The sequence below is a fragment of the Rhododendron vialii genome, chromosome 6a, assembly GCF_030253575.1.
Source record: "Rhododendron vialii isolate Sample 1 chromosome 6a, ASM3025357v1".
NCBI classification, from domain to species: Eukaryota; Viridiplantae; Streptophyta; class Magnoliopsida; order Ericales; family Ericaceae; genus Rhododendron; species Rhododendron vialii.
The window spans coordinates 5,700,123-5,820,272 of record NC_080562.1 but is presented as its reverse complement, the minus strand read 5'-3'; the positions used below and the strand labels follow the sequence as shown (position 1 = coordinate 5,820,272).

Sequence of the window (120,150 nt, the reverse complement as noted above, 5' to 3'; positions counted from 1 at the left end):
CTAAAGCTCACATCTTACTTTAGCCAGGGCCAAGCCTGGTATAAAGTGATGCACGTGGCGTGGGACTTATACACATCGAACAACTCCTGACACATCTACGTCCCAAACATTTCTTTCTTGCAATACGTCCAAGTGTCTTAATTATAAGTCTCGTACTAATCCAGGCCCATGGAAGTGAGGGAATTAAATCTTGGGCCAAATTTTGAGCCCAAAGTGGGACTGATTCGAAAAGGATACCATTGTAGTCCAATACTCTAATTTAACTGTGGAAACTGGAAAGGCATTCCTAGCATTTTTGGGAAGTTTTGTTTTTTTTTCAATTTTTTTTCCTTTCGTTAATTTTGTGCCAAATTTTTGTAGATTATTGATTTGTTTCGACAAGAGGAATTAAAAAAAGTAAAAAAAAAAATACTTTTACCCAAACTACTTTTAAATATATCCAATTTTAAGCCAAAAAGGTCATTTTTTTGTTCTGAGAAGTGGATATTTCCAAAATACTATTTGGTAATGGTAAAAAAATGATGATAGAGAATTGATTTTTTCACTCCCATTTTTGTTAATGTCACCTCCCTTCTCTCACAAAACAAATCATCCAATAAAGACACAAAGGTAGTGGCATTAATAAAAAAGGGAGTGGCAAGATCACTCCCCCCAAAAAATTACTTTTTCTAATTCATCTCGTCGAGACGAATCAATAACCCACAAAAGTTTGACAAAAACCTAACGGACACGGAAAAAATTTGAATAAGGACAAAACCTTTAAAAAGTCATTTCTTAGTTTAGGAGTTTTATAGCCTGTTTGGATTGCGTGATTTCAAGGGAGAAGAAAAGAAATGGAGCGAGAACCAATTCTCTCGCATGTTTGGATGATCAAAGAGGTGGGAGAGCAGAACACCTTACAAGCCCAGTTTCGTATCTTGCCAAAAGGGGCGCGATTCCGTGAGAAAGGGAGGACAAATGGATCATCGTCGACTTCAGGCAGCATGTGCAGTCCACCCCCTCGTCGGACATCGTCGTACTTGCACTATTGTCTTTGTCTTGCCAAGGCGAAGCTACTTCTGTGATCAAAACGGAGTTTTAAGCCTTTAATTTGGTCGCCGGAGATGAGAGAGAGAGAGTTTGATTTCTTATGGTTATTTGTTTGACAAGGTAAGAAACCACACCTTTTTCTTTTTTTTTTTTTCCATTAATAAGAGAGACCACACCATTTTCTTTTATTTTCTCACCTGTGTAGCCAAAGTGGCTGTTAGTGCTAGCTTAAATTAAATCCATCAAAACATGGATTTGCATACTTAAAGTTGAATATGTTGATATATAAAAGTCATTATCCTATCATTTAAAACAAGCTTTTCAGCCCAAGCCGGGCTAAGTTTGACCCGGTCATCCGGCTGGTTTTTCCCCTTTTTCATCCGGTCGGGTTCAAACATAGACTTCACCTGCTTCCTTTTCCTTTTACTTTCCCCCAATTTACCATAATGATCTTTTTGTACACGTACGAGATAAAAATTCGTTCTTATTGTTTTTTTCACTTATGAATTTATTATGTCTTTTTCAGCAATTTATGATTTCGTCCTTCTCATACTTTTAATACCGACACATAGAGATATTTAAAAATATGAAAAAGGACGAAATCACAAGTTGTTGAGAAGGACATGACGAATTCATAAGTGAAGAGGACAATAAGGATGAATTTCTAAATCTCCCCTATTAAATACGTGTCTTCACGAAGGCCATTTTTTAAGGTTCAATAAACAGTGATTTGATTGGAGCGTTAAGTTGTCTAATTGCGGGTCCACCCATGTCTCTAGATGATTCATAGAGTATATTGTGTAAACATTTTTGTAAATTCTTTTAAAAATGAAGTTGAACGGCCCTTTCCTACCATGCGATCATCAGTATCTTAAAAAATGCACTGTATGAATCTGAGAATAGTAGATTCCTTTTGTTGAATATGTAAGAATGAACTTGGAAACAATACTTTAAAACACGATAGTGTTCAGAACTGTTCGATATATGTGGAACCGTGAGCATCAAGACGGTTCCGGATAAGTGTTCAGTATTGTATTTTAAGGCTGTATCATGTGCGTGTACAGGAAGGAGTGAGCAAGAAATTAGTCAAACTGCGAATCCAATTCAAACAGAAAGATTTGGTTTGGTTTTTTAGTAGTATGATTTGGTCATGGTTTAAAAAAATTAAAAACCGAGTTATATGGTTTGGTTTGTGGATTCACGTTTACGATTATAGTTCCAACCGATCCGATCCGAACCGAATAACACACACACACACACACACACACATATATATATATATATATATATAATTTAATTATGATTTACCAAATAAATAGGGAAGCTAACTACTTTTCTAATTTTATTGATCGTATTAAATCCACCGCAATATTAGTTTTTCTTCCTTGCCAAGATAATTTAGACTAAATTTCTATATATCATTCCTAATCCTAATTTCCTATGATTATTAATTTATTATACACAAAAAGCATATGGATCACCAGATCAGTCAACTTCCACGGTCCAATTGCTAAATTTCTATACATGAAAACCAATTCCAATTCCTATTCCTATAATTCCTTCACTACCAAGACTAATTACCCTAAATTTCTATACACGCAAAAACCGTGGTTTCAAACCAAAGATAAACCGTATTTTCATGGTTTGGATTGGTTTGGTTCTATGATTCTTATGAATTGGTTTGGTCATGGTTTAAAAAAATTAGAAACCGAGTTATATGGTTTGGTTTCTGGATTCACGTTTACGATTATGGTTCCAACCGATCCGATCCGATCCGAACCGAATAATACACACACACACACACACACACACATATATATAATTTAATTATGATTCACCAAATAAATAGGGAAGCTAACTACTTTTCTAATTTTATTGATCGTATTAAATCCACCGCAATATTTAGTTTTTCTTCCCTGCCAAGATAATTTAGACTAAATTTCTATATATCATTCCTATTCCTAATTTCCTATGATTATTAATTTATTATACACAAAAAGCATATGGATCACTAGATCAGTCAACTTCCACGGTCCAATTCCTAAATTTCTATACATGAAAACCAATTCCAATTCCTATTCCTATAATTCCTTCACTACCAAGACTAATTACCCTAAATTTCTATACATGCAAAAACCGTGGTTTCAAACCAAAGCTGAACCGTATTTTCATGGTTTTGGATTGGTTTGGTTCTATGCTTTTTTATGAATTGGATTGATTCTCCAAATTCATAATCCGCAAGTATTGGTTTGATTTTTGGTTTACTATAAAACTGAACAAATCCGGACTGTACTCAGTACTCACCCGGACCCGGGGACCCTGCCGAGCGGCACCCCTGCCAAGCGGGTGCCGAGCGGCCAATCCGGCCGTTCATCTCGGAATCAACGGCCTAGATCGAAACACCTTTTTCCTTTTCCTTTTTTTTTTTTTTAAATCCGTTCGATACCTTTACATCTGGACTGCCCCAAAATACTTTTGAACGCCCGAGATGTGCTCGGCACCCTTGCCAAGCAGGAGTGCTTGGCAGGGTCTCCAGGTCCGTACTCACCCCTAATGTAGAGTATTGCTCAAGCAAGAGTATACTGGTCGAGAGTCTTGAGATTTTGTTCGGTGTCTTCTGCTTCGGACTTTAAACTTGGATTACTTGTCTTAGCATCCCCTTGCATGTTGGCAGCATGTGGCCATTAGAAGAAAACGAAAACAAGCTTAATGGGTGGCCCTGTTCTGTTTTCTTAAATAAGTACTTAAAAAATAAAAATTTATTTTTAAGTTTAAAAATAATGGATTTATGAAAATAATTTTTTAATTTTTTTGCAGGATTTGATAGATCTCATCGAAATCAATCAAACAAGATCCATATTGCATATTTTTTGATTTCAGTAAGCCTATTATTTTAAAACTTGAAAATTGCAAATAAATACTTATTTTTTTTAAGGGGAGAATCCGGAACACATTATTTGCATGGAAAGTATAAAAAATGATGGAAAAATAAATTTTACTCTAACTTTTTGGGTGTTCAGTCATCGAGGCCCTGTTTAGTTGCACGGAAGGATGAGAAAATTAATTTTCCAATAACTTTCTGTGTGCTGAGTTACCAGGAAAGCCATATATAGGACCCATAACTTCAACTTTTCCACTGAGAAACACAATATTCCTAGCAATTGAACGGAACAAACAATCACGGGACACACAAATTCAATATTTTCACCAAGAAACATTTTCCTACACAATAGATTCTGCTATAGAAAAAAATTCTTATTTTTCTGCAAATTTTTTTGCCAACTGTCAATCAATTGAACACATGAAAATAAATGTTATTCTTGACCAAAAAAAAAAGGAAAATAAATGTTATTTTCCTTTAATTCGCTTTTCCCAATAATACATTTCTCATGAAGCATTCATATGTCAAGTGAACGGAGCTTTAATTTTATCAATGAGAAAAATTATAGGCAAAATGGATCATGCAAAAAGAATTAATTTTAGTTTTTTTTGCAAGATTCTTTGCCAGAAGCACTTTTGAACGATTGGGACTACATGGATTTCTTTTTGCATTTGATAAGTGCCAAAATATACATATTTTGGCCCTTCAAACTATATTTGTTAGTCATTTATTTTGGTTAATTGATTTTTATTTTGTTCTTTTGTTGTTTATAGGTTGTTCGAGCCCGTTGTCTGAGACTTTGGATAAAAAGAAGATTTTAAAGAAGTTTGGGGTTAAAATGCAAAATGATCCAAAATCGAGTGGTTCATTTATTATTTCCTGAAGTTCAAGGGCCTCTCGCCTCTGCGTGATTAAGATTTTCAATTCCTATATAAACACTTTACCCAATTGACTTTAGGTTGTTCTGGCACCTGCCGTGAAAAAGGAAAAGAAAAAGAAAAGGACGGGGGCTGCCGAGCCGAGTTTGGTTCTGAATTTCTTTTTCCTTTCAATTTTTGTTAGAAGTTTTGTTTAATTACTCTTACTTCGGTAACTAGTTTTAATTTCTGTTTTTAATTAAAGTTGTTCGTTTATTTTTGTTTGATTTGGATCTCTTATTTATTGTTCATCTCAAGTAATAGAAGCATGTTTCTAGTTAGAGTTTCTTGTGTTTCTTGTTCAATGCATAGTGAGTAGTCGTATAAGTAGGGTCGCGGGATGATTAGCACATCGTGGCTAGTTCGGGTACTACTCTTATTTTCAAACAATGAATCAGACAATTTTAGATTGATAAAATACTTCCCGCAGATGAACCCAGGCATTGTCGGAGCCCATGTGAACGGGAGAATGGGGGTCCAAAATTCATTCTCCGCTGCGCATGGGTAAACGACGATCATGAGGTTTTGCATCTTGCGGGGTATCTTTTCCAAATTAAAGTTGAATGTTTTTAAGAACACCGAATGGAGAAGGTTAATCCGAACTGGTTACGAGTGCTACGAATCCTACGACCAGACCTTCTTTTAATTATCTGAAAAGTTCAATTATTTCGTAAGTTTAGTTAATCTCAATCAAAACGACAAAGGATGGCTACCTAAGAGCCTATTTTTAATATTACAACTCGAGGTTCCACACCACACACTTCACCGTCCTTAGTGGATTCGACTCCGGTCTTACCGGGTATTGTGCTATATCGGTCTCAGCTCTACGCTTGGGGCAACCCATTATTTTAGGTTTAGAAATCGGTCAAGCATTTTTGGCGCCGTTGCTGGGGACGGTAACGTGTGTTAAGAATTCGGGTAGTTATTTTTTTATTTGTTTTCTTTTTAGTTTTTTATTTAATTTATTATTATTGTTGAAAAGAAGAAAAAAAATGGCCTATTTTGCAATGTGGTATGGAGGTTATGCAAACCAATTTGATTGTTCAGTGTCACTTTCTGTATTTTATGATTTGACCTCAGAAAATCATTTTTCGCATATTCATGACCTTGAGAAAACTTTTGGTAGAGATGAATTGGCTCTCTTACATGTATTTTCAGCATCTTTGCATGATAGTGCTTTAGATTGGTTTAATTTTTTGAGTCCAAGATTGACATGGGGTGAGATTGTAATACAATTTTTCAATCATTTCAATCACTTATATGAGACTCATATGCTTTTACAAGAACTATCAGATTTCTCTCAACATGATGATGAGTTTTTGTCACAGTGTTGGGAGTGATTTAAATTTGTTGTATTCTCTTGGTCGAGTTTTAATTATGAGCTTCGCAGTCTTCTGGTTATCTTTTTGCCGTGGTTTAAACTTTAAGCTATGCGAGGTGGATTTTAGGTCCACTGACGAATTCCTGGATAAAACCCCTGAAGACGCTTGGGATTTCTTAGATGAATTAACCCAAAAGCTCCAATTTATGAGTTGACTGAAAGTTCTGAGGATGCCAGTTCTGATGAGAGGGAAAAAGAGGAAATAAAGCCACCTTATTTTGATCAATTAGCTGATCCTCTTTCTTGCAATCAAGTTGAAAATTTTCAAATGATTAATTCTTGTGTATTGGAAGATGAAATAGCAGAGTCACTTGTAACTAACGAAATAGTTAGTTCACTTGAAGTGCAACAACATTCTAGTACACTTGAGATGGATTTTCATGACGCGACTCCTGAGGAGTCATCGCCAATAATTGTGCAAAGTCCACTTGTTCTTGATGATCAAATACCCCCAGCCATAGATATTGATGTCATCACTCCTATTGAGCATCCACCATTGCAAGAGATTATCACGTTAGAACAAATTGACTTTCTTGGTGTTGATAATTTTAATATGGTTTACCATCCATTTTTTCTGATACTCATCAACAACTTGAAAATTAATTTGGTTCGGAATATGCAATTGGTGGAATTCAAATTTCAAACGCGACTAAGGCAATTAAGATATTCTAAGTATTTAGTTTTGTGGCATGGTCGCATACAATTTTTAACGGAGTGCTTGAAGTGGGTTGAGATATTGATTTTGATTGCTCTTCGTAGTGTGATGAATGATTGGATTTCACATGATGGGAGTGAATGTGATTATATATATATTTTTTCTCTTTTCTCTTTCTTAGATTAGCTACTTTTATTTTATTTTATTTTATTTTTGTGAGGACTAACATTGCAGGATGTTTCGTTCAAGTTGGGGGGTCTTCTTCCCACTATGTTATTTCTTGCGTAGTTCTTCGTTCCGAGGTGATACCTTTTCCTTCTTTTTTTTTATGTCCTATATTTTTATTCTTTTGTATTCAATGAGGACATCGAATGGTTTAAGTTGGGGGGAGGGATTACTTTGGTAAGTTTTTTACTCTTAGAGTCTTAAAATTCAAAAAAAAAAAAAAGAAAAATTTTCATTTCGCATGCGATTTAGTACTTGTTGTGATTATTTGTTGGATAATTGAGTTGAGGTGTATTGCCTACCATAGTGATATGTGTTTTTGGCTTGGTAGTTCTACTTGCTAGCTTGTCTTAAGAAGTTGATCATGGCACTCTTATATAGCACTATTGCACATCACTTTTATTTGGGCCTTGACCGCTTGTGAGCCGTGACTTGACCAATTTTGATGGCTGAATTAGTGGAGACTTATGCCCTAGTGAGCTTTTGTGCCTTATCTTTTTTTTTGGAGTGGTGTCACTTCAACTCTTAGTTTGTCATGGAAATAATCTATTTGTTGTGGTCTCATTATTCTTCATTGTTGAGTGTTGGAACTTGAATGCATAACAATATCCCTTGGGTTTTGGTTCGTCACGTGGATGTTACACCCCTCGGAGAGGATTATAGGCATTTTCTTGATTTTGGGCCAATTCGTTTCTTTGTTTTCACATTTATCCTTTGCGAGCCACTTTGAGCCTTATATTTAGCCTTTTCTTGGTTAGCTCCACCTTCCATATTGTTTTGAAGAAAGACAAAAATATAAAGGTGTAATTTTTGGATGGATTGTGAACTTTTGTGCTTGAATTGGTGGTGCCCCTTAGAAAAAAAAAAACAAAATAGAAAAAAAAAACAAAAGAAAGAGAAAAATAAAAGGGGCGCCGATGTAGATGAAAAAGAGGAATCGTGCTTTCTTATTGAAAAATGTCAAAATGTTAGAAGGAGAGATAATGTGGAGTTAAAAAGAGCGAAAAAAATGGGCACACATTGTTAAATTAGCCCCAAATTGTTTGTCTATTCTCAGACATGTGATGTTTTACCCCAGCCTTTACACACTTTCAATTACTCAACGTTACAACCAAAATTAAAGTCCTATTTGATCCTAGGGGTGATGGGAAGTGGATTGATAGATGTGAGAGAGGGTTCCAATACTTGGTATTCTATTCATGAGACCGTGTGTTCACCATACAAAGCGTTCTTTTCATGTCATAGTATGCGAGTGTTTTGATTTCATTTATATAACTTCTAACTGTACACTTGAGAGTTCATACTATGCACCTTATTTCGAGTGATTTTAGTTGTGAGTGCATGACACTGTGAGGATTGAAGTCGAGACTCGGTCCAGAGAGAACGATTAGTCATTGCACACTTTTGGTTGAGGCCCATGTCACACACATATGCTAAGCCTAGGCGCCATGGTTTATTTCTTGACTTGATAGTGTTTGAAACTATTTGTGCATTCTTTATTTTTGTGGTAGCTGCACATTCTTTACTTGATGGATCAATGAGTTGTATGACAAGTTTTGGATTACATGTAAAAAGGTTCAATGTGTTTTGTGGGTAATCACTGTTGAAAACCCTCACAAGACTTCACTCGTCCTACCGGGGCTGCCCGGGGGTTTAAAAAAAATATCCATTTTAATTAGTTGCATTTGTTTTGGTTTGCTAGGGACTAGCAAAGTGTTAGTTGGGGGGTGTGATAAGTGCCAAAATATACATATTTTGGCCCTCCAAACTATATTTGTTAGTCATTTATTTTGGGTAATTGATTTTTATTTTGTTCTTTTGTTGTTTATAGGTTGTTCGAGCCCGTTGTCTGAGACTTTGGATAAAAAGAAAATTTTAAAGAAATTTGGGGTTTAAAATGCGAAATGATCCAAAATTGAGTGGTTCATTTATTATTTCCTGAAGTTCAAAGGCATTTGTGTGATTAAGATTTTCAATTCCTATATAAACACTTCACCCAATTGACTTTAGGTTGTTCTGGCACCTGCCGTGGAAAAGGAAAAGAAAAGGACGGGGGCTACCGAGCCGAGTTTGGTTCTGAATTTCTTTCTCCTTTCAATTTTTATTAGAAGTTTTGTTCAATTACTCTTACTTCGGTAACTAGTTTTAATTTCTGTTTTTAATTAAAGTTGTTCGTTTATTTTTGTTTGATTTGGATCTCTTATTTATTGTTCATCTCAAGTAATAGAAGCATGTTTCAAGTTAGGGTTTCTTGTGTTTCTTATTCAATGCACAGTGAGTAGTCGTATAAGTAGAGTCGCGGGGTGATTAGCACATCGTGGCTAGTTCGGGTACTACTCTTATTTTCAAACAATGAATCAGACAATTTTAAATTGGTAAAATACTTCCTGCAGACGAACCCAGGCATTGTCGGAGCCCATGTGAATGAGAGTATTCCAACCTCATATTGTAGAAAAGCCTGATTCATATCATTTCTCCCCAAACTTAATTATCCATAATATTTTTAAAACTTTGAGCATTTTACGAGATGTCCTCCAAAATTTGAGTTATTATTTCTCTTAGGCTCTGTTTGTTTTGACGTAAAATATTTTACAATGAAAAATATTTTTCCTGTAAAATGATTTTGCTGGAATGATTTTTGTTATTTTTGTTTTCCGGTGTTTGGTTGACATTTGAAAAATACTTTTCATGACAAAAAATTGAATCACTTTAAACTCCAAAAAGGCCGTTCTCAATTTCCTCGTGAACGTTCATAAAAATATGGGACCGGTTCCGTGGACAAAACAAATAATACAACTTTTGATACAAATCTTGTGTGGGACGCATTTTGAAGTTTCTCGTGCCGGTCAACTTGTTTAAAACATGTTTTTAAGATCTTTGTCCCTACTTTTGACAGGATAAAATTGAACGAATCAATCAAGTTATGATTATTAAAAACATAATTTGAAACAAATCAAACATCTCCGATTATTAGCGTGCGGCTCCAAAAAACATTTGTGTCAAGTTTTGGGTTAAAAACTGTGCTGATTATTCACGTAACTTGCTTGTGTTTTCCAAATGAGTTTGGTTCATTCTCTCTCTCTCTCTCGAGTAAAATTAATGCTGTAGATGCGAGCGTGAAGCACCGGCACCAAAGCTCTGAACAGATTTCCAAAAACGACTTGCGGGAATTTCGGGGGTAAAATGGGTAAAATATTTTGCACTGAATGGGGTAAAACATTTTACACAAAAACTGTTTTGCATGATGTGTATCCAACCAAACAACGTAAAATAGGTAAAATATTTTACTTCGGAACAAACGGAGCCTTAGTTTTATTAAATATATGTACTCTTGATGTAGTTGAAGGTTTTATCAAATGATATACAATTCGTAAAATTACGTTTTAAAAGTTTTGTTTATTTTGCAACTTTAAATTTCAAAATGAGTAGATACGAGGCATTATTATATTTGAGAGTGTGGAGGAATCGCATGTTTTGACTGTTAAAAGAGACTTTAATAATAAAGTCTCAATAGAAAAGATCACATGATTAATTTCATTATTTATCCTTTAAATTTATTGACACAAAATCAAAGTAATTAAAATTACACGTCTTCTTCGCGGTGGACTATTATAGGAATGGAATCTATATCTATATCTGTACTATATACTATAGAAATGCAATCACCTAAAATAAAAGAAAGCTCCCTCCTTAACTCTCTCTCCTATATAGAATTCCTCAATTTTTTATTTATTATTCTACATTGTTACGCAAGATAAAATATATACTCCATTTTGTTTTTCTAAAAAAAGAAACCAAGTTCAATCATTAACATAACAAGTATACTTTATTTTGCATAACACCTGCATCTTCTTTCGTTTTATCTTGGGCTTTTTATTGTTTTGTAATTTTGTCCAATATTTTGGCGAGAAGATAAAATAAATTTTAAGAATCGTACATCTCAACCCAGTAATACACAAGACAATAGTAAAAAAAAGTTATTGTTGAAGTTACGGGCAAGAAGCTGGTGAGTATATAAAAAATAAGTCCATAATCAAATAGACTACAGCACCAAATGGGAGTATCTATCTCTACGAGACATACATTCAACTAGATTAATTAAAGCACCAGATATATTAAAGTTTAAGACAAGGATTGGGAAGATTGGGAAATTTTTTGGATTGAAGTATAAATTAGCACCGTCAAGATTACACGACAAAAAGAGGACAACAATACAGATTTAGTATTTCCCCACTGTTCCTCATCCCCAGTAACATTCTTCACCGCACGGAGACAAAAGCAAGATTTGCCTAACCCAGAAGAGAGTACAGTAATCGATTCATTGCCAAATCGATCGATCGATCCGTTGGATCCAGCAGCCACATCTTCTTCTTCAATACAAACTACAAAGAGTGATACATTACGTTAGATACAGAGAGAGAGAGAGAGAGAGAGAGAGAGACATCTTCTTCTTCAATACAAACTACAAAGAGTGATACATTACGTTAGATACAGAGAGAGAGAGAGAGAGAGAGAGAGAGAGAGAGAGAGAGAGAGAGAGAGAGAGAGAGAGAGCCGGAGAGGATGGGATGGAGACGAGGTTGAGGAAAGAGGCAGAGGAAGAAGATGGCGAGGGCAGAGTGGGGGTATTATGGAAGAAACAAATGGTGTTCGTACAAGCGGACCACTCTCCTCATATGCTCAATCAATATTGTCATTGGTCTCTTTGTTTTTCACTCCTTGTACACTTCGCTTTACATCTATTCGTTAGAGGATTCACAAACTGGTGAGTTCTTCGTTTCGATCCCCACTCTTGTTTTTGATTTGGGTTTTCTTGAATGCAGTGAGTTTGATGTTAATAGAAAGAACACCCATTTGCTGATTGGGTGGTTTATGTGGATACAAGGGCGCGTTTCCGCTAATTTTTTTTTTTTTTTTGTCTTCAGGCTAATAACAACAGTCAAGTTGTTTCCGCTCTAAATTGTAGATTTTTAGTTGATGTATGTGAGGAGAATGACTAGCCTAGGAATCCATGAGAACATGGGTTTTAGTCTATTTAGTTTAGCGGAAACGCATTCTCCAGTTGCCATGTGTTTGTTTCCCACACCCTTGTTTTTGCCATGGGTTTTTGTCAAATCTGGTAAATTTGATGTTTTTATGAAAAACTCATATGGTAATTGGGGTTTTTTATTGATACCCAGTTGCCATTTGGTTGTTTGTTTGTTTCCCCATTTGTCAAATGTAGTAAATTTGATGTTTTTATGAAGAACCCATTTCGTAATTAGGTTTTTTTTGTTGATTACACAGTTTCTATTTGTGTTGTTCGTTCCCAATTTTGATTAATGATGGAGGTTTTTGGTGCACAGTTGTAAAATACACCCCAGATCAGATTAGGAAAATGGAAGAGTCGATTCGAATACGAAAAGCAGCTGAACCTGTAGAGCTTATTAAATCGGTAAGACGCGACTCTAGATTTTTGGGATTTGCAGTGATTGTTCTGTGTATTGATATTGCTGACGTAGTAAATGATTTAGCAAGTGTAATGAGGGGCTTTTTGATGTGGTGGAAAGGTAAAAGAAATCAAGAAGGAATTTTTAAGGGAAGAAAGCAGACTAGAATTGCCAAAGCAATTGAAACAGAAGATAATGGATGAAATACTTGAGAGGTTGAGGAGATTGAGTGCTGATGCCAATTTGACTGAGCAGCGAGGTCTGTGCATCTTACTTCACTGAATACCTTTGTCTATGCTGTTTCTTAGTGTTAATCCATACTTCGTAGTGTATTCTCTACCCCGATACATCGTTTGTAACTTGGTTTCATTGTAGTTCATCATTTTTTGCTACTTTAATTCTGCTTAGACAGCTGCATATGGAACAAATGTTAGTAACTTAGTATGGCAAACTTCTAACACTTCCTGTTTTAAGGAAATCAACTCTGGTGATGGAAGTTTAGTGGGGAGTGGGGATCAGGGCCACCGTTGTTTCAATCTTCTTGCTAAATGGCATTTACACACTAAACTTAAACATGATGCAAAAAGAAAAAGTTGAAATACTACAAGCACCAGGTGCAACTCGGGCTTTTTCAGTTTTAATGTTCTTGTCCCAATCCCCTTTCTATGTCCAATTTTGAGCCTATACTGAGTACGCTTTAGTTCGATAAGAAACATTCTGTTTCCCAATTTAGCATGAGTTTGGATTGGGTGAATGGGTGGTATGAAATTTGTATAAGTGCAAGTTCCTCTCAATTTGCGAGTCAGGAGTGCAGATGGTTGATTTCAATAGTAACAACTCTATGCCCACTCAACGTAATAGGAATGTCTTGCTGTATATGGCATTTAGTCTAAACATAGATCGAACACATTTAGATATCCACGCACCCAATTTCTTGAACCTAGCAGTCATCACATGAATACCATTGGGCATTCACATTAAAGAGATGAACACAAGCATTTATAGTGGTTGTACACCCACACCTTGCCTACATCCTCTGACCGCTCCTCTTCAACCTCCCTGGTTGATTGATGCAATCCACGAATGAAGGGTTTTTACTGAACACCCAAGTTATTTAGGAAGGGGAAGTCACCTTGACCTAATGTCTCCTCGAAAGGACAGCCACTAGGATTTGTGAAGGTTTCTCCCAGGCTAACCTATAATGAGTCACTATTGACCTAATGTCTCCTCAAAAGGACAACCATTAGGATTTGTGAAGGTTTCTCCTAGGCTAACCTACAATGGGTAAACCACCTACTGCCTCGTTCACAAGGACAATTATAGGTTTCGTAAAGGTTTCTGCCAAGCTAATCTACAACTTATAAACTACTTAATGTCTCATTCAAACTAACAACAGTTGGATGTTTGTCAAGCTTTCTATCAATCTAATCTGCAGTTTAATAATTGGTTTCAACCATTTTGGATTACCAACAATCAACCCGAAGGCACGGCCACATAAGGGGTTTACTCACAAAGTGTTTCACTAAGGCATCTTTAACCACTCAACTGTGCTGGCAACGGATTTTTACAAGTCTAGCTCTTAACCTTCCCAACCACTTTTAACTACTAATGGTTTTTCGCAAGGCTCACCTTTAAACCTTTATATGACCTGCAACTCTAATTGGTTTTCACAATGCTTATCCTTAGCCTTTCTATGATACAAATGCGGTACAAATCTGTATGATGATGCAAAGTCTTCGGCACAGTACTAAAAAGAACTTGCACCACTTTTTGAAGCCCCCCAAATTGCCCAAAGATTGGTTTGTACGATCCTCAAAATCAAAGCATCTGATGATGGTGAGAACGTGAAGTTAAATCAGTCAAGATGTGTCTACCAATATGTATGTCAGTAGTTGGGCCTAAAACCATCATCTTCTAACAGGAGCCGCAAAGTCATTTCCAACAGCTAGTGTAATGTCCCTTTGTCCGCGACTCATTGGCAGACCAACCTTATAATCTTGGCCGACCTGGATGAGGCTCCCATGCTTTCGAGGACACTCTGGTTCGCTGAACTTTCTACCAGCAACACATGGTCAACGTCAATGTGCCGTTATTCGTTCGGACTCCAAATTGGGCAACATTAGTGCCGAAAATGAAGTTCTTGGAAGTTTCATATGAAATTGGTCTCTTTCTTAGAGTCCAAATTGATCGTAAGTTACGGTCTTTCAAAAGGAAATAGGTCATATTAAGTTTTGGCCTTTCGGAGGGAAATAGGTCATATTCAATTAGCCAAAATGGTCGATCAATGTTGCGCTTAAATGCCATTGACGAGGCTAGATCTCTTCCAAGGTCTAAGGTCTTGGTCCTAGGTGACTTTACCTAAGAGATATTGGTCTTCTTGCTCCTTCATCCTTGATGCTTCAAACCTGCCTTTGTTCCTGAATGAGGAATCACCAAATCACAAAGTTCAATTTTGAATCTTGAACTCTTCAATGAACTTGGAGGTTGCTTTTATTTGGAGGTTGCATATTGGTTCCCTGCCCATTTCCCACGAGGATTTACCTAAAGAACCCACATAAAAGGTTCATGCATGAGATTGACAAACCTTACAATTTGTACCACGAACATGTTGAAGTGTTAAACTAGTCAAGTGCCTATGATCTTATTTGAAATGCCAAGTACGAACCAATGCATGTTGTTCTAATGTTAAGCATGTGGCAGGAATCCATCCAGTTGATGTGTGAAATAATGCAGTTTGATTCGTTTCCAAAATAGGACAACATACTATTTCTTAAAGGTTTACTTGATTTTGATAGAAAACAAGCTTCTTTTAGGAGCCGTTTCAGAATTGGATGAGCTATCCCCGAAACACAGGAAACCTTTTTCCTAAGGTTTAAAAGTTATGGATACAGGATATGTACAACATGCTACGGATGCAGTGACACTATAGTGTAAAAAATCATGACAAGTAGGTTAGATGAGAGTGGACAAATATATGTTCCATTCCATTCACGTACGTTTAGATAAAAATGAAGTTTTCAGTTTTACTATATGTATCATTGCGTATTTACACTCCTGTAGAAAAATGATAAAAGAGATGCATATGGGTATGAGTCAAGGACTCAAGGGGCAATCACTTGGTTTAAATAAATCAAAAGCTAGGTGCACTGCACACATGGTCCTACCCTTTGTCACCAGTTTTACTTAAATGCTTGTCTTGACAATGGTCTTTCGTTTGCTCTCAATTTGCCAGTCTTCCTGATTTTGGAAGTATATAAAAGTTTCTTACTTTGAAGCCAGTAAGATGTTTTTCGTCTGCTCTAGTTACGTTGATTTCTTCCACGTGTATGACGAGAAATGATGTTTGTCCAGAAGAAAAGTGAGATTGAAATTTGTTAAAACCATGGAAACACACATAAGGCTTGCCTTGTTTGGCAGCACTCATTTTCATTAGCACCTTTCTTTCCATAGAGGCTCAGCTCGCTAACAGGCCTGCCGGGGATCAAACAGCTGATGCTTTTACCAACCATATTGATCTATGAGCTACACCATTTTTTTTTCCGGTGTGTACACGGGTTCTGTCCTCCTTGACACTTGTTATCTTCTAAGGAAGTATACCAGGATTGTTTTCCCTTGGAATTTTCCAAGAAAGCTATGTTTGTTGCATTCTAGGATGCAGTGATTGACTTTAAAGCTCAAGGGCGCTGTTTTCTCTTTCATTTGTCCTTGTTTGATATTTTTACCTGCACTATCTTTTGTGTTAACCTTGTGATGAATATTTCAATGATGTTCTGATAATTTTCTTTCCCCCCATGTCAAACTTTATTTTTTGCCTGTTAGTAGTAAACACTCAACAGAACGAGGCAGAGAACTTTATTAACTAAGACAAAATAATCCATAAGTTGGAATAGTTACCACATGGTCATGCAGAAAACATTGGAGAACTTGACTTTGATCCCAATACTATCAAATCTATTTGGCGTACTTGGGTTAGTGTAAGGATCCCATGTGAATGAGAATCGAGGTTCGTCGACTCCTTTCTCTCGTTCTTTGTCCTTTTTCCCATCTTGTTCCTCATAACCAATCCCTCATTCCTATTCACTCTATTATTTACCACCGATATCTCTTTCACAGTCTGGTGATATATCTCAAGTTTCATTTACATCAGGATAGACCACTAATTTGCACCCTACTTGCAGCAGCCTTCCATAGTTCTGTTAGGGCTCTAAATTCTGCAACAGGTACACGACATTCGAAATCACCGTTTCTCTTGAATAAGTATGACATATATATATATATAACCTTCAAATAGAGGCATTTAGGGAGTCCCAAATGGATTTTACATGAGTTGAGACTCACCTTTAGACCAAATCCTTTCCCCCCACTAGGAGGGTATCCTCCCACATGTTTACGTCCACTGAAAACTGAGAGATCTAGTTGTTCTGTCTTAGGTGTGTCTTCCACCACCACGGAAACATTTACATCCCTGTTAACAACATTGCTACACAATTCAAACCCTCTTCTAATGCTGGAATTCCTTCGGAAACCTGGACATCGATCTCTTTAGCTTCTATTTCTTTCATTGTATCTGTTACTTAGCTACTTCCAGTGCAATCTTGAAGACTTGAATATCCTGTTCTTTTGTGCCAGTGTAGAATTTTCTGCTACTCCAAAATGGTCTGTGCATGACACGACGTCTCCTATTTTCCCTTATATCTGCTTGTTATTTATTTCTATGAACAGAAGCAGTTGAAAGATGGCGCAAGGAAAAGCTAAAAGAAGCAACTCAAGTAACTCTTACGAGGACCTTGAATTCAACTGTTCTGCCAGGGGAAGCTGGTAGAATTTCCTCCCCCATTGTACTTATGTTTTGCAAGTTGTTTTTTCCTTTTTCGGGTCTGACGACTATTTTACCTGTTGGAAATTTAGTTCCACGTCACTTTTGATTAGATTTATCTAGAGGAATCATTTTTACTTCAAATTGCAAACTGAATGCTTGTAGGGGTGCTTGCAAGAGCTTTGGAGTCTGGTTGGAGTCAGCTGTCAGAAGATATTGGTCTTTGGATACCAGTCGAAATCCATAACAAGGAACATGATGACAAGCCAGAGGGCGCAGAAGACGAAGGTAACGCTAAACCAGCAATTGTTTTCCAGCCTAAAATTCACTCCTATCTGCAACTGTCTCTTGACTGAAGATAACCGAAGCTGTTCTTTCTGTTTATTTTTATCTGTATGCAAAAGGAGAAAAAAATTTCTCTTTTTTATCATCAATTTCAGATTTATTTAGTAGTCTGGAGAATTGACCTTCTGATTGAAATCACAGGTGCTTACATGCCTTTGTTTTTAAGACCTCCCTCTTATACCCCGCATGTTTAGAGGGGAATACTGAGCTATATATGTTCTTTCCCAGATGAAGAAATTTTACCTGGCAGACAAGTTCCTCCTGAATGCCATGCCAAGCCTCATTCAGATTATGATGGTATTGCTGTCAGATGGGGTCTTACTCACCATAGAGAAAGTGCGGCTGACTGTTGTCAGGCCTGTTTGGATCATGCCAGAAATGCCAAACCAGGTGAAAACAAATGCAATATATGGGTTTATTGCCCATCAGAGACCGGTTGCTATTCCCCGGATATCTATGAGCACAAACATACGGAGTGCTGGCTCAAATATGTAAGCTTTGGTTATCTTCTTATGGAGTTACTCTCTCATTTTTCACTTTCATTGACAAAGATGCAACAGGGTTTAAGCTCAAAAGGAATACATGCTCGAAAAAACAGAAAATCAGAACAATTGTAATAACTCTAGCTTTCCAAAGAACCTAGCAGAAATCTCGGAACAACTCTTATAACTCTAACAACTGTAATAATACCCTGTCTTGCAGTTTAACCACGAAATCTCGGAATTTTGACCTCTCTGATATTCTTGCTCTGATACTATAATGCAGGCAGAAAAACCCCGATTGAATTTCAAGGACAGGTATCCTGAATGGTATAGGGACTCCCACCCAAATGCGCCGGTAATTGTTCCGTGGGTCTCTGGTGTTGTTGGTGCATAATTGGATATTTTTTTTCTTCAAGAAATGGCAGCAAATCTGAAGACTTAAACAGGGTTACTAACTGTGAACCATATTGCGAACACTTCACAGTACCCACTTCAAGCTCGATGTAGTGTAGTCACTAGACTCACCGTTTTGTATTTTTCTTTTCCCCTTGCACTCCTACATGGTGGTTGAACTTTTTTGCTGTTTGGTTGGGGTCGGGGATTTGGTGATTTATTTTGCAACATGGGATTGTGCCGCCGATGCTTTGAAGATCTAGTGCTAAAGAGAGCAAAGGGGCTTTAAAATCGTCAAATGTGCACTTGGTTGTCCCTGTATGTAATATGAGAAAGTTGTTTCAACATTTGGCAATGTAAACTAATAATCAGATTTTTTTTATTAATCGACTCAACAAGTAATTACATGGTTATGGCTAATTATTTCAGATACGTAATATAAGAGCGTAGGGTTTGTATCCCCCAAACAATGGGGTGGGTTTTTAATTGGAATGTCAAGGTGTGTGTAAGCTGGCCGTAACATTTGTTTGTTATTAAGATTATAAAACATTGGGTGCTGGTTAGCGTAATGTAAACCAGCCTCTAGTATATTTTTCTCAGACTTGTGGTACACAAGAGCTCCATGCACAGGTATGATTTTTCATAAGCATACGGCTGTTGCCAACAAAGGGGAGGAAGCTATTCCATAGTCTGAAAATAGATTAAAGGGCAAAATCCACTCTGACCCCTGTGGTTTGGAAGAATTATGGATTTAATTCTGTCTATTTTAACGAAGGTGTATCTCGCATGTCTCTTGAATCTAACAAAAATCTAATCAGAACTGTTCGTAATGTATTCTAATCAAAGAATAAAATATTTCTGTGAAAAATCAACTCAATTAGACATCAATAACTTAGTGATCGAATTGTTGTTAGGTGCATAATACAGTATATATAGAGAGCCTGAACCGATTATGTTTGTAAGTTTAGAACTAATATAATAGTAGAATTGTAACCAAATCAAATTTAGGATTGGTTCACCGGTTGTCTTGTACAGCCTACCCCAATATTTCTATGCCAAATACAGTAAATCACACCTAAACGAAATTGTTAGGATCTTGAAAAAGTTTCTTCAAAAATGTTCGAAAAAATGAAATTAATGATCACTTTAATGAGTAGGACCCAAATATCAAAGTGAATTTGAACTATTAATTTCTCTTTCCCGGACATTTCCGGAGATACTTTTCATGTTCCCTTAACATTGCTCTGACTTTAAATAATTTGCCTGAGTAAATAATAAGTATAGCCAATTTTTGCGGTAAGTATTATTGCGATTTTTTTTTCAAGAAAATCACAAAACCACATTATTTTTAGCAAATTCAAATTACATTTTGTGAGTAGTTTTCATTTAAAGACTGTGGTTTACCTATTTTTCAATATGATGTTTCATATTTAATGAGAGCATCATGTTCCCGTACCATTTGGTAGCATGATAGAAGTTTTGCCTAGAAAAGAGCGAAGAATTTGAAATAAGATACGAACTGGGGCGAAAGAGCAAAACATGAAAAATCGAAGGTCGTGGGCTTTAATAATCGGCGAGCAGCACCCCCACGGATACACATCTGGGAAAGACGATCTAGACACACACAGAGAGAGAGAGAGAGAGAGAGAGAGAGGATCCCAGACGATCTAGACAGAGAGAGGAAAATCAAATCCAATCAAATCAACGAGGACGAAGACGTTGCATTTTCATATTCTTTTTTGCTAACTAGTTCCTCTTCCAATTTGATTAATCAAGGTATGCCTTCTTTCACGTCTTCTTCGACTCACACGACCCACATGGATTTGTATATGAATCGGTTTAGGGTTACATTACTGTAGAATTGGTTTTCTTGATTTGGGATCTGTTTCTATTCTTATACTTACTGATATGAAGTAGGTTTCCGAACCCAATTGGGTGTGAGAAAGAAAAGTGGACCAATAAAAACTCGGCCTTTTTTTCTTCTTCTTTCGATCCTCGTCATTTCTCACCGTTTCTCGCCTCTTTTTAGCTATCCAAACAATAAGTGATTTGGTTCTCCTTTCTTTACTTCTCCCGCCATTTCTGAAAAGGCGAAGAGGCTGTAAATGTGGGGGGTGAGGGGGGGAAGAAGGAAAAACTGAATTAATTATGAAAATTGCAGAAAAAGTTGAGGCAGTTGTATAGGGTTTGGGCATGAACAATTCGTTGCATAGCTTAACAAAGTGGGGAATCCAAATTGGTGTTTTCTCTGTTTTAATCATGTGCAAAATATCTTGAATCAGTCTTCTTTTAGGCATTGAATTTGGTTTGGGTGTTCTTTAGATTTTCTCTAACCATTTTAGTTACTAGTTGATGCTGTTTTCTGTTCGTTGACGTGTGTCTGTTGGTGGTTGCTTTTGATGAACGATTTTTAGCGATCTCTGGGGACTGTTTACAAAATGCATTTGAGTCTAGAATTTGTTTCTCCGTTTGGAGTAACGAAACAGCAGAAAGCATCTTTTGGTTTTAGCTACAATGGAAAACAGAAAGGAAGAAGAGAATACTGTTATCAAAATGAGATAAATTATTGTTTTAGATGTCATTTCTGCTACTATTTCCCTTGATTTTTGATAATTTTAGAGAGGTTCGGTTTAGTATTGAACTAGGATAAAAAATACTCCCAAGGAAAGAACAGGTCTCCATTTCATTGTACTTTCCTTGTGCTTTCCCCGCCTATTCCCAGCACCCTAGAAAGCAATTGCTTCTGTTCATTCTTTGAGTAAAAATGCTTCCTTCAGGACATTATTGAACTGCCTTGTGATTTGAATTTCCTCCATTTCTTGCCTTGAAATAATGTTCTCACGAGTTCAATGTTTACGTTCTAGTCATTCTAGTGTAGTTCCTTCATGCAAATCTGATTCAAATCTATATGCAAAATATTGTGTATTTGCAGTTGAAGCGATTGGATGCAAGCAACTTCCGCTTATCAACCATGCTTTCAGACAACAATTTGGTCCATAAAACCCTCTATGACATTCTAGGTGTGAGGGAAGATGCAAACTATGAAGAAATCCGTACAAGCTATCGGTCTGCCATCCTTGATTCCCACCCGGATAAAATGCAAAAGGCTTCCAAAACTTATATTCCAGATCATGAGTTGGAAAACAGATTTCTAGAGGTGCAGAGGGCTTGGGAAGTCCTCAGCCACCCAAAGTCACGTGCCTCTTATGATAGTGACCTACGCGTGCTGAGACGAGAAGAATTTGTTGTTGCAGAAGATGTTGGTTTAGAGGATCTGATGGTTCAGAGTAAAGGTGAAGTCTTGGAGCTCTTTTACCAGTGTCGATGCAGTGACTACTTCTCTATCGATTCTCTTGAGTTGGAGGAGATGGGTTATCGTTTGTTGAGGGAGGGTAGTAAGATCTCTTTACGAATGTCGGATGCTTTGTCATCGTCAGTTCTTCTTTCTTGTGGTTCTTGCTCTCTGCAAATTCGCTTGTTGATTAATGGCGAAACTACGCTTGAAACTAATGATCCTTTACAGTAGGTTGGGTCTGTTTACTTTGTTTCCTATCATCAATGATAAAACATTCTGTTGTCCTAACCTTTGAAAAGCAAAATTAGGTGTTTTAGGGCTTTGTTTTTCTGGTTGGGGAAAACCTTTGCCTAAGTATACACGTTTTTGTTGTAGCCAATTTAATGTTGTTGTGTCACTAGAGAATATTGTGTTATTTTATTTTATTTAGGAAAATGCAACTTATATTGATAAATAAACTTCATTGTTCCTATGTTTCCCTTCTTCATTAGGTGAGATCTACCCAGGTGAGATTAAACACTATTGGTTTTTTTGGACTCCGGTTTAGCAGTAATTTTACTACACTTGAACATATTTAAGGTGTTAAACCGCGCCTACAATTACTGGTTTTGTCGGGATCTGGGGATTCTGCAGGCCAATTTTCAGGTGATCAGTAGTCAGTAACCGTAACATGATAACGTAACCGTAACATGATGTTATCGTTTTTCAATAAAAATGCAAGTCAGTTACTACCAGATACAGGCCAAACTGTCAAAATTTTAACATTTTAGATAAGTAAAATGGCTGGTAAAATGTCAATAAGAAAGGTCATAGATTTAAGTCTACCTATTAAGGCCACTCAGAGTAGAGTCGAAAGACTAGCCGAGCCGTTACTTGTTCTAACGAGTTTTAAAAGTATATTCAAGTTTGTCTTGCTTAGGAGGCAAACTCAATTTAAAAAAAGAGAGAGGAGATGATTTTAAATGTGTTTTAATCAAGCTGATTACAAGCCGATCTTAAGGTGGTGTAAAGTTTTTATACATCACGTTTCGAACGAGCTGAGTAATAGCTTGTTTGAATTTAGTTTAAATGCTTAACGAGCTTTACAAAAATGTTTAAGCTTAATTTGTTTATGTAAAAATTGGTCTTCAACGGGTTTTTTCCGAGCGAACACTAGTTTGAACTCAAATAGCATGGTTCAAACTCGGATATTATGTACTGAAATTTAACAGAAAAAGGAAGCCTAAGAAAAAGTTAAAAAGGCAAACTGGTGTGCCTGTTTTCTCTTTCAATCACTGCACTGTTTTACCAATCACTCCATTGCAGCGCTTAATTTTACTGTCCCTCTCAGCAATCAATAGTTCAGATTTAAAAAAAAATCTTCCAGAAAAGAGTTGGAAGATTTTAAAAAAAAATCCGGATATTTTGGACGGAGAAATTGATAGCGGCGAGAGAGCGGTGGAGTAGACTTTCTGAATTCATGGGCCTGGGAAGAGGTTTGGTGCACCTAACAGAGAAAATAAGGCCCATGGGCCTTGTGTCGAGAATTGTATTGTAAACAACTGCAGTTCTTTCAACTGTCAAGGAACGAACGCCATTGAGCTAGAGCTACCGAAAGGTCCACTCTTCCATTTCAGGTAATCTTATCTCTACATCGTTCTTCTTCTTTACTCCCATAACCTGAGAATAAAGGATTACATAAACACAAAGATTCATGTGAAAATCTCTTTCTTTCATTGTCATTCTCTACTGGCGAATAGATTCAGGGTTTTACTTTGCTAGGGCAATTTGGCTGGGACGATTATTATATTTTTTTTTGGAGAAAGATTATAATTATTTTTGTTTGTGAGAATTGGGTTCGGCGATTTTGTACTTAAAGATGGAGTGATGAACTGGGTATTGCTTGCTTTTCTCATAAATTCATAATTTGCTCTATCAAGAAGTTAATTCTAAGCTCGATGCATTTTTCCCACTTGGGTTTTGGATTTTTATTTCTAACCGACTAGATTTCTTCTCTTCCTCTGGTAGCTCTTTTTTCTTTGTCTTTATTTGTGTGATTTTTCGGGGCGATTCTTTATGCATAAGTGAGATTGATTGAATAAAGACCGGTATTACTTTCGAGAAATTGATTTTGGTTTTGTGATTCTATCTCCAATAGTAATAACATATATTGGTTTACTTGGGCAAAAAATAAATGTTTAGTTGGCATTTCTTGAAGCAAATTCGAGTCCCGTTTTCGTGAAATGCAGTATAGCCTAGAAAATGCTTGCAAAATCTTCAGCAGTTATATTTTGCAAGAAAATGTTTTGATTTTACAGGCTTCTACTGTATGCACTATGCTATGTTTTGCACTGAATCTGGCAGGGACTGAGCTAGAGTGTTGTTAATTTATTAGGTTTGTTCTGGAGGGCAATAATTTGTTCTACAAATTCAAAAACTTGATCAACTCCGTCGCCTTTCTCTTCTATTATATTGCAAAATAGACCACCCGATGCCAAATTGTTGTGTATGTTGTAAAAAGCCTTAGTTGGATAACAAGACTATAATTGAGTTGGAAGGGTGATGGGAGAAGGAAGCCACCATTGGAGTGTTTTTGATGGGGTGAAGAATTTCCCATCAACACCTGAAGCACTTATGCCTGAGATCAACTCAGCCATTTCTGCTTATGAGTATGCACGTGCTACTGACCTTCAACAGTCTCCATCGTATCCCTCATCGAAGAATAAGAGCTCCGATACGAATTTGATGTCTCAATATGATGCCCGAATGGCTGATGAAGCTTATAAAGCAGGATTAGCATCCTTGGCATCGGGAAAGCTAGACGAAGCTCTTCACTCGTTGAATATGTCTCTCTCCAAGTGCCCACCTGCTGAGACTTCTGCTGTCACTAAGCTTCAATCTCTCATTTCCCTCACGTCTCAGCAATTACAGAAACCTCGGAAGTGACCTAATTTGTACTTTTCTACTCTTATTATCTTGCACTTCTTGTACCTCTCACTGTTTAGACCAATTTGACGCTTGTTTGACAATTGAAATCCTATTTTCGCATGTCCTAACAGTTTTTGCTTTTATCTGATTTCTTTTTTATTTTACTATTGTCCTTTGTTCTAACACCACCCCCCCCCTCGTGTTTCTCTTCACGTGAGATATTTGGCTCCCAGTTGACATGTGTGGGTTCAACGAAGTCTTAAGTAGAGAGCTGCATCATAATTTGGCAGCTTAGTCTCTATTTTTTCTGGTTTGGTCCTAGCTTTCAAGAAAAAGCAAATAAATGTTCCCAGTGGTAGGACGCACGTCCAAGCTAAATTTTGATCAGATATATAGGGCTGCATAAAGCTAAGCTCACAAGGGACAGGAAGACATGTCTAATAAAATTGTCAAATTATTAGCTTTCTAGAGCTGTAGAGAGTCATCAACATTACCCTCATGAATTGTTCCATCACATGACATCAAGCATGTATTTCTCGGTGATTAGAGATGCCATCAAGCCTCTGGCTTGAAATTGGAGCCATCGTCTTGAAAAATATACCGTCTTGGGAATCGTTCTAAAACTTCTAAGAGAAGACTTGATCTTTTCCGGTCACAAGGCAACGTCTGCATGGGCTAACCGTATCATGTTTCCTTCCTCTACCTTTGTGAATTTCTGCAGATCCTAAACTGACTTAGCTATTAGAGGGATCTCCTCTGGGAGACACGTGGATGGCTTGTTTTCACTTGACTACTATTTTATGATTCATTGGGATCCCTAAATAAATGTTCTTTTCAGCTTGTTGCTTCTCACTTGAGGGTCACCTATAGCCACTCAACTATTGAATTGAATGTCAGTTGTACTTGTTTTTGTTGATTACCTGAGATTAGAATTACACTTATTTTTTGTTCTTAATTATAATCATCTACAAGCACGGCTCTCTGAATGATTTCTTACAATCATATGCAGTCAATGGGGGATTTGATTTGATGCTTTACAGGGAATGCAGAAGAGCTCTGCTTTGATAAGATTTGGCAATATTGTGGTATCTTCTGTTTTAAGGTCAATGAGTGGATAACCCACTTTCCACATTGAATGGTAGAAAGTTGGTCAAGCTGCTGTTTTTGCGGGCATCATGAGAGCAGATGATATGCTTGTTATTGCTGTTACCTGTGCAAAAAGGCACAATATTAGATGATTCTTACTTTCCTTAATCCTCCCATGAATTGATTTTCAATTTGGTATTGTATGTTGATCTCTTCTTTTTGTACATTGCATCTCCTGTTCTCGAATCTCCCCCTCTCTGTATAACTAGTAGCATGACAACATATGATCGAAGCGAGTTCTTTTCAAATAATTTTGTAAACGTGATACGAGTTTTTCTGGTGGCATAGTGAATCTGGGATAATCTATCTTGCTCCATTCTCAATTTTTACAAGACTTCTCTTTTTCACGGAAACTGGGTGCTACAGAGAGAAACTTCTGATGAAGAATTCCATCCAGATGTTACAGCTTAGGTAGGGGCAGACCGAAGGGGGTGCCAAGCCCCTGCACAACTCCAAATACTATGTACAAATCTTTCGTCCGCCACTGAACTTGCGCAAAAGCAAGCTCCCTCTTCCTGTTGGTGGAAATTAATGAGGAGACCAGTTTGGAGGTTGGAATTCAGAAGAGGACGCCAGAGTTGGTGCATGGCTATGTATCGGGAATGGCTTGCATTTTATTACTCAATTCTTTTAGGTTAAAGCAACTTCTGTCGAGGGATTAGTCTTTTCAGGACACACGTGTGGAGTATTAGAGAAGGTTTGGTGCCATGTCTCAGTTTTACCATAACTTTGGCTTGAAGTGAAATCCCAGAAACTCCGAATATGGTACCTGACCAAGGCTTATAGCAAACAGCAAAAAAGGCATAGAGCAACACATTCAAGAGACACCGGGAAAATGACGGCTGTTGATCCACGATCGGACGGTGATCCTAAGCCCAAGTGGAAATCGAATTAATTTGTTTTCAATTTTTTTGGTAACTCAGGTGTCTAGGCTAGCTTACACGCACATTGACTAATCGTGGGGGCCCAATCCCACCACCAATTTGCGGGAGGAGTTCAAATAAAACCGGAGCAAATGCCTGTAAAAACTGGCTCCAGAAAAGTTAATAGCATCTGAGAGGTTTCGAACCCGAGATCTTAAGAGGAAACAAACTTCTAATTCTTAGGCCATGCCGCCGGGGCAACCACTTGGGAGTTTTTAAGTTAATCTGTTAATCCATATTGTCCTGTTTCTAAGAGTAGTCTTTACCCCAAAGAATTGTGAAAATACCCATGATATGGTGGAAGCTGAGAGGCCACTATCTCACTCTAAACTTCAAAATCAACATAACATCACACTTGAATTATAAATATCCACTTGTTTTTTATATGATGATAACTATCACTAGAATCATAATAAACCCATCAATAGTTTTCCACCCAATCTATCACCAGAATGACCTTCTTGAATCATGAGGATCCACCAAATCCCCCACAGAAATGCACATTTCTCACTTCAACTATCAAGGAAGCTTTTGCCAACTGCCGTAACTGCCACCGGCGGGTTCCAAAAACAGAGGATAAAGAGGATTCATCGAGCGAAATGGATGACGAGCAGGAAGTAGTTTCTGAAACCAACCAACCAACCATTTCATTCAAGTTCAAGATTAGCTTCCTTTTCAACTTGTGATTTTTTCTAGGTAATCTCACATGGGTTTTTTCGTTCTTTCAGGTAGTTGTTTCGGAGATTCGGAGCGGAGCAATGGAAGCGAAATCGAGACGTAAAGCCAGCTTGAACACCGAGAGCTTGAACTTTGTCTTCTCTCCAGAAGTAGGAGAATTATTCGGGACTCAGAAACCAGTGCAAATGAATGAGGAGAGTGAACTTGAAAGAGACGAATTCTTCTCTGTCGGCAGTTCTCTCTCCCGCTGCTCGAGCGCCAGGAGTACAGAGGCGTTTTTATCAGTCAAGACGAATTTCTCGCGGTGTTCAAGCTTGAGCGGGCTCGAACGTGGAGATTTCCGGCAGTTCGACGTCCATGGGGAGTTTTGGCATGGCCTGGATTTTCAAGACTTGCGGCGGCGCTCCATCATTCAAGAGGTCTGCCACTGCGAGGGGTGGCCGTTTGGTCTGTGCCGGAAGGCTCTGTTGCTCCCACCTCTGCCTAAATCACCGTCTGAATCATGGTCGTGGCGCAAAAAGTACTAGAAGAGCTAGTTAAGAAGCCATAGCTTCATCAGAATGTGAAATTATACAAACAGTCCGGGAGTACCGCCACGTGTTACTTCGGACCACTTTACAACCACACATTCCTATGGAGTCCGCCATTAAGTGTATAGACCCGATAGGAATGTGTGGTTAAAAAGTGATCCGGAGTACCATGTGGCGGTACTCCTGGATTATTGAATAATTACTTGATCAGAATAATGGGTTCGAAAGGTTGATAGATTGCACGACGATACGGATAGTGGTTTTCGGCTTCCTTGTTTTTATAATCTCCACTTTTTTATTTTTCTTTATTTTTCATGCGAATTTATAACATTTCAGACGCATAATTTTTCACACATCAACGCATGACGTAGTAAATTCCAGCATACAGGTCAAACAAATGAAAATAACTGCAACTATATATAAAAAAAGGGTGTGGAAATCAATTTCATATTTTCATTGCATAATAGTAATTTTTCGCCCCCGAGCTCGTCCGTCTATCAGGTGGTTTGTTTGACTCTTACCATCCCCACCCCGATCCCAATTAGAACTAGGCTAGTGCAGGATTTGCAATTTTAAAACAAAAATAGAGGTGCAAACTGAGAATGAAATCACAATATTGCATGAGAGCTCCATTTCAAGAGCAAAAACACAAAGTTTACTTTGCTAAGGCAAAATTGAGAAACACCATCCCAAGTGCTCGTTTAAACATTGTATGGTGACCAATGGGCTCCTATCCCAGTTGGTATGTGACACCCCGCTTTCCGATGGCTGGCGGTACTACAGGAAGCAGGCTCCGTCCGGACGGGAGGGGGCAAGTCATGGTTTATAAGGAAAGATCCCTCCTACTTGTACAAGGCCTTTTAAAGCCGTGAGAGCAGGCCAAAGCGAATAGGAACTTTACAGTTAAGCGTGCTCATCTTGGGGTAGTCCAGGGATGGGTGACCTATTGGGAAGTCTATGGGCTTTGGGCGTTCAAGGCAGACAATATTGTACAAAGATGAAGCGGGTCGTTACAGGTAACTCTTGTCCTCCCTGTGTGAGAGACCCTACCAATGTAGGTCAGGATTCGAGCCCCGTTATGGACGTTTAAAATTCAGGGTTATGGATAGCCTCTAAAAACCCTTGTGGACTAACATATTAACATTGTATGGTGATGCTGCATAATCCTTTTATTGACGTTTCAAATCATTCCAAATTGTTCGGTCGGAAAACAATGCCGTGATCGATCTAGAATTGAGAAAATACACAATACAGGTAATCCTTGCAACTAACATCACCTGATAGGGAAAGTAATAGTATTTGATTAGGGTTCATTACACTCTACACTACTCAGGTCAATATTTGCACTTCTCCTTCGCTTCCGATTTTGCACTATGTTTGGGTCCAGATATCTTGGACCCTGTAAGCTATCTTCTTCTCAATAAGTGCAAATGTCAGATATCTTTCAATCAAGTTAACCTACAAATGCACGATGTTACTTCGGAAGCACCATCTTTCATCAGAAGGACGATATAACACACAGACGGTACAGCCAAGGAATCCCCAACCAAACCTACTTTACATCATAAAGAAAAGGTAATCAAGACACAATTTAACCTTCATTTAATGGGAGAAACAACATTTCAAACCCCAACGTAACTGATATCCATACACGAAGTCTTTATTATTGGTTTCTCCAGAATTCACCCAAAAAAAAAAGAGAAAAGAAAAGATCAACCTGAAATTAACTCGAAACGGTAATGACAGCACGGTAAAAAGTCTGAAAGAGGAACAAACGCATCAAAGTTCCCAGTGAGAAGGGAATATATGATGACGTGATGCTTTTAGCTATCTATCCAAAGCTAAGCTCTCTGCTCAACATAGGAACCTGAAAGCCCAGAAGTACCTAGAACTGTAATCTGCAATCACAAAACGATATGAGGTCAGTAATTTTTAAACTCAATCCTTCACACCACTTTTTTTTAACTGGTGAAAGGCATGACTTCCAATGTCAAACCATGTATGCATTTATGGATCTAGATCAGTTTAATATACTGCCAAAAAAAAGAAGGGTGCAGATCAAGGGTAGTTATATATCACCACAAGGCCTTTGGCCCAACATTTTATCAGGAGTGCACTTAGGTACCAGGAGAAAGGAGATTAGTACTCTTCCACCAAGGTGCTAATCAAACTCCGCTAAAAATGGTGACTTTTGCCGATCCAAAAAAATATGAAGGGAAGTTTTTCAGCCAACCAAAAACACTAAGGGGTGGTTTCCCATAGATCGAATTACCGGAGAACTTCCTTTATTTGCCTAAACTGACCAGACTAACTCAAATCAACACTACATTATTGCATACAAGCAATTTTGTTTAGAATGCACGAGTTCAATAGAAGGCCGATCGTAGACAAAACTTAATTAGTTTCTTTTATGTTTTTTTTAATGTCTTTTCAAGAGGCACACAATGCAGCATAATATATCCCTAAGGCACCCACAACATGCACAAAAACCATCATACCTTTCCCCACTCAGAACCTATACCGGCACACCTCATCTTCAAGTGTATCATCTTCGTCCCAAGCTCAGTCTCAACTTTCTTATGCAAATAGACCTCATCTGGCCCAAAAGAATCCAAATATGCAGTGTACCTCTGATAGGCTGTACGCAACGCATTCACAAATTCCTCTGACAAGGGCTTCACATCCTACAAAAGTTTCAAAACTTTGAATCATCTGACCAAATGAACTCGAAAGGCATAAAATTATCCCATTCTTCCAATAGAACTAATGTCACCTCTCCGCCCAATCCAACACTGTCGTCAATTGCCATCCTCAGAGATACAAGCATCCCTCCAAATTCCTCAGCTGCCTCAGCTGCACGGAATACATTTGCCAAGGCCTCCTGGCCAGACTTGTCATCAGTTTTTTTCGACAAGGCCTTCTTTGCATCATGAATGACTGTATCTGGAATTTCGTCCCAACTTGCAGCCATTAAGTCCTTGAAAACCCTTAGAACATCAGGGTCCTTTACATCGGGCAAGTGGGTCACATCCTCACTGAATAAACGTGGACTTCCAATGGACATAGCGAAAGGAGGCCGGCAATCTACAAGCACAATATCACTTATTAATTTAGAGATCTGAAACTAGTATATAAGCAAAAATAAGCGAAAGAAACCTAGTCCAATGTAATGTAGTCTGGGTATCCAGAAACTGAGAGGCAGTATAGTACTGCAGAATTGGAGATGCTAAGAAATGGAATGCATCAAATTATTTTATTTGGTTTAATAAGGAACTCTCACTCAGGGCTTGTTTGTTTGACCGGATGAGTATCAGATTGGACTAAATTTCCAAGAGAACCACATATCCGGTGTTTCGTCAAAGATTTTTTTGGTTCAGATAAAAAACACATCAGATTCTATATCCCACACAGGCATATAATACCATTGGGGCGCAGTATCATAATCCCCTTACTAATAGTTTGGGCAGATAACAAATCCTACGGTATTACATATCCCTTCACTTTTTGTCCCGTCAAACAAAAAGGACTCCTATAGGGTATTAGAAATGTTTTGTACCATTGGTTCCATGATTGAAGCCCCGTGGTTAACGCTATGACACTGAAAAAATTATGTTCGCCACGTACATTACTAAGGAGAGTGGGTTTTACAGCATTGTATTGAGAACCAAAAGCTTGTTTTGGAAGTTAAAATGGGAAAACCATGAGACTTTCGTTAGGGTTTAAGAAGAATTAGACCAAAAAGACCATACTAACCAAAAGTTAAGGAGTAATTACCCAAAAAACAAAAAAACAAAAGGTTTAGGCAGTATTTTTTTGGCAAACAAAAGATAAACGATTGGATTTGATGTTCACAGAAATGTTAGTTTTGTAAATTGTGATGACCTACTGAAAAATCCAATGGAATATAGTGCTGAGTCTGCAGAAAAATCCAATGAAATATTTTGGAAACGAATTAGTCAGGAGGTAGGGTAATCCTACTTAAGTCTAAACTAAAAGCAAATAGAATGACTAATAACAGATGAAGTGCCTCACAACCACAATTTGACATTCAGTATCAGACATCTCATAAAATTTGAGCCCTAAAAGCAATTAAAATGGATTAAGCACCAGTTCAAACCAAAAATCATGAAACACACATAGCGAAGAACACGAGGATGAAGAGAGATAAAGTACCGGAAGGGAGGCGTTTGGGAGAAAGAGGAAGGGGAGGAGGAGGAGAGAGATGGAAATGGCGGCGGATGTGGTGGTGATGGTTGACGGCGGCGGAGGCAGAGGCGGAGGAGGAACAGATGGATCGGAGACAGATCGAGCGATACAACGATCTCATCGTCGCCACTTTCTCTATTTTCTCTGTGTGTCTCTCTTTCTCCTCCTCGCAGTGTCGTGTGCAAAGTGACGGCTGACCTTCGGCAATTTTACCTCACGGTTTTGTAAACGTTGCGTTGCGCCCCTTGTAAAACTAGAAGTTTCATTTTCACCCTCGGTACTTCGAATATGATGGCTACTTTACCGTCGGGGTTTTGAATTGCAGAGAGCAGTCCGTGCAAATGTGCAATAGCACCAATTGCAATCTTTTCAGGCCTCGTTTGATTGGCGGACTAAAACAGACGGAATTAACGGTTCTAAGATTATTTATGCTGGATTAATTTCATCCCTCATTCCAACTGATCCCATGTTTTGGAGTCTTAACTACTTTTATATCTCCAACAATCTACTCTCCACCTAATAAAAGAATGATAGTAATTTTTATTGATAGAGTAGATAATTAGTATTCTCCATGCCTCTGACTAATTGCATGATAAAGCAAAGTAAAAATGGTTAGGATTCTTAACTACTCATATGTCTCCAACAATCTCTCATGGAACTTTATCTACTCATATAACTCTTTTTAAAAGAAGACAAAAATGGTTACTAAAGTGATTTTTATTTGATGATGTCTTTTACCTATATGATGGATCGAAAATACATAAATGTTTTCAAATGCTTGGAATGGACATCAAGATATGATGAGGTTTAAGATTTTAGGCACAAACCTTGGAAATTGAACTTTGAATTACCATCCTAGGTTTCAAGCTTTGGGTTCCCGCTAAGAGGTATACCATAGTTGCATCACATATACGGAGAGAAATGCTATGAATTTGACATATTTTTTTTTAGTCTATTAAGGTTTCCTAATCAATGAAATGAGAAATTTAAAAGTATATTACACTACAGTACATGTTCCGTACAATTATATGAATTTCTTTATTAAAAATATTCAATTATTAGTATGATTGATGGTATTTATGATACACGTATTTTTTTTAAATCAATTATTTAAAACGATCAGATAACTCTCTCTTCTTATAAATCAATTATTTGCGAATCTTCTGTTAGTATTATGATAGTATAGCTACAAGCACATAGCCGTTCATCGCACGGGTTTGCCGCTAGTGAGTTCTTACTCGAAAAGAACGAAAGTCAAACCTCTTATCTTGCCAACGTTGGAAAGAGAAAAAGGAAATCCTAATCCTTTTATAGCAAAAAAAATATCAAAATATAACAACAAAATCCCCAATCTAGTTTGAGAATGGAGCTCTTGCGTCTTACAAATCAAGTTACACAAGACAATTACATGTTCATGTTTTCAGAACTGCTACAACAACTAACACAATTGATGATTTTTTTTTTAGTACACCCGAGATATCCTTATTTTTTACTCCTTTTTAAACAGAACTTTGAGATATCCCTATAAAGATGAAACAACGTTCTCTCATACATCGGTCGCTATTCTCCATAAAGTTCAGGAGGCCAGCGCGGAGTGAGGCGGACTTCAAGCGGCATCACTTTCTTATTCGGGAAACCCGAGCCCTCGGTCATGTCAACAGGCTCACCCGTCGGCGTCGCAATTTCAAAAGCGTGTACCAAACTAGCCAGCGTAAGCTCGAGGATCTGAGTCGTGAAAGAGATTCCGGGACAGACCCTCCTCCCGCTCCCAAACGGAATCAAGTCAAAATGCTTCCCCCTCAAATCAACATCCTTGTGGGTCGTCAAAAACCTTTCGGGCCGGAACTCCCACGGGTCGGGCGCCCACGCCTGCGGATCGTGATGGATCTTCCACAGGTTCACGAACAGGCGCGTGCCGGCTGGGACGTGGTACCCTCTCACGGTGCAGTCCTCCGTGGTTTCCCGTATGGTGAAGAGTTGGATCGGAGAGTGCAAACGCATGGTCTCCCTGATTATGGCTCGTATGTAGACGAGGTTTTTCATGTCTGTTTCTTTGACTTGCCTTTGCCTGCCAACATGGGTGTCTAGTTCTTCTTGGGCTTTCTTTAGTGCATGCGGATTGTTGAGGAGCAAAGCCACGGCCCATGTAAGAGTTAGCGGTATGGTATCCGCTCCTGCTAACGTAAAACCCTGAAAAAGACCCATCAAATAAGGGGTTGATTTGTTTAGTACTCCTAGGTCTTTTTTAGCAGCAGAGCCAGGAGTTCTAGGACCCGGGATGCTGCCAAGTGGGTGCCGAGCGGCATCTGGCCGTTTATCCTGGTATGGACGATTTGAATTGAATCTGAGAGCATACGGATTTGAACCTTTCATTGCTCGGTCAAGATTCGAGCCGTCGATTGTCGAGATGAACGACTGAATCAGCCGCTCAGCACTCGCTTGGCAGGGGGTGCTTGGTAGCAATAGAGAACTTAAATACGTAAATAAAGGTGTGTGATCGATGTATGGACTAGTAATATTAATGTGCTGTTTGATAAGATTGAAATTGAAAGTTGAAAATAAATAAATTAGGTTTGAAAATTAAATGTTGAACTTTTTAAGTTAAAAAACTAGTATTTGATCAAAGAAAGCTAGTATTTGATGTAAAAATATCAAGAGCTGAATTAGAAAAAGTCATACAAAGACTTTTGCTTAAATTATATTCCCTCCGTTCCAAATTGCTTGTCCTTTTTTACTATTTGAGACATTTCAAATTTTTTTCTATATCTTTTAATTTGAAATACATTTTGTATTCAATATAGATCTTATTTGATAGATTTCAATTAGTTCTCTAATATGATGTTTTTGAAATTATATAAAACATTATAGATTGTGAAATATAAATAATTTTTTAAGTGGTACGACTGCCCAAAAGGGATCAGCAATTTGGGATAAATGGAGTATGAGATTGTTCTCTTACGTACCCAACATGTAGCTTTGTTGATTGTGTCAGCATCAAAAAATTTTAGGGCCTCATTTGTACCATCATCTAAAATTTCCAACATCACGTCCATGAAGTCTTTCTCTGCCTCCGGCGCCACCCCGCCTGAATTTCTCCTCCGTTTATGTTCTTCTAACCACTGCTCAAGCAAGTCATCCATTTTCTTTGCCGTCGTCTTCATCTTCTTCTCGTACCCTCCCATATCCAACCACCTTAGAAAAGGAATCGCGTCCGCTATGATGAACGCTCCCGCTAGCTCAAAAAACTCCTTTAATGCCGCCCGATATGCCCCATCCGCCTCTATTTTTGCATTACCTGCGATAATTCTTTTTCTTGATAAGTAAAGGTTAGATCGATCCATTAAAAAAAAAAAAAAAAATCCAGGTACGACCGTACGAGTCTTGGAAGTGGATCACTACAATAAAAAGAGGGGCAAAAGAGATAAATAGGATTCCGTGTCTTTATTCATTTTTTTTCTTTCTGCATTTGTTAGTTGGGATGCGATTTTCGCACTCCATTTTTAGCCACTGATATTTCATTTTTAGTTTTCTTTTCTCATATGATTAAGACACAAAGTGGAGTGCCGTTGGCTAAACTAGAGTGCCAAAATCAATTTCCTTGTTAGTTTTTGCATCAAAGTTTTTATAGATTATCGATTTGTTTTGACAAAAGAAATAGGAAAAGTGAAAAATTGTGAATGAAACTCATAATTTTTTGAAAAAAGATGAAAAAAAAATCAAAAAAAATCCTTTTGACTTATTTTTGTGTTTATTCAACAAATATATATGAGTTTCGATCATAATCTTTTACTTTTTCGATTTCTCTCGTCGAGACGAATTAAATAATTCACAGAAATTTAACGCAAAATTAACAAATGCAAAAAAAATATAAATAATGACAGACAGAAAAGTCAATCTTACTCTTTTGTCCAAAATAGACAAGCATATCAAATTTTGATATTTGACTTTTGTCAAAGAATATAAAACAGTACAAGTATCACGTCCCAGAGATTGTAAAGATACTACATGATACTTACGGACTGTCGGATAGGGGCTTATTGGTCTAATACTTACATCACCCGAATCGTTCATATTTTAGGGTATATTCAACCAGTAAATTAATAATCCGAACACCTGATTATTAAAAAAAAACTAATAAATTGATCACACAAACAATATTGGACATCTAGACATGCGTGTTTAGAATCTCATTTACTTTAATTTTTAGAATGACCGGCTACTCATTTTAAAAAGATAAATCGTTTACAATGGGAGACTTATCTAATTCGATAGCTACTGATACTTGTCAACCTAAATTTTTTCTAATGTAATAATAGTGTAGTGAACTCTGTGATTCTATTTAGCCAAAAAACAGAAGAAAGAAGAAGCTCCATGCATGATTTAAATCATGTCGATACGTTTGAGGTGGGCCTTTTTCCAGGGTTTCATATTACCGTCTCTTTGATCCTATTCGGTTCGGATTTTGAAGGAGATTTTTAAGAGTAATGAATGGAGAGAGATAGATAGAGAACATTTATTGAGAACCGTGCGCAAGGGTTTTGAGTCCCCCAAATTAACAAACTAGCCCTTTGTAACACAATATCCACCCCAAATCTCGAGTAGTCCTAGCAACACAGACATTTGAATATAGATGTGTCTTAAGTTGTCTGGTACACCTGAATCTCACAAATGCATTGTAAAACTCACATACATCGGACAACTCCCAAACATGCCTATCGGACGACTTCAGCCATGTCTAAGAACAGATTTGTGTGCATTAGACAGCTAGCCCTTGACATATTTCCGACCAGATTTGTGTCTGAATGTCTTTATTGGAAGTATTCATAAGTTATGAGACAGTAAAAAATGAACTAATGTATCAAGATTTTTATTTATTTATTTATTTTTTTGAATGAAAAGAATGATGGTCAAGGAAATAACCTGCGAGAATTCTAACAGTCACTTTCATGGTTAAGTCTTCAAACCATCTCTTCATCTCCACCAAACAACTCCCCTCCTTCACCCACATCCTATAAACCTCTCTCACCGAGTTTTCCACCTCCGACTCGCGCACATTGCTGAGCATCCCGAGCCGCTGGTTCGACAAAAGCTCAGTCACCGAAATCTTCCGCATCTCGCGCCAGTAAGTCCCGTAAGGTCCGAACCCGAAGCTGGCGTAGTTATAAGTCAAGTGCTCCAACGCTATGGATTTCCCCCGGTTCGTGAACGCCCTGTCGTTCGAGCCGGTGAGGCATTCTTTGGCTATATCTGAGTTGCTCACCACAATGGCCCGTTGGACACCAACTCGGATCGTGAATATCGGTCCGTGTCTGTCGGCTAAGGCTCCCAACACCTTGTGGGCCAGTCCCCGGTCGGCTAAGAGGGGAAGGTGGCCGATTACAGGCCACGCTCCCCCTGCTTCCGGGGGGATGACTCTATTGTTGGTTGAAGTCTTTCTTTTTCTATGGAGGTAGTAGAGAAAGAGAAGAAATGCGAAAATGGAAGGTACTGGGTGTGGGAGGAGGAACTCCATGGGTGGTGATCGATTCAACTACGATTATGAATTAAGCTTGAAGAGATTGGAGATTGGTATCTTGGTGATAGGAGATTCTTTTAGTTAATATATAATATAATATATATATATATACATATATTGAAATGAGCTTTTGGGGGCTGTACGTGTATCACGTGGTACTCTGTCGGCAATTCCAGCCGTCCAAATATGTTTTGGACGGTCCGGATTTTACAGAGAGAGAGAGAATAAATCTGGACCATTCAAAATGCGTCTGGATGGTTGGGGTCGCCGACAAGTACCATCATGTAGTACTCACTCGGCACCCAAAAATTTCTCTAGCAAGAGAGAAATTTTTTTTTTCATTTTTTAATGCAATTATTTCTCCTAGCTGGCTGGTATACCCAACAACAACGGTTGTCTTCAGGTGGACGACGCTTGTGCAGATTTTATTATTCCTACCTAGCTTTATTTGTTGTGTGTTTTTTTTATAGGCAAAACAAATAAATAAGAAACTCGAGGAAAATGTGTTTCTTTTTTTAAGGCAAAACAAATTTCATTAAAAACTCGACAAAGACCTCTAGAGGGAAATGGTAAGCATCATTGAGAGGAAAAACCAAGAAAATAAATTTTTTATACCACTGGTGTAAACATTTGTTTGCTCCAAATCAATTACATTGTCCCACGTTGTAAAACAGTGATCCCAATCAATAAACATGGCAACGTAACGCAGTATAATTGATTTGGAAAGAAACAAATGTTTTCACCGACAATGTAAAGAATTTAATCTAAAAAAAGCAATCCAATCAAGTACTCTCTTTGTTTGTTGTATCGTTTTATCTTCTGTAAATTGTTTATTTGTTATTGAAGTTTTGGCTCTTGAAAAAGAAGAAGAGTACTTACTAAAAATAGAAACAAGCTTTTTCCTTAACTCTCTCTCCGACATAGCATTTTTGCCAATAAAGTTTGTTTTCTTCTTTTTTGTTTACAAAATACCAAAAATTAAATACAAAAGGTGAAACTTCCTTACAAGTTCAGGCTTTTTCTCAAAGGGATAAATACCATTAAACATAACAGGTTTTTTTGTTTTTGTTTTTGTTTTAATTTGTGCATAGTACGGATACGACTCTTATTCTGTGTATTTCCTAAAAATAGAACAAAAATTACAGTGTCCCCAAAATGACCAGGGACACCATAGCATCATCCCAGAGCGTATTATCAACATAATTTATTTGAAGTCTATTTTTTTTTCTTTCCTACAGTTTATATATAGTGAATACCCAAAGTTAAATATAAAAAGGTTGGAAAAAAAATTCTATACTTTCTCCCACACTAAATTTTTTATTACATCGTAAATCGAGCGTACCATTAAATAAAATAGGATGTTTTTTTTTGCTCCTAATGCGTAGCACATGTGATAAGTGTAAAAATGTACACATTTAGGCCGTTTAATATTCATTTGTTATGTCTTTTATTGTTCTTGTTTACCATCTTTTGTAATATTTTCGTCATTTTAGGTCACAAACAGGAACAAAACTAGTATTTACCTTAGTGGTGACGACCATGTATAATATTAAAAATGAAAAAATGGACTACAATTAATAAAGTTTGCCATATTCACATATCATAGCCATTGGATGTTGCTTAATTGACACGGATGCTATTTTCCTTTCTTTGGTTTACTATTAGGGTTTGCATAAAAGACAAAATTTAAATTTAGGTTTTCCTTAATTTAGCCATCATGATTCGCAATATTTCACTTGGCCGATTAAATTTTGCTTTGGACTATTTTTATGGGCTACTTTATCAAAACAAAAGCTAGATGAGACTAAAGACTTTCCGTATAAAAAAAAATTTAAAAAAATCTAGTAGTGACATGCCTATATAATTAATATTTGAGGATAAATTTTCTATTTTAATATAGTAATAGCATTTTAAAAAATCATTGTGGGGGCAGGCGATGCTACCTGTCCTGGCTCTATCCTTAGTCACAAGATTATTTGGCCCTAAATTGAAAGCTTAGTGCATGCTTTACATGATCAGGGCCCTAAATTGAAAGTTTGTCACCTTGTCTATGAGAGATGCTACATACACTACCATCCATCTACTACACCATCCACTACATCTTTTGTGGGGCTCATTTCGGGTCCCAAAAAAATACAGAAAAATGTTCACAAATTTTAGAATAATATTTTATGAGGCCCTGTAAAAAATCAGCTCTAACGGATATCGATAAGTATTATTTTTTGATTTGTAGGGGCGAAACTGCTCAACTGTATAGTATTATTTCTTGATTCGTAGAGGCGATACTGTACAGTTGAGAAGTTTCGTTCCTACAAATCAAGAAATAATACTTATCGATATCCGTTGGAGTTGATTTTTTACAGGGCCTCATAAAATATTATTCTAAAATTTATGGACATTTTTCTGTATTTTTTTGGGACCCGGGATGAACTCCACAAAAGATGTAGTGGATGGATGGTAGTGTATGTAGCATTTCTCCTCTACTCTGTCCTCTCTCTCTCTTGTTTTATTTTTTCCTTCTTTCCTTTGTTCTTTTTTTGGGTACACTATTTGCTTTGTTCTACTTAGAGCATGTACACCAAGAAAAGCTATTTTACCTACTCAAAAAGGTATATTTGTGTTTTACCTATTCCCGTTTTCCTCCCAACTTGCACGAGACTCTTTATCATCCTGTATGTATTCATCAAATTTCTATTATAAAACAGAAGGGTGTGGGGACAAGTTGTTAGAACGGCTTAGATTCATTTGATCCAAAGGCTGTAGTGCATCATCCCACTTCCCGGTTAAGTGCCCATGGTTTTTACTTAAATCACACAACTGCCATCCCCTTTCAACCGGGATGCGTAGTGCCATAGGCACGGGCTAACACTAGTATTCATATAATATTCACTAGTGAGAGAGAGAAACTTAAATCCAGGAAAATCAAATCCTCCGCCAATCCTCTGCCATCCTCCAATCCGACCTTCGCTCAGATCCAAGTCAACCTCCGACAGTCCTTTGCCCTCCTCCAAGCCCTCTAGCAATCCGCCGTCAACGAGATCGTCGCCTTCGACCTCATCCGCTCCACCTGCCTCACCCTTGACCTCTGGAAGACCGTCTGCGCCGGCATCTACTCCGACCTCGACTTCCCTTACCCCAACGTCGCCGCCGGCGCCGTCTCCATCAGCAAAGATCAACCTTTGCTGATCCGGTAGGACCCTCTTTGTCCTGGATCTTCATCGTCGTTGGTCGGAATCCTTCGTAGCAGAGAGCAAGAACAAGAGAGAGAATGAGGGAGTGGTAAGGAGGAGAGAGAAAGAATAATATTTTAATGAGTTGCTCATGAACAGTAGCTCGTTAGAAGTAGAGAGCATTTTTTCAAAAGAGAAAATACCTCACTGTTTACCGAGGCTGCTGCAAGGTGTTTTGGTGACTTGAATTAGGTAAAATAGCTGTAAAGATGGTTTTTGCTAGTCTGGTGCACCATGCACTTGCTCTTACTTTCTCTTGTCTCCCATTGTAAAGATCCAAAATAATTTTCCTTTACGTTGTAATTTTAAAGTGTTTTTAAGATATTCAATGTGAAAATATTTTGGGGTTGAAGTGCAATGGCTTATTTGGTAAGAGAGTTGGTTTGATGTTCTGGTACTTGAAGGGTGTGGGGTGTAATTTATCCTATAAAGGAGTAATTAATTATCTGGAGCAGGAAACCATTTTTCCTCTTTCTTGCCTCGGCTCCTCTACGCCTCTATCTCTCTCGCTTGCTCTCTCTATCTCTCTCTCTCCTTCCCCCACCCAAAAACTTTCTATTTCTCTAAGAGATTTCGAAGACCCACGCGTATTTTGTCATTCTCTACCATCCTTGGCTCTCGGATCACGTAGGAGGAACTCGGAGCAGGTGTATTTTGCATTTGGAAGTCTAGGACTTGCTTGAACTTGAGTTTGTGCTTTCAATCCTTGAGATAGGAATTTCTTTTCCTTTTCTATGTGTTAATGTGTTGCTTTGGTATACCATTTAATTTGAGCTTTGGTCACCCTCCGGCACCACACCAAATTTACCTCCTTATCCTTACCCCCCAGCCTTTCCTTTTATTTTTTGTTTTCTTTTATTTTTACCCCGCCCCCAGCCTTCCCTTTTTGTTTTCTTTTTTTTTTTACCCGGCCGTTTTCTTTTTTTTTTCCCCGTCCCCCAGCCTTCCTTTTTTGTTTTTTTGTTTTTTTACCCTGCCCCCCAGCCTTCTCTTTTTGTTTTTGTTTTTGTTTTTCTTATCAAACCCCAGCCTTTCCTTAAAACCCGGATTATCCCCCGGCCCCCCCACCCAAAAAACATCCGGCCCCCCATCCCTTCTTAAAACACCTTCACCTTTTAAATTTTATTTTTATTTAATTAATTTTATCTTATTTATTTAATTTCTATAAATACACAGGGTCAAAAATCGTATTTTTTTGATCATTTTATTTTAAATGGTCATAATGAATTTTTTTCTCTAAGATTTTTCAACAAACACCCTGAAACTCATTATTTAGTTTCAAGACTCTCTTAGGGTATTCATTGAAAGGCTTTGGAGGCAAAAATTTATTACGACCATTTAGGATGAAATGATCAGAAAAATAACATCTTTGCACCAGTTCAAACAGATTGAAAATTGAAACATTTATTTTTGTAACTATATTTTTATTAGACTTGAACCCAGAATTAGACTTCAACCTTAGAGCAAATAGGGGGGGGGGGGGGGGGGGGGGGGGGGGGGCCATGTGGGGTGAGGAGAGAGGTCCTCATTTTCCTATAAATAGAACCCTTTGTGAAACCATTCAATTCACACCTTGAATCTCTCCAACTTTTCTCTCTAGAAACTTTGTGTTTGCTCTTTGTTTTTACTTTGTTCTTGGTATTATTGAGTTTCTTCTTGAGTTCTTCAAGAAACTCAACCCAAGGCCGCCACCAAACCACCACCCGATCAGCCTCTTGATCCAAAAAATTTAGTAGTTTAGTAAATATTTATTTTCGAGAGAAAAAAAAAGTATTTTCTTTTCTCTTTCGAAGCTACTGTAAGCTTACCGTAAGAAGTCATTTCGTTCGATAGCCACATTCATCTTCCGTAAGCTACCGTAACCTTCTGTTATATTTTATTTTTGTGTTTAAAAATGCATATTAAGTTAAAATACTAAAGATAGCTAGCAAACTTATTCTACTAAAATTACTGGTCTAAAGCATAACTGGTTTCCACTCCAAAAGTGGCCGTCCATGTGACACTATGCTTTATGCTTTATGTATTTTCATGTTTTGACAATATGTACTCAATTATAATAAAATGAAATTTTATTTCAATTTATTATTGTTCATTACAAGTTATTTTTATTATTCATTGTTAAGACTAATTAACTAATTAAAATAATATAAATTTATTAAGTATAAAGTCAATTTTAATTGAAAATAGAATTTGAGTTAACCAAAAAAAAAAATAAAGAAGGGAGGTAAATGGGAAAAGAAACAAATAAAGAAAATAGAAAAAGATTATTAAAATAAAAAAAAAGATTCAAAGTGGAAGGAATCAAAAGGAAATAAAGAGAAAAAAAAACAAAAAAAAAATTCTAACAGAAAAAAACAAAAGCAAATAAAGAAGAAAAAAAAAGAAAAAAAAAAAGTAAATGGAAGAAGGGAGGAGCAGGAGAAAGGGGGAGGGGATAATATGGGAAATGGGGTGTGGGGCCGGGAGGGGTGGGGTGTCGGGGGGGGGGGGGGGGAAGCAGCCCTCTTGGTCTTTCCTCTTTGCATCGTTGAAATCTGTCGAAACTAAGGGCTTGTTCTTCTAAAAAAGTCATTGGCTTTTCCGCCAAAAATGAGCCAAATAAATCCACATAAAAACAAAAAAAAGCCAATAAATCACTTTTTTCGTCTTTATTAAAAAAATATTGGATTTCGATCAAAATTTTATACTTTTTAGATTTCTCTCGTCATGAAGATGCAATAATCCCCAAAAAAATGAGGATAAGCCAAGTGATATGAAAAAAATTTGAATAAGGACAAAAAATAAGTCACTTTGAATTATTTATCCGAACACCCTTAAAAAAAGTGTCGCGAACAGCATGGGTATCGAGTTCGCGGGTATCGACACCCACACAGGGGTATCGATACCCCTCTTGTCTTTGGACCAGCAGCTGCCTTGGTATTGATACCCCCTCCTCTCTGGATAGTTTTGAGTCTATCGCGCTATCTTAATTATTTTGAACCCCGGACACTGCAAATGTTGGGAAAAATACGGCAATAACAAAAAATTCCAGAGAACAATTCCATTGATAATTCAAAGTTACAGAATACATAACAATAGACAGATTATGAAACGAGATACAAACAGATTGAATGAAAATCAAACCGAGTCCTGTGTGATACCACAGTCTCCTTAAGAAAGATTCGCCGCCTACCGTCGGTGTTGTAGGATCTTGTTCGGCGTCTTCCTCCCAGGGTTGGCTCGGCTATACCGCAAGCCGTCGGAACACCACCGTCGACCGCCTTGGCGAACTCACTACTGTCTGTCTCTCTCTCACACAAGAACGAATTTCAGAGCTGTTGAAGGGTGGATTTTTCTGGTGCAGAATGAAGAGAGCACTGCCCCTTTTATACTGCTCAGGTGCCTTTGAAAACAGTCAAGAATTGAATACGGGAATTCAATTCCCAGCCTTGAATAGGGAGAATCAATACACGAAACTGCCGGAATGAATGGCAGGTGCAAATGCCTGCATTAACCTCTATTCATGGCCATTATTCTGTCAAGAAAACTGCTGGAGAAATTATCATTCATTAATTTTTGAAATTTTCCAACAGCAAATACCTTCTTAACACCTCTGAACCCCTTCTACGCATGTTTATTCTGATTCCCTTGATTAATTTAAGCATCCATGTTCTTTGGCCCCTATTATTGAGAGGTTTCAAGGTTAACTCGATTAGAAAGTACACCGAAATGGCTATTCTATACTTGTAAGTGTGTTTGCATTTGTGCGTGTGGATAATTGCAATATGTTTATGGTGATTATACAATATTGTGTGACGGTTTGTGAACCAAGGCATGTATTTATTTTGAATATCTAGTTGGCTTGTATGGGTATAAGTATGGGGAGTGGAGTAGAGGAGTCCCGTAACGCAATGGGTGAAAATACGGTGACTCAAGCGAGTTGAGGACACTGTACCGCAAAGGATGGAAATACAGTAACTTGAAGTGTGGAAATCATTATAACGCAAGGAGTGAAAATAGAGTTACTTAAGGTGTGGGCGTACTGTAATGCAAGGGATGAAAATACAATCGAATGTGGCGTAAGATTGAAAGGACACGGATGTTGGTATTACTTGTTGTTCCATTGATCCTATGTTTACTTGCCGTCTTGAGAATTGCATGACTACATTGAATGTATCTTTCGAGTATCTTAAATGAGTTGTGAGTTGGTTGCATCACCTTAGATTGAACTGTATTTGCTAAACCTTACGTTTCTCTACACTAGTCTTCACTTTTGCATATAGAATTGGTAGAAGATTTTTTTATTGGACTAGTGTACTTCAACTTTTCATTATTTTTCAGGTACGAAAACAGGAGGGTAGCTTGCATGCATAGAGTGCTTGGATTTGGAAAACCTTTATGAAAGCTAATATCGCAGAGTTACTTAGCCATCTTGTAATTTCTTAAAAAAGATGTATTTGTGACTTAGTCCATAATTATTTTGACTTGGGAACAACTGTAAACTCTTAATTTATTCGTATTGAGGATTATGTATTTGAGGCCGGTGTGCCACTGTTATTGTCTTTGAAAACTATTGTTTTGGAACAGATATTTGATATAAGGATTAGGATGAACTCTTTTGGGGGCAATATTCAGATTAGTGTGAGGACTATATTTATGAAAAATTATCTTTATTACTGTATATGTTAAAAATTGAGAATGTGACACCCACACTTTATTTTATGTTAATAGTTTTATGTATTACTCACTCCGTCTCTTTTTTAGAGGCCAGTAATCCATTTTAAACTATCCCTTAATAAATGTCCATTTTGTAAAGGTTTTTTTTATAGGCAAAAGTAACATTTTATTAAGAGTAAAAATTGATACATTTTCTATTTTGCCTCTAAAAAATAGATTCCATTTTGAAAAGTTAAGAAGATAAATTGTAAAAATGATATCTTCATAAAGAGTAAATAGAGAAAGTGGAGGTAAAAATTGTTCTGAAAGGTATAATGGTGATGTTTTTTTAATAAGTTAAAGCTACGAAGTAGAACACTTAAAAAAGAACGGAAAAACTACTTTGTTGTATCAATTGCTTGTGTATTAGAAGCAGGAGTCAAAATGGGCAGGGTCTTCCGAGACAACCGAAAATCTCTCCATTGGTTCAATGAATCTAAACAAACGTAGCTGTCTATGCGGCTAGTAATTGGGAGGGGGTATCCTGTAGTGCAAAGACGCACTACAACCATCAGTTTTTCTTCCCGACGAAGTGATGTTTATGGCAGAACTCGTACCTGAATTCATTCCATCAGTTTTTCTTCTGAATTGTTCTCTCTCTTCATTTTGTCATTTTTGCAAAGCTAAAATTTTCTTATTTTGACATGGCTAGACGGGCTAGTATTGCCACATGGGTTTTCTTGTTCTTCTTTGCTGGAAGAACCACTTGGCAGACTATATTGGAAGAAGGGGCAGGCTTCTATTCAGTCCTCTAACTAATGGACCGGATGGATTGGACCGGTGCTGGCGCGGGCCGTGGCCCATGAAGCATACAAAAAATCCAGGTTCGGCGATCTGTTATGTTGGATCTTTTTTAGATATCGATTTTCTATTCACTCATGATCCGGCCTGGTCGACCCAATCATGATATTTAGGGATGAGACATTTTCTCGTCTGTATCATACATCATGACAAAAAATTTCGGCTTGATTAAATAATACGAAGCCATGTGATTTATAATTTTGTTATCTATAATATTGGAATCTTAAAATCACTTAACTCATTCATTTTCCTAAAAAAATTAAAAATTAGTGTAGAGGCTAAAATGACGTCATTGGCGGAGTCAAGATTTGAATTCGGATGTGGCACTAAAAAAATATCAAAATAGATAAATACTCAATTACTCCCTCCGTCCCATTTTGGTTGTCCTTAATTTTAATTTTAATTTTTTATGTTTGTGTCAGTTTTCAATCGCTTATATCTTCCAATGTGAATCTCAAAAAATATGCAATATGGATCTTATTTGATAGATTTCAATTTGTTCTATAATACAAAGTTGTCGAAATCATGAAAACCATTATAGATTGAAAGATATATGCAATAGATACAAAATAGGCAAAATGAATATTGGACAACCAAAATGGGGCGGAGGGAGTAAATACTCTGATTATTTTGATAATTCACTTAAAAAATTTAAAGTAAGTTGAAGATGTGTTGGTGGAGCTTTTATAAGCTAAAATAAAAGTTCAAATAGTTTGTTAAATAAATTGTAGAATAACTTATTATCAAGGAAATGTCTAGATTAACATTAATCATTTGATGGAAACAATTTTGGAATAATGCTTTCTCGTAAGACGTACTTTTACAAATTCAAATATAGTTGAAAATATTACAAATTAAAGCTTTAAAAATCTCACTTTTTTGGGTCAAATATGGTAGAAAAACTAAAAAGTGGTTATTCATAATTGATAGCAAAAACCATTCATCAACTTTTTTAAGCAAATAAGCTACATGAGTTAGATTATAAGTGTTAGCAGACAAGGCCAATTATGAGAACCCACCATAAAAAATTCAAAATACAATTGTCCAAGTTTTTAAGGAGTTATAATAAATTTACCATAATTCCTATACAATGTATTTTATCATATTTACTATGTAAAAAAAGTTCGCACATATTTTTTATGATGATTTTATGTATTTTGAAATTTCGTGTATTTAGAATTTTCACAAATTTTGTTAGATTTTGTCATTATTTTGTTCGGTATGTTTTTGGTAGATTTGTCATTGTAAGATTTTTGTTTGTCTTAAAATTTGATTTGAGATTAAATGACTGAAGATCAGAGATAAGATTAGGAGAGAGAAATACTTGGAGTTTGTTTTGTAACCAGTTTGTGATAAGTTATGAAAACGAGAATCATGGTTTGTGCTCTGAAATAGTAGTTTGGGGTTTATTTGAATTTCAATACTAATATGAAATGCTGAAGAATGGCATGCCCTCACGGGTAGTAGCTATGGTTTGAACCGTATATTCCACAGCGGGTCAAGAACCCCTATGCTCACACCGAGGTGGAGTTGCTAAATTGGTCGGTCCTTCTCACCCTTTTTTTGGTTATCAAAAAAAAAAAAAATGCTGAAGAAGTCTAAAAAAAACATGACTAATGTTTATAAGTTACTCTATAATCAATACAAAACAAATAGGGCTGCTGCAGATACAAATAATAAACCCATTATATATTGCCCTGTTTTGTGAACAATGGAGACTTCGTCAATGGGAGCCAAAATCCTTGAAGATATTTTGCATATTTTCCAGAAGGGCTGCTAGCTGCAGACACAAATTCTTCAATACATGGGTAACTTTAGAAAAACCCTCTTTATCCTAACAACCATTTGGACCCTGATTGTGGGCATAATTAGCGACACAGGATACTGGAAGAACCACTTTGTAGAGTTGATTTGCTTTCTTAAGAATCACTTTTTAATCAACCCAACGGGGTTTAGCTAAGTGGGTATCGAAAAACAAATAAATCTCCGTCTTCCACGAGATCGCGTGTTTGAATTTCACGGAGGTCAAATATTTCAAACCTTGGTGGCACTGTAGGGTTTGCTTGGTCTCAAAGCCCCGAAAGTAGTCGAGATATACGCAAATTGGTTGAACATCCGGTTATAAAAAAAAAAAAATCATCACTTTATAACGACGTTACATAAATGACCTTTCATTGTCATGTTGGTGATTGACCTTGGTACTTGTTCAGAGGCTTATTTTTGTTTTCTTTGGTGGGAGAACCACTTTCAAGATAACTTTAAAATGATAACTTTAAAAAAAAGATAACTTTAAAATGTGTTAAAAAAAAAGAAAAAAGATAACTTTAAAATTAACCGCCCAAGAATTTCATATTAGTATACCTTTGTTCACCATAATTGCAACATGAGTTTTCTTCTTGTTCTTTGGTCGAAGATCCACTTTTATAGGTTATAATGGAAGTGGCGGAGGCTTCTGTCTAGGGCCTGTCCCATGTTTTTGGAGACACTTGGCCAATTTTCAAACTGGAGCTTTCATATTAGTAGAATACCTTTGTTCACCATAATATTTGGAACCCGTCTATTGGGACCGACGGGTCCATACCGACCATGAATGATGGGTACACAGGCCCATTCTGGGTCCCGCACAGATAATTTTAGCCGTTCAATGATTTTAAAAAAACTGAGTGGGCTCGTGAAAAATTAGGTCAATTCGATATGTGTAGGTGTTCGATCCAGGTCTGAATGAAAAAAAATGAAAGATTTGATCAAGCACCTATGCATATCGAATTGGTCAAAATTTTCACGGCCCACTTGGTTATTATTTTTAAATTATTGAACGATTCGGACCATCCGTGTGGGATCCAGAGTGCGCCCCGTAAACACATCGGGTTCATGGTTAGTATGGAACCCGTCGGTCCCATGAGCATTAGTGTAAAGTGTAATATTTAACTAGATAGATTTCAAACAAAAATTAGAATCAATTCATGCAAGGAAAAACTACAAAACTTTCTTGTCGCTATAACAACTCAACCAACAAAATTACATATCATTTCAAGAATTCAAGAGTATCACTTGAATATTACTGATTCGACTTCATGAATTTTTCGCTCTTACCTAGTATAAGCTCAAATAACATTATAGGATCCTATTATTTTGGTCAGGCTTAAAAGGGACCCTTGGCAATAGTCTCTTGAACCTTGCCCTAGGACCAGGCTTGCTTCTATCAGTCCGATGACGAATTCCACAGTGGGGCCAACCAAAATTCCAGTTTTGATAATTCGCTCCGCACATTTTCTCTTTTGGCGTAATTGAATAAAAGTAGCCATGTTATTCTGTTCGTTCGATAATGTATACTCATAATCGCACCCTTAAATATATGTTTTTGAAACAAAGATATTTGAATAATGGAGTTATGTTTGTTTAATCGAGCTAATTTTTATATATTTAAGTACGATTTAAAGTTAAATTACTGACATGAAAGATCAAAATAACACTCTGGTAGGAACAAACCATGAGCACTCCTCCGGAATGGAGAATCTCTGTAGACTTGGGTATTGGTGGTTTATGGTGTGTTTCATTAACTAAAATAAATTTTTATTTTTTAAATAGTGAATTAGATGTGATGTATTATGAAAGAATGATCTATCTCGTAAAACGAAAAATAAATACTTAACAAATAAGAACCTTAGCGAAAAGGGATCTAAGAATCTTGGAGACTTATTATTATGCTTTGACTTACTCAATTAAATTCAGTAACAATTGATATACAAATGTATTAACTTATTCTTCCTTCGCTGTCCTGTTCATCTAATTTGGAGAGGGAATACTTATTTTGGTGCAGACTGAACAGAAAAGAGACACAACGAATAGAAAAATAACGCCGTGGACTGGCTAGACATCGATCGCCTAACTCAAACCTTCAATCGAACTCTATTTGTTTTTTTGTTTTTTTTGTTTTATAACAAGATGTTCGGACTTACTTACGCGCACCTCGACTAATTTCAGAGTCCTGAAGTTATGACGAGGCAAACATTCTAGTAGTCCCAAAATTTAGAATGTTTAGTTTAATTAGTTTTCGTGGAATTCGAACATGCGATTTCATATGGAGGACAAATACTGATTTGTTTTTTCATACCCGCCTGGCGAAAGCCATTGGGGTTGATCCAACACAGATTAGTTTTCTTAAAGAGGTGTTCACTTGAGAATTAAATATATTAATTAAATGGATAAGAATACAACACGCTACACTAGTTGACAAATTTAACAACTCTTGGAGCTCTACTTGTGGAGTAATTATATACTCCTAGTTTTTTTTTACCGGCAACAAACATGTACCCTACATAAATGTGTGATTGTAGAGGCTCTTTTTTTTTTTTTGGGTTACAATGGAACTTGCAAAACTAACCGAACAAGGATTGCAAACGTCGAATCCCGAGTTCTAGGATACTGGGATACCCAAGGCATCGTCCAGAAACTCAAACACAACAAGCTATACGAATCGAAATCAAAACAATTACCCGCGCCATATATGGCTTGGTTAGCTTTCTCCGCAAGGATGTCCGCGCACAAAATTGCCTCTCGGCACACATGCTTTTAAGTGTTGTCTAAATCGGCTTCAGATTACTGAAATCGGATTCACCGAATTCTAATTTGAATTGGATTTGAGCTATTTCAGGTTCGAATCGAATCTAGTCCATTGACACGACTAACCATAAGCATGGCTCTTATCCCACCTTCTTCGCCCATGCTTTGACTTCTAATTAAATTATAATTTTTGGTATGATGGAGTGTTGAGTTATTAATTTCTCCAGTCGTTTGCTTCGATGTCTGTTAGAGAATAGACAAGTTAATTAACAGAATAATTAGCTATCATCATCATCATCCTCGGTCACGAGAGATTTTAATAATCCAAATTGATGTTGTGTATCAATAGATAAACAAAACGATGGACCTATCCCATGTCCCTCCGCTAGTTGACTTAAGGACGTAGGCTTAGGGTCCACCAACCGAAAGTGCCCCGAGTAGTATCGTCACGTGGTGCTTCAGGACTTTTCTTTGCCACACGTTGATGTGTGATCAAGCCGCTCTACCACCAAATGCGTGCTCTCACACCGAACATTGAGGAAGGCTTAGTTGCCTGGAATCTTTCGTGGAAATGTGAACTTGATTACGAGGAATCGAAATTTCTAATAATTCAATACCTGGAGTAATTTTATTATGACGTTTGATTTAATTCGGTAATCTTCTTCGGAAATCATTTATTGAAATTTTCAAGTCAACTATTTCCTTTTCGCATGAATTGAGTCAAGAATCTAAAATTCCATAGGGATGAAAGAGATCAGATTTCTATTTAGTTTGAAAAGGTGATTTCTGGTTGAATATGACATTAGAAATTACGTCCCTACTTTTGTCAATTCCAAAGTTAAGAAAACACGAAAGTATGCCATCGCATTATGTACTCCCTCAAGATTTTTGTCATTCAAATTTAGTCTAGCCGGGCAGTAACCGGGGATGTACTCCCTCAAGATTTCTGTCATTCAAACTTAGTCTAGCCGGGCAATAACCGGGGAGCCTGTTGTCCCTTAGGGGATGCCGATCCAATCCGAACTGTCTATTTCGGTAATGGACAGTTCATATTTTATCTCAGCCGAGCAGATCTCAGTCGACCATCCATTCGTTGTCAAGATAAAATCTCAGCCGTCCATTGCCGAAATTAGACGGCCCGGATGGGTCAACACACAATCCCCAATCTCAGCCGGCCATAGGCATTAGATGGTTGCAAGTGTTTTTTCCCCCCCGGTAAATTTGGTGGTTGCAAGTTTGCAACTCCATTTTCTATTTTCACGTTTATGTGAGTTGTCCCTTCAAGAAAACAAATTGTTATGTGAGTTGGAGCCTACCCATTTGACTGAAATGTCTATATAATGGACAGGCAATTCATTAATACTTCATCTGTCTTCTTCACTCTTCTATGTGTTCCAATTGGAGGGCCTAGATACCACAAGTTCACAATCCTCTGGTCTTTCCTCTCTCTCTCTCTCTCTCTCTCTCTCTCTCAGATGGGTTCAATCAAACCGGAAGTATCTCAAGAGGTTCTGCCATACCTCATAGAATACAAAGATGGAACCGTGGAGAGGCTAGTGGGAACCCAAGTGACCCCGCCGGGCTCCGACCCTCAGACCGGCGTGGTTTCGAAAGACGTATTGATCGTACCGGAGACCGGCGTCTCCGTCCGCCTCTACCGCCCTATCGACACCCCGAAAGACAAGAAACTCCCCCTGGTGGTTTACTTCCACGGCGGGGCGTTTTGCATAGCGACCGTTGGGGAACCCTTGTACCACAACTCTCTCAACATACTGGTTGCTAATTCCAATGTCGTCGCCGTCGCCGTCGACTTCCGGAACTCCCCGGAATTCCCTCTTCCGGCCGCCTACGATGACTCGTGGGCCGCCCTCGAGTGGGTGGCCTCACATGCCGCCGGTGGTGGCTCTGAGGTTTGGCTCAATGAAAATGTTGACTTTGATAAAGTGTACTTGGCAGGGGACAGTGCAGGTGCAAATATTTCACACCACCTGGCAATCCGGGCCGGGTCGATCCGGATTGACGGCCTCAAATTCCACGGTATCTTGATGATCCAGCCCTACTTTTGGGGGGAAAAACCGATCGGGTCTGAGGTCACGGACACCGTGAGGAAGGGTATGGTGGACATTTGGTGGCGGTACGTTTGCCCGAGCGACAAAGGGTGCGACGACCCGCTTATCAACCCGTTTGCGGACGGATCCCCGCTCCTTTCGGGTTTGGCGTGTGACCGGGTCATTGTTTGTGTTGCCGAGAAGGACATATTGAGAGATAGAGGGGTGCTTTACTACGATGCATTGGTGAAGAGTGGATGGGGAGGAAAAGTGGAGTTTATGGAAGTTGAAGGGGAGGATCATGTATTTCATCTATTTAATCCCACTTGTGAGAAGGCTATGAACATGATCAAAAGGCTGGCTCGTTTCATAAACGAAGAGAGTGAGATTTGATGGACCGGAGGCGTGCTGTGTTGGTAGCGCGGCCATTCGAGCAGTTCGTTCGGCGATCCAATGGTTCAAATTTTATCTCGACGATGAACGGTCGAAAATGTTGGGAGCATGTTTGTAGTATGAATTTCTATTTGCTTTTGAGTGTTGCTTTCTAAGTATGCACAAAAATAAGACAAGAAGCACTTTGAAGGAGTCAGATTGATCATGTTTTCGCTTTCATCAATCAATCAAAGTGTAACTTTTATTTTGTGTTGTTTGATTTGTCAGTGGGGTTCTTTTTCCAGACGCATCGTGATTTGTGATGGGTTTTTCAATAGAGCCTATAAATCCAATATAACTTTGCGTTTTTTTTTTTTCCCGGTCAAAAAAATAAATCCAAAACCCGAGGGGTTCACAAAAGACTTTTTTTTCCTGACGGTCGAGGATATTTGTGTCAATTTACACACACCTCAACTAATCTCCTTTCTAGTCCGTTCAAATGTAGGCCATTCATGCCGCCACACCAGAACTAGGAAATAAAAAAAATAAAAAAATAAATAAAATACTTCTTCCGGATCAATTTACACACATTTCAACTAATCTTCTTCTTATCCTGCTCAAATGTACGTCAGTTACGGTGAAACTGGAAAATTTACAAAAACTTAAAATCTTGACAAATTGTGTGAGGAACCCACTTTCTCGTCCGCAAAAGACTTCCAACTCCAATTCTAAGATGTACTACTACTAGTATGATGGTTCGATTGGTGATAGTATGAACTTTCTGAAAGAAGTCCAATATTTGAGGAGTCCACTTTTGCACGCAACCGACTTTGATTTCACCTCTTTTGATCGAAAGCTACTTTTCAATTAAAAACAATGAAATCTGTGAGATGTGAATTTAATGAGGGCATTTCCGCTAAGATTTGTGGGAAACAATTTATGTTATTTTATCATTTTGTTCATATTAATAAATTTTAACATTTTAGCATATTGTTCACATCAATAAATAACTTATTCACATTAATCAACAATAGCATTTTATTCACACTAATCAACAACTTATTGGTTAGTAGAACTAACTACTATACTTATCGATCACGTCCAGTAGCAACGCCTATATATATACACATATATCCATTTGATCAGAAAGCCTTAATTAAAAAAATGTTCATTTGAGAACCAGATTGGAAACCCTAAAACCATACGTATTTCTGAGTACTTTTTATACTTTTTAATACGGTTGATTTTAGAATCTTCCTTTATTTTTAAATGCAAGGATTTGAAATAATGGCGCTATCGGGGGATATTGGAAACCGTAAACCGAAATATCAAGCTGAAGTTATGTTTTTTTCTTCTTTCCCCTACTATTTATTTGCTATGATTATTAAATAAACGCAAGGAATTGAAATAAGTTGGGAATATCGATCTATCTAGATGTACGAAAAAGGAAGAGAGGGCTGTATACCTTTCCATTCCCCAGGTTTTTGAAGTATTTGCCCTCTGGAGTGCAAATCAAGAGTGTGTTCCAGATTGAAGAATAATAAGTACTTATTTTTAAGAAGATTATTTCAAGTTTAAAAATTATGCGTTTACGCAAATAATTTTTCTAACAATATAGATTTTGTTTGATAGATCTCATTGAGATCTTTCAAAGAGTGCAAGAAAAATCAAAAAATCATTTTTCATTTATATTATTTTTAAATTTAAAAATATAAAATAAATACTTATTTTTTAAGAAGGTGTTCTAGAACGGGGCTCAGTCCTCGTAATTGCATCTTTCCTTCGAGTTTGAGAGAGAGAGAGAGAGAGAGTAGATGTGGAGATTTGGATCTTCTCTTGTGCGTAATCAGAGAGGGATAAGAGACTGCTCTGCTTTTGATGATGGGGTTGTTGACATGCATGAGGGTTTTGATGAAGGCGTTGATTATATATAGAGGTTCGCCTATTGAAGGAGCACTGCTCCTTTTATAGGCCGGGGAGACTCGGAGGCCAATTCACGCATACATACCACGCGCTCCATGATTGGTCCACCAATCATGGCATTAAATCAGGTTCCGCATTCTTAGGCCCGCCTTGATCTCCACGATCTGCTCGTTTCCACAAGGAAACCGGATTATGCCACCTTTCAGGAAATCAAATCTCACCACCTGTCACCTCTATCCAGCACTTCCTGACGTTCTCTTCAAGTCAGGGAATGGAGATAACTCGGTAGTTGAAGGCTGCCGATCGTATCTGGCTATGTTCGAACTTCCATAGGATTACTATTAGTTCGGCGGAACATTGCCGAACAAAAATTCATGACCCATATTCGAGTCAACGATTCTCCTGCGGGTAAACCAAACTTGTTCGGCTTATCAGGTTCGGTAGGGTTTTGCCGAACTCTGAACCACCGACCCATTTGTCCAACAATTCCATGGGTTCGGCTTATGTACTTGACGTGGCTACTGTCGGAGTCCCTTCATCGAGTTGTGCCCGCCACAGAAACAACTATTCACGGAACTATCTGGTAATATTGTTTGCATGAAAATTTATTGGCTCAATCAATTAGTGACAAGTGGTCATTCATTTTAGACAAAATGGAGCACGCATAGACTGAAATACATGAAATCACATAATTAAAAGAACGATGACGTTCTGATCAAATTAGCGTCGTTTTTATAGATAATGACAATTATTGCCAGATGTCATTTGAATGATAGCTTAGAAAGAAAGCAGTTCAAAGCTTTGAGGCGCGGATGATCTAATTCAAACAAGAGGCAGTTACAATTGACACAGTCGAAGGAGTTGAGACTCGAGCATGTAACTGCCCACTTCCAACGCGATGCTATTACAGGCAAGTGGAGTGATGGATTAAACTGAATTACCATAGTTAAAGATCATGGAGGGAAAGTTTGAATTCAAAACCAAGATGAGTTCGAAGGCAATCAGCGGGAAACAGAAAATGTGGAGAAGACTCAAGAGTTTGCTTATAAATAGAAGAAATAAAAGAAGGAAAACCCCCCAGACAAATCATCAAACAAACAGTTATGCTATACTTGGTTTGTCCATTAGGCAGTAGTTAGAAGAACTTAGACTTAAGTTCGAAATTGTTAATAGTAGTAATCATTTTGTAACTCATTCTGTTCGTTAATGGAAGTTTGGAGAATCAGTTGGAAAGCAAGTTTGTTTTTGAATTGATTTAAGTATCTTGCTTATTCTTTGATTTATCAAGTTTCTAGTGAATCGATGTGCCGTTCTAATACTTCTAGATAGAGAAATCCTCTTCATTGAGGTAATTGAACTGACACCACAATCGCTTGATTAAGATTTTCTTTTTATAAGTTGAAATCTAAAAAGAATAATTACAAGCGTTTTCTGGCACGCTAGCACACAATCATATTTCGGAAGTTAGCCAAAATCCCTGCCAGACAAATATATATACAGGGTTTTGACATGCATGAGGAGATACGGATCTTTGAACTAGTACACAAACACAGAGTCTAAAGGGATTTGAACCCAAGTATCCGGAAAAAAGTAGAACATTCGGGGGAAGAAGAGGGATCTTTGAACAACCAATTATAATAGAAAAGTCTTATATCTTGACATTATTTCATCAAAATGACAAATATGTGGACATTCCAGTGAACAGTATGTTCTTGTCACCCGACAGTCTTTGTTAGAGTAAGCCAAAAAATTCTTGGGACAACAATTGTTGGCTAATATGCCTAATCCTTTAGTGGAGGGTTAAGGATAGAACATATATACTATATGATTGAATCTGTGTAGACATTTTTAGTATCCATATGTGTTATTGTAGATTAGAGATTGATCCTGAATATAGTAATCTTACATAAACCTTTCTGCTATGGGCAAAAATCACGTGAATAAACGAACTCTTTGTTCATGAAATAGTAACGATATCTTGTAGTACTGAGCCTAGGGATAGAGGTAGAAGTTTGTTTTTGAGAGATCCATAGTTATTGTGTGGTACATTCTTCTCTATTAACACTACTTATTATGACGGATATCAAGTTTTTGTAGAAGGAGTAGAATATAAATTTTAGGAGAGCACTTTATGAATTACAGTCCATTTTGATTAGGGAAGTTGGGGAGAAATGAAATAACGGGCTAGAGAAATGGAGAAGTGTGTTCAATAATAGCTCTATTTTCCAAATCTCTCCAAAGAGGAAATTTGTGGACTTATTACCCATTTTCGCAAAACCTAAATGGCCCATCTCTTCTTTCCTTTTTTTTTTTTTGGGTACATCTCCTTTCTTTTTTTCTCTACTACTTTTAAAGAATATGAAAAATTCGAGTTGGCGGAAGAGGTGAATGAGCTAAATAATGCAACCTTCTGGAGGTTGAGTGAGAACAGATTTCATGTGGATAGTTTCCCAAATGGGTTTTAGTAATCAATATAGTGGTGATTAAAAATTGAGGGGTGAAGATCGTACATTTTTCAACACAAGCACATATATGACTTGACTGGGACTCTAGTACAGAGCTAGGATTATAGTATCAGGGGACCTGGAATATGAGAGAGTTTTAAAATATGATATTTGTGAAGTTTTCCTGCACATTTTCTAAAAATTTAATCCTACCAAAAACAAAAAAAAAAAAAAAACTCCATTAGAACACAAAACAAAAATTTGCCAATGAATTAGCTTCATCGTGTCTCAAATTGTATAATTGAAAGTGACTGAAGAATTGTGCAATCACATTTTGTATGAGGTGGATGGATTGTTTGAAAGGCAAGCCCCGATTCTACCTCTTCTGGCCATTTTGCTACTGGCCCAACATGAAAGGAAAATACCAAAGCTTCACAGGAGTGCAATTTTGTTCATCCTCCTTAAAAGAGGGTGAACGTTACCCTCCCCAAACCAAACTGAAACATTCAAGAATAGCATAATGAAATGCTGAAAGAAAAGATTCCGGGAAAAACACAAGCATTTGAAATCTACTAATTATGGCTTTATGAGAATGAAGATTCAAAACGAAACAAACTACAAAATACAAATCAGGAAGAGAGCTGAGCAAGACCAACCCCCTACTCCATAATAACAGTACCAAATTTCATGCAAGGTGTTGATCATACACACATTGTTTTCAACTTGAACTGCCGCTAAAGTACAATTGATGGAGAATAAAAAACTGAACCTTAGAACACAACTGTGTCGAGCATGGTGCCCAGAGTCTGAATAATGTTGGAAGACATCAAGTTGGAGACGTGTTCTTCGAGATGTTTCTTGGCATCCTGCCTTCCAACATTTGCAATAGCTAGCTTCTCCGGCGGCAACTCATCCTCTTCCTGCACTGCCTTGTTATACTTAATAGCTAGATTCAGCATCTCCTGCACAACCGAACAGAACAAGAAGTCATATGATTGCAACACAAAGGGATGCCTAAACAAATATTTCGAAAGATAAACTATTGGAGTCAATGGAGAAAGGTAGGAGAAAGATGACATCATGACACGGAGATGCCAAGACTCGAAATTCCTTAAAAAGGATATGGGACAAATTGCTCAGTTTGAACATCACATAGGACAAGATATCTAATGAATAATAATTCTCCTCAGCTGTATACTAAATTAACATTTTAAACATCACATATGGGACATATTGCTAGGTTAGAGTAGTGTTCTAAAACAAGGAATTAATCGCTGGAGGAGCCTATCCAATTAAGTCCAACTAACGATTAATCGCCGGTTACTAATTAATATTGCACTGATTAATCGCTGGAAGGTGGCCGACCACCTGACTAGCGCCGAGCGACTTTTAGAGCATTGAATTAGAGTCTCTGACCCTGGAGAATCCTGTCACACACAAATACATTCATGGTCACACACCAATATCCTCATGCGGTAAGCTGTGGAATCGGCCCTGCTACAAGAAGTGAGAGAACTTAAAAGTTGATTCCCAATGGAAAATGCAGGCCAGTAGCACTAACGAAGAGTGCGATGGTAATTCTAGGGTCATCTATTGCAGAACCATAACGAAAAGGGTCTGACTTTTAGCCTTCTAATCCATACTGGAGACACATGTATGCATGTATGTACCTATACACCAGAAGCATCATATCTATCTCATGGCTAAGCACACATCAGCATCTTAATATCATTACACTCAGCACCTTTTCTCAAAGGACCAAAGGAAACACGAAATTCCGAGACAGAGAATCTTTCAAAGCTTTAAGGTTCACCCCCTGGGAAAAAAAATATTATAAAAGCTTCACTTACCTGAACAGTCTGCTCATTGGTTTTGGAATGGGTATCAAAACGTTGGAGCGTCAATCCATCAGTCCACTTCTTCTTGTGAAGGTTCAGTAACATTTTCTCCTCAAGTTCATTCTTCCTGTAATTTATGGCTATTGAATAATAATGCCTGTTCAGCCCGTGGATTAATGCCTGCAAACAGGATTGCACATTAGAGGATGAAAACCAAAGGTTGACAAAATACGGCTTTCAGTAACATTAAGGCCCCACTAGCTTAAGCACTGACTTGAATGGATGGCTTGTTCAGATGACCAAGGTTTGATGTTGTCTGCCTCGGCTCTTGGCCAAGCATCATAGTTTGTGGGTTGATTAAACGGAATGCATCAATGACCACTTTCCCCTTCACGCTCTGTATGGGATCCACCACAACTGCCACGGCACGTTGATTCAAAGCTTCAAAACTCTGCACAATACCATAGAGGTCAGTAAAATTGGTCTTCACAGGAATAAACGCTAGTGAATTTACCCCAAACTTCCACGAGAGAGAGAGAGAGAGAGAGAGAGAGAGAGAGGCATCAAAACTTCTAAGAATTCTGACCTAACAAAAGCATCCTAAGCATTGTAATAGAAAGAAATAATAAGTTGCCCCTTCCACAAGCATCATAACCAACTTTTGGGTATACCCCTTGATGCTAAGGTTTTGAGGAATATTATCTATAATGAAGGCTGGTTATGGCCCTTTCAATGATGAGATATAATCTATAATGAAAGTTGGTTATGGCCCTTTTTATCTGCCCCACCTCCCCCTTTCCTTCCAAATGACTCCACAGCTGATCAATGCTTGGTTTTCCTCTCCTTCCTACAATGTTTTGCTTTCCTGGGACGCCATCAGAGCTCAGTACCCTATAATAGCTTGGCATAATTTATAGCTTCGTTTTCCCACTCTATCCCTAGGCACTCTTTATACTCCTGGATGGCTCTTAATGGCAAGCTCAGGACCAGGGATAGGCTAAATGCTTGGGGGGTCATTGATTATGCCATTTGCCATTTATGTAGCTCTATATCAGTAGACCACATAAAACTCAGATGATCTTACTCTCACTCTGTATGGTCTTTTATCGCTAAGCACTACCTATTCTCTGGTTATCCAAATTCTTGGACTCCTTTGAATATATGTCTCTCAAGGAAGCTAGAAGAGAATTTCATTCATTGCAAGCTTGGGAACTTGGATGTTGCTGGCTCTATATACTTCATATCAACAAAAAGAAATAAAAGAATACCCAAATGGCCAAAGGCATATCTAGACCTTGCTCTGGGGTTTTGGATCAAATTACTTCAGTGAGAAACTGAGAATCATACAGCTTCAACTTAGATCTGTGAAGACTTTCTTCTTTAAATTTTTGTTTTTTTGAAGATGGAAAATTCCATTTTGTATTATCATGCTTTCTGGGCAGATTCACAGACACCTGTGCCCTCATACCCTAAGCAACACCAAAAACTAGAAAAAACAACCAGTCCAAAACCTCGTGTTCTACACTCCCAATAAAATTGTAGAAGGCAAACAGATGGATTAGAGCTAAATTATGCATCTCTGCATGCACACAAGCACACAATTTCAAGAGACTAGAAGTTCTGTAAGGCTGTAAGCACAGTGATATGCACAAACTCTCAGCCATGTCTAAACATCAACACACAGTATCGTTCACAGGGGGGTAGGATCTCTGTTACCAGTCGTACGACTCAATATCCTACCTATGTACGCAACACTGTTAATCATCATCGTATCTTGCCATAGAGTTTGTGTCATGAGGTTCTTCCCAAATCTTATCTGGACATCATATTACAGTTGCTCCAGCTCTCTTAAAAACCCATTCAGTTAAGATTTAAGAGAAGGAAGGGTTAGTATCTCTTTCATCCCCACACTATCCTAATTTTTCATAATTCATCCCTAAACTATCAATTCCAACTATCCAATTAATTTCAATGTAGTATAATTATTGACATCGTTAACATACGTTAACCATTTTGATGAAAAAAAATAAAAATCCTTGGATAGCTTTTATATCGACTTTTATTCTGATCTCAACTTGAATTGTAACCATTCATCTCGTAGCTATAGTTTAGAAGACCATTCAGTTAGAAAGTTATATTGAGAGTCTGAGACCGAAATCGATAGGTCCCAGAATAAATTATTTTTCAAAAAATAGCCCTATGAGAGAAAAGATTCCAATAATATCATTGTGGGCTTAGTACTTTTCTGATTACATGGAAATGATATCAAAAGCATACTAAGCTCGCAGTCACAAAACCTTTCACCTCCTAAGGCCTGTTCAGAAAACCATTCATTCAAAATACCAATAGACAGCGAATTAAAAGACAGTTAATTTCATGTAATCAATTTAGAGACGTATCAATTTTTTACTAATAAACCTTATTATCTGTGAATGATGTTCTAAACTAGCGTTACAGAAATTCTTTTCACTTCTTTTTTCTTTTACTTCACTTTCTCTCAATTTAACTTTCCAGCACAAATATATTTCTAATCAAATGAATCCTAAATGATTTTTTGGGTTTCCCAACTTTTCGCTTCAGAAACCCCTCCACAAATTCTTGATCAAAAGCCCCCCATAGAAAATGATGGGATCGAAAAACAAGGTGTCTTCTTATCTAATATGACCAAGACAACTACATAATGCTACTAATATAATAAAAACGACAAACGCGAAAACAACCTGTTGAGTGTTAATGTCCACACCAGAGAGCCAGCAGCCAAATCCAGGATGTGAATGATACCATCCAACCACCATTTCTGGTCTGTAATTCAAAACAAAAGCACAAGCAAAATTTAACAGCAAAGCAGGTTGTCTTTTAGGGCAAAAGAAATGAACAGAGGAAAGGAGCATATCAATGCCAACTACATTAAGCACTGCATGCATATATCGGTGTGCCTTTTCTCTTCAAGATAATGGGGGCATGGAAGGACGCAAAATTGATATTCCTCAAGTACTATTCAAACTTCACATAACATTAAAGGCAATGGTTATAACTTATAACATGTACTCCCACTAACACACACAAGCAAAAAAAATGGTTGAACCCTAATCCAGAAACCATAACCAACCAGCTACTTCTAATCCTGTGATAGAGATTAGTTGTTAATATTTTACATCTATTACTTAGGTCTCTAGTGTCCTCAATTCTTGTATTTTACATAAATGCGAAATGTGAGTGATAAATCTTATGGAATGATCAAATCCTGATAAGAAGATTTTTTTTTGGGAGGCCTCCCCAATTGAGGCTTTTTTATCAATTGAATTAGTTTCTGAAAAGTTAAACTAGTAGTATAACAACTACATATATGAAAGTGAGGCCCCTAAAAACGGGAGGCCCTAGGCATTTGCCTTAATTGCCCAGTGCTTAGGCCGCCCCTGCCCGTTACTTGTAATTAGGGTTGCAAAAGAGCCGAATTGAACCGAGCTAACAATATTCAGGTTCGTTCATTAAGTTTTTAGCGAACTCGAGGTCGACCTCAATGACGATTTGACGAGCTGAACTCGAGCTTGTTCATGAGCCTTATCAAGCTAAAAATAGAGTATTTATGCTCTCATACAAGTCTACAGCTGCAAGTACAATTTTTAATAAGTCCATATATAGGTTTATATATATTACTCGAATCTCCAAGAGGTATTCTTATTGTCCGACTGCCTTCATCTGTGACTTTAGTCAATAAATAAATAAATTTCCAACAATAAAGTCCTACGTATTAACAATGAAGAATGGATACCTTCCAGTTTGTTTGAGCATGTCAAGCATATTAGTCTGGAAAACATGATCAACAGCTTCAACACTAACACCGGTACCACTCTGAGGCATCGCAAACACGTCAACGACGCGGACAGTGTACTCATCCACAAATTCGCCCAGCATCAGCCCCATCACTTCCATCGGCACCCCAGCCCTACCTGTTCTCCGCCCAAAACACAAAAACCCTAACTAGATTCAAACGCTCACACACCTAATAATAATCATTGCAACTAATATCCGTACGGAAACCCTAGAATTGAAAGACGGAGGAGTGTTTACCGTGCTTGAGCATCTTGAGGAGGGCGAGGGAAGAGATGTAAACTTGCTCCGACGAATCGAGAGTCGGCGAGTCCGGCGGCGGGTGTCCTAACGCGCCGCCGGCGCCGGCGAACATCCTCTGCAATCTCTCCATCCCCGACATTACTCTCTCTCTCTCTCTCTCTCTCTCTCTCTCTCTCTCTCTCTCGTTTTCGATTTTTCTTCTTTCTGATCCGAATTTGTTTTCTTTGGTAGCAAGCCAAGAATGCTCGAATTTCCCCCCAGCATATTTAACGTCTTCTAATGGGCCGAAAAGAATGACTGAGGCCCGTATTTTCCTTTGTAACGGGCTTTCAAGGGGAGAAGGAGCTTGGGCTTTCGACCTCCCTGAAGCATAGTCAAGCCCAAAGCAAGATTCTATTTCAAAAACAAGAAAAAACTAGAAACAAAACTAAAAAAACCGAAAAGCGCCCAATAAGAAAAAGGTTTCAATACAATAAATAGTAAGAAGAAAAATGAAAAGATCAAGACCCTGAGACCTTATTTGGAGGGAGCTAAGAAGTTTTGAGTAGGATACCTTATTAAGAGGGAGCAAATCTTTAAGTCCCAAATCTTTACCAGGATTGACCCAAATTCATTTTTCAAAATTTACGTCTCATGGTACATCCCCTTGAGTTTGATTTTCTGGCTCCGGCCTGATTCTAGACACCTTTGGTCAATCAAGTGGTCGACATGCCCTCATAGATTTTGCACCGCAAAGAGGGGTTAAGCTCACATCCCTACCCTAATCATCCTACCTCTCCAAACTCACATTTTTTGGCTCCAAGGTGGGCCTATAAAAATAATCCGAGTCGTTCAGCTCGTGGGACTCATTGGAAAAATTATGACTCCAAAAAACAAATTTGATTCAATTAAATTCGGAACAAAACTTCATATGGACTAGCCACAGATTACATGATAGCAGCTTCGGAAAGAGTAAGCCCTTACGTTGCAAGTTTGTTTTTTTTTTTTTTATTATTTTGGATAACTCAGGTGTTTGGGTAAACTTACGCACATTTCAACTAATCCGGAGAAACCAATTCCCCTGTCCATTAGTAGGGGCCATAGTTAAAACTAGAGCATAGATCTCTATGGTTTTTCTTCCACATGTATCTGATAGCACTCAGGAGGTTTCGAAAATGAGATCTCAGAACACAGCAAAAATTTGAAGTCTACCTTGACAACCAGCCTAAACCCCTTGGGATTCTTGTAAGGTTGCGGGTCTTGACCATTACCCTTGTGATTAAATCAAAGTTAATACAGTATTAAAAAATCATCTCTCATAGTTCGGTCCCTTTCTGGCTCCTTTTCCGTGATCCATAGCCACCTAGACTCTAGTCAAGTGGTACACTGTATTCCCTTTAATTCATTAGGACCCATATGAGAGAGCATCTCAGAGTTAGTCCGGTTGGTTGGTGAGTGTACTTTCTTAGTAATTGATCAAAATTCGATTCTTGGGGTGATGTCGCGAAAAAGTAATTTTTGTGAATTTTCTAGTCCCGACGTGGATGACCTGCTCTTTGACTGAACCAAGAGAAAATTAATTGAAGTGCGCGTAAACTGATAGGGACATTCCTAACCGTCTAACCAGAGAGAGACAGAGACATAGTACTGTACGACTTGATGGTCAGCATGTGCAAGAAATATTGGTAACACGAGGAAACCTCGCCAAGGTTGACTGTTAGATTAAGCGCAATCCGTCACATCATATCCAACTAAGCCAAGAGATATTTCCCTCGCATAAAAAATAAAAAGAAAATTGCTATTCCCCCCACCCCGGCCCCACCCCCGACACCCCACCCCGGCCCCACACCAAATTTACCTTCTTACCCTTACCTCCAGCCTTCCCTTTTCCTTTTTGTTTTCTTTTATTTTTTACCCGGCCCCCTCTCAGCCTTCCCTTTTTGTTTTCTTTTTTTTTTTACCCGGCCGTTTTCTGTTTTTTTTAACCCGCCCCCCCTCCCCAGCCTTATCTTTTTGTTTTGGTTTTTTTATTTTATCAAACCCCATTCTTTCCTTAAAATCCGGATTATCCCCCGGCCCCCCACTCAAAAAACATCCGGCCCCCCCTCCCCTCTTAAAACACCTTCACCTTTTAAAATTTATTTTTATTTAATTAATTTTATCCTATTTATTTAATTTCTATAAATACACCGGGTCAAAAATCGTATTTTTTTGATCATTTTATTTTAAATGGTCATAATAAATTTTTTGCTCTAAGACTTTTCAACAAACACCCTAAAACTCATTATTTAGTTTCAAGACTCTCTTAGGGTGTTCATTGAAAGGCCTTGGAGGCAAAAATTTATTACGACCATTTAGGATGAAATGATCAGAAAAATAACATCTTTGCACCAATTCAAACAGATTGAAAATTGAAACATTTATTTTTGTAATTATATTTTTATTAGACTTGAACCTAGAATTAAACTTCAACCATAGAGCAAATATGGGGGGGGGGGGGGGGGGGGGGGGGGGTCATATGGGGTGAGGAGAGAGGTCCTCATTTTCCTATAAATAGAACACTTTGTGAAATCATTCAATTCACACCTTGGGGGGGGGGGGGGCATATGGGGTGAGGAGAGAGGTCCTCATTTTCCTATAAATAGAACCCTTTGTGAAACCATTCAATTCACACCTTGAATCTCTCCAACTTTTCTCTCTAGAAATTTTGTGTTTGCTCTTTGTTCTTACTTTGTTCTTGGTATTATTGAGTTTCTTCTTGAGTTCTTCATGAAACTCAACCCAAGACCGCCACCAAACCACCACCCGATCAGCCTCTCGATCCAAAAAATTGAGTAGTTTAGTCAATATTTATTTTCGAGAGAAAAAAAAAGTATTTTCTTTTCTCTTTCGAAGCTACCGTAAGCTTACCGTAAGAAGTCACTTCGTTCGATAGCCACATTCATCTTCTGTAAGCTACCGTAACCTTCTATTATATTTTATTTTTGTGTTTAAAAATGCATATTAAGTTAAAATATTAAAGATAGCTAGCAAACTTATTCTACTAAAATTACTAGTCTAAAGCATAAGTGGTTTCCACTCCAAAGGTGTCCGTCCATGTGACACTATGCTTTATGATCGTTTTTACAATTGTGGAGTAACCCGAGGCTAACACCCTCGAAAGTTTGTCAACAAGTCTGGCTTCGTACCGACTAAGAAAAGATTATTAAAATAATAAAAAAAAGATTCAAAGTGGAAGGAATCAAAAGGAAATAAAGAGAAAAAAAAAACGAAAAAAAAATTCTAACAGAAAAAAACAAAAGCAAATAAAGAAGAAAAAAAAACAAAAAAAAAAAAAAAATGGAAGGAGGGAGGAGCAGGAGAAGGGGGGGGGGGCGAAAGCAGCCCTCAAATAAAAATTTGATAATCGGATGTTCGAGTCAATTTACGCGCACTTCGACTAATTCCGGAGCCTTAAAGTTAATGATTGAACAAATCTCCTGTTGCCCCAGGGTATACAAGTGTTTGGCTTTCGCGGATTCAAACTTACAACCTCTTAAGACCAAATCTTTAAGTTTGTTTCTTATACTCACCTGGCTAAACCCGGTTTCCATTAGATACAAATTAGAAGCACCCCTTTTTGTACAACGTAGGGCCAATGTGTACCGACACTTATCTGTATTTAATTACAACGGAGATGCTCCAAGGGCATCCTTCTCTCTAGCGTGATCCCCTGTCCGACTTGTCTCCCACTCCTTTCGACTGTTGGTCTTGCAAATCAACGGTTGAAATGGGTCGAGCATGTTTTGCTCCAAAACGACGTCGCTTTGAGAAAAAAGTGCTCGGCCCATCTCAGTCGTTGATTTGCGAGATCATTGGCCGAGAGAGGTGGAACAGGTGAGTCGGATAGGATGAGTCGAATAGGGGATCCGGGTTCGCCTTTTCTGCTTTTGTCTTGAATTAATAACACATCCACGGTTCCATTACTGTATCCTTCGGTCTTAATTAATTATTATTTTTTTTATCTACCTTTCCATTTTAAGATGTCCCAAAGAGTTAGTTTATTTGAAAAGTCAAATAATATGTCTATAATTTTCCAAAATTATTTTGTACTACTGAATATGAGTACAATAAAAAGGTGAGATTAAAGGACTCTAAATTAGTATTTCCTTTTTATGCCGTGTTTGATCGCATTTATTGATGGTATATGTAAAATGTTTGAAAAACGACCAAGAATATATAGAATTAGAGGGAGTGGAATGAAACCAATATACTCGTCGGTGCTTCTTATCACTTATGTGTGCTTCTCAAGTAATTTTCGATCAGGAACAAAGCCATGTGCACGGGGTGCGCGCAATCATTATTGAGTAGTCGTTTACCATCCTTTTTTCCTTTTCTCCAGACAAAATAAATACTACGTGAATGACCGGTATTAGTGAGACGTAACTACTGAGTAGTCATTTTCATACCCTCCTAGCTTGTTTTATTTTCTCTTGACAAGATAAACATGACCGATTGGTAGGGCTGCAAACAAATCGAGTCGAACTTTACAGTTTTTAAGCTTGTTTATTAAGTTTTTAACGAACTTGAGCTCGAGTTCAGTGAAAACTTAACGAGTCGAGCTCGAGTCGAGCGGGCCTTGGCTTGACTCGAGCTTGTTCACGAGTCTCAACGGACCAACAAAAAATGTATATATATCCTTGCATAGGCCTAATACAACCAAAAATATTTTGATTGTGAAGGTATATATCTTTCATTTTCCTATGGAGCGGGGGTGTACTGGTGTGCGTGTGTCCTCGCCTCTCTTGGTTGACTGGAAAGTGAAAGCGGAAAGAACAAATTATGAAATAACAATAAAAATCCGAAACTCAAGTATATATACCCCGGCTCGCTAGCCGACTCGAGCCAAGCTTATCCTAGCTCGAGCTCGGCTGGTTTACAAACGGCTGGTTTACAAAACGAGCTGAAAAAATCGATTTGAACTCATTCGGTTCGTTTAACTTCCGAGCCGAGTTTGAACGAGCCAAGCTGTAAGCTGCTCGCGAGCGGCTCGGTTCGTTTGTAGTCCTACCGACCGGTATTGGTGGAACATCACATGGCCGTGTTTTCAGAAGACTAAATAAAATTTTCCTTTGTTTCACGAGCATGAAATACAAAAGCATTCTTAGAAAGTTTCTTCCATTACCAAAGTAATTAACATCCCTCAAAATTCCTAAAATATTTAGATACTTTTATTCATTCGATACATAACAAATTCGATATACATAATCAAAAACATGGTTATGTATACAGAGATTTTTCCTAATTGAATATTATTCGAATTGAAAAAAGGTTAAAGAAATGTAATTATCAGCAACCTCAAACATATACTGCTCACTTTTGAGCAGTACTGGAATATGCCTCAGGAACTAAACTTAGTTTAAAACCCTTCGGATTTATGGTGAGCCCATGGGGAGATGGAGATCTGATATCACGAAGTCGCTTCTCATCGGAGAGTAGTTTTGCAAACCTGCAAGATAAATTTAAAAAAAATAAAAAATTAGACTCACTTTGTTTGGCTCTTACAATAGTTGATCAGTAAATTATAATTGTTACTAGTACGATATTTAGAGGTGTCAAACGGGTCGGGTCGTGCCTGAGTCCAATCCCTGTATGTGGGCTAGGCTAGGCCGTTGTATTGTGGCCCGTGGCACGGGCATAGAAAAGCACGGCCGGTCATGAAACGGCGCGAGTAAATTTTTTCAAAATTTTGAATAATTAATTGCAACAGTAGATGTACGCGTATATATATATGTACCTTTGGAGAGCTTGTTCATTAGTCTCCTGATCAGAAGATTCCACAAGACCTGTTTCCAAATTTACCCTCGCCACTGGTTTCTTGAGTAAATTCTCACCAACTTTGACTAGAGCCTCCAAATTTTCTTTGGTAGCTATATCAACAGATGATACTACCCCTGTTAAAGTGTCCTCCTGTAATTTGGTTCCAAAAAAAATTTAATGTCAAGGGGTGGTGTTTAATTAGGAGAAATTAGATGAAAAATCAAGAAGTTTTTTTTTTTTCTTTTTCCCTCTTTTGTTGATGAGGATTGAGAATTTAGTTTGGCCGAATTTTGATTTTTGTATGTTTTTAATTGTCTTCATATGTTTGTCTTTTCTAAATTGGTTTAGATTCTGGCGTCCAAATTTTAGTACAAACCAATTGATCGGAACGAGATCAATCTGACAAGTAAATTTCTTCTATCAAAACTCAAAAAGTTCACTAAATTAAAATGATAATAAAGCCAAAAAAAAAAAAAAAAACCATCTTTGTTTGGAATATTTTTCTTTTTGATTAACTTTCACATTGGGTGTGCACGTACTTTTTAGTCTTCTTATTTCTCTCATGAAATTAATCGGTTTATGATAATTCTTTTGGTAAAACTTAAAAAGGCCAATAAAGAAAAAAATATGTGTTTTAACTTATTTTTTATTTTCTTAAACTTATTTTAAAAAACACTAAAAAAACTCAATAAAGACAGAAATAAGCCATTATGATTTTGGCTTTTGTTTTTTTTAGTTTCTAAACTTATTTTCAATATGTTTTGTGTTCGTTTATTTTAGATCCCTAATTTTTCTCTCCAAAACAAATCAAATTACTAATTTCTGATGAAAAAACAAAAACAATTAAAAAAGATACCATTATAAAAAACAAAAAATATATTCTAGTTAAAACTGAGCCTTAGATCCCGGATATATGCTAGTCAAAATTAATATTTTGATTACCGAACCGTGCTGTGCACCCCTGTACAGCACCATTCCCGGGTTCATAGATAATGAACTACGTACTTGAATTCGCAGATAATTCTTTTCAGAGTGGAGGGCTTGGAAAATGATACTAAGGTGGTAATGAATTACGTACCTGAATTCGCAGATAATTCTTTTCAGAGTGGAGGGCTTGGAAAATGACACTAAGGTGGTAGTCAACCATGTCAGCACTGGCTTGGGTAAAAACATCTACCAAAGGCGTGGAGCCAGCATTTGTTAACCACCCCAATAAACCCCATTTAGCTGCTCCATCTGCATTGTATTTCTCTTCCTCTTTGTGTGTGCCAGTTCCCAATGATATAACCAGGAGTCGACCATAGTCCAATTGCTTTATTGCGAAATAGTCTGAGTTTCCCCTCATGATCTGCTTTGTTGTTTCCCCAATTGCAATTAAAGTCTGGCCAAAAAAAATATTCCAAAATCAAACTAGTTAACATACACATCTCTTTGTAAAAGCAAAAAATAGAATTTATTAATCTTTGGAACGCGATTTTAGAGATTAACAGGATCGAGGGCATGGTAACATGACAATTAAAAGAAAGCATCCCGACTAGAGGTGTCAAACAGGCTAGGCGGACACATCACGACACGATCCCTATAGATGGGCCAACTGGGCCGTTGTTTTGGAACTTAATTTTGTTCATCCTTCTTAAAAGAGGCTGAACATTGCCTCTTATTAGTTGAAATGGCGTGGAGTCCACCACAAAGTGATATCATGCATGCTTATCAAAAAGTGTATAGCAGGGGTGAGACCCACATAATTTCAACAAATAAAAGGGAATGTAACATTCACCCTCTTATAAGGGGGTGAACAAAATTACACTCATTGTTTTGTGGCATTGGTACGTGGCATGGGAACGACACGAGAATGACACGAGTAAAAATTCGAAGATTTAGAAGTAATTAATTGCAAAAGTAGATGTATACACCATAAAAATAAGGTTGAGAATTCGTTCTTAGGTTTGGGCCCTATCCTTTCAACTAAATTAAACCGGAAATGCAATTATCAACAAAATGTTTGCCTATTTCTTCAATATGATTTTATTATAGTTAAAACGATAAACTATTTGGTAATGTTTTCTGTCAATTACAATGAAAAAAAATGATAGCAATTTTTTAAAAGTTTTTTTTTTGTCTTCACAATGCCCGATAAATAAGAATTCCAATTGGGGGCACAGACACGACACAACACGGAGTGTGGCGTGCCCATGGGCGGGGCCGGATTGAGTATATTCTTAAATGGTTTGACCCGGCACGACTAATAAATGGACCAAACTAAACACGACATAAGACACATTTGACACGAAACTAAACGAATCGACAGACATAACACGGCCCATTTAAAATCTCCAATCCCAACCATCGACTATATCCACAAGTACATAGAATCAAAACCAATCAGCATCACGTGGTCTTCCCCGCAGTATAATTAAAATCGCCACTTCATTTTCAATGATGAGTAACATCACTAGAAATACATCTAATTAAGAAATAAGCTTAGAATTGACAATTTATTTAATCTATACCAAATTGTTAACTACTAACTCATCTAAAAATTAAATTATTTGACTAGAGAAATTTTAGCATTTTTATAAAATACTAAACATGCCCTCACATGTGGCCGCGTTTCATTTGTAAGCATGCTAAACACGTGCAAGTATTTACTCCCTACGTCCCGTTTTTATTGTCCATTTTCGTTTTTCGCGCCGTTCTTCAACGCTTATATCTTCTAATATGAATCTCTAAATATATGCAATATAGATCTTGTTTGATAGTTCTCGATTAGATCTATAATACAAAGTTTTCAAAATTATGAAAAACATTGTAGATTGGGAGATATAAGCATTGAAAGAACGGCACACGAAAAACGAAAATGGACAATAAAAATAGGACGGAGGGAGTATTAAATAGGTCGGCAGTGAATTTCGAACCTAAGGCCTATTGTTTGCTTTGATACCATATCATTTTATTAACCAAAAACTCAACTAAAAATGCAAGCAATCATTTTATGGTTCATGTTCATCTTTTCTGATTTTTTATTGAGATTATTTATGTTCTCAACAACCTCTATTTTGTTTTTAAGCACTTATTTATTTACAATTTATGTCCGTATATTTGGATTTTTTTTTGTTAAAGTTTGTTTCCAAAATTTTATTTTTATAAGTCATCTTGACAGAAGGATTTGAAAAAAAAAAACTCAAAGTCACTAAAGAAAAATTTCCAGCAATTTTGACTTATTTATGTCTTCTCTGTTCGTTTGTTTCTTTTTTTTTTTTAATTTTAAATTTGATGCATCTTTTGAAATTTACAATTCGATAATCCTAAATTGTTGACCAGAAACTAAACAAACGTCCACAAAAGACATAGGTTAAAAAAAAAATACATCCCTAACTCGTGCTTGTAAAATAATTTGGTGCGTACCGGATTATTTGCAGCTACGCCACCATCAATTAGGTTAAATTCCCTCACTTTTCCATCAGGGTCCTTGGTTTCAAAAGTATGTGCAGGAAGATAAGTTGGTGCTGCTGAGGTTGCAATGCATATATCTGAGAGTAATGCGTCCAAGCTTGGCTTATTCTTCACCTAAAACATGAAAAAAATACAATTTTCCCGATTACTCAAACCCTATGATCGATCCAATCAATAACTTACGGTTTCAGTGATGAAACTTCACAAAAGGGCTGAGAATAGAACCTCGTAGGAGGAAAAGATGGTCGGTTGGAGTTTCTTGATGTCGAAAGTAGGAATCGCAATATTAGTCAAGGCCTGGTGTAGCTTTATATTTCCAAGCTTTTCTTTGGCAATGTTGTGGAGATACTTCCCATCATATTTTGGTCCTGATAAGGCTTTTACTATCTTTGTAGTGTTAGGAAATGGTGTGAAGCTGTGGGTATAAAACGTTCAAACATGTTAGTAACCATGAAATATATGTGTATATAACAAAGAAAACACTATACTAGAGGCCCCATATTTGGATGTCACTACAACAAATTAAAATAGGTCTAAGACGACGAAAAAAAATCGTCGCCAATTACATATTTTTCATCGCCAAAATGATTGCCGACGAAAAGAATTTGTCGCCCCATTCGTCATCTTATCCTCGTCATTAAAGACGAAAAAAATAATTTTGTCATTGATGGTCTCATCGGCGATGAATTTTTTCATCTCTGATTGTTACTATATCCGCGACGGATTTTTTTTTAGCCAATGCATTCTCATTGTCAACGAATTTTTTCGTCGCTAAAAGCCAAAACGAAAAAAATTAATTGTGATTTGGTTACCACCACTCAAACCCACTACCTTAGGTATCTTTTTTTTGTTTTGACAAAAGTTAGAGGTACTTTATTGATAAAGCCCAACATCAACACTTACATAACGAAATTTATTATAGATAATTTGGATAAAATCAAACTAATCATCTAACTGATACATAACGAGAAAGAACGAGGCGATTGATGTCTTTCATCCCCAGCCCAGATATCGCTTGACGCACCTTCTGCTGAACGGAAGATTTATATTTCCTATAACAGTCTAAAAAAGAAATACATTTCTAGCCAAGAAAAAAAGACAACAAGAACCTAGACGATTAGATGAAATTCGACCATAAATGAACACTAATAAATTTCTAGCAAACCACCAATAGATGCATACTAATCTTCTCGAGCCCGAATAGTAAACAAATCGTCCAAAGGCGAACTTTCTACTCTCACAAGGAGAGACAAAACTCCCCTATATCTTACTCTAAGAGCCCGTTCCAGAAAATAAATAAGAACTTATTTTTTGTCCAATAATAAGGGTTGTTCCAAAAAAATAAGGAGGTGGTACTTATTTTTTCAGAATTTACATAGGTACCAATGGGTGCCGGAGAGGAAAATCGTCCGATTGCTGTGCCGAGCCGTCTCCGGCCACTGGAAGGCCGATCCGAGCCGTCCAAAAATTCTAAAAAATAAAACCGAGGGGGCCTTCACGGGAATCAACGACATCCGAGGTGTGTAAGATGCTTGAACCGAGCACCCTTTTTCCGTGTAGGGTGCTTGATCATATATACACAAAAAAGGGGTGCTCGGATCAAGCACCCTACACACCTCGAATGCCATTGATTCCCACGTAAGCTCCCTTGTTTTTTTTTATAGAATTTTTGGATGGCTCGGATCAGCCGTCCGGTGGCCGGAGACAGCCCGGCGCGGCCGCCGGTACGATTTCCCTCCGCCGGTGCCCATTATCATAGCAACAGTCTTATTTTTTGTATAAGGCAGTTAAACTTCAAGCTCAAAAATTATGTGTTTACACAAATAATTTTTCTACCACTATGGATCTTGTTTGATAGATCTCATTGAGATCTTTAATACGGTGCAAAAAAAATTGAATTTTTTTTTCATTTACATTATTTTTGAGTTTGAAAATGTGAAAGAAACTTTTTATTTGAGTTTTGTGGAATGACCCTTCTTATTTTTGAATGAGAAGTGGCAAAATAAGTACTTATTTTTTAAGAAGGTTTCTGGAACGGAGCCTAAATCCAGCTGTCCAAAAACCGCCAAACGGATTGCAACCCTCACTGCCTCCACCGCAGTTGCCACAAGGGCTCTGACAATGGATTAAACGACTCCGATGACGGCAGAGCCGGCTGAACAGAGAGGGTCAGATATGAAGTTGGAGAAAACTAAAAGAAAAAAACCATAGGGAATAGGGAAAAAAAAGAGGAGAGCGAAGAAGGAAGAGCGGGTGAAGGAGGAGGAGCCCGGGGAGGAGGGAGAGGGACGCCTGCCCCCCAAGCAGAAAAGATATGCGGATGTGGCTTTTCAAAACCGCCTTGGAGCTCTCAAAACCACAAACAAGCAGCAGAAGCAACACAACCAGCAACCCGGCCCAAAGAAACCATAAAACAACACAATATTCGTATGTTATGAACTTTTGTCTTGATCGACGTCATAGATTTCTATATATATACACTATACAAATACGGATTTTTACATAATTCAAGGGGTACATATAGCTCACATCCCTTTATAATTGAATTAAAATTTTTGACTTGTTTATACCTGGGTTGTGGGAATATTTTAGGGCAGTGCTCAAGGTAGAAGTCTTTAATGTCTTTAGCGGCAAACAAGGGGCGGTTATTTTCGCCAGGTGCTGTTAACATCGCGGTCACAAGACCACCTGTGCTTGTTCCGGCAATAATATCAAAGTAATCTGCAAGTCTTACTTGCTCACCATCCAGCTTCTGCGCGACCAAGCCGATTAGAAGTTAATACATGAAAGATTACCAACCCTTCCACTAAAAAGTAAGTGAAAATTTTGGATTGGATGTGTACGTCCAGATGTTGAATTTTCATCTTACACACGACACCGGAAAAAAAAATAAAAATAAAGTAAAGCACCTGAAGTTCAGACTCCAGGAAGCCGAGGATAGTCCCTGGGATAAGTCCTCTTATTCCACCTCCATCAATGCTGAGAACTGTGATTAGGTTTCCATAAGTTGGGGGCTGAAGTGGTGACTTTGGACTCTCCATATTCCAATATCTGTGTGTGTGTGTGAGAGAGAGAGAGAGAGAGAGAGAGAGAGAGAGAGAGGTTTGGCTGTGAAAGAAACAAGTTTTGATAGTTTTGCTCAGAAGTTTGTGTATTTCTGCTTTGCCTGTTACGGTATTTATAATAGAGTACTCTTCAGTCTTATTCTTCTTCGGGTTTGTCGACATGCATGAGAAATTTCTTTTCGCAGGCTCGAAATTTATTTGTTAATTAGACGGTGTTCCACTAATTCTTCTTTTTATAAAAATTTTTTTTTTCAATTTTTAAACTCAAATATAATCAAAATGAAAAATAATTTTTTGATTTTTTTTGCACCGTATAAAAGATCTCAATAAAATCTATCAAATAAGATCTATATTGGTAAAAAAATTATTTGCGTAAACACATAATTTTTAGACTTAAAATTTACTTTTTTTTTTAAAATTCACTTTTTGAAAAAATGAAACACTCTCTTTCAAGGGGTCTGGAAAAGTCAAACATTGCATGCGCTTGGAAATTCATTCATTCTTTTTGTACTTTCCTTTGGTTTTAGTCAAAGTTGAAACAGAGGTCCTGCTCTGCCAGAAAAATTGGAATCCTTGAGACTAATTCTGTGACTTGTTGGTGAGACTTCAAGAGAATTGTAGGTAAGGTTATTGACTTGGTGATGCTTTCAAAGTAGTCCAAAGTTGAATAATTTGGCTCAATTTTTTTTTGCCATTGTATACATCATTGGAGGGCTGGCGGGGAGTTAGTAAGTTAGTCCATATGGGTTCAGAAACTGTTCATAATTCTGAACTCCAAACGCCTCTGCCGAGGCTATAGTCTCTCTTGTGAGAGAACTAGGAGATAACCGCGAGGCTAAAAGCCCTATGGATTAATTTGATTCTTTTTTTATTGGCAAAAGGATATAATCATTGAAAAAACAAACAAAGAACACATTCATCCTTTAACAAAGGCGTTGATAATCATCAGAAAACTCCTAGACCTAGGATCAGAAAAAGGAAAATACTCATGACTCATGAGGGGAAGAAGTCGATCCCTCCCCTTTTGCCGCCCTATTAGAGTGTAACATCAAGAAGGAGGGGCGGCGGCTGCTAGAGAGAGAGAGAGAGAGAGAGAGAGAGAGAGGACAACTTGTTTGAAGAAAACAGTTCCATAATATTTATTGATTCACCAAGATCCTGTTGATTTTACGATTTTGGATAATGAATGGAGAGAGATAGATCGAGAAATGAAAGTAATAATTGAAAAAAAATTTTTTAGAGACCATACGCAAAGAAAGAATCCAAAATCACAAAACGAACATGATGCAAATGTCACAGATATGCATATGTTCATGAATCTTCTAGCCCTAGTTGAATGACACCATATTGTCACTTATCTTTCATGTAATAAGTGATTGTCTAGGAAAAACTAGTATACGAGCTGGAAATGCATTACCAGTCAGGTTTTGAGTTAAGTACTATAAGATATCCGTCGAGGAGTATTGTTATGAGCACTACATATATAGGGGCAGGTCTTGTAGGGGATCTACCGAACCTATATATGTTGGGGTAGAACTTAACGAGCATGAAAGATTACGTTTAGTCATGATACTAAGAAGTCATAGAGACTTGAACCAAAGCATTGGGCGATGAATATCGAATACTTATCCGTTGAGTCAACCGCTTGGCCGGTGGTAGTACTATTAGAGTTTTACAAGATTCGAGCCAAAACCCATTCAGATCAGGGTGCGACATGCAGACAAGAAATTAACTTGAACATTTGTGTAGAATTTTCCTTATGAAGTGATGGAGTTGAAATGTCAACTAGGGCCAGAAGATTCATGAATGCATATCAATGAGATTTGGTGAACCAAATGTATAATTCCAACCACGCAAAGGATAGGCCCCACATATATTGATGGTCCTATTCGACGATTTCACCCGGAAAAAAAAAAAGATTGGGCCACAGTGAATGGGATATATCAAGTATTTGTGCCTTGTTTTTTTATATTTTATTTTATCATAACTCAAGTTTCTGGCCAGAACAAGTTCAGTCCGATTAATTTTAGGAGATCAATTTCACCGTGCTCTAGCAGAAGGTTCAATTAAAACTGAAGCAAAGCCTCATATATACATGGCCAGGCTTCATATATGATTTGATACCATATTTTGAACTTGAAACTTTAAGATGGAAGCTGTTGATTAATGCCACGGGAACAATTATCCCTGCCACGCTCATTGATTACCTAATGAGCTAGGGCAATTATGCTTAGCTTTCCTATACCGCTTGCAGGACTTTCCGTGTGGTGAATACTCCTATCTATTTGTACAATCTAATTTGATGCTATCCTAGCAGCCAACAAAGAATAGCTTTCTGAAATTCTACATGCCAACTACAAGCAAGAAATCTTCCACGGTTCACTTTTTTTTTTTTTTTCACATTTCTACTAAAAACACCATCTTTTTTTCTCTTTTTTTTCTCTTTTTTTTTTTATACTTTTGATCATAATTTTTTTTTACTTTTTAGACTCCTCTCATTAAGACGAATGATTATTTCAAAAAAAACATAAATCTAATAAAAATTCAAAAAGGATGAACAAAAATAACCCTAAAAATATCAAAAAATTAGTGGAAATATGGAAAAGGTTCTTGTGGTTGTTTTCACCTATGATACATTTTATTCTTTGAGTGATACGACTGTCCAAAAAGATCCATCATTTTGAGACGGAGGTAGTATCAAAGTACGCAGATTAAGATTATCAACGGGAAAGATGCGAAGAAATATCTCAGTACATTGGACAGTTCTAGAAACGGTAGTTTAGAAAACTTAACCGATGAAAGAAAAAGTAAAACGAACTTTGATTGCTTAGGAGGGTAATTGGGTCATCCATTGGGTAATTGGCTTACCGTGGCATTATCTTATTTTATTTAGTATATCCATATTGCTGGGTAGCTAGTTAGGTACGTAAGTGCATGATTGGACCTTGGAAGTAGTACTGTTGTTTGACCGTTAGGAAATGCAGTAGGGGTTCTACCTTTACAGAACCTCTCTCTTGAAATGGTGAGGTGGTATTAATATTTGGCAGCACCAATACGGCAAACACAGGACACTTTGGACGATCGTAGGTACTATTATTAAACCATTAGAGCTACTCCTAAGTTTTGCTTTTTAGGTTTTCTTTGCTTTTTCAGATACATGAACCCAATTTGTCCAGAAACTATAGAAGTAAATTGATGACGGCTTTTCTATGGTAGTTATAAACCGCGTTTTTGGCACCAAATTGATGCAAAGAAAACGATTTTCTTTACTAAAATACCAAAGAAATTGAATCATCCCCGGCCCATAACTTGAATTGGTTAACGGTAAGAGTATTAGAGCAAATCTGAACCATTAATTATATTAATGATTGGTCCATATTTTGAACTGTCTACCCATCCAGTCTAAAAATTGGGACGGAGAGAAATATCCGAACGTGATACCAAAATATTGTGTTGTTAGATTTGCAAAAGATAGGGCGCGAATAAGCCAGGAAAGTAACGTAAGACCAAAGATGGGACCAGATTAATCCACCTATTTTTTTTTGAAGGGCGCGTTAATCCATTTCTCTAAGAGGTTCTCTAAGGGAATAAACAAAATTTTACATCAGATACGTATTTTGGGTGACTCATGTGGCAAATTGGAGAGTTATGCACTCCAATGTACTATTCAAATTTTAATATTTTTTTATCACAATTTCAAACTCTAAAGGACCCACCTTCCATAAAGAGAGAGAGAGAGAGAGAGAGAGAGAGAGAGAGCAGAACGTTGGTTCTTGGAGTTAATTTGAGAGAGAGAGAGAGAGAGAGAGCAGAACGTTGGTTCTTGGAGTTAAACAAATTAAAGATCTCTAAATTTATGATATACTCCATCCGTCTCATTTTCATTGTTCATTTTTAAATTACGTGTCATTTTTTAATTGTTTATATATTTTAATTTATAATGTTTTTCGTAATTTTGAAATTTTGCATTATAGAATTAATTGAGATCTATCAAATAAGATCTATATTTCATATTTTTCAAAATTCACACTAAAAGATATAGACAAAAGACACAAAAGAAACAAACAGAATAATGGACAATAAAAATGGGACGGAGGGAGTAGGTATCAGAGACGACCATAAATAGTTTGACCTATAATTAGTTTTGTTATGCCACGTATTCCAAACGAAAGAAAAATAATTGCCATAAACGCAACAATTTCAATACAGAAATCCCAATTAAACAAAGCATAATTGTAACAAACTGTCCAAATAATAAATTTCTTTCGATTCATTGTGTGAGTTTGGGAGTTTTTTTTTTTTTTTTTTTGTGAGATTTTAACTTTTCAAAATTAGTTTGGAGTGTTTGTCAAAAAATTTAGATAATGGATTCTCGGATTTTACAAATTTTGAAAAGCTAAAAAAGGAATGAAATTATCGAAATTTTGAAGTTGGGCTTGTGTAACGATCCGGATTTTTGACCCAATTTTTTTAATACAAATTTATATTGTTAAATTTCTAATTCAATAATAAATTAGATTGAATAATTAAAATATATTATTATGTGTACAATTGATATTATTTGCATTATTGTATAAGATATGTATTTAAACTTTAGATATACAGGAAATTAGTGATTCATATTCATTTCTTATCTTTCCTATCTAAACCCTAAGTAGAACTCTATTCAAACTAACTCTCCACTTCTCTATCTCTCATCCTATACATAAAAGCGTCCAGATACATTCTCACCATGTACATACATGCGTCCATATACATTAGAATTGAAAACCCCCCAAATGTGGCACTTGTCCCCTATCTTTTTATCATTATCAGTATCACTCTCCTTCCTCATTCCACCACTTCTACACTTATCCTCTCACCTTCTAATTACCTTATTCTCTCTCATTATACATACTCACATAAATTCGAAAATTGAACACCAGTATATTATTTTACTCCAAATTTTATTGTTGAGTCTAGAATAGAGAGAGAGAGAGTTGTGGCCGTACGTGTGTGCACACCGTGAGTTTCGTGGGCACACTGCTGCTGCGGGCCCTATCAGAGGGTCGCCGGACGCTGCCCCGAGATTTCAAAACCACCATGGCGATCTACGGACACCGTACAACACTTATCCGAACTTAGAATCGCATTTGAGGTAGTTTTCCAGAAACCCAAAACCTTTATCTGCATTTTAATGGAGTTACTTAGATTTAAAATTTATTGAAGATAATGATCTGCTGTTAAATTGTTAATTTATTTTTAGTCCTGTTTATATTAAAATTTAGTCTGGTTGTGCTGGAATGAATAGTGTCATACCATGTGAAAATTTATGATCGTTTAACAAGTGTTTGATTGTGAAATTATTATTGATGTTGCATTGTTAATTTGTATTTGAGTGGACGTTTACGTGTTTAATAAATTATTGGGGTAGATAAATATTTATGAAATATTAACAAGAATATTTTATTAGTAAAAATTTTTTTAGATTGTAAACAAGAAATATTTTAGATTATATATTAGTTAATTTTTAACTCTAATAAATATTGACTAGAATAGCCTCGCATAATTTTGTAGTTATAAAAATCTCATATTAATATTTAATATAGTTAGTAAATACCAAATTTAGCAATAAGTATTTTTCAATAAAAATTTATTTGTAAAATCTATGAATAATATGAGAGTTAAAGAAAAATGTATAAATAGTAGAAATATTTTATAAAATTTCTAAATGAGAGAAACATATTTAATTTTAAGTGTAGTAATTAATTGTTTGACTGAATATTTTTATTACTCGCATGATTAATTCTATGACAGGATTAATTTTATTGCATGCTTATGTGTTGTTAGTACTTTTAGTTGAAATGTTGAACCGTGCGATATTTTGTTGTGGCTGTAGATTGGACAAATAGGTTCCCGGGGTGGTTACGAGTAGTGAATCATGTAGACGATGATAAGTAAATGGAAAATGATAAAGTGTTGAAAGTGTGAGTACTGTGTGGATTGTGAATTGAGCCATGGCGATGGCAAGGGTAACCTATGGGGCCCTGTGTTGAAATGGGTTACCTGAGGGGCCCGGTGTTGTGAGACGCTAAAGCATGATACGTCATGAGAAGTTTCTCTTCGAGGAAGAGAATGGGTCCCATGAGACGGTTATAGTTAGTGAGACGTTAATGTATGATACGTCATGGAAAGTTTCTCTTTGAGGAAGAGAATGGGTCCCATGAGACGGTTATAGTTAGCGTGGGGTAGTGGATGTCCGACCCTAATGTACGACACGTCATGGGATGACTCGATCCTCCTGTTATGGTCTTAAGTGAGAACATGCTCGGTACATAACTTAGGTGAGCTCATCTAGGACCCTGGTGCAGGATAAGAAAGAGGAAGGGTGGACCCATGAGACGATTGTAGTTAGTGGATGTGGGAGGAAAGGATCTCGCGGAGATGATCCTTAGATTACATGTAAGATAATGGATAGTAAAGAAAAAGACGATGTGTTATTATTTTGTACCTTCGGTGTATTATAAATTATTATATTGTTGATCTGCATATTGTGGTATTGGGTTTTAGGATTTCTATTTAGTGAATTATCACTCAGGATACGTTTGTATCCTGGCAAATCGTTTGCTTCGGTGTAACATCATTTTATCTTTGAGGTGCTTTAAAGTTATACTTTAGTAATTTAAAGGGGCAAAGTGCATTTTTTTTTAAAAGTATTGTGCATGTGTGCCGTGTGTGTGTGAGTCATAAAACAAAAAGGAAAAAAAAAAAAGAAACCCATCAGGGTGGATTTTGTTCCAACGTAGAGAGAGAGAGAGAGAGAGAGAGAGAGCAACGGTGGAGAGAGAAGAAAAGGGAATTAAGATTAGAACTTGAATTGGAGACTTGCTAAGGTAATTCATGATTTTCTTTACTTGAATATATGATTTTGTTATTCAATTCCCTACTTGGCATTTAGTTAGAGTTGGATTGAATCCATGGGAGAGGGTTTTAGAGGTTGGAATTGGGTTTTTAATTTAGAAAATTCGTGTACGTTATGAATATGCATAACTGTGTTGAACCAAGTTGAATCTGTCCTGTTTTGACGAATTTATTCAAGATACCTAGAAATCTTCTAAATTCTTGAAAAAAATCCTGAAGGTTCATCTATAAGTCTATTGCATCGTGTTAAATATTCAGAAAATAACTCGAAGTGTTCTGACCTACAAAATTCGTGGACTGAACTGGTGTCTGATTCGCGTCTGTGCAGACAGCACAGACACATGTTGGAAATTTGGGCATAACTTCTTGCTCGGGTGTCGGTTTTACGCATCGTTTCTTGATTCTGAAACTAGACTTACATACGTTCTGGAACATGTAAGGTTTGTGCCTTAGTTACTTCTAGGAAAACTCAGTTTCGGTTCTGAAGTTAATGGTTTGTTAACTCTGGAAATCTGGGTAGGTTTTGGAGCTATGTTATTCATCAATGTTGTCATAGTTAAATGTACTTACTAGCTATGGGTCCTTATGAGTCTTAAAGATTGTTGAGTTGGTGATGTTTTGGCGCAAGAATCATCGAAAAATATTAAGTGTACGATTTTTAGTGATCTTTCGATCACAGACAGTTCTGCTGAATTTTGTATTTTCTGCATCGACACATCTTGGAAAAATAGGCATATCTTTTAGCACATGTATCGGATTTGCGAACCGGTTTGTGATTTGGAAACTAGACTCTTGTACCTTTCAGAACATGTAGGGTTTGTACCTTGAAATTTCGTAGGTAAATACATCTTTTGGTTCAAACTTGGCTGATCTGCAGAAACTGCAGATTTGTGTTTCTAATCGTGCATCTTTGGACAGTCGTAACTTTGTCATTCAAAATCTATTTAGGACAAACTCTATATCGATATTGGTGTACTGAAAGTCTACTTTCTAATGATGGCGGTTTCATGATCCAACTTTGATCCTATAAAATGCTACAGTCTTTTAAAAACAGGCTGGTTGTAGAATGTCTTGTTATTTTGGGAGTGTTGTTGTGTTTGAACTTCATGTGTGTTATTCTTTGGCCATTGTTTAGTTCCTTATGAGCTTATTATTCTTGTGTTGATCGTTCGTTGAACTTATTACTAATACGGTTAAACGTGTGATTAGGTAACGAGCTGAGTAATCGGGAGGTGCCAAAACCGTAAGTTGGCATACTTCGGTCGACTCACAGGTGATTGTGTTTGATATCTTATATCTTCAATAAGATGTTGACATGTTGGTTGTGTATCATGCTATGGTTGGTTTAGTTACTAGCGTGCATGATTGGTGTATGTTGATTGTACCCGTATAAAGTTTGTGGAGTGAGTCACACCTTGTCGTGGGCCGTGCCGTTCTATTTACGGTGAATGGGAGCTTGGTGTGCGGGACACAATACCTTGGGTACATGGGATGTGGCAGACGTGTCACTGCATGTGTTGTGAACATAAATTGTAGTTGTTCAGTTAGTTGTTTATGTTGAGTTTTATTGGATTTATTCTATATCTTACACACTCCTGATTTTCTTTTGGATTGCCAGATAGCAGGGGTTTGTAGGATGGTCCACTACCGGTCGGCGTTTTGGGGTTGGCTTTGAGGATGTTGATTGTGTTGGTGGTAGTGAATTGTCTTGTATATATAATCGACTCGTTTTGTAAAGGATGTTTTGCACTTTAGTTTGCCAAGTATGTAAAGTTATGGGTATAACGTCGACTCTTTTAATAATATTAATGTTAAGTCTTCCGCTGGTTTATTCTGAGTTAATATCTGTTGTTAAGTGATTATTTGGTTGGCGTTTGGGAATGCCACGTGGCCGTGTCGACTCGGGCCCACAATGGGTGTCGTTTTGCGGGGCGGGGCGTGATATTCGGCGTTCAATTTGCCAGAGTGTGCAGGATTCTACAGTGGAGCAGTTGATACAGGTGGGACCCCTGAAACGGAGTTTGGGCCAACATTGCTTGGAATTTTGTGTCAAAACTAGAGTCGCTCTGGAGTTGCTTTTGTTAAACAAATGTATATAGATTTTTGTATTATTTTGAAATTCTAATTTTTGTATAAGGATAAATAAGGGCCTAATAGTTTGTAAAATTCAGTGTATTTTAGGGTTAATGTTTCTAAAATCTCTTGAAAAATCGGGACGTTACAGCTTTGGTAGCTTTTGAGATTCTGCAAACAAATTCTCGAAAAAAGTATGAAATTCTAATAATCTGTAACGCCCCGATTTTTTAAGGAATTTTGGGAGCAATATAAAATAACTTTTTAAGAAAAAATTTGCTAATCAAGTATAATTTACCCAAAATAGAGGTTTAATCATTACAATCTCAAGATAGATTTACTGAATCAAAATACATTAACTTCAGAACTGACTCTAGGCTTGATACGGATTTCAAGCATATTTGATATCCGCTCCTGATTTTTCTCTTGTCTCAAAACTGTTCCACGATTGAATCCTGCACCCGCTGGCAAATTGATGGCCGAAGCAACCGATTTGCCAGGATACAGACGTATCCGTGAGTAATAAATCACCAAGTAGAATAATCTAACTCAACTACCCCTCTTACATTATAGTTAGCAAACAACAGGATAAATATGGTGCAAAGAAGTAAAACAGAGATTTTCACACAAATTAGTTTATTACTAGCCATTATCCTATTGTGTGATCTAAGATCTTCTCCACGAGATATTTCCTCCCCAATAGCTAGCTATGTCATGTCCCATAAGATCACTTCCTTTTGCTGTCGCAGATACATCTAAGTTATGTACCGTGTATGTAACTAGGGTTCACCTATCTTATTCATCACTTTACAATCATCACAATTATTACTGGACCTCCGCCAGTTTTAATTCATCACTGGGCTAACTTTGCCAGTTTCAAATCATCACATCCAACTCATCACATTTCAAAATTTCGCTTGCAGGCAATCTAAAAATGAAACTTTCCAATTTATCCAATACCTATTATCGTTTAGGTAAATTCTATTCGCATACCACCCATGTCTCTAGGATCCAATCTAGCATATAAATCAAGAGTCGGAGAAATATACAAATAATCGCAATGATAATTGAAATAAATAATAAGCATAGAAATCACGTAACGTTTTATAAATGGGCCGTTGCCCTTAATCTTATATGGCCAAGAAATAAATTTTATTAACAGAAATCTTTATTTATAAAGAAAAATAATTTTGTACAATTACTAGTAAGTCTAGGCTTATTTTAGTATCTTTTTAAAATACTTTCTTATAATACTAATATAATAGATAAGGGTCAAATAATACTTTATATTATAATGACATTATCATTTTTTTTGTTACAATACCTATTTAACATTTAAGTTGAAGAAATAAAAGTAAAACTATTATCACTATCTAGTGCTTTTATACAAATAAGACAATTAATAAAAAAAAATTTTTTTGTTCTTTTGCAGAGAGAAAAAACATTTGGAAAATAATTACTACCAATCAAATCCAAACTCACCCTAAATCTGCAAGTGGGAGCTGATTAATTATGAGCTGTCCGTAAGTTTGCTTTTACTTTTTTTTTTGGATAGGTAACAAAATTGTACTAATACTCAACAAAGGATACATCGAGACGGCCAAAACTCTAGGTGCAAGAAAGAACTTGAATAATAGAGAATGGCCAAAAAGCAAAGGGAAAAAGAAAAAAGATACATCCAATAGGGAATTGAATGAAGCCCCAAGAAGAAAGGAGGAGTCATCATCCAACTCCCAAAAAAAACAAAATACCAACTTTCACACATAAGACTCCTCTTGAACCATTAATCAATACATGGTCAAAAGAATAGCAGGATCACTTTCCAAAAACATCCTGAACCAGATAACTCCATGGTGATCAACAGGAACAGTTGAGAAGCATCAAAATATAAGAGCTTAGGATCGTTAGCAGCATCAGACCATGAGCAATAGCAAAGCATTAACTCCGACAAGTCGTTAATGATAAAATCCGCATTGAAGAACCCTTCCAGACAACATAACAGCTGCACCAGCAACATAGCAACAGCAACATTGCACACTTCCATGTATTAGGCCATGGCACAATTGGAACCATGGCCATCAAAGAGGACCAAAATCATCATCATACATTCCAGAATTACCGTAGCATAATTATCAGAGCAACATCTTAACTTCAGAGGAGTGGCATGGCAAAGTAGTAGTTTAATTTGCAGCAGAAAGGAGAGTAAAAAACAGACCTCCAATTCGGAGAGAGCAGGCTGGATATACAACTCTTAGCCCTCCAAGAGTTTGGAGTTGCAAGAGTCATGATCAGGCACAACACACCAAAGCTGGAAAATCCTCCAAGCAGCAAAAGCAGATTTGTGACCCCTCCCAAAACATCACCAGAATAGTAATGCAAATAGGAGCACTATTACAAGCAAAACAAAACTGATCATCTTGAGCAATTGCTGTCATTTCAGTAGGCAAAGAAATAGGACCTTTTCAGCATTTTCTTCTGGATTAGAACTCCAGAACATCTTATAGCCCTCCCAAAGATAGGAGTTGAAAAAAAGGGAACATTGCAGATCCTTCACAGAGAGAAATCGACACCTTAACAGATTTGCTTTTATCTTAATAGTACTTAACAACTTATGATTCGAGCTAGCGTTGTCATTTAGAGTTGATTGATTCCTTAATCAAAACACAAAATGTGTACGTACTTATCAACCTTGGGATACAACAATTGAAGCTGTCGTGATTTGTTTTAACTCATCTCATGCATCAATTATAATCATACAATCGCTAAACGTTGGATTATTTTTTGCCAAAATGGTAGGAGATTTAATTCTTACGAAAAACGCATACAACAAAAGACTATCTCAAATGGAGACAGCGACAGAAACATTTGATTAGTACGTTTGATGATTTAATTTAACACGATCGACGTGCCCGAGTATGCCATGTTCTTCATGGTTGAACATGAATTTTATTTCCCAACGGAAAGGCTTGTTCATTTTGGGTTTTAAAACTCCTGTGCACAATCTGTAATAATTGAAGGAGTGCTACAAGCTATTTTCTTTTGAAAAATACAATCAAGATTATTCTCAGACTTTATTTGTGTGGGGCGATTTTAACTCTCGAAGCCTCCTTTCCTCCGACAGTAATCTTGCAAACCTACAAGGTGAATCATATATGATGATCAGTAATTTTCCCCACATAAGAATTTGAATTAATTAAATAATTTATATAAAATTTTTAAATTATTATTATTTTTTAATTTCTTCTATACTTTTTCAAAGCATCTTCATTTGTGCCACCATTTCCAATTGGCTCGGCGAGTCCCGTTTCCAAATTTACCCTCGAAATTGGCTTCTTCAACAAGCTTTCCCCAATTTCAACGAGTTTGTTCAATTTCTTCCTCGTGGAAACATCAATAGAAGCATCTGTCCCAGTTAATGTATCTTCCTGGTAATAATGTTACACTGATCAGCTTCATATGAAAGTTTAAGCATGGTTAATCAAATAATTAACAAAAAATAAGTCTAATCTGAACGGTCTTAACTTCTTTTGTACTTGTATTATTTCGTCTTTACTAAATTTTTTTTTAATTTTCCAAATCGAAGTTAATATTTTGTTGGCTTTTGTGGATGAGAAAATAAAAACAAACACATATATAAGTTGAAAGAAAATTAATAAAGGCCTTTATTTCAAGAAAAAAACGTGTTCCATGCATTCATGTTTGCATACTGACGGCTAATCAGTATGATATTTGGTATTACACAAACTCGATGAGTGAAGCGAAGTTAACGGTTCGTATCGCTTGATCATCGGAAACAGATGATCGACTTACTTGTATGCGGAGGTAATTATCTTTGGACTGAAGAACTTGGAAAACAACCGAGATATGAAAATCAACCATATCAGCACTTGCTTGAGTGAAAACGTCAACTAAAGGAGTGGATCCCCCATGGAGTAACCAACCCAAAACACCCCATTTGGCTGCCATTTTAGCACTGTATTTTTCTTCCACCTTTGGCGAGCCAGTGCCTAATGAAATGACCAGAAATCGTCCATAATCCATGGGTTTAATTGGGAAGAATTCCGGATTTTCACTGAAGATCTGCTTTGTTACTTGGCTTATGGCTACCAAAGCCTGGAAATATAAACCATGGCATCAAAGTTTATTAGTTCAATTCTTCACTATAGACAGAGACCGATGCAGGATTTTAATTAATGTCGGAAATGGGGAACATTAAATAAATATTACGGAAAAAACTTCGTAATTTTTTGTGAACATAGACATACTTAATAGCAGAACAGTACTATCACACGAACTCATCGACCCTTTGGCCCGACAGTGACAAAATATCGCGATTCATATTCAGTTTTTGACAATAGTTGTAGCATATACCGGATTATTTGCAGCAACACCACCGTCAATTAGATTGAATTCATGAACGTTTCCTTCACCATCTGGGTTGTTGAATTGGTGGGCTGGAAGATACGTTGGGGCCGCAGATGTGCTGATACATATATCATACAATCGAGCATCCAATTCCGGTGATTTCTTCACCTGTACAAGGTTGGAAAATACACCATAATTACCTATTACCTATGTTAACTTTGCCAGCCCTTTAGATAATTAGAATCTTGCATTTTGGTGATCAAGGGTTTTTTTTTCTTGTGCTTGTGGCGTGCTTTTGTTGTGGCGAGGGACTAAAAAATCCCAACAGAGGTGATGTCCGAAATCATCCGCTAGAACCGGAGTATTTTGGCAGGGAGAAATTCAAAGCCTACCTCGATCGAGTTCGTAAGAGCGACGTAAGTTTAAGACTATACTTTTACATGCCTATGCTATATATGAAGCCTATTTGAGTCTTATGAAAACCTATGGGTTTGTTCGTTTGGGGTCTCAAAATCTCGGCACACGGTTCTCAATCAATTTTCTCTATCTATAGGACTTCGTCAAGCTTTCTCAACTTGCTGTCCGAAAATACAACTCTCTTTTTGAGGAAGCCAAAGGTGGTGGGCTGGAGTTCGTGAAGGTTTCAAGCTCTGCCGTCCCGGCCCCCCATACTCACGTTCTACATAAGCTTCAAGGCCAAGGATCTTGCCGACGGTGGCGTGGTTAAGACCTATGAAGCAGAGGTGTCAAAGGCAGTGGCTCGTGGTCAGTGGTATCTTTCAGGCTCAAAAACCTAGCCAGGATCATGATGAACAAGAAGGTGAAGCAGCATGGGTCTGGAAAGAAAACTATTTTTTGTCGAAGACTGGTCAGAACTCAATGGAGACTAAGAAATCGGTAGAAGAGAAGAGGTGGGACTTTGTGGAGGCCATGTCCAAGTCCGATGAACCGGAGAACTTCAATAGGGAGAAATACAAAAGCCTACCGCGATCAAGTTCCTAAGAGAGACGGGTTCGATGTTACGCGGCTTACGCCCCACCCCACCCACCCACCCCACCCCACCCACCCCCGGTTTCAAAGCAACGTTAACAACTTCCGTAAAAACTTATTCACGGAGCTCCGGGAACAAGTTTTTTCACGAGCTCCTGCATCTGTTCTTGGAACAGTTCTTGCAGTTGCCAGCTCTAGCTACAGGGACTTGATTTCGGTTTCTTGATTTTGTTTTGTGTAGTCTCTCTTGGTATAGTAAGGGATAGCCTTGTGGTTAATTTGTTTTGTTGTTTTCTTGTACTTTCAATGAAATTTTAACTTTTCGAAAAGAGAAAAAAGAAAAAAGATTACTCCTACCCATGGAAAAATACAAGAAAGGTATATATATTTTCGTAATTTCCTTTTTCTTTTCTTACAATGGAACGGGTCTTGGTCTTGTATGTAATAATAATAATAAAAAAAAACTTCGAACTATTTTTTAATTAATAAGATTGCAAGGTTTCTATATTCAGGTAGACTATATATACCCTTAAATTACATGATTCACAGTCAAAAAGCAAGACCAATTAAGAAAGATCAATATTTCTGGTCAATCTCAAGACTCCGGTCAATTTGAGAACCAAAAAAAAATGTTTAGGTGAAGAGAAAGCTCTTAATTTATACAACCATACTACGTACTAGGAATTGGATTCTCTTCGGCCAATCCTATACATAGAATGGGCGGTCGAGTTTCGGCATGTTTTGGGCCCGAGTCAATAATCCAAATCATTTTACTTTTTTGGAAATGTCGAGAACATATACTACGCCAAAAATTAAGTTGATCGGATAGTGTTTGAGATGATTTCAAAATTAATTTGTTTTACTCCCTCCGTCCCCTTATTATAGTCCAGTATTCTATTTTGGGCTGTCCCTTAATAAGTGTCCATTTGATAAAGTTAGTGGGTAAAAGTTGGTACATTGTCTATTTTATCCCTAAAAGTATATTCTATTTTAAAAAGTTAGTGAGTAAAAAGTGTAATGATGATGGGTAAGTAGGAAAAGTGGAGGAAAAAGTTGATGTGAAAGGTATAATGATGATGTTTTTTTAATAAGTTGGAATTACGAAATAGGACATTTAAAAAGGGACGGAGGGAATAAGATATATGGATTTAGTGGATTTCAATCAGTCTCTCTCTCTCTTGGGCAAGATAAATGAGTTCTAAAATAATATCAAACAGTATCCGATCAACTTTATTTATGGCGTGATATACGTTCGCGACGTGTTCTAAAAGTGAGTGGTTAAGATCATTGGCGCAAATTTGAAAAGGGCCCAAGACGGGCCGAAACTAGATCAATCTAGTCGATTCATTTATTTTTCTCGATAGATGTCTAGCTTACTCTTAAATAGATGAAAAAACGGTATCGCTAAGGGGTGTGGCAAGCACAAATGACATCAATCACCACACCAAACACTAACGCTCCTGGCAAGAATATATATATATATATATATATATATATATATATATATATATATATATATATATATATATATATATATATATATAGAGAGAGAGAGAGAGAGAGAGAGAGAGAGAGAGAGAGAGAGAGAGAGAGACCTCATAGGTGGAAAAAATGGTTGGCTGCAAATGCTTGATATCAAACGTTGGAATGACAACATTTGTTAAGGTTTGATGCAACCATGTCTCTCCGAGTTTCTCCCTTATAATCCCATGAAGGTATTTTCCATTATATTTTGGTCCCATTATTACCTTCAACAATCTTAGTATCGATCCAAATACACCCCTGCCATTTATACAAAAAAATATGCTCCTTAGCAGAGAATTATTTTTTTCGAAATGGGCGACCAATAAACGATGCAAAAATAGTACTACCCTTTGCGCGAGAAGATCTTGGGGCTGTGCTCCATGTAAAATTGTTTGATCTCTTTTGCAGTAAAGAGAGGGCGGTTGATTTCATTTGGAACAGTTAACATAGCTGTCACAAGATCACCGGTGCTTGTTCCCGCAATCACATCAAAGTAATCAGCAAGTCTTGCATGTTCTCCATCTAACTCCTAATTGTTCGAAAGGTTGCATTATTTTGATTAGTATAATTCCACATCATTAGTTGTATTTTTGTAACAAAATGATTCATAAACAAAGAGAATGCCAAGAAAGAAAAAAGGAAAGAAAAAGGGATATGTCTCAACAGAGGATTTCTCCTCTAAGAATCAAAGAAAAAGTGTTTTGATTATTATAAACTAGCTAACCTCTTAAATAATTAAAAAGGGCAAATTTTTGTAGTCGTCCTCTAGTTTTACGGTTGTCTCAATTTTGTCCCTTTAGTTTCAATTGTCTCAATTTCGTCCCTGTAGTTTGTTTTATGTTCCAAATTGGTAAAATCGTTAACACTGTTAATAAAACTAACGGAAAAAATATGATTAAAAAATTAAGTGCTCCAATTTTCAATCTGGTTGAACCGGTGCGAAGATCTTATTTTTTTGATCATTTTATCTTAAATAGTCATAATGTATTTTTGGCTTTAAGGACTTTCAATGAGCACCCTAAGAGAGCCTTGAAACTAAATAACGAGTCTTCGGGTGCTCGTTGAAAGGCCTTAGAGCCAAAAATTCATTAAGACCATCTAGGATAAAGTGATCAAAAAAATAAGATCTTTACACCGGTACAACCGGATTTAAAATTGGGACACTTAATTTTTTAATCATATTTTTTCCGTTAGTTTCATTATCGGTGTTAACGATTTTACCAATTTGGAACGTAAAACAAATTAGAAGGACGAAATTGAGACAACCGTAAAACTAGAGGGACGACTACAAAAATTTGTCCAATTAAAAATGATTTTCAAGTTGAGATATTGAAGGGTAATTAAGCAAATAGCCAAATATCATTAAGGGACGTGCACTCATTGCATTTTCAATTAAACCAGCAATATATATAGGACCGAGGGAATAATCCGATGCTATTTATTCTAGAATTGGAAATTTCTGATAAAAATGTTAATTCCGAAAGCAATTGGATTATCTTCGGTCTTTAATTTGGACTAGACGGACAGTCAAAATGTGAACAAATCCACACCATTTATTGTAGCAATGATCAACTGTCTCGTCTAGTCCAAAATTTGGATTTCAGACTATAGAGAATCCAAACCCATTCCAACATAGTAACGAAAAATTAAAAATATTGTATCCCAAAATCGAGCCAAATTACTCTCTCTCTCTCTCTCTCTCTTCAACTTAAGTAGTACATACCTGAAGTTGGGATTCAAGGAATGCAAGGACAGTCGCAGGAATGATTCCTCTAATACCACCTCCATCGATGCTCAGAACTGTCACCAAGTTTCCATAAGTTGGTGGCTGAATTTTAACAACAGATGAAGAAGTTGAATCCAGCAGTACTCTCTCCATTTCCAAATGCCTTAATAATAGAATTATACTATATAATAGCTGTGTCTAGTCTGCTAATTAAGGAAAAGATCGAGCAACTGTGTTTAAGCTTTCTTTCAGATTAAATGTTGTTTTGATTTTCCCGCTGCCTAGCTAGGTTTCCTATTTATAGACCTAGTACTTAATTAATTACGCACGCGCGTAAATAATTCATCATTCTTTCTTTACCAAGAAAGTTGGAAAATAAATTTTCAATATCTATGAGAAAGTTCAGAGATGTTGTGGAACCATAGAATCGTGGTGGGGGCACCGGACCTAAGTCACATTCTACGCGTGCGTGTATTTGAGAGAAAACAATAATTAATTGAGTGTGAAAACATTTTTTTAAAAGTAATCCAAAGTACAAAAAAATCGTGAGAGCGAGAATTGAAAGCGGGAGCAGAGGGCCTATCAAAGGATTTTGTGACTAAACAGCCCTTTAGACTCTTGCGCATAAAATATTCTCCTATGAAATCATCTACAGTCCAAACAGCCCCTTAGAGACTCTTGCACATAAAATATTCTCCTAATTAACTCATGGCGACACAAGAGTTTACTTACGTGAGGAAACAATAATTGTTTACATAAGAGATGACGAGAGGGTTAGGCTGTGGAATTAATAGGTCACACAAACACGTCTTCAAGCCATAGAATTAATCTAGAATTAGTCATCATCCACGTTTCTTGACTTGAGTTTGGTTATTGTCATAGTCGCAATATTTGGAAAATAATTACTACTTCCTCCGTCCAAAAATAAGTGTTCGGCGCACAATATTAGGCTTTCAAAAAGATGCATTTGTTTCGTTAAAAAAATTAATTTTTTTCACAAATCAATAGATAGCAATAAGTTCTATTAGATTGTGAAAAAAAAAAATTTTTAATAAAAAATATGCATGTTTTGTAAAGCGTAATTTTGCGCGCTGAACACTTATTTAGGGATGGAAGGAGTACTAATTTAATTCAAACTCACCCTAAGGCTCGTTCCACTAAGGAAAATACTTATTTTTCAAATAAGTACTTACTTTTTTGAATGATGCATTGTGAAAGAATGATTTGTCTCGTAAAACAAAAAGTAAGTATTTAAAAATTAAGAACTTTAGCGGAATGGAGCCTAAATCTGAAAGTGGAAACTGATATGAGCTGTCCGTAATTGCTTTTATCTTAATACTACTACACATACAATTAAGTTGGTACCATATGTAACAACTTATGATTCGAGTATTGTCATTTGGAGTTGATTGTTTCCTTAATTAAAACAAAATGTATACGTATAACATGCTTACCAACCTTGGGATGTGAGAAATTTTTGGGTACCGGATCTAGATGAATCAAAAACTCAATAAATTTTGACGCAAAACTAACAAACGAGGAAAAAAATTCAAATAAAGACAAAAATTAAAAAAAAGTCTTAAAAGTATTTTTAGTGCTTAATGGAATGGGGTTAATTAGTTTGTTTTACCTGATCATGCATCAATTAGTATTATCATACAATCGTTAAACGTTTGATTAGTTTGATGATCTAACACGATCGGCAAGCCCACGTACGCCAGGGTCCAATGCTAAAGTGATCGCCTTGGTGGCTGAACATGACTTTTATTTTCCGACGGGAAGGCTTGTTCGTTTTGGATCTCAAAACTTATGTGCACGGTCTCCAATAAATTTTTTCTATTTAACTTTTTTCACTCATTACTCCCAAAAATATATCTCAAAATTCAAACCGAACATTCAATCGTTTGTCTTTTTTTTTTACAAGCAAGTTGGATATGCACATTAATTTACGTCATCTTTTGCTTCTTTTTTTTATTTATTATAAATAACTTAGATGTCTAGGTTTTGCGCATATCGACTAATTCTAAGAGTTCAACCTCACCACATACTTACAGGAAGTCCAATTAGAGCCGAAGCAGAACTTCGTATGAACTGACCCCAAAAAAATTGAGAACACCTAAGAGACTTTATAAGAGAAAGTAGGCCATAAGTCTCAAGACATGACCACCAAACCAACCCATTGGGATTACATGATATTATGTCACGCTTAATGATTATTATAATTTGTATTGTGTTTGTAATGTTTGAGAAATTTAATTAATATTGTTTCTCAGCTAGCTTATAGAGTTCTTAAATGCAATTGGCATAAGCAAAAGTAAAAACCTTGGCATTTAAGCTTTAGCAGACATGGTTCCGGGAATTAAAACCTTTTCTTCTTTTTTGTGTGTGTGTTTCCATAATGATGGCTCTTTTTCAAAAAGAAAAACTCAATGAAAACAAGCTTAAAAACTTCAACCAAAAGAATTTCTCTACGTTTTCCAAACAATTCACGCTATATTTTTGGTATTTTTTTTGTTATGAGATTTTTGTTCGTCCTTCCTGAATTTTTTTGTGAAATCCACGATTTATTTTTGAATTAATCATCCGTCTAGTCGAGAGGAGTTTAAAACAGCTGTTTGATATATTTTTCGTCTTTATTGAATTTTTTTCAATAAAGACAAAAAAAGGAATCAAACGGCTGGGGTTTTTTTTTTTTTGCTTCTATTATAATTTTGTACTTTTAATTGAGATTCATTTCGTCAAGATGGATGATTAATCCGAAAAGTATGATGCAAATCTAACAAAAATTCAGAATAAACAAACAAAACACACAAAACGAAGAAGAAAAATAGGTGTACAAGAATGGAGGCAACTACGTGAAAGTTTCCGTTTGACCAAAAAAAAAGAGAATAAATCAAATGTGGGCCAATAGACCATAATTGGGTTGGGTTATTGAAATTATGGGAAAATGACGGCCAATGACGTGTTTTGATTACTAATATCCGCTAAGGACATTTTCAGCATTAACAAATATTCTTAGCATGTTCTTGACGAGTATTAATTATCAAAACACATCATAGGCCCTCCTTTTCCCTTGTTTGATTCTGGCTGTCCAACCAAACAATGTTCTTGAGAATCGCAGAATTTTTTGGCCCACTATATTTGGTTCGTCAAGTCGAAGACTGTGAATCCAGCCCACTTACTAAAGTTGCAGCAGGAAGTTTTAATTCCCCAACCCAGGTTTTTTTTTTTTTTTTTTCCACTTGATAAATGTCTAACATACTCCTACAAAAATAAAGAAAATGTACCGCTAAATGACATATAGGTGGGACAAGCTCAAAGTGCATTAAAGACCACACCGGGCATTTGCGCTCTTAGTGAGAATCAAACCCTCATATTCTACGTGAAAGAGGTGAGTAAATGCTATTGGATTCATGGACGGATCTAAATGAGGGCCCTACTCGAAAGCGTGCTAATATATAAACATACACATTTGCATATGTCTTGAAAATACAACATATAAAATTAGTTTTATGTTTAAATTTTATCGTATGATGTATTTATATTTGTTGTTTTACGATCTGTTTGTCTATTTTCATGTATTCTTTCTTTATTCTTTTTATTTTTAACTGTCTAGAGGAAATATTTTAAAATAAAGTCATTAACAAAACTAGCTCGATCATTTTAAAACTTGTTGATATTCATTTAAAATATATATTTTAAATTTTTTGTCTTAGATTTTGTGCTCATTTTTATCTAATTTAACTTAAAATACACGTTATAAACTTTTGTAATTAGTAATGCATGCCTTAATTTTGTTCGATTTTACTGTGGTTGACTAAAAAATAAATTTTTGCCATTATCATTAACAGGTGCCCCCACTAAACTATATTCATGGATTCGTCCCTGATTGAGTTACAAGCCCGCTGGCTCCCAACCCACTTTAAGTAAGGGAAAATTTCATGTGGGGTTTTCTTTTTCGAATTTTTTGCAGTATTTTTACCAAGAGGATTAAAATGTCCACTAAACTTTCTTAAAAAGTAAGTACTTATTTGTAATTTCCAAATTTAAAAATAATGTATTTACGAAAATAATTTTTTAATTTTTTCTCACCGTTCAAAAGATCTCATCGAAATCTACCAAACAAGATCTATATTGCACAAAAAATTATTTCAGTAAGTCCATTATTTTTTGGCTTAAAAATTACAAATAAGTACTTATTTTTTAAGAAGGCTTAGTGGATGCATTTTATGAGACATGTTCCCATCCCACTAAGGTTCTTTTTTTTAGTATTTATTTTATGTCTTATGAGACAAATCATTCTCTTACAATATATCACATTTAATTCAAAAAATAAGTACTTGTTTTAGTTAAGTGGAACACACCTTAAATCTCTCACAATTAATCACATTTAATTCAAAAAGTTATTATTTATTTTAGTTAGTGTAACACATCCTTATGCTCTACCAGAAACACCTACATGGCCTATTTTCGCTAAATTACAATTGGAAGACTATTACAACTTTTTTGTTTTATCCTTATTTAATTTTTTTTTGCATTTGTTATTTTGCGTCAATTTTTTTTAATGTTTTAGTATTATTATTGGTTCGTCTCAACAAAAGTGCAGGACCATAGTCATAGCTCCAACACTAATAAGGCCTGTTTTCGCTGAATTACAATTTGAAGACTACAACTTTTTTGTTTTGATCTTATTCAATTTTTTTTTTGTGTTTATTAGTTTTGCGCCAATCTTTTATGTATTATTATTATTATTTGTTCATCTGGATAAGAGGAATCGGGGAAAAAAAAATTATGACTTTTACCCAAATTGTTTTAGAAATATTCAAGAAAAGCTCAAAAAGTTATAAACTTTGGAATTTTTTTGTTTCTCTCGTTAAGACGAACCAATAATATAGAAAATTTTTGCACGAAACTAAAAAAATGCAAAAAAAAATAGAATAATAACTGATCAAAAAAGTTGTAGTCAATCTATAACTTGTAATTTGGCGGGAACCAGGGCTAACCTCGGTTAGATTACAAAGGCAAGCATGTGCTACTAAAATTTGCCGGGGCCCTTTCCAAATTCGCAACGGTCCCTATGAATTTTGAAAAGGCTGTAGAAATATCGGATTGAGTTAATTTTTTATAAGAACTCTTATAAAATTATTTTAAAAATAACTTGCTGTTTGAATCATTTTTTTCGAATCCAAAATAGATCCTACAAAATCATCAACAAATCGTTAATCTATTTCTCTTCTTTTTTATGGGCCGGGCTGTTTTGTTTTGGGTTAGAAAGAGGAGAGGTGGCACGGGGCCATATGGGCAGACCCATTGATTTAGGGGCTGGGGGGTTGGCTCCATCATCATCGTTAACTGGACAAAACTCGTTCCTAATAGATTGGATGGGATCCGAGCCCGTTTCGTTTTGATTCTGGATGGAAGCACATGGAAGCGAAGAATATATAACAGTAAGGGATCATTTGGCAAAATAAGCTAAATGGCTTATTTTTTATTTTTATTCAAAAAAAATTGTATTCGGTAGTTTTTTGAAGTTATTACTTCTTCTTTTTTATCAAAAGAAAAAAGTAAAAGATTACGATTAAAACCCAAGTTTTTTTTGAATAAAGATAAAAATAAGCCAATTTTTTCGTCTTTATTAAAAAAAATTGGATTTTGATCATAATTTTTTACTTTTTATATTCATATCGTCATAAAGAAGCAATAATCCTAAAAAAATCAGCGAAAAATTAACAAATGCACGAAAAAAGCACGGAAAAAAGCATGGGTACATAACGAAGATTTACCCCTTGTGATTAAATCAAAGTTAATACTTCCTGCGTCTCATTTTCATTGTCTATTATTCTGTTTGTCTCTTTTATATCTTTTGCTTATATCTTTTAGTGTGGATTTTGAAAAATATGCAATATGGATCTTATTTGATAGATTTAGATTAGTTCTATAAAACAAAGTTTTGTTCAAAACTATGAAAAATATTATAGACTGAAAAATATTAGCAATTAAAAAATACATGTAGGGGTTCGATTTATCTGGATCTTAACCGTGGGTCGGTTTTGGTTCCTTCTTCTTCTGCTCCACGTGCCTATCGCCTGACCTGCAATAAGTCACTAGGATTGTGGTAGCCCAGTGACCCTCCGACGATCAAGTTAAATGTAGGGAGAAGTGTATAGGTCTAGGGTTGGGGTTCAATAGCATACCTCTCTAGGCTAGTGTTCTTTTGTATTTCTAGACCTTGGTTTGCTTGGCCTCCAAGCTAGCGCATGAAGGGTACGCTCGGGCAACCGCCTCGGGTGACGTCATATGTGACGAATGGGACAAGATGGTTATGAAGCACATGGCCAGGTCAGCCCCCATTGATTATCCTCCTAGCATAACCGTCTGGGGCCCTCCTGTGGTAACCCTCTTTCCTTAAGCGGCCTCGGGATGTCGGGGGCGGGCATGCTCGGTACCCTTAGATAGCGACAAAGTTCAGCCGGACTCCTCCTACGGAGGGAACGCCGAGGGTCCTAGGGCCCTAAGCAAAGCGAGCGGCGGGGATCTCTTTGGTATCGCTCTGTGCACTGTGGCTCGGTGAGCGGTCTGAACCCTAGTTTCCGGAGCCACTACCATACAATAGCATGCAATTCAAAAATAGACAATGAAAATGGGACTAAAGGGGTATTAAAAATCATCTCTCATAGTTCGGACCCTTTCTGGCTCCTTTTTTTCGTGATTCATAGCGCCACCTCTAGACTCTAGTCAAGTGGTACTGTATTCCCTTTAATTCATTTGGACCCAAATGGAGAGAGAGAGAGGAGTGAGAGCGCCTCGGGTTAGTTCGGTTGGTTGTGTTGGGAGTTTGTCCGATGCAACGACTTGCCACTGTGTGCTCAAGGCTCAATTTGTATGAAAGTAACGGCAAAAAGTCCATCATATCACTTGGGCCCAATATACATTGAATGACCCATATCCACTTAAAAGGTTAAGCCTTGTAAGTAGTAAGTCATCCAATTGTATATTAATTAAGGTCCAACTCTTTTTCTGTTTACTTGATGTGAGACTCAACGTTCACACATGTTCTAACAAGTTGATGGTTTGCTCCCTAAATAATTGATCAAGATCCGATTCTTAGGGCGATGCTGCGAGAAAATAATTTTTGTGAATTTCTTAGTCCCAATGTGGATGACCTGTTCTTTGACCGGACCGAGAAAGAATTAGTTGAGGTACGCATAAACTGACTGGAACCGTCTAACCAGAGAGAGAGAGAGAGAGAGAGAGAGAGAGTGCACTGGACGTCTTGACGGTGAGCATGTGAGAGAGAGAGAGTGAGTGTACTACACGTCTTGACAGTGAGCATGCGCTAGAAATATAGGTAACACGAGGAAACCTTGCCATGGTTGACTGTTAGCATTAAGCGCAATCCGTCATATCGTATCCAACAAATCCAAGAGATATTTCCCTCGCATAAAAAAAAGAAAAAAAATTATAACCGGATGTTCAGGTCAATTTATGCATACTTCAGCTAATTTCAGAACCTTGAAATTAACGACCGAACAAATCTTCAGTTGCTCCATGGTTTACAAGTGTTTGACCTTCGTGGATTCAAACTTACAACCTCTTAAAGCCAAATTAATCTTTTTGTTTGTTTCACATACTTACCTGGCTAAACCCCGGTTCCAAACACCTCTTTTTGTATTCATACAACGTAGGGCCAATGTGTACTAACACTTAACTGTATTTAATTACAACAGAGATGCCCCAAGGGCAGCCTTTTCTGCTTTTGTCTTGTATTAAATTTTTTTTTTTGAACAGCGAAGAAGAAATATATTAATAGAATAAGAAAGGATAGTACAGATAAAAAGATAAGAGAAAACATCACAATGCAAAGGCAACATCCCAACTATGTTGACACCTTGCCCCGCGACAATCATCTGCATCTCAACCCGCAAGTTGATAAGGGATCAATTTAAAAGACCCAAAGGAAATGGGAGCAGCAGCCCACAAAACAAATCAGGGTCAATAAATATCAAACCCAATAAAACCATACTGACAAATATAAAGGCTGTCGAAACATCTTTTCAATCCCAGTAATGAATTCTCCAATCTTGAAGAGCAGCTCTTGATTCCAGCAAATAGTAGTACTGTCAAGCTCCAAACATGCTCCGGCAAATGTTCAAGCTACAAACATGCAAGCAAGGAAGCCCGTATTGAAGTGCAGTAGCAAAACAACCTCCGAAACTTGGGGTAGCAGCGCTTGATCGGTTTCAGCAGAATAGTGACACTGTCATACTCCCAACAAGCACTCAAGAATACTCCAAAGAACGGCAAAGAGCAGAGCACGACCAACTTAATAGATGATTTACACCATGAAGAGACTTCAGCACTATATCCTCATAAAGAGATATGGAAAAGATAACACAGACCATAGCAATCAGAGAAATGGTTCATGCCATGAAATTAAAGATAAATTGCCAGAAGTAACCAAGCATCAAAGGCAAGTGAGCCCCATCATATGCCAACCGCAACCCAAGATTATTACACACACACACCCCCAGATGCACAACACACGCACCCAGGAGACACACACACACCCAATAGAGTGAAGCCTGAACATGATATCGTCCATTGTGTATACAGACCTTTCCTTGTTTGATGTCACCCAGAAGGCCACCCTTACTTTAATAAGGTCAGTAGTTTCCATCCAATCCACCATCTTGTTTTCAAAAACTAGCTGATTTCTAGTATTCCACATTGTCCAAATCACTGCAAATGGAATGGATTCCCAAGTAATTTTGTGTTTTGACTTACAATCCCAGCCTTCCACCAGTGGAGCAAGCCTGAAAAAGTTGATGGGGGTACCTATTGCATACCCCACCATGATAAAATATCTGTCCAGGTATCCCATACAGGTTTACAAAAATAGAGGAGGTGATCAACAGATTCTAGACTTTCATTACAGAATTTGCACAAAGCATCCTCATCACTCTGAATAATCCCAATCCTCAACAAAAAAATTCAGCAGTTTTGATTCTTCCCAAGTATGCTAGCCAACCAAAACATTTCACTCTAGGTGGAGCCACATTCTTCCAAATGAGCACAAAAGTTTCATCATGGTTTGAATGAGATGAAAACGCTAAATTGTAGATGGATTTAACAGAGAATTTACCAGAGCTAGTGGCCTGCCATAAAAGTTGATCGGGAACATCTCTTGGTACAGCAACCCCAGAATGGTCCAAAAGATCATTCAATTCATCTAATGTCACCTTTTCCCAATCATAAAGATCTCTTCTGAACAAGAAGTCCCATTTTTGCAGTTCCATGTTCCTTGCTAGAACTTGGCTCAGCAATTCATCATTGTTAACCACCACACTGAATAAGGTAGGAAAGATTACAGCCAGAGTGGAATTACCCAACCATTTATCTTTCCAGAAAAGTATCCATTTTTAGCTTGGCATTTTTCAGAAAATGATCAACTATTTGGGGCTGCCTGATTTGACCTTGCATGATGTCTCTCCAAACATTTGAAACCTTTCTATTCAGTTTCATTTTTGGTATCCAGTCAGAACCCTACATCTTATACTTGGACTTGATTACTTTCCTCCATAGGGCATCCTTTTCCATACCAAATCTCCACCACCATTTCATCAGTAGAGCCTCGTTCATCAACCCAATATTCCTGATTCCCAGACCACCACAGCATTTGTCTTTTTTAGATTGGACCAAGCTACCATGTGAATTTTCCTTTTCAAATCTGTTCCACCCCATAAGAACCTAGCTTGGATTGATTCAATAGCCTTTATCACCCCTTGAGGCATCCTAAAAACTGACATGTAGTATAGGGGAAGGCTGAAAAGAACAGATTTTAGAAGGGTCAATTTACCACCAAACGATAAGTATCTTCTTTTCCAAGACGGTAGCCTTGATCTTATTTTTTCAATGACAGGATTCCATGAGGATTTCAATCTGGGGTTTACCCCAAGAGGCATTCCCAAATATTTAATGGACAAATTCTGAGCTTGACATTCCAAAATGTCTGCAAAATGCTGAAGCTCATCAAGTTCAATACCAACTTCACACATTACAGATTTCTTGTAGTTTATTCTGAGTCCGGACATGGTTTCAAATTGTTTCAGAAGAACCCCAACAAACTCAACCTCCTCCACATTTGGTTGGCAAAAAATCAGTGTATCATCTGCAAATTGTAAGTGAGTAATGACTGGCCCTTCGATGCCCGTAGAGAGACCACTGAGTAAGCCTCGAGAAACAGCCCTTTTAAGCATCCAGTTGAGCCCTTCTGCAGCAATTATGAAGAGAAAGGGTGATAGAGGGTCACCTTCGGTGAGAGACCACTGAGTAAGTCTTGAATTAATAACACTTCCATGGTTCCATTACTGTATCCTTCGGTCTTAATTTTTTTTTTTATCTATCTTTCCATTTTAAGATGTGCCAAAGAGTTAGATTATTTGAAAAGTCAAATAATATGTCTATAATTTTCCAAAATTATTTTTTACTACTGATTATGAGTACAATAAAAAGGTGAGATTAAAGGACTCTAAATTATTTCCTTTTTATGCTGAGTTTGATCGCACTCATTGATGGTATACGTAAAAAGTTTGAAAAATGACCAAGAACATATAGAATTAGGAGTGGAATGAAACCAATATACTCGTCGGTGCTTCTAATCACTTATGTGTGTTTTTCCAGTAATTTTCGATAAGGAACAAAGCCATGTGCACGTGGTGCGCCCAATCATTATTAAGTAGTCATTTGCCATCATTTTTTCCTTTTCTCCAGACAAGATAAATACTACGTGAATGACAGGTGTTGGTAAGATGTAACTATTGAGTAGTCATTTACATACCCTCCTTGTTTTATTTTCTCTTGACAAGATAAACACATGACTAACCGGTGTTGATGGAACATCACATAGCCGTGTTTTTAGAAGACTAAATAAAAATTTCCTTTGTTTCACGAGCATGAAATACAAAAGCATTCTTAGAAAGTTTCTTCCATTACCAAAATAATTAACATCCCTCAAAATTCCTAAAATATTTAGATACTTTTATTCATTCGATACGTAACAAATTAAATACATAACAAAAAACATGGTTACGTACACAAAGATTTTTCCTAATTGAATATTATTCGAATTGAAAAAGGTTAAAGAAATGTAATTATTAGCAACCTCAAACATATACTGCTGATCACTTTTGAGCAGTACTGGAATATGCCTCAGGAACTAAATTTAGTTTAAATTCCTTCGGATTTATGGCGTGCCCATGGGGAGATGGAGATCTGATATCGCGAAGTCGCTTCTCATTGGAGAGTAGTTTTGCAAACCTGCAAGATAAATTTAAAAAAAATAAAATTAGACTCACTTTGTTTGGCTATTACAATAGTTGAGTAAATTGTTACAATAGTACGATATTTAGAGGTGTCAAACGGGTTTGGTCGTGCCTGAGCACAATCCCTATATGTGGGCTAGGTGAGGCCGTTGTATTGTGGCACGGGCACGGAAAAGCACGGACGGGTATGACACGGCGCGAGTAAATTTTTTCAAAATTTAGAATAATTAATTGCAACAGTAGATGTACGCGTATGTATATATACCTTTGGAGAGCTTGTTCATTAGTCTCCTGATCAGAAGATTCCGCAATACCTGTTTCCAAATTTACCCTCGCCACTGGTTTCTTGAGTAAATTTTCACCAACTTTGACTAGATCCTCCAAATTTTCTTTGGTAGCTATATCAACAGATGATACTAACCCTGTTAAAGTGTCCTCCTGCAATTTGGTTCCAAAAAAAATTTAATGTCAAGGGGGTGGTGTTTAATTAGGAGAAATTAGATGAAAAATCAAGAAGCTTTTTTTCCCTCTTTTGTTGATGAGGATTGAGACTTTAGTTAGGCCGAATTTTGATTTTTGTAAGTTTTTAATTATCTTCATATGTTTGTCTTTTCTAAATGGTTTAGATTCTGGGGTCAAAATTTTAGTACAAACCAATTGATCGGAACGAGATCAATCTGATCACAAGTAAATTTCTTCTATCAAAACTCAAAAAGTCCACTAAATTAAAATGATAATAAAGCCACAAAAAAAAAAAACACCTTTTTTTGGAATATTTTTCTTTTTGATTAACTTTCACATTGGGTGTGTACGTACTTTTTAGTCTTCTTATTTCTCACGTGAAATTAATCAGTTTACGACAATAAAGAAAAAATATGCGTTTTAACTTAGTTTTTATTTTCTTAAACTTATTTTTAAAAACACTAAAAAAAACTCAATAAAGACAGAAATAAGCCATTATGCAATTTTGGCTCTTTTTTTAGTTTCTAAACTTATTTTAAATATGTTTTGTTTTCGTTTATTTTAGATCCCTTATTTTTCTCTCCAAAACAAATCAAATTACTAATTTCCGATGAATTTTTTTTTCAAAAAGATACCATTATAAAAAACAAAAATATATGCTAGTTAAAACTGAGCCTTAAATCCCTGATATATGCTAGTCAAAATTAATCTTTGGATTACCGAACTGTGCTGCACCCCTGCACAGTACCGTTCCCGGGTTCATAGATAACGAATTACCTGAATTCGCAGATAATTCTTTTCCGAGTGGAGGGCTTGGAAAATGACACTAAGGTGGTAGTCAACCATGTCTGCACTGGCTTGGGTAAAAACATCTACCAAAGGTGCGGAGCCAGCATTTGTTAACCACCCCAATAAACCCCATTTAGCTGCTCCATTTGCATTGTATTTCTCTTCCTCTTTGTGTTTGCCAGTTCCCAGTGATATAACCAGGAGTCGACCATAGTCCAATTGCTTTATTGCGAAATAGTCTGAGCTTCCCCTTATGATCTGCTTTGTTGTTTCCCCAATTGCAATTAAAGTCTAGCCAAAAAAAAAATGCTTCCATCAAATTAGTTGACATACATCTTTTTGTAGGAGCAAAAAATGGGATTTGTTAATCTTTGGAACGTGATTACATGAGATTAACAGGATTGGAGGCACGATGACATCACAATAACAAGAAAGCATCCCAACTATACTAGAGGTGTCAAACAGGCCAGGCCGGCACAGCCACGGCACGATCCCTATAGATGGGCCAACTGGGCCGTTGTTTTGGAATTTAACTTTGTTCATCATTCTTAAAAGAGGCTGAACATTGCCCTATTTTCTATTGGTTGAAATGGTGTGGAGTTTACCACAAAGTGATATCATGTTTATCAAAAAATGTATTGCAGGAGTGAAATCCACACCATTTCAACTAATAAGAGAGTAATGTTCACTCTCTTTTATTGAAGAGGGTGAACAAGATAACACTCGTTGTTTTGTGGCATTGGTACGTGGCACAGGAACGACACAAGCACAACATGAGAATGGCACGAGCACAACACGAGTAAAAATTCAAAGATTTAGAAGTACTCCATTTATTGCAAAAGTATATGTACACCCTAAAAATAAGGTTGAGACTTATTCGTTCTTAGGTTTGGGCCCTATTCTTTCAACTAAATTAAACCGGAAATGCAATTATCAATAAAATATTTGCTTTAATATGATTTTATTCTAGTTAAAACGATAAACTATTTGGTAATGTTTTCTGTCAATTACAATGAAAAAAATGTTAGCCATTTTTTAAAAGTATTTTTTTTTGTCTTCACAATGCCCGATAAATAAGAATCCCAATTGGGGGTATGGGCACGACACAACATGGAGTGTGGTGAGCCCGTAGGCTGGGTTGGGTTCAGTATATTTTAAAATGGTCAAACTAAGCACAATATGAAACACATTTAACACGGAACTAAACGGGTTGAGAGACATGACACGACCCGTTTAAAACCTCAAATCCCAACCATCTTGAAACCTAACCATCGACTATATCCACAAGTACAATAGAATCAAAACCAATCAGCATCACGTGGCGTCTTCCCCGCTGTATAATTAAAATCGCCACTTCATTTTCAATCAGTAACATCACTAGAAATAGTTCTAATTAAGAAATAAGTTTAGAATTGACAATTTATTATTGTTAACTACTGACTCATCTAAAAATTAAATTATTTGACTAGAGAAATTTTAGTATTTTTATTCTCAACATGTGCCCTCACATGTGGCCATGTTTCATTCGCAAGAGGCAGTGAATTTCAAACCCAAGGCCTATTGTCTGCTTTGATACCATATCATTTTATTAACCAAAAATTCAACTAAAAATGCAAGCAATTATTTTTATGGTTCATGTTCATCTTTTCTAATTTTTTATTGGGATTATTTATGTTCTCAACAACCTCTTATTTGTTTTTAAGCACTTATTTAATTACATTTGTGTCAGTATATTTGGATTTTTTTGTTAAATTTTGTTTCCAAAGTTTTATTTTTATAAGTCATCTTCACAGAAGGATTTGAAAAAAAATAAAAAAATGCTCAAAGTCACTAAAGAAAAAATTTCAGCAATTTTGACTTATTTATGTCTTCTTTGTATATCTTTAAAATCTGATCCATTTTTTGAAATTTACAATTCGATAATCCTAAATTGTTGACCAGAAACTAAGCAAACGTCAACAAAAGACGAGATAGGTTTACAAAAAAATACATCCCTAACTCGTGCTTGTTAAATAATTTGGTGCGTACCGGATTATTTGCAGCTACGCCACCATCGATGAGGTTAAATTCCCTCACTTTTCCATCAGGGTCCGTGGTTTCAAAAGAATGTGCAGGAAGATAAGTTGGTGCTGCTGAGGTTGCAATGCATATATCTGAGAGTAATGCGTCCAAGCTTGGCTTATTCTTCACCTAAAACATGAAGAAAAAAAGAAAGAGTACAATTTTCCTTATTACTCAAACCCTATGATCGATCCAATCAATAACTTATGATTTCAGGGATGAAACTTCCCAAAAGGGCTGAGAATAGAACCTCGTAGGTGGAAAAGATGGTCGGCTGGAGTTTCTTGATGTCGAAAGTAGGAATCACAATATTAGTCAAGGCCTGGTGTAGCTTTATATTTCCAAGCTTTTCTTTGGCAATGTTGTGGAGATACTTCCCATCATACTTTGGTCCTGATAAGGCTTTTAGTATCTTTGTTGTGTTAGGAAATGGTATGAAGCTGTGGGTATAAAACGTTCAAACATGTTAGTAACCATGAAATATATGTGTATATAACAAAGAAAACACTATACTAGAGGCCCCATATTTGGATGTCACTACAACAAAATAGGCCTATGACAACAACAAAAAATCGTCGCCAATTACATATTTTTCATCGCCAAAATGCATGATTGCCGATGAAAAGAATTTGTTGTCCCATTCACCATCTTATCCTCGTCGTTAAAGACGAAAAAAATAATGTTGTCAGTGACGGTCTCATCAACGATGTATTTTTTCGTCTCTGATTGTTACTATATCGGCGACGAAATTTTTTTGTCGCCAATGCATTCTCATTGCCAACGAATTTTTTCGTCGCTAAAAGCCAAAACGAAAAAAATTAATTGTGATTTGGTTGCCACCACTCAAACCCACTTCGTACCTTAGGTATCCATTCGGTTTTTTTTTTTTGACAAAAGTGAGGTATTGCATTGATAAAGTCCAACGGCACTTACATAATGAAATTTATTACAGATAATTTGGACAAAACTAAATTAATCATATAACTAATACATAACGAGAAAGAACGAGGCGATTGATGTCTTTCATCCTCAGCCCAGACATCGCCTGACGCACCTTCTGCTGAACTAAAGATTTATATTTCCTATAGCAGTCTCACAAAGAGATATTGCTAGCCAAGAAAAAAAACAATAAGAACTCAGACGATCAGATGAACTTCGACCAGAAATGAACACACTAATAAATTTCTAGCAAACCACCAATAGATGCATACTAATCTTCTCGAACCCAAACAGTAAACAAATCGTCCAAATAGAACTTTACTACTCTCAAGAGGAGAGACAAAACTCCCCTGGCTCTTACTCTAAATCCAGTCGCCCAAAAACTGTCAAACGGATCGCAATCCTCACTACCTCCACTGCTGCTACCACAAGGGCTTTGGCGACGGATTACATGTGGACAAACGACTCCAGTGATGGCGGAGCCTGCCGAACAGAGAGGGTTAGATCTGAAGGAGGAGAAAACAAAAAGAAAAAAATCATAGGAAAGAGGGGAAAGAACAAGGAGAGCAGAGATGGGAGAGCGGGTGGAAGAGTAGGAGCCCGGGGAGAAGGGAGAGGGACGCCCCTCCCCGCCCCCCCCCCCCCCCCCCCCCCGACTAGGCGGCTGTGACTTCTCAAAATTGTCTTAGAACTCTCAAAACCCTAAACTAGGCGACTGTATATTTTTTCCTTGGGTATCCATTCAAAGGCCTCTACCAACTATACATCATTTGACACTTTGTTATTTATGCTTCTAAATTTAATAGATATTACCTTTTTATCATTAAATTTTAAATTAATCTAATGTATATTTTATGTAATATATAATTATATATGTATTTTTTATGCTAAATAATTTAAATTTTTATAAATAAAAAAATAATTAGTCAAAAAAGTTGGTTTATAGTGACATTTTGAAAATTTCCTCGCCAAAAGCTATCCTATGGCGACGAATTCTGGATTTCTTGCTAAAAAGCTACCCCTTTGGCAACAAAAGCTAAATGTTATCCATTGGCGACGAATTTCATGATTTCGTGAAAATTTAAACCTTTGGCGATAAAAAAAAATTTCTCCACCAAAAGTGACCCTTTAGCTCGTCACCATAGACCAACTTTAATTGTTGTAGTGTGTTACAACAGGCAACACTCGATCAATTGTACCGAACATAACATTTGTGTATAAACTTATGGCGTCAACCTCGAATTCACAACATATGTATGTTTTTTTTGATCGGCAAAAAAATTTATAAAGGAAAATTTGATAGGTTACATCGAGGAGAGGGGAGGGGGAAATTCAACCAAGGATTGGATGGTAGAAAAAAAACATGAAACAGGCCAAACGGCACAAATGTACACCCGCGGAAAAAACCTCCTCAAGCACTCCAAAATCACCGACAACAACTCATGAGCAGCAAACCCAAAACCAAGCAACAACCAGACTCTGAATAGGCCAACCACCCCAACCAGAGAAGGCCCTCAACAACAGCAAAAACAAACCACAAACAAGCAGCAGAAGCAACACAACCAGCAACCCGGCCCAAAGAAACCATAAAACAACACAATATTCGTATGTTATGTACTTTTGTCTTGATCGATGTCATAGATTTATATATATATACACTATACAACTACGGATTTTTACATAATTCAAGGGGTACGTATAGCTCACATCTAATTGAATTAAAATTTTTGACTTGTTTATACCTGGCTTGTGGGAATATTTTAGGGCAGTGCTCAAGGTAGAAGTCTTTAATGTCTTTAGCGGCAAACAACGGGCGGTTATTTTCGTCCGGTGCTGTTAACATCGCGGTCACAAGACCACCTGTGCTTGTTCCGGCAATAACATCAAAGTAATCTACAAGTCTTACTTGTTCACCATCCAGCTTCTGCGCGACCAAGCCGATTAGAAGTTAGTACATGAAAGATTAGCAACCCTTCCACTAAAAAGTAAGTGAAAGTTTTGGATTGGATGTGTATATATGTCCAGAGGTTTAATTTTCATCTTACACTCACGACACCGAAGAACTCAAAATGATCAAAAAAATAAGATATTCACATCGGTTGAAACGGATTGAAAATTGGAACACTTATTTTTTTACACCATTTATATATTAAAAAATATAGTTAAAAAATTAAATGTTCCAATTTTTATTCTGTTTTAATCAATGCGAAGATCTTATTTTTCTGATCATTTTATCTTAATGGTCATTATGAATTTTTGGCTCTAAGGCCTTTCAATGAGCACCCTAAGAGAGTCCTGAAACTAAATAAGTTTTCGGGTGCTCATTGAAAGATCTTAGAGTCAAAAATTCATTACGACCATCTAGGATAAAATGATCAAAAAAATAAATCTTCGCACCGGTTCAACCGGATTGAAAATTTGAGCACTTAATTTTTTAATCATATTTTTTCGTTAGTTTCTTTAATGGTGTTAACGATTTTACCAATTTGGAATGTAAAACAAACTACAGGATTTATTTGGTAGCAATTGAAACTAGAGGGACGAAATTGAGATAACCGTAAAATTAGAGGGACGACTACGAATATTTGCCAAAAAAAATCTATAGTATAGCACCTGAAGTTCGGACTCTAAGAAGCCGAGGATAGTCCCTGGGATAAGTCCTCTTATTGCACCTCCATCAATGCTGAGAACTGTGATTAGGTCCCCATAAGTTGGGGGCTGAAGTGGTGACTTTGGACTCTCCATATTCCAATATCTGTTTGTAAGAGAGAGAGAGAGAGAGAGAGAGAGAGGGGTTTGGCTGTGAAAGAAACCTTGTGTGTTTCTGCTTTTGCCAGTTACGGTATTTATAGAGTACGTACTCGTCAATCTTATTCTTCTTCGGGTCTGTCAGGCATGTGAAATTTGTTCTCGCAGACTTGAAATTGGTTTGGAATTCATGCATTATGAGGATGGAGATTATTGGCTTATTTTTCGTTTTTATTCAAAAAAAAAATGGATTTCGATCAAAATTTTTTACTTTTTAAATTCCTTTTGTTATGAGGATGCAATAATCTCCAAAAAATTGATGATAAGCCAAGTGATACGAAAAAAAATTGAATAAGGACAAAAAATAAGTCATTTTGACTTATTTGTCCAAACACCCCCTGAGTCAAAGTTGGCAAGTTGCAACAGAGGTCCTGCTTTGGCAGAGAGATTGGAAATCCTTGAAACTAAATCTGTGACTTTGTTGGTGAGACTTCAAGAGAATTGTAGGTAAGATTACTAACTGGGTGATGCCTCAAAGTCGTCCAAAGTTGAACAATTTGGCTCATTGAATGAATGACACCATATTGCCACTTACTTTCATGGAAGTGATTGTCTAGCAATATCTCAAAAACTATGAGTTGGCCGGGAAATGTATTAGAGCCCGTTTCAGAACATCTTCTTAAAAAACAAGTATTTATTTTATATTTTCAAATTAAAAAATAATGTAAATGAAAAATAACTTTTAAATTTTTTTTGCACCGTATTAAAAATCTCAATGAGATCTTTCAAATAATATCCATATTGCATATTTTTATATTTCAATAAGCCCATTGTTTTTGAGCTTGAAATTGCTTTCTTAAAAAATAAGTACTTATTTCGCGTACTATAAGAGCATCTCCAATAAGAGAGGTCAAAAGTGGAGATGTCACATTATTTTGAAAGCTTATGTGGCAATTTGACATCACACGTACTCTCCCTTTCCAACCCTTATGTCAAATTATTTCGGATTGAATCTCTCTCTCTCTCTCTCTCTCTCTCTCTCTCTCTCTCTCTCTCCCTTTATCCTAACACTTTCTCTCTCTCATTTTCGAACCGTTCAAAAATACAATGAACGGTTCGGATACGCCGAACAGGCACCACGTAGTACCCATCCAACATTGAAATTTTTTCCATAAATATCATGCATATGGCGCTGTTTTTTTCAAACAAGTCGGAATGAAGTGACGTACGCAACACACTAAAGAAAATGATTTGGGAATTTCATTGGATGATTAATGTTGTCGTCAGACTTACGTTGAAGGAATTAAAATTGATTCCCACCATATGAGTTGACTAGTGCATGCCCGTGCCTGAAGGCACGGACGGGTCAAACGATTGACACACACAAATAATCACTGAACTCATGTACATATTCGAGTGACCTTAGTTATGTGTGAACAAATTAAACTGATCGTGCCCAAAGGCACATACCAACATAATTTTATCACCACAAAGAACCAACCAATTTCTCGTGCTGACAACACTACCTACAAATTTAGAGTGTATTTAATATTTAAGATAGGAATGTATTACAATCAGATTGGATTTCTACATGAATTCATATTGTGCATCCACCCACTTTCTACTGTAATATTAAAAAAAGAAAAGAAACTGAACTATTCACACAATGTGTACTAAAGCGGAGAAAAGGAATTTTGTATATCGACCTATGCAATTGCTAACCCACCATCTGTTGCTGATACAACACCAAAGCAAAGGTCACAAAATTAGTTTATTGGGACTGAACAAAGCAAAACTCAAGAGAAACGAATTAAAATAGGGGAAAAAATAGAGTTTACAAATGTATAGAATGAAATGATATTTCCGGTTAGCAATGCGGAGATGGGAGAAGAGGATGGAAGCAGGAGGAAGAGGAGGAGGTTGTACAAATATATACATTCTTGGGGCCCGTTGGGGGTGCTTAGAGATGGGTTAAGCTCCACTTTATACCCTTATCCACGATACTCTACCAAACTCAAATTTTTTGACTCGTCCATGATTATCAGATTTCGCCCTCAATAACATGTGTAGAAAAAATGAATTTGGATTGAGTTTTTGAACTGTACCGTGTTGTGGAGTTTTTGGACAAACTACAAACCTTTAATGGAAATTAATGCCAATATCACAATAATAGTGGACAAATCTAAAATTGTACCAACAATGAAATTCAGTCTTGAACCGAGAAGAAAGAATGCGATGTTATCCCTCACGTTGCAACCATTGACGTTTGAATCACCAAAATACTATCCAACATGGAAAATGTAAAAGTCTCACCCTAGAAAAATAAAAAGCTAATCATTGAAAGAATATAATAGGTTGAACTCACATAAACATAAAAACTGCAAGATTTAAAATTAAAAAAAAAACAAACAAACAGAGAGAGTCTACCATATTCATTATGCAAATTGGTTTCCTCAATCAGATATCATTTTCGGTGTAGTTCTACCTCACCTGCAAGAAAACAAACTTTTTACATTTGTACAGAGAAAAAGAGAGATAAAGATTAACGGGTTGCAAATACTGTCATTATCATTTGTTAAATCATTCTTCACCTTTAAATTCTTCGACTAATGATCCTGCGAAAAGAGAAATTTATGTTCCTCATGCTAGTAAAATGTGTCCGGGGCCCATGGCAGAGGCACCATTGTCACTCTTTCTAAAGCAATGGATTTAATTTTTCCTTTTCCTAGTAATAAATCGATGCAAAGCAATTAGTTGAATCTAAATAAATTAGGGGTGATGTTTTTATGTGATCCCTTTCATATATAGTCTTTCACATTTATTATAAAGATTTGCGAAAATTATGGAGTAGTATTTCTAACTTTCCATATATTTTGCTTCTACAATTCTATAGAATAAGTGCCGAGGAATTTGAATAGGAATTGTTTTTCAATGAGATGGTCTACATTAATCCTATAAGTTTAGGAATAAGTCGTACTCCTATAAAATTTGAAGGTTTTCCAAATTAGAATTTTTTTTCCTTCGATTGGAATTTTTTTTTTTTTTTGCTCAGCATTGGAATGTTTTACGAAAGGAATCCTATTACCGTGAGATTGACTCTCTCAACATTTAAGGAATCACAATTTTGGGTTCCTTTCATCATTCTCCCCCAAATATTCACTCTTTTCCAAATTTTGCATTCTTTTCAAATTTATCGCTAGCTCTACTACCCGTTAATCTCAGCCGTTTTAAATGTGTACCAATCTAATGGTCGAAAAATATACGGATTCAAATACTTCCCTGTCATATTATATAGATGTGAAATTTGAAAATCTTAATTGGGATCTAAATTAACGTAAAAGGAATTTTTTTTTTTTGGCTGTTACGTAAAAAGAAATTAGAAAGATTAACTTACTCATTACTACTATAAATGCTTTATTAGGTTTCATTCATTCCACACAATACAAATCATGCCTTAATTAAAAGGATCCCTTCAAAAAAATTCCAGTTTTGACACAATTATCCCACAAATTTCTGAAATATTAGATTACCATGATTGGTTAGAATATTTCAATTCAAATAAGCTCCTTTTGTGGTCTTGAAGTTTTCAATATCTATCAAAATGCCATGTTGTAGAAGGAAGGATGAAGACAAATCTGGATCGTCTGATTTGTCTGTATGGATAGATAAATTTGAACCATTAAGAAAGAATATTCTATAAGATACCCGTCCTGTTTTATAATATAAATTTGAACCATTAAGAAAGAATATTCTAGTGCATGCCCGTGCCTTCAGGCACGGCTTGAAATCGGTATTCAATTCATATCCAATTATGACGGCCAAGGCCCCATTCACAAAATTCTAACTACGCAAAAAATAGAAAACAATAGCTCAAGTATATCTATCAGTTAAACTTACAAACTAACAAATTAATAGTTGTAGCGCCCGTACCTGAAGACATTTATCGCCAGCCATTTAAACTACGGATCACAACTGGCAAAACTCAACTGTAATCACAAAAATCACTTTACGTGCTTAAAAAAATCAAGCTTCAGAGTGTAAGAATACAAAATCAGTAATTAAACTTAATGATAATATAGCAACATCTAGTTTTTATTCATCAAGTTTTCTAAAATCAAGAAGAAAAGACAAAATATAATCAGCCTTTCAATTGAATATAAAAATGTAATTCCGCTTCTACTAAATTATTGATAACAAAGTTGTAGACTTTCCAAGCTTCAAACTCCAACCAACTCAATATTAGTTATTAATTAGCAAATATATATGGTGCTTCAGTTCATATTTCATTTCAATCATCTAGCAAGAAATTTTAATGTCATACTACTTGTCAAAAAAAAAAGTAAACAACTGCAAACCATGACATAATGATTTTTACGTGGTTCTCCCTAAATAGAGATAGCAGTTCGATTCAAAATCATCCACTATAAAAAATATAATTGATCTCGTCTATTCGTTCGAACACTATTGTAGTACTATCATTTCTTTTGTATATGTACTTGTGAATATACTTAACACATCTCATTCCAGTAAAAACTTTCACATTGATTTGGGGATTGAATAGTCTAGCAAAATATGCATTGTAAGGGACCACATCCTTGTTATCAGCTGTTTGACCCCTCACAAAGTACACCTAAAGAGTATAACGCTATTTAACCTTTATACAAAAAAAAAAAAACAATGAAAGAATGCAAATAAAAATTGAGTAAGTTGCTCTTACAGTTTTCTCGAAGTCTCCGTTGAGCTGCATAAGAAAATAAAGAATTCAATGAAAGACATATGAAACAAATACTAATTTGATAACCTGTGACCAAGGAATAAAAGGAAACGGATCAACTCACATGGTCATAGATGGTTAGATTTTGCTTAATTAAATGTCTGATGGAGTTAATTAAATGAGTCTAAGAGAAACGGTGGAGAAGAAAATGCAAATGATTGATCTGGAAAGAAAACTTACATACGCACCCCAATTTGAACCGAGCGTAAATAACTGATCTGGAAAGAAAAATTCCCACACCGTCGCAAACTGGAAAAAAAATTGCAAAACTGGAAGAGAGAGAGAGAGAGAGAGAGAGAGAGAGAGAGAGAGAGAGAGAGAGAGAGAGAGAGAGAGAACAAACCGTGGATGGAGAACCAAAAAAAAGGGAACAAAAGATCCATACCTGTGGAGAGAGAACTGAAAAAAGAACGGAAAGGAAAACGATTAGGGAGAAAGAGAGAGAAATTCATTCACCCAAAATTCATTACCTAGAACAGAAAATGAAAATCAACGTCAATTGTATTTTCCATTATAGCATGGCAATCAACGGCAATTAATTTCTATTACCCGATCAACGGCAATTAATTTTTTCTTACCCGATTTGTAGCATGTCATTATAGCATGTCTTGATCATGCCCAATCAACGGCTAAATTCTTCCCGTATAAAATAGAGAAATTATATATGTTCACCTAGTCAAGCCTAAATAGTCCATAAATGAATATAAATCTTCCCCCTGTTATTTAGGCACATTTAATATAGTAGTAAGCATCATTTCCAAACATGCCTCTAATCTTACTATCCGTAGATCTCAACCGTCGAAAAAATATATACCGATGCTAGGGTCCAAAATATACGAATTTGAAAAACACTCTCCCATATTATATAGATTTAGAAAATTTAGAAATTTAGAGATTTGATTAGGATAACTCCTAATAGGATTCAAATTTCCGGAATATTAGTCACAAATTATCATGATTGATTAGGGGAACTCCTAATAGGATTCAAATTTTGGTAATATTAGATTACCATGATTGATTAGCCTATCAAAAAAAAAAAAAAAGATTACCATGATTGATTAGGATATTTCAATTCAAATGAGCTCCTTTTGTGGTCTTGAAGTTTTCAATATTTACCAAAATGCCATGTTGTAGAAAGAAGGATGAAGATGAATCTGAACCGTCAGATTTGTTTGTATGGATAGCTAAATTTTGGACAGGAATAAATCTAAACCATTGAGAAAGAATATTTTGTAAGATACACGTCCTATGTTATAATATAGATATCATATTTCGAACTTAGAACCTTAAGATAGATCAAATTCTTAAGTATCAGACTTTGATCACTGAGGCAACCCATCGGGTAATTGGCTTACGAAAAGGAAACGAAAAGGAAACAGAGTATAAGGATCTTATTTATTCACATAGCCATGCATTATATACCAAATATATAGGCTATATGGAGAACATTTTTGTATTTATATCTAACTAAATTTTTTTTGGTTGCCCAAACTTGAGGACTTGTGGGGCTTACTGCCGGGCCCGCCCTGGAAGTGTTGTTTGAATGTTAAGAAATGCAGTAGGGGTTCCACCTTTACAGAATCTTGTTGGGATTATTCTCGGTAATTCTATCCGCAATGGAAGCACAACAAATGAAAACGAAATCACACAAGAGAGCAACACAACCAAAATACGCGGTTTCCAAACTCGGATACGTCCACGGGAGAGAGAGATATCTTCCACTATATGAAAAATAAAGATTACAATGTGAGATGTAAAACCCTCCCTGAACTCTTAACACATGACTCACAATGTTTTATACTCACCCCCACAACTTTATTTTTTCTCTCAACTATTCTCTCTCTCACACAAAACCTTTCACGGTGGGAAAGACCCCCAAGGGGCTCCCATTCTTTCTGCCTTCTCTGCTCTCTCTCTCTACCCTTCACACACGGCACAAATCCCTTAAATACATGGCAGCAAAAGCCTCTAGAATTGCCGAGGATATTCTAGAGTTTATCACCACATTTAATGCTCCATGCCAGCCCACTTTCCCAACCATGGCATACAATGACCAACGGTCCAAATCTTTTCCTTTGCCCAAGGGAAAAAACAACCGACTTTTTTTTCTTGCTTTTCCCTTATTTTTTCGCACAACAAAAACCCAACAAATCACCCGCAAAACGGAAGCGTAACGAAAAACAATCACACACAAAAAAGACTCAAGATTACGTGGCAGCAAAAGCCTCTAGAATTGCCGAGGATATTCTAGAGCTTATCACCACATTTAATGCTCCATGCCAGCCCACTTTCCCAACCATGACATACAATGACCAACGGTCCAAATCTTTTCCTTTGCCCTAGGGAAAAAACCACCGACTTTTCTTTCTTGCTTTTCCCTTATTTTTTCACATAGCAAAAACCCAACAAATCTCTCTCTTGAAATGGCGAGGTATTGGCAGCACCAATACGGTAAACAAAGGTACACTTTGGATCGTAGGTATATTATGGCTACTCCAAGTTTTGCTTTTGAGGTTTTCTTTACTTTTCTGATACACGGACACCCAATATGTTCAGAATCTATAGTAGTATACAATACAATATTTGATGGCGGCTTTTCTATGGTAGTTAGTTACAATTAACCACTTTTTTGGCAGAATCCCTCGCCAAGTGGGTGCCAAGCGGTTAATCGGCCGTTCATCTCGGCAATCGATGGTTCGGATGTTGATCGAGTAATAAACGATTCAAATTTGTATGCGCTCAAATTTAATCTGAATCGTCTGTGCAGTGATTAACGACCAGATGCCACTCAGCACCTGCTTGGTATGTAGGGGTGCTTAGCAGCATCCTCGGGTTAGGGTTCTTACCGGTCGGTCCCCTTTCGTTCCCGTCCACCCTGTTGTGCGGCGGGCCCCCGAAGGACTCAATCTCAACCCGATGATTATTGATGTTCATGATATTGAGAAAATGACCAAACCAAACAGATGCGGAAACCAAACCAAAGCAAAAAAAAATAAATAAGAGAGACCAGGATATATATACGTGGTTCGGTTTATGGCTATAAACCTAGTCCACGGGCAAGCGAACAAGAGACGATTCCACAATGTGAAGAGAATGATGCTTGGAAGAGCTACAATGGTGACGAACAAATAAAGCTGTCACAAAGAGACTCTCATCAATCCCAAAATACAAGTTCTCTCCCCAAATAAAAAACCCGATTAGAATCTCTCACAAAATACAGATTCTCTCTCATCAAATCTCACAAAACCCTAGGGTTTTAACCAAGAGACACAGACGGAACGTAGTTCCACAGACGTGACCGAATGTCGCACAGAAACAAATGATTCTTACGAAACCTTATGGTTTCAACCAGAAATTAATTAAGAAATGCCGAAACAGATGATCTTCCAGATGGCCAGAGGCCTACAAAACACACCAAAGAAGGGGCAACCAGATACAGAT

At 36.8% G+C, this 120,150-nt stretch overlaps 10 protein-coding genes and 2 long non-coding RNA genes across 12 annotated transcripts; 5 read left to right on the top strand and 7 right to left on the bottom strand.

Annotated features, from left to right (window-relative positions):
• The first annotated feature begins 11,238 nt into the window (after window positions 1-11,238).
• On the top strand, window positions 11,239-18,960 carry LOC131331188 (uncharacterized). Its single transcript, XM_058365065.1, has 7 exons — window positions 11,239-11,853; window positions 12,434-12,522; window positions 12,638-12,776; window positions 17,240-17,335; window positions 17,499-17,621; window positions 17,907-18,169; window positions 18,444-18,960. The coding sequence occupies exons 1-7, from the start codon at window positions 11,694-11,696 to the stop codon at window positions 18,552-18,554; spliced, it is 981 nt and encodes a 326-aa protein (XP_058221048.1). The 5' UTR covers window positions 11,239-11,693; the 3' UTR covers window positions 18,555-18,960.
• Window positions 18,961-19,912: 952 nt separating this feature from the next.
• On the top strand, window positions 19,913-22,320 carry LOC131331187 (uncharacterized). Its single transcript, XM_058365064.1, has 2 exons — window positions 19,913-20,329; window positions 21,486-22,320. The coding sequence occupies exon 2, from the start codon at window positions 21,525-21,527 to the stop codon at window positions 22,077-22,079; it is 555 nt and encodes a 184-aa protein (XP_058221047.1). The 5' UTR covers window positions 19,913-20,329; window positions 21,486-21,524; the 3' UTR covers window positions 22,080-22,320.
• A 3,472-nt stretch (window positions 22,321-25,792) lies between these two features.
• On the bottom strand, window positions 25,793-26,686 carry LOC131331186 (uncharacterized). Its single transcript, XR_009201330.1, has 2 exons — window positions 26,547-26,686; window positions 25,793-26,490 (listed from the first exon to the last, which is right to left on the bottom strand). It is a non-coding gene; the product is annotated as an uncharacterized LOC131331186 (long non-coding RNA).
• Window positions 26,687-27,022: 336 nt separating this feature from the next.
• On the top strand, window positions 27,023-28,299 carry LOC131331185 (uncharacterized). Its single transcript, XM_058365063.1, has 2 exons — window positions 27,023-27,441; window positions 27,553-28,299. Exons 1-2 carry the CDS (start codon window positions 27,277-27,279, stop codon window positions 28,027-28,029), a joined length of 642 nt encoding a protein of 213 aa, XP_058221046.1. The 5' UTR covers window positions 27,023-27,276; the 3' UTR covers window positions 28,030-28,299.
• Window positions 28,300-29,608: 1,309 nt separating this feature from the next.
• LOC131331184 (succinate dehydrogenase subunit 5, mitochondrial) lies at window positions 29,609-32,617 on the bottom strand. Its single transcript, XM_058365062.1, has 4 exons — window positions 32,206-32,617; window positions 30,806-31,116; window positions 30,531-30,716; window positions 29,609-29,930 (listed from the first exon to the last, which is right to left on the bottom strand). Exons 1-4 carry the CDS (start codon window positions 32,357-32,359, stop codon window positions 29,874-29,876), a joined length of 708 nt encoding a protein of 235 aa, XP_058221045.1. The 5' UTR covers window positions 32,360-32,617; the 3' UTR covers window positions 29,609-29,873.
• A 1,012-nt stretch (window positions 32,618-33,629) lies between these two features.
• LOC131331182 (cytochrome P450 CYP82D47-like) lies at window positions 33,630-37,816 on the bottom strand. The gene is made up of 3 exons (XM_058365061.1): window positions 37,159-37,816; window positions 35,202-35,533; window positions 33,630-34,428 (listed from the first exon to the last, which is right to left on the bottom strand). Exons 1-3 carry the CDS (start codon window positions 37,748-37,750, stop codon window positions 33,799-33,801), a joined length of 1,554 nt encoding a protein of 517 aa, XP_058221044.1. The 5' UTR covers window positions 37,751-37,816; the 3' UTR covers window positions 33,630-33,798.
• Window positions 37,817-52,260: 14,444 nt separating this feature from the next.
• LOC131331181 (probable carboxylesterase 2) lies at window positions 52,261-53,833 on the top strand. Its single transcript, XM_058365060.1, has one exon. The coding sequence runs from the start codon at window positions 52,383-52,385 to the stop codon at window positions 53,481-53,483; it is 1,101 nt and encodes a 366-aa protein (XP_058221043.1). The 5' UTR covers window positions 52,261-52,382; the 3' UTR covers window positions 53,484-53,833.
• Window positions 53,834-58,390: 4,557 nt separating this feature from the next.
• On the bottom strand, window positions 58,391-63,997 carry LOC131331180 (26S proteasome non-ATPase regulatory subunit 14 homolog). Its single transcript, XM_058365059.1, has 6 exons — window positions 63,739-63,997; window positions 63,440-63,617; window positions 62,388-62,469; window positions 59,942-60,118; window positions 59,680-59,847; window positions 58,391-58,791 (listed from the first exon to the last, which is right to left on the bottom strand). Exons 1-6 carry the CDS (start codon window positions 63,878-63,880, stop codon window positions 58,600-58,602), a joined length of 939 nt encoding a protein of 312 aa, XP_058221042.1. The 5' UTR covers window positions 63,881-63,997; the 3' UTR covers window positions 58,391-58,599.
• A 4,911-nt stretch (window positions 63,998-68,908) lies between these two features.
• Window positions 68,909-76,235, bottom strand: LOC131331176 (patatin-like protein 2). The gene is made up of 7 exons (XM_058365056.1): window positions 75,882-76,235; window positions 75,543-75,724; window positions 73,198-73,387; window positions 72,925-73,086; window positions 70,598-70,900; window positions 69,497-69,669; window positions 68,909-69,208 (listed from the first exon to the last, which is right to left on the bottom strand). Exons 1-7 carry the CDS (start codon window positions 76,197-76,199, stop codon window positions 69,073-69,075), a joined length of 1,464 nt encoding a protein of 487 aa, XP_058221039.1. The 5' UTR covers window positions 76,200-76,235; the 3' UTR covers window positions 68,909-69,072.
• Window positions 76,236-83,323: 7,088 nt separating this feature from the next.
• LOC131331179 (uncharacterized) lies at window positions 83,324-84,779 on the top strand. Its single transcript, XR_009201329.1, has 2 exons — window positions 83,324-84,210; window positions 84,556-84,779. It is a non-coding gene; the product is annotated as an uncharacterized LOC131331179 (long non-coding RNA).
• A 3,186-nt stretch (window positions 84,780-87,965) lies between these two features.
• On the bottom strand, window positions 87,966-93,861 carry LOC131331178 (patatin-like protein 2). Its single transcript, XM_058365058.1, has 7 exons — window positions 93,613-93,861; window positions 92,237-92,418; window positions 91,961-92,147; window positions 89,382-89,543; window positions 88,821-89,123; window positions 88,260-88,435; window positions 87,966-88,144 (listed from the first exon to the last, which is right to left on the bottom strand). Exons 1-7 carry the CDS (start codon window positions 93,766-93,768, stop codon window positions 88,075-88,077), a joined length of 1,236 nt encoding a protein of 411 aa, XP_058221041.1. The 5' UTR covers window positions 93,769-93,861; the 3' UTR covers window positions 87,966-88,074.
• A 10,854-nt stretch (window positions 93,862-104,715) lies between these two features.
• LOC131331177 (patatin-like protein 2) lies at window positions 104,716-112,143 on the bottom strand. The gene is made up of 7 exons (XM_058365057.1): window positions 111,801-112,143; window positions 110,930-111,111; window positions 108,499-108,688; window positions 108,216-108,377; window positions 106,176-106,478; window positions 105,202-105,374; window positions 104,716-104,931 (listed from the first exon to the last, which is right to left on the bottom strand). The coding sequence occupies exons 1-7, from the start codon at window positions 111,930-111,932 to the stop codon at window positions 104,796-104,798; spliced, it is 1,278 nt and encodes a 425-aa protein (XP_058221040.1). The 5' UTR covers window positions 111,933-112,143; the 3' UTR covers window positions 104,716-104,795.
• Between the last annotated feature and the right edge of the window lie 8,007 nt (window positions 112,144-120,150).

Bases quoted from the DNA above. Each gene is read 5' to 3' on its own strand.
- LOC131331185 (XM_058365063.1), top strand. From the start codon at position 27,277: ATGACCTTCTTGAATCATGAGGATCCACCAAATCCCCCACAGAAATGC. The intron at 27,442-27,552 runs GTAGTTTCTGAA...TCGTTCTTTCAG, and splicing joins AAATGGATGACGAGCAGGAA to GTAGTTGTTTCGGAGATTCG.
- LOC131331176 (XM_058365056.1), bottom strand. From the start codon at position 76,199: ATGTCGACAAACCCGAAGAAGAATAAGACTGAAGAGTACTCTATTATA. The intron at 73,087-73,197 runs GTTCTATTCTCA...TTCATGTTTTAG, and splicing joins CCATCTTTTCCTCCTACGAG to GTGAAGAATAAGCCAAGCTT. The intron at 70,901-72,924 runs GTACGCACCAAA...TTTTTTGGCCAG, and splicing joins GCGTAGCTGCAAATAATCCG to ACTTTAATTGCAATTGGGGA.
- LOC131331178 (XM_058365058.1), bottom strand. From the start codon at position 93,768: ATGGAGAGAGTACTGCTGGATTCAACTTCTTCATCTGTTGTTAAAATT. The intron at 89,544-91,960 runs GTCTCTCTCTCT...AACCTTGTACAG, and splicing joins CCATTTTTTCCACCTATGAG to GTGAAGAAATCACCGGAATT. The intron at 88,145-88,259 runs GTATAGAAGAAA...TTCACCTTGTAG, and splicing joins AATGAAGATGCTTTGAAAAA to GTTTGCAAGATTACTGTCGG.
- LOC131331187 (XM_058365064.1), top strand. From the start codon at position 21,525: ATGCTTTCAGACAACAATTTGGTCCATAAAACCCTCTATGACATTCTA.
- LOC131331182 (XM_058365061.1), bottom strand. From the start codon at position 37,750: ATGGAGTTCCTCCTCCCACACCCAGTACCTTCCATTTTCGCATTTCTT. The intron at 35,534-37,158 runs GTTATTTCCTTG...GAATTATCGCAG, and splicing joins GACTGTTAGAATTCTCGCAG to GTAATGCAAAAATAGAGGCG. The intron at 34,429-35,201 runs GTACGTAAGAGA...GGTCTTTTTCAG, and splicing joins TCAACAAAGCTACATGTTGG to GGTTTTACGTTAGCAGGAGC.
- LOC131331184 (XM_058365062.1), bottom strand. From the start codon at position 32,359: ATGAGATCGTTGTATCGCTCGATCTGTCTCCGATCCATCTGTTCCTCC. The intron at 31,117-32,205 runs GTACTTTATCTC...TTGTGCTTGTAG, and splicing joins TCCCAAACGCCTCCCTTCCG to ATTGCCGGCCTCCTTTCGCT. The intron at 29,931-30,530 runs GTATGATGGTTT...TTGTGATTGCAG, and splicing joins TAGGTTCTGAGTGGGGAAAG to ATTACAGTTCTAGGTACTTC.
- LOC131331177 (XM_058365057.1), bottom strand. From the start codon at position 111,932: ATGGAGAGTCCAAAGTCACCACTTCAGCCCCCAACTTATGGGGACCTA. The intron at 111,112-111,800 runs GTGCTATACTAT...TTGGTCGCGCAG, and splicing joins TCTTAGAGTCCGAACTTCAG to AAGCTGGATGGTGAACAAGT. The intron at 105,375-106,175 runs GTAATTCGTTAT...ACCAAATTGCAG, and splicing joins AGAATTATCTGCGAATTCAG to GAGGACACTTTAACAGGGTT.
- LOC131331188 (XM_058365065.1), top strand. From the start codon at position 11,694: ATGGCGAGGGCAGAGTGGGGGTATTATGGAAGAAACAAATGGTGTTCG. The intron at 12,777-17,239 runs GTCTGTGCATCT...TTCTATGAACAG, and splicing joins CAATTTGACTGAGCAGCGAG to AAGCAGTTGAAAGATGGCGC. The intron at 17,622-17,906 runs GTAACGCTAAAC...GTTCTTTCCCAG, and splicing joins AGAGGGCGCAGAAGACGAAG to ATGAAGAAATTTTACCTGGC.
- LOC131331181 (XM_058365060.1), top strand. From the start codon at position 52,383: ATGGACAGGCAATTCATTAATACTTCATCTGTCTTCTTCACTCTTCTA.
- LOC131331180 (XM_058365059.1), bottom strand. From the start codon at position 63,880: ATGTCGGGGATGGAGAGATTGCAGAGGATGTTCGCCGGCGCCGGCGGC. The intron at 59,848-59,941 runs GTCAGTGCTTAA...TCCTGTTTGCAG, and splicing joins TGAACAAGCCATCCATTCAA to GCATTAATCCACGGGCTGAA. The intron at 58,792-59,679 runs GTAAGTGAAGCT...TCGGTTGTGCAG, and splicing joins CCAATGAGCAGACTGTTCAG to GAGATGCTGAATCTAGCTAT.